General features: G+C 43.6%; 2 protein-coding genes across 2 annotated transcripts in view; one reads left to right on the forward strand and one right to left on the reverse strand.

The window, feature by feature from the left end:
* Positions 1 to 3150, forward strand: part of LOC311243481 (uncharacterized protein) — a gene marked incomplete at both ends in the record, with an annotated part of 55612 nt that extends 52462 nt beyond the window's left edge. The window contains one exon of the mRNA XM_084332716.1: positions 3103 to 3150. Within this exon, the coding sequence (XP_084188842.1) occupies positions 3103 to 3150 (48 nt within the window). The remainder of the gene's footprint in view (positions 1 to 3102) is intronic.
* A 2959-nt stretch (positions 3151 to 6109) lies between these two features.
* klhl21 (kelch-like family member 21) lies at positions 6110 to 61802 on the reverse strand. Its single transcript, XM_084334149.1, has 5 exons — positions 61647 to 61802; positions 23614 to 24709; positions 13939 to 14344; positions 10913 to 10985; positions 6110 to 8558 (listed from the first exon to the last, which is right to left on the reverse strand). Exons 2-5 carry the CDS (start codon positions 24638 to 24640, stop codon positions 8199 to 8201), a joined length of 1866 nt encoding a protein of 621 aa, XP_084190275.1. The 5' UTR covers positions 24641 to 24709; positions 61647 to 61802; the 3' UTR covers positions 6110 to 8198.
* Between the last annotated feature and the right edge of the window lie 82377 nt (positions 61803 to 144179).

A 144179-nucleotide genomic window follows, 5' to 3' on the forward strand; every position in this document is an offset into this window, starting at 1 on the left:
TAAGTATAGTATAGCATTGCAGGGTTTGTTCTTTTTGTAAACTGTTGAAAATAAGAAATAAATAAAATGACAGCAGCCTCATCCTGTTAGTAACTCCAACACTTAATTGAACAAAATAGGATGAAAGAATTCAGAAAAAAAAAGTTTGTTAATTAAATGTTTTCTTGTATGTGTGCAAGTCGCTTTGGATAAAAGCATCAGCTGAATGACTAAGTGTAAACTTGTGTGTGTGTGTGCGTGTGTGTGTGTGTTCAGCGATGGAGCAGCTGCGGGTCCATGTGCGTCATCATAAGGGAACCAGGAAGTTTGAGTTCACCAGACGCGTGATCACGAAACCAAGCCGCATTTCTCGGAGACGCTCACTGGTTAAGCTTAGGCACTCTTTCGAAGTTGGTTAAGGTTAGAGTTTGTCTTAGAGCGTGGCGATAGAACGCCAGGTAGTTTGCAGGCTGTTTGGCGTGGAAATGGGCAAAGACACAGCTCGTCACGGATTGGGCAAACGCGTCAGTGGCCAATCAGAGAGCGTCAGTCAGTGCCAATCAGAGAGCGTCTCCGAGAAATGCGGCTTGGTTTCGTAAGCACGCTCACCAGACAGGTAGGACATGTGACCCCTGACCTCAGCGTGTGTTAGGGTACCTATTGTTTACTGCACCTTGTGTATTAGGGTACCTATTGTTTACTGCACCTTGTGTATTAGGGTACCTATTGTTTACTGCACCTTGTGTATTAGGGTACCTATTGTTTACTGCACCTTGTGTATACTGAACCTTGTGTATACTGCACCTTGTGTATACTGTACCTTGTGTATACTGCACCTTGTGTTTACTGCACCTTGTGTTTACTGCACCTTGTGTATACTGCACCTTGTATATTACTGCACCTTGTGTATACTGCACCTTGTGTTTACTGCACCTTGTGTATACTGCACCTTGTGTATACTACACCTTGTGTTTACTGTACCTTGTGTTTACTGCACCTTGTTTACTGCACCTTGTGTATACTGCACCTTGTGTATACTGCACCTTGTGTATACTGCACCTTGTGTTTACTGTACCTTGTGTTTACTGCACTTTGTGTATACTGCACCTTGTGTATACTGCACCTTGTGTTTACTGCACCTTGTGTATACTGCACCTTGTGTTTACTGTACCTTGTGTATACTGCACCTTGTGTATACTGCACCTTGTGTATACTGCACCTTGTGTATACTGCACCTTGTGTTTACTGCACCTTGTGTATACTGCACCTTGTGTTTACTGCACCTTGTGTTTACTGCACCTTGTGTATACTGCACCTTGTGTATACTGCACCTTGTATATTACTGCACCTTGTGTATACTGCACCTTGTGTATACTGCACCTTGTGTATACTGCACCTTGTGTTTACTGCACCTTGTGTTTACTGCACCTTGTGTATACTGCACCTTGTGTATACTGCACCTTGTATATTACTGCACCTTGTGTATACTGCACCTTGTGTATACTGCACCTTGTGTTTACTGTACCTTGTGTATACTGTACCTTGTGTATACTGCACCTTGTGTTTACTGCACTTTGTGTATACTGCACCTTGTGTCGACTGCACCTTGTGTAGACTGTACATTGTGTATACTGCACCTTGTGTATACTGCACCTTGTGTATACTGCACCTTGTGTATACTGCACCTTGTGTAGACTGCACCTTGTGTAGACTGCACCTTGTGTATACTGCACCTTGTGTAGACTGCACCTTGTGTATACTGCACCTTGTGTGTACTGCACCTTGTGTAGACTGCACCTTGTGTATACTGTACCTTGTGTATACTGCACCTTGTGTATACTGTACCTTGTGTATACTGCACCTTGTGTATACTGCACCTTGTGTTTACTGCACCTTGTGTATACTGCACCTTGTGTATACTGCACCTTGTGTATACTGTACCTTGTGTATACTGCACCTTGTGTATTAGGGTGCCTTGTGTATACTGCACCTTGTGTATTAGGGTGCCTTGTGTATACTGCACCTTGTGTATTAGGGTACTTTGTGTATACTGCACCTTGTGTATTAGGGTACTTTGTGTTTACTGCACCTTGTGTATTAGGGTACCTTGTGTATACTGCACCTTGTGTACACTGCACCTTGTGTACACTGCACCTTGTGTACACTGCACCTTGTGTATACTGCACCTTGTGTATACTGCACCTTGTGTATACTGCACCTTGTGTTTACTGCACCTTGTGTAGACTGCACCTTGTGTATTAGGGTACCTTGTGTATACTGCACCTTGTGTATACTGCACCTTGTGTTTACTGCACCTTGTGTCTACTGCACCTTGTGTATACTGCACCTTGTGTTTACTGCACCTTGTGTCTACTGCACCTTGTGTCTACTGCACCTTGTGTCTACTGCACCTTGTGTATACTGCACCTTGTGTATTAGGGTACCTTGTGTATACTGCACCTTGTGTATACTGCACCTTGTGTATTAGGGTACCTTGTGTATACTGCACCTTGTGTATACTGCACCTTGTGTATACTGCACCTTGTGTATACTGCACCTTGTGTATACTGCACCTTGTGTTTACTGCACCTTGTGTATTAGGGTACCTTGTGTATACTGCACCTTGTGTATACTGCACCTTGTGTATACTGCACCTTGTGTATACTGCACCTTGTGTTTACTGCACCTTGTGTAGACTGCACCTTGTGTATACTGCACCTTGTGTAGACTGCACCTTGTGTATACTGCACCTTGTGTTTACTGCACCTTGTGTATACTGCACCATGTGTATACTGCACCTTGTGTTTACTGCACCTTGTGTTTACTGCACCTGTGTATTAGGGTACCTTCCTTGTGTATACCGTTTACTTGAATAGTATATTCTATAAATTATTCTTTGCCTATATTTATTGTAACGTATATACCCTCATCTGCACCTTTGTTTACACTGTTTATTGTTCTCATATTTTTTTTTAATTCAGATCTAATTTTATTGCCTATATTTACATCATTCTAGTATTCCCCTGCCCATACCTGTACCCCCCCCCCCCCCCTCCCCCATACTGCTATGACGTCCCTGAGGGGATCCATGAAGGAACATCTCGTCTTATTCCCAACACTCAGCCAACCATTAAACACCACGTCCGCTTCCACCGCAGGCTCACCTCCTGAGACGACATTTCCAGTTACGCGGTCGCCGTCTGCGCTCTGATTGGCCACTGACGTTTCTGGTCGCGCCAATCGTGTGACGGCAAGTTCTTTCGCCGGTTAAGCTTATAGGCGGCACTCTTTCGAAGTTGGTTAAGGTTAGAGTTTGTCTTAGAGCAGGGCGATAGAACGCCAGCCGTGATTCCAAACTCTAACCTTAACCAACTTCGAAAGAGTCGCCTATAAGCTTAACCAGTGATCAACTAGGCGTTGGGTAGTTTGCAGGCTGTTCGACCCGGAAATGGGCAAACACACAGCTCGTCACGCGATTGGGCGCACATGTCACATGACCAGAAACGTCAGTGGCCAATCAGATCGCACCAGAAACGTCCGTGGCCAATCAGATCGCAGAACGGGGAACTGGAAATGTATTGGGGAAAGAATAGACGCAGCCAGGACACCGCGGACACCGTGGAGGTGCTGACCCCGGTCTCCGGAGGCTCCATCGCCTGCCTGGACCCCAACGACATCGTCCACGAGGTGGCGTCGGGGCCCGAACTTCACCGTGTCCCACATGCAGCAGACGCAGCTGGTCGCAGAGACGTACGGGACTGCGATACTGGTGCAGGAGATGGTGGACGACGTGACGGAGGACGAGGTCTGAGGGACAAAGGGAACCGCTGAACGGTCCCATAGGAGGAGGACATGGTCTTGAGGGACAAAGACAACCGCTGAGGATAGGATCCCATATAGAGGAGGAGAACGGCCCGCTCTGAATTAAAGTGACCTACGTTTAACATTTAGAATCATAGTTGTTACACTTCACCAGATACTGAGAGATCACTAAGCGGAGTTGAAGGGACACTTCACCAAAATAAATAATATGCCGATTTATTTTGCACATGACATAATCTCACACACATCCAAAGACTCTAAACAGTTTTTGCACACATTCATTTAGTTTGAGTTATTGAGAGTAGATGAGTTTGAATATGGCCACATTGGCCACCAGTGATGTCATCAGGGACATTTAATCCTTGTGTTGTTAATTACAGTCCTATAAGACGAGGTGTTGTGTTAATTACAGCTCAATGAAATGATAAGGTATCAGTCCCTATAAGACAAGGTATTATCTACATCATTTCATGGAGCTGTAATTAACACAACACAAGGTTTCAACGTCCCCGATGACATCACTGGTGGCCGTATACAAACTAATTTATGGTGAGTGCCCGTCTAACTAAATTAATGTGCAAAACTGTTTTGGGGAAAAATAGTTTTTGGGATGTGTGTGAGATTATTGTGAGATGTGAGATTATGTGCAAAATAAATCAGCATTGTTCTTTGGTGAAGTGCCCATTTAAACATTAAATTGTACATGTTACATAATGGTAAGAAAAAAAAATCAAGTTTTCTTAAAAAGAAAAAGAGAAGAAGAAGAATATAAGCATTGTTAGCATGTGCCAAATATCTGGCGAAGAACAAAGATACAAATTCTAAATGTCAGCGTCCTGCTGAGGAAATGTCATTCCCTAAAGGGCTTCAGTAGTGAAGTCACGATGAAGCAAAATGAGCCTATTGGAATATAGTCCTTTTTTGACGTCATAGCTAATAGAATAACTAAAGGCAATGTTAATAAATCCTGCTGTTGCAAGTTGTTTTTCACTGGACAACGTGTCTGGCTGGATGATGCTGCTATGGCAAGGAATGGGGGCCAGATTTAAGAGGAAGTGAACTGGGAGGCTTCAGAAACGCTGGGTCACAAATGAAAGCCTTAGTGCTCAATTCTAATGTATTGCTCAGATCTGATTATTATTATTTCTTTGTTTGGCTGTTTAAAAAATGTGGCCATGATCAGATTCCAGTCCAGTGTGAACTGTCCTCACGCTCCTGAACTGACTGCATGCGCAAATGAACAATAAAGAAGATGAGCGTAAAATATTGTGACAAATGTCAATCTCTAGAGTGATGTAAAAGTCACATGACTTTTCGGACTGAGGCTGCATTGTAAAAGACCAGACCTGTATCCGATCACATATGAATTGAAAATGGAAAAAAACACAGAATTGAAAAGATGAGATTCCATGTGATTTGTGCTGCTCACAGTCACGAAGAAAACAGATCCGAGTCACTGATTTTGCTGCAGTGTGAACATAGCCTTAGTGGTCTGAGGATATAAAGACAGACCAACTCTTCACCCACATCGCAAGTTCTCAGTGCATCGCATGCCTTTCAGGGTTATTTATCATGTAATCATATTTCTAAACTTATTTGACGAAGATGCCCGTTATCTCTCGATAGGTACAGTGTATTCTGGACTGTGAACCCGTCCAGTTTTGCAGGGAGTTCTCTCTCAACAGCCTCTTCAGTTAGAGCGCTGAGCCGAGGTTCAGCATCAGTGTTGGTTACAGACCAAATCCCCTTTCGCCATCTCAGCAGCGTGTCCTAAAGCCAAAATACTAATCCCAGATTACGGTATGATTAATAACTCGGACGACTATGATCCAAGCGGGATCAAGGGCCACCTGATGGAATAAAACATCTCCATCCTCCAAAAAAAAAGGTCCACAAGGAAAAACCCCATTTGACCCGTTAAGAGAAGAATATCCTTAAATCCACCTCGGTTTCATATCTTCGACGTCAGCATCCTGTGTCTCGTCTTCATCTGAGCCGGGACGTCTTATCTGCGTTTAGGATCAGCGCTTCCATAATGGGAACAGAATCCTAACTGCAGATGTGATTTTTACAGTTCAGTTTCTATAATCTGGCCCTTGGGGCCCTCTCCAGTCTCTCACTCCATACTGTGTTACGATACTTCTGAGATACTTGTCCCAATACTGTGCCTGATTGCACTGGCTTACTGTTGTTACTTTTATATGTGTGTATACATTTTCATCTGTTCATGTACGATACAAGGAACGATCTGTGAATGTAAATCGATTGGTCTCCGATGCGTCGTTGTGTGAAACAGTGGAATAAACGATGACAGTCCTGCCTGCAGATTTATTTCTGGTTACATCACACAGTAGAGGACACTTTACAAGCCCATACACGAAGGGAGAAGGATATTTACAAAAGTTGTTTCAACAACACAAACCGGTATGAAAACTAAAAAGGAAAAACAAAATGTTACAGTACTCTATAACGATACTTCATATCACTATTTCAATTGAAAGCCAAGACACGTTATTTATTTTACATAAGAGCGAATTGAGATATAGTTATGGATTCCAGTTCCGCCTGCGAGGCCGCTGCCGCCACGCGCTTCATGTTGCAACTGATAACACATGTTAAGCTACATAAATATATCCATAAATAAAACATCTTCAAACACGTAAAGCGGTTAGAAAAACAATCTTAAAGTAAAAACGTAACTTCATGCAGACTACCTACCGGTGGTTGACCCCCTGCTGAGTGGAAACATAACAAGCAGGTGTGGACTGAAGTGCGGGAGAGACGTCACGCAGCCTGCGAGTAATAATCACCGTCGACCCGGTGGCCTGAATACTTTTACCAACGGATTTCCAGTTCCGCGTTCGCGCTCTGATTGGTCACTGGCGCTTCTGGTCGCGCCAATCGTGTGGCGGCAAGTTCTTTCGCCGGTTAAGCTTAGGCGCCTCTTTCGAAGTTGGTTATGGTTAGAGTTTGTCTTAGAGCAGGGCGATAGAACGCCAGCCCTGATTCCAAACTCTAACCTTAACCAACTTCGAAAGAGTCGCCTAAGCTTAACCGGTGATAAACTAGGCGTTAGGTAGTTTTGCAGGCTGTTCGAGGCGGAAATGGGTGCGTCACGCGATTGGGCGCACATGTCACATGACCAGAAACGTCAGTGGCCAATCAGATCGCACCAGAAACATCAGTGGCCAATCAGATCGCAGAACTGGAAATCCGTTGGGTTAAGAATAGACGCGACCCGGTGCGACATCACGTGCAGCCGCTCTCCCGCTCAGGGGCGTGCACAGGGGGGGGGGGGCTCAAACTACAAAAAGGGCACTTAACCCACCAACAGGCATGCAGGGCACTTTTCAACATTTCTATAAAGTATTTTTTCATGGATAGTACTATACATGTCAGTCTTTATATTAAAAAAATATATACAGTATATTTATATATATATATATTTTTTGGATGGGCACTTGGGGCAAAAGGGCAGGGGCTCAAGCCCCTCGTCGGCCCTATCTGTGCACGCCACTGCTCCAATTCACTCATATTCCATTACGGCATCGCCGTAGACATCTTGGTAGGCAAACAACAGATGCTTATAATCAAACAACAGGTAATTATAATCAAACAACAGGTAATTATAATCAAACAACAGGTAATTATAATCAAACAGCAGGTGATTATCATTACATGACAAGCATGGTCTTTATGCTATATAATAAAACGCTAATAGAGGCCCTAACATCGTCCTCGTGGCAGCTTTGAATACACAATATCCGTCTCTCTGTACATCGCAGCGCTTCCTGAACCCAGCGTGGCCAAAACTGTCTGGTTAAGGCCTGGGATGGACCCGTCTCAAACTCCAGCCCCTCTGTCCTCCATCCTCCAATCGCGACGGTCGCTTTCCAAAAAAATAAGCAAACGGCGGCGGTGATTGAAGGACGGCGAACAGAGGGCCGGAGTATGGAGACGCATTCTCGCAGAACAGTTCGGCGCCGAGAGACGGACGCCACTTCTGACGGCGTGACGCGTCTGCCGGCGGCAGGTGGAGAGGGGAAGCAGCCCGTCATCCAACAACATCTCATAACTCCGGAGATCGTTGCAGAGAGCGGTGAAGCGTGACCTCGTTCAGCTTTCGGAATGTAAGCGGGGTTTAAAAGCTATCGATGCTGAGGGGGCGTCGGCTCTCGCTCCGAAAACAATCAAAACTTTAGAAAAATCGGTTACATAGAAAGTCTGTTGGGTGAGCGGACCACAGGGCGGCTGGCGCGCTCTCGCCGACACATGACCGCGTGCTGCGCTCGGTCCCCAAAAGGCCCTTTTCTGTTCTGACGCGGTGAATTCACAGTAAAACTAGAAACGTCTCTAACGGGGGGGGGGGAGGGACTCGAGGAGGGTGTAATTGGGACTCAGTGCGGCGCCGGGTTGCCCCCCTGGTTCTGGTTCTGGTTGAGGTTGTTGTTGAGGTTGTGCAGGGCCTCACGGTGGGCCTGGTGGCGCTGGTGCCGGCGCAGGTGCAGGTGCACGTCGTTGGACCCGGGGGGCACGTGGACGGGCTCGAAGGCGCTGGCCACCAGGGGCATGAACTGGCGGAAGATGCTGACGCTGCCGTGCCAGAAGGTGGCCTGCGGCAGGCGGCCGGCGGGGGTCCAGGCGCGGCTCGCCGGGTCGTAGGCCTCCACCACGTCGGACAGCTCGAACGTGTTGTCGTAGCCGCCCGACACAAACAGCCTGCCGCCCAGGACGGCCACGCTGCCGCCCACGTGCACCTGGAGGAGAGGAGGGGAGTCAGGGACACGGGAGGACGGATGCTGTGGCTCGATGGTGCTGGAAGTGGTGTTTTCTGGTTAAAATAAGTGTTAAATGGCTCTACATTCTGACAGCCATCACTGATATAGAGTGTCTGGTCAGTAACATGGGTCTCCCAGTCCCTCCGCTCTGCAGTAAACAGAAAATAAATGTCCTGGTATCCCGTTACCACTTTATCCAATCAGGAGAGAGAACCCTAGATATATTTTTTTTGCCAGGCCAGATTTGCTTACTGCACTGGTAGATTATTTTACTTGTTTAAAAAAAAACACATATTTGCGTAAAAGTACTTTTAATTTCTTATTTTTGCAGTGTGGGGTTCTCTCTCCTGATTGGATGAAGTGGGAACTGGATACCAGGAAATGTATTGTGTTTACTGCAGAGTGGAGGGACTGGGAGACCCATGTTACTGACCACACACCCAGTGATGGTTGTCGGAATGTAGAGCTATTATTTTAATGTAAAAATACCACTTACAGCACCTTTAAGCATGAATCTATCTTCAGAGCCCCCATTCTTGAAGAGTTTGATTTGTAGAAGGTATTTTGGGGGGGGGGGGGGCTGTCTTACTCCAGTGTTTAGAAACATTACCAATGTTGCATATCCTTTATATTCGGATTAGTGGTGGGACTTGGTAATTTTTTTTATCGAATTAATCGAAATTAATCACATTTTAATCGCATATCAATATTTGATGCGAAAAGCAATTTTTTTTTCAATTCAAATGAATTTTGGTATACGAGTGAATCAATTAATAATATACATTATACACACGTTTAAGCAGCAAAATCCTGTATTAGCTACTACACAGACCAACAGATCAATGCAATTTTTAACAAAGTGCAGCAATTTTAGGAATAATGTATATATAGCGCAAAGGACCTTTTGTAAACTCAAGCACTTTCGAGGTAAAAGTAAAACGCAGTACTTTCAAGTACATTCCAGAACAGTTGACCATTGGAAAAAGTAATTTGCGATTTATTATACTTTATACTTATAGCACATGCATGAGTCTGGTCTCCTTTGAAAGGTAACATTCTTACACAATAAAGAAAAAATCATCATGCGATTAAATGCATAATTTTTTTTTAACTTTTCATTCTTTCTGTAGTTAATTAATCGAAATTAATGCGATAAAGTCCCAGCCCTAATTCAGATATAATTGTATTGCCTATATTTATGTCTTTCTACTATTACCCTACCCATACCTGTACCCCAACCCCCCCCTCCCCCATATGATGTCCAAATCTCTCCAAGGGATCAATAAAGGAATCTCTACTCTCCTCTAATCTCATTTCCTCAACTTCTCTCTCCTCTTCTCTTATAGATGCAAAGCGCATTACCTCTGAGCTGCCACTAGGGGGTGTGAGTTACTGTCATGGCCGTCAGAGGTGCTGCTTGGCATCTAAAAACTCTTAATTCACCCGTTGTCTCTGACAGTACAGATACAACACAGACTATCAAGTGTTCATATGTTTTCATATCTGCATCTGCATGCCATAAATAAGTCTAGCTGACTAGGACAGGGGGCCTCATTCATAAGATAAGATATTCCTTTATTGATCCCCCTGGGGAAATTACTTGACTTTATCCTAGATTCCTTCGTACAATTGTTTCAAAGAATATGATAACAACAGATGGAAATCATACCTATAGCAATGATTTGAGTAATGATAGAAATGAGATTTAGCTTCCGATATATGGACAGAATAGTGAAGCACAAGATTTGTGCGCAAGAACCTGGCCTCTGGTGTGACTGACACACACACACACACACACACACACATTTTAATACTTTATTTGGTTCCACAAATTATATTACATAAACAGGGAATCAAATGTATCGGGGCCAAGCAGCACTGAACACTTAAGGGTACACATAGCACCTCCTTCTCCACGTGGCTAAGCTGCCAATAATAGCTGAGACAGAGCAATATTTGGCAATTTGTTTGGCTTTTCTTTTAGACATTGCAGCAATTCTCAGACCGGTCATGGTGGATTTGTGTACATGGCCAAGACTTCCGAACACAAGTACACCATATCTACACCTATACCCAAGGTCAGTCATCACACTGAGCAGTGGTTGGTATTTGATATACTTGTCACACACACACACACACACACACACACACACACACACACACACACACACACACACACACACACACACACACACACACACACACACACACACACACACACACACACACACACACACACACACACACACACACACACACACACACACACACACACACACACACACACACACACACACACACACACACACACACACACACACACACACACATACCTGGGTCATGGGGCTAATCTTGTCCCACTCATTCTTCTGAGGATTGTAGACATCGACCTCGGCTGAATCATCCCTACAAAACATACACACAGAAATGAAGACGCTACTAAAACAGCCTGTATTAAAATAACATTCCCACGAGTAAGTAAGTAAGTAAGTTACAGCTTACGATCCCAGGACTATTTATATGCCTCAGTACCCAGAACCCGCACAGAGTTTGGGAAAAGGGCCTTCATGTTCTCTGCTCCCTCTGCCTGGAATGGACTTCAAAAAACTTTGAAACTGCAGGCCCTCACTACCATATCTGATTTTAAAGTTCAAATTAAGGGCATTTTAAAGAATGAGATGGGAGAATGTCGCTGCTTCACTGCATAATGTGCCGTTATATTTTATGTTTTTAACCTGACCTTCTCTCCCCAGCAACCTCCTGCAGGGCCTCACCTTCCATCCTCTTTCTACCTTTTTACCCTACCCTCCAATCTCCCCCCAATCCCATTCAATCTGATTTGCTGCAGCTCAAATGTATCCCCTTTGCCCCACTTTGCCTTTTATGTCTTTGTCTGTGTTTTGTGTATTTTTGTATGTTTGTTTTTTGTTTTTGCTGCCATTTTGGCCAGGTCTTGCTCGAAAAAGAGATCTTTGATCTCAAGTGACTACCTGGTAAAATAAAGGTAAAATTAAAAATTAAAAAAGTAAGTAAGTAAGTAAGTAAGTAAGTAAGTAAGTAAGTAAGTAAGTAAGTAAGTAAGTAAGTAGGGGGCAGTGGCTTATTGTTGGAATCAGCCGAGCAATGAGGGAGTCTCTCCCCTAACGAGGCGCTAGACCAGGGAGATAGAACGCTGAGGTGGAGCCCCACCTACCATCAGGCAGCTCTTAGTCCTTACCGCACGTCTCAGTTACCCAAGTTTTCCTAGTTACCAAGCATTCCTACTTACCCAAGCCTTCCTAGTTACTCAAGCCTTCCTAGTTACCCAAGCCATGCTACCGTAGTTGGCGGTGCCTGGTATCAAACCCGGAACCTTGCGATTCAAAGGCAAGCACTCTACCGACTGAGGTACCCATAAACTGCATAGAAGGTGGCAGCTGCTGAGGCTGGGTCATGTAGTTCCCCTTCCAATATGCCTGACTTTTAACACTTTCAATGCCAACGATATCTCGTTTGTTCATGCCGACCGTTCATTGCCAACGATTAGCGATTTGAATTCATATTTCATCAATCTAGTCTCACGTTAGTGCTGCTCTCTGAGCTCCATTGGGAAAATACCGCCCCCTATCGTCTCTCCCTGTGGTACTGCACCCCTTTGGAATGGATTGAATGAAACGCATGGGGGAAAAGAAATCCTGCTTCCTCATTTTACTTCTCGGGCAAGTCACCAGAGAGGATCGGATTCATTGCAGAGCCCCAGAACAGCGTGGAATACATATTTCCAGTACCCAGCGGTTGATCAATAAATGCGATCGATATTTGGAATGGCGATCAGGAATTGGAATAATCTTTTAGAGAACATCTGCTCTGAGGTAAGGAATCTATTTGACCAGTCTTAGGATAATCAGAGCTTTTTTCAAAAAGATATCAACGTGTGCGTTTGTGCTGGAAAATGAGAGAATCGATTTTTCAGCTCGCTTCTATAGCGTACCGTACACATACACATAAGTACACATACTATCGATAATCTAGCGTTTATTTGAAAACTATTCATAAATAGGCAGAAAAATGACGTTTTTTGTGTATTCCAGAATATTCCAGTAAGGGGCGATTATCACAGAATCTTTATATTTTCCTGAAACTTAAAAACGAGCGTTTTTCAAAATGGTATAAAACGGAAATGAACAGATTAAAAAACAATCCGTTTCGACAATGTTGACTGCAAACAAGTCATTGATAAGCGACGGCCAGATTAGACACATAGCCATAATCGAGTAATCTAGCATAACATAGTTTATGCGTTTGCAAATATGAGAGCTCTATCATTGAAGTGGGTGGTGGCATTCAAGGGAGGTAAGGCGCACCCCGCATGGCTGGCAATGAAAGTGTTAATCAACAACATTTAGTTCCAAACACCCAATTGTGATTGGACGAGACACATTCCATGGGCGCTTATAGCGATAAGGTCTTTACAAAAATAAGAAAAAGGTCTAGACGCTGAACAAAATACATAAATTCAGCCTCCGTGGGACAGCACTGGGACCAGGATCCTATTGACCAAACCGTGGCAATATAACAACCTCGCCACGGTATAGGAACTGGTACCTTACATTACTTGAGCAACAGGGAACTGACCGCTGCCGACGGAGGATCAGAGTAAAGCTTTGAACAGTGGGCAGATTTATGTCCCGATACATGGTATGAAAGCAATAACACAGCGAGAGGGAGTTGCTGTGCGCTGATTTATTGCCACTCAGCCTCATTCCTACGGCCGCATCAGAGCTCTGCCAATAAACACAACATCCCTGCCTCCTGTGTCGCTGCTAAGGGATGTCATTCCTCCGAGCTTAACGGGTTCTCTTCTCTCCTCTCGGAGGAATGTACAACAGCAACGCACATCCAAAACAATAAATACTAGGTACTGGAGAGAGAAACACTAGGAGGAAAATGAAGAGTCTGCACACTAGATTATGCTCCCATGAACATTTACTGGTATTACCACTAGGGATGGGCGTTTACTCGTATTACCCACTAGGGATGGGCATGAGGAATTGATTAATCGAGTACTCGCCGTTTCAACTGGAGTGGTTTTTGAGGGTGCTCGATATATTATATTTATTTCTCGTTTGTGCCACTGAAACAGAAATCTCGCTTTAAAAACCAGTGAGGCGTGAGTTGTTGCAGGAAGACAACGCTGGTCAGCTGTGAAGCATGAGAGCGTAACCGTGAAATCACTGTTGTGTTGAAAGCTAGCTTAGCGTTATCCAAAAGATTAAAATAGTTAGCTTAACGGTATCTTAACAGATTAAAAACAGCGGTTCGTGTTTGTGCATTTCCAAATTGTGACGTCTGTGTAGCTCTTCCCCGCTCCCCTCCTCACCTGACGAAGTAGACGAGACCGTTGAGGGTGACCGTCTTGGGCGCGAAGGACCAGGGCGGCAGCTGACCGCACTTGACCAGGGACCAGCGGTTGGCGTCCACGTCGTAGCACTGGATGGCCATGGTTTCCTCGCCCGTCATGGAGCCGATGGCGTACAGGCGCCCCCTGCAGGTGGTGGTGGAGCAGTTGTCCATGGCGTGCACCATGGGGGGCAGGGCCTCCCAGCAGTCCAGGGCGTGGTCGTAGCGCTCCGTGCTGTCCGAGGCCACCACGTAGAGCTGGCCCTTCAGCACGCAGGAGCTGTGGTACTCCCGGGGCTTCAGCATGGGCGACACCTCCGTCCACTCGTTGACGCTGGAGTTGTAGCGCCACACGCCGTCGTAGAGCCGCGAGCCGTCGGAGCCGCCTGTCACGCGGAGAGAAGACATGTACGTTTAGTCATTTTAGCCGACGCGGTTATCCAAAGCGACTTACAAAGTTGTGCACGACAAGTCAGCAGGAAGGGTACAACTCTGGCAGCTAAGGGTCAGTAACATTGTTACAATAGTATTGAACTTGAGTGCTAGTCTTGAGTGCATAGTAGTATAGAGACATATTAAGACACATTTGGATAATTATTTCCAAAAGCAAAGAGGCCTAGAAGCGAGGCTAACACTAATGGCGCACATACCATTACTGCCTAAGAAAACGGGCACAGAAAGAGGATTTCACTCGTCTAATGAACACACTAGACAAATATCAAGATGTATCCATCAGTGGGCCAATTGCATGCTTTTGCAGAGGACAAGCCTTCATTATTTTGGTGGGTTTTGGCTGTCCTGACTGTTGGGAAGTTCATTCCACCATTATGGAGCGAGCACCGAGAATAGCCGGCTTCTCTTGAGGGTGTGTAGTTAGAAGATGCAGAGCGTAGGGGTCTTGAGGGTGTGTAGTTAGAAGATGCAGAGTGTAGGGGTCTTGAGGGTGTGTAGTTAGAAGATGCAAAGCGTAGGGGTCTTGAGGATGTGTAGTTAGCAGATGCAGAGCGTAGGGGTCTTGAGGGTGTGTAGTTAGAAGATGCAGAGCGTAGGGGTCTTGAGGGTGTGTAGTTAGAAGATGCAGAGCGTAGGGGTCTTGAGGGTGTAGTTAGCAGATGCAGAGCGTAGGGGTCTTGAGGGTGTGTAGTTAGAAGATGTAGAACGTAGGGGTCTTGAGGGTGTGTAGTTAGAAGATGTAGAACGTAGGCGTCTTGAGGGTGTAGTTAGAAGATGCAGAGTGTAGGGGTCTTGAGGGTGTGTAGTTAGAAGATGCAGAGCGTAGGGGTCTTGAGGCTGTGTAGTTAGAAGATGCAGAGCGTAGGGGTCTTGAGGGTGTGTAGTTAGCAGATGCAGAGCGTAGGGGTCTTGAGGGTGTGTAGTTAGCAGATGCAGAGCGTAGGGGTCTTGAGGGTGTGTAGTTAGAAGATGTAGAACGTACTGTAGGGGTCTTGAGGGTGTGTAGTTAGCAGATGCAGAGCGTAGGGGTCTTGAGGGTGTGTAGTTAGAAGATGTAGAACGTACTGTAGGGGTCTTGAGGGTGTGTAGTTAGAAGATGCAGAGCGTAGGGGTCTTGAGGGGGTGTAGTTAGAAGATGCAGAGCGTAGGGGTCTTGAGGGTGTGTAGTTAGAAGATGTGAAAAGGTCTAAAACTAGCAAGTTTATATAGGGAGGGACACATCATTTGCCTTCAGAGCCGCTTTTTACGATTAGTAAGTGAATTAAAATGTATTAAGAGGCCTAGTATGTTATTGAACACACAAGCAAACGGGCCTGTGTTTCAACTCTGTGCAGTCGACCTCCTTGACTTGGGATTTTGAATCCCGAGTCCCAGAGCGACCGGATCTCCGCCTCCCTGCCGCTACGTCGCCTGCGATGAACACAACTGATGCCATCGCTCAAAGCTCCAAGGACGGGCTGCGGTCGCGTTCAGAATAGACCCGGACTGTCGAGTAAAAGGGTGAGAGGATAATCGCCACAAGGACACCGTAGGTAAGAGCCCTAAATCAGCCTGTCGTCGACACCGAGCGGCCTCTCGTCACACGGTGCGACCGCGTGCCGCCGCTGCTGTGGCTTCGGGCTGCTGGCAACGGCGGAGTGGGAGAGAGGGAGCGGCCGGCGGTGATTTACGGCGCCCCCCCCTCCGTCGCCGACCTGCCAGAATTCTAGGCAACGTGTGAAGGGCTGGGATGTTTTCTCCAAACACCGGCCTTCCGAGAACATCCCTGGTTATCTCACGACGTGCAGGCATGCGTTCCCCGAGCATGCGAGACCGTTGGTTATCATCGTTAACGACAATAGAGTTATGTCGTTGTAAACTGTCCCGTCGATGGCCCCGCAGGGATTGTGTAACGGGATACATGGCCCGGGGGCCGGGAGGCTTAATGAAGCCGGACAAGCCGCCCCTGGCAACACATCGTGTCCTGCCTCTTCCACACGTACAGCAGCCTCTTCCACACGTACAGCAGCCTCGTTCACACGTACAGCAGCCTCGTTCACACGTACAGCAGCCTCGTCCACACGTACAGCAGCCTCGTCCACACGTACAGCAGCCTCGTTCACACGTACAGCAGCCTCGTTCACACGTACAGCAGCCTCGTTCACACGACTTACAGCAGCCTCGTTCACACGACGTACAGCAGCCTCGTTCACACGACTTACAGCAGCCTCGTTCACACGACGTACAGCAGCCTCGTTCACACGTACAGCAGCCTCGTTCACACGACTTACAGCAGCCTCGTTCACACGTACAGCAGCCTCGTTCACACGTACAGCAGCCTCGTTCACACGTACAGCAGCCTCGTTCACACGACTTACAGCAGCCTCGTTCACACGACGTACAGCAGCCTCGTTCACACGACTTACAGCAGCCTCGTTCACACGACGTACAGCAGCCTCGTTCACACGTACAGCAGCCTCGTTCACACGACTTACAGCAGCCTCGTTCACACGTACAGCAGCCTCGTTCACACGTACAGCAGCCTCGTTCACACGTACAGCAGCCTCGTTCACACGACGTACAGCAGCCTCGTTCACACGACGTACAGCAGCCTCGTTCACACGACTTACAGCAGCCTCGTTCACACGACGTACAGCAGCCTCGTCCACACGTACAGCAGCCTCGTTCACACGACGTACAGCAGCCTCGTCCACACGTACAGCAGCCTCGTTCACACGTACAGCAGCCTCGTTCACACGTACAGCAGCCTCGTCCACACGTACAGCAGCCTCGTTCACACGTACAGCAGCCTCGTCCACACGTACAGCAGCCTCGTCCACACGACGTACAGCAGCCTCGCTCACACGTACAGCAGCCTCGTCCACACGTACAGCAGCCTCGTTCACACGTACAGCAGCCTCGCTCATAGGGATGGGAATCGAAAACCGGTTCCCGTTGGGTATCCGAGGCTTATAATTGCCTACCCTTTTTACATTACATTATTAACAACAAAAAAAAATTAGCAAAAACAAAAGGTTACAAAAGTTTCATAGTTTTATATACAAAATGTATACACATTTAAATGTATGTATGTATCGAAGTAATCGAACTACACGTTTTTTTAATTCGTTGTCAGTTATTCCATAGTTTTATCCGTCGACACGTACAGCCTTTATTACAAGCACTCTGGTGCCCCGACTCACTGCTGTTTTCATAAGAGGAAGCGGCGTGAGTGGAAATCGACTGAGGTGAAGCTCTCGAGTGAATCCAACGTACACAGTCATTAAAACCACTGCACACCGTCTGCCTGCCTGAGTGCAGAGAATAAGCAACCAGGATAAGCCTCCTAATTAGTAACTGACAGTAGGAATGGAATATGCTTACAGTACTATTTATAGCACCTGTCATACAAGAATTGCAGCCCAAAGTGCTTCACAGCAGTGATTTTGCATATAATTGGCATACCGTAATTCCTCTAATAGTAACCCCGGCTTGTATTTGTTTCAACTGTAGCGGATACCAGGCTTGTATTAGGAGGAGGCATGTATAAGAGAGAGGCCTATATTTCTAATTTTCAAACCGATCATAATGAATAAATCAACATTTTGTGTCAGTTTGAACCCAGTAAAATGTACTGGGTTCATTTATTGAAACCAAGTACTGTATGAAATACGGTAGTAAACAGTGCAATTACAGGTGGTCAAAAAAAGTAAAATAAAGTAAAATAGTGCAATCACAATACTGGTATAATAATAATAATAATAATAATAATAATAATAATAATAATAATAATAATAATAATAATAATAATAACTTAATTTTATACAATTCTGAGGTAGGCTTACTCTCTTGGTAAACATTAACACCATAGCATTATATGGTATTTACTGCACAGCCAGGCCAGCATATAACAACAATAACAAAATATACCCGGCTTGTATTAGGAGGCCGGCTTATAATTGCTTAGCTCAACAGCGCACCCGGTCATTAATAGAGACCCGGTTTTTAATTGAATACCGGTTACTATTAGAGGAATTACGGTAATTATAGTCATCAAATTATAATGTATATTAAAACCTTGCAGAATTTCTTTGATAGATTTCCGTCATTAAAATCTATGAAAAGATTATCGATTGTAATAGATTTCTTGATTGATTATGATAGATTGATCCGACATTAAAATCTAGAAAAGACAATGCATAACGTACATAGAATTACGGAAGCCCTAAGCGGCCGTACGTTCATACATTTTATTTACTCCGTTTTCCCGTGATAACGAGTTAATTTAATTTGTTTTCTCGTGATAATTTTCTCGAGATCTCGAGAAAACGAAACGATAGCCGACTGGTATATTTATATTAGATCACTGCAGGAAACATCATTCAGTGTCGCAATGTCAGAGGAGCAGGTATCCCCCGGTGCATCACAGTCACGAAAGGGGCTAAAGGAGCAGGATATATTGATCACCGCGTCACATATCTCTTCAAGCAAGGCCTGACACAGGCTGAAATAGCTTTATATGCCTTGCCGTTACAGATACTATATACACATTAGTGTGCGTCATCTAAGAAGACGGTTAGCAAAGGCTTCAGCTTTACCGGCGGCGCAATCAAAGTGAGCTCTCAAAGAGCACCAGGCTACGGGAGGCTGCAACTCGAAACTGGCCCCCGTATGTCCAAACCCCTCCCACTAGGGATGCCCCGATCACGTTTTTTGCCACCGATACCGATCACCGATCGTCTTGAGCCATATCGGCCGATACCGATCCGATATCGATCGTTTTTTATTACAAAAAAGCTTTATAATAATTTTATATAATTCTTTTTTTATAAAATATATATATTATATAATCATACTTGTAGTTGTATTATCTGCGAGACATCGCCACCACGCAACAAGTCAAAATGCTCGCTATCTGCAAACAGCTCCACTGTGTGTACTCGAGTAGCCTCCAGCTATGGCCAGGATTCTCCGGAGCTGCAGCTGGACCCTATTGATTACATTCAACATGCCCTCAGCTCGAATACGCATCGAATCAGTGTCATAAGACATTGATATCAGGAGCTATCTGTAGCTACTGCTAGCCGGCTATATAACATTAAGACAACGCCTCAGTGAGTAAATAGTTGACTGGGTCATTTTGTAACGGTAGCTAACGTTAGCTCACGGAGGTCCCAGTGTCGCACTAGACTAGACTATACTAGTGTTTACAGTACACAGGTGCGGGAGGGGCTGGAGGAGGAGGAGGAGCAGACGCCGCTGCTCTCTCCGTGTGTCTGAGACAGAACTCAGCGAGTGAGATCTCCGCTCAGAATTGGATCATGTTTTTCGATCGGTTTTGACGATCGGCGAAAATAAAGCATTATCACCGATCACCGATCGCATATTTATACTGATTATCGGCCGATACCGATCGGTGGCCGATCGATCGGGGCATCCCTACCTCCCACCCCCTCTAAATGTAGTTTAATAAAATAATAATAATACATTGTATTTGGAGGCGCCTTTCAAAACACCCAAGGTCACCTTACAGGGCATAAGAACAGAACAATCAAGATTAAAACAATGATCTTGGCAAAAGTGTCAGTGGAATTAAAAACAAGACAAACAATGTAAACGTATGAAATATAAAACAGTGGCACACGGGCTGCAGTTATAGTGAGTGTGCCCAGTATAGTAAGCAAGGCAGTTAAAAGACAAGGTTAAGAAAAGAATAAGATAAACAACAAGAAGTATAAAAAACAGTGAAGTTAAAATAACAGACAAACAAACAGCAGGGGGTATTGGGCAGTGACGGAGGTTATAGTGAATATGCGAGTTTGAACAGATGGGTTTTCAATTGTGATCCGAATGATGAGAGTGAGTCTGACTGTCGGATGTGTGGGGGCAGGGAGTTCCAGAGTCTGGGAGCCGAGCAGGTGAACGCTCTGGCACCCATAGTACTGAGGGGTGAGCTGGGGATGGATAGAGGAGAGTCCAGTAGAGGATGAGCGGAGGGTGCGGGAGGGGGTGTAATCCTGGAGGAGGTCAGTGATGTAGGTGGGGGCTAGATTGTGGAGGGCTTTGAAGGTGAGTAAGAGGTTTTTGAAATCAATCCGGTAGTGCACAGGGAGCCAGTGTAGTTGAATGAGGACGGGGTGATGTGGTGGGATGAGTTTGTGCGGGTGATAATCCTAGCAGCAGAGTTTTGGATGATTTGGAGTCTGTTGATGAGTTTGGTGGGAAGGCCGGTGAGGAGAGCGTTACAGTAATCGATCCGGGATGTGACAAATTAATGGACCAGGGTTTCTGTATTTGATTGGGACAGGGATGGGCGGAGTCTGGAGATATTACGGAGGTGAAAGAAGGCAGACCGGGTGGTGTATTTGATGTGTGGTGCAAAGGAGAGGGAACCGTCCAGAATGACACAGAGGCTTTTGACTTGGGGGGGAGAAGGGTACAGGGAAGCTGTCGATGGTGATGTTTGGAACTGGGGTGTTTTGTGATTTGGTGAGGGTGGATTTGGAGCCGATGAGCAGGGCCTCGGTTTTGCTGCCATTTAATTTCAGGAAGTTTCTGCTCATCCAGCTCCTAATGTCCTCAAGGCAGGTGGTGAGGGAGGTGGGGAAAAGGGCAGTGGTGGGTGTGGAGGAGATGTAGACCCGTGTGTCGTCTGCATAGCAGTGGAAGTGGACCCCATGGTGACGGAGGATTGTGCCCAGGGGAAGGAGATAGATGGTGAAAATGATCCCGTTATCACGAGAAAACAAATTAAATTAACTCGTTATCACGGGGGAAACGGAGTAAATAAAATGTATGAATGTACGGCCTCTTAGGGCTTCCGTATAGAATAGAGCAGCGCAATAGATTCAATTAAACACCAAGTGACACGTTCAACTATTCAGCGTTCGTTTCTCATGACATGGAGGAACTGTGTACATGAGGCGTCTCTCTGTCTCTCATCATCTTATGGGGCGACAGTGGCTCAGGAGGTAGAGAGGCCGATTCTCGCTCCTGCCGGGCAGCGTGTTGAAGTGTCCTTGAGCAAGACACCCTAACTGCTCCCGATGAGCAGGTTGGCACCTTGCATGGTCGCCTCCGCCGTCAGCGTGTGAATGTGAGCCACATGTTGTGAAGAGCTTTGGCTAAAAGCTGCTACATAAATGCACCATTTCCTTTTTTTTTTTTTTATCTGTAAAGTATATCATTCTCTCGTCTCTCATCACTGTAACATACATATCATTCTCTCTGGTCTCTCATCACTGTAACATACATATCGTTTTCTCTGTCTCTCATCACTGTAACATACACATCATTAGGGATGGGTATCATTATGATTTTATCGATACTACTACTCTTATCGATACTGCTTAACGGTTCGGTACTTTATCGATACTCTTATCGGTTCTTTTTGCAAGAAAAAAAGACAATTAATTAAGAACAGAATCGACATTGCTTTATTATTGTTTTATATAAATATAAATAAATATTATTTCTTCAGCAGCAACAGCAGCAGCAATGTTTTAAAGGTATCTGAATTATAGACTTTTTATAGTCAACAACAAATTTAAGATGAAATTAAAATGATTAAAAACTATTTGTTTTACAGCAAAAGGCTAACAGAAGTTCAAACAAAAAGTTGTATGGCAACAAATAAAATATTAAATAAATAGGCTACACGTCTCTCTTTTTGTGTTACAAATTGTACTCACTGATATGAACATAGGCCTCTTTACTTACTTAAAAAAAGGAAACATATGGTATTCCACCATGCCATGTGTGTTTTATTTTATAATGCTCATGATTATTGCTGAAGTCTGAGTCATACAATACTCACTGGCTTTCATAACCTAACTTGTCTTGCTCAAGACTTGTTTATGAGTTTGCAATGCATGTCAGGTAGGTAGACCACAACAGAACAATTTTGATTGACAGTCGATTCTGCCAATTACGCCACACGGCTTGCATCCACCTCTGCTGTTCTTACCACCAATCGGAAGCTCTTATTCGTTTTTTATTTACTTCCTGAATGTCCGCCATTACTTACTCGAGAGACTAACGGAGCTCACGCTAACAACAACGGTAGCTCCCCGCCGGCCACATTGACGAGTAGTACCAGCGCTTATACATTACTGACAAATGTTTTGTTGCACTTGTGGCAACGAGCGTCGTCGGCATCGACTTTAGTCAAATATACCCAGACTTTCGAACATACATACATATCATTCTCGCAGTCTCTCATCCCTGTAACATACACATAGTCTCATCAACCTACCTGTAACTAGGGATGCACGATAATTATCGGGCCGATAATTATCGGGCCGATATCAGCAATTATGACGTCATCCCGATAAACTCGATAACGTTATTGATAGCTCCGATAACATATAATACATTTTTTGGTTAAAAGAAATCCGGTGTGGGTGGATTTGGATGAAGGGCGCTTGTTTTTATTATAGCCTCCTCCCGTTTTGCCAGTACTGTGGTAAAACTGATAGCGTGTGGTTTAGGAACAGGGAGTTTTTCACAAATCCAGCGCTCCCTTTCTTGGCTGTGACGTAGTCACGTTACATTCGGAGACAGATAGTCGATCTGCCAATTACGTCCCACGGCTTGCACCCATCTCTTCTTCTTACCACCAATCAGATTGTCAGCCATTACTCTACTCGGAGCTAACGTTATCTCCCCGCCAGCCACATTGACCAAGTACCAGCGCTTATACATTACTGGCAAATGTCTTGTTGCATTGTGGCAACGAGCGTTGTCAGCATCGACTTTAGTAAAATAGACCCAGACTTTTGAACATTTCGTTCTGTCCGCCATTATGAGAGCAGAGCTGTCTGTACTCGACTCGGCAGCGCAGCACCCGTGTGAGTGTGTGTGTGTGTGTGTGTGAGTGAGTGTGTGTGTGTGTGTGGGAGGGGAAGAGAGGAGAGAGCAGGCAGCCCGCTCTAGTTTGCGACGTTTAAATTCCTAAAAAAAAAACTCCATAATTTCTCGAGTACCGATAGCAGTACCGATGACGTCGGAGCTTATAAATACCAAAAAAGAAAAAAAAATTGATAAAAATAAATATATATATACAGTTAAAAAAAATATTATAATACAATAAATATCGGTTATCGGTATCGGTATCGGCTTGAGGAGCATAAAGTTATCGGTATCGGTGTCAAAAAATCAATATCGTGCATCCCTACCTGTAACATACATATCATTCTCTCTGTCTCTCATCACTGTAACCTACCTGTAACATACATATCGTTCCCCAGGGCAGCGATGCTGTAGCCCCCTCCCAGGTGGTCGGGGAACTCCGCCAGGTAGCGCCACTGTCCGGTCTGCGGGTTGTAACAGTCCACGGTGACCAGCTCGTCGCAGTCCTGGTCGCAGCCGCCCACCACCACCAGGATCTCCGCCAGGCCGGTGGAGGGCCGCGGCCGCATGCGCTGGCAGGGCCGGTCGTGGCGGTCGTACTCGCACGACTGGAAGCTGCGCGCCTCGCTGACCATCCGCAGGCAGGTGGGCGACAGGTAGACCAGCGGGTCGCTCTCCACGTGGGCCAGCAGGAAGAACCTGCGGACGAACGGCAGCCGCACCCGCTGGAGCAGCTCGGGCCAGTAGTGCAGCCGCCGCTTGAGGTCCGCCTTCACCCAGCGCGCCGCGATCTGATAGGCCGTCTCCTCCTTGTCCACGCAGAGCTCGTCGTCCGACACGAACTCCAGCAGCCGCTTCCACGGCAGCTTCTCGAAGTCCGCGCCCTTGGACAGCTCCATGATGTTCCGGAGGACGAATCGGCGCGCGCCCACCGCCAGCTCGCGGCAGGCAAAGGCCTCGGCGAAGTCCTGGATCTCCAGGCAGTTGGCGACGTCCAGCCGCTGCTCCAGGAAGGCGCAGCACGCCTCCTTGACGGAGGGGAACTGGAACAGGTCGGCCGTCTTCAGCAGCAGGTCCACGTTGTCCTGGGTGACGGTGACGCGGCCCGTGTAGCAGAAGTCCACCAGCAGGCCCAGCAGCTCGGCGGGCACCTCGTGGAGCACCACGCGGTCCATGGCGCTCTCCCGCAGCGTGCCGGCGAACATGGCGCGGAAGTAGGTGCTGGCGGCGGCCAGCACGGTGCGGTGGCAGTGGAACTCGCGGCCCTCGGCGCACAGCGTGACGTCGAAGAACTTGCGCTCGGCGCGCAGCTCGTGGATGCCCCGCAGCAGGTTGAAGGCGTGCGCCGTGTCGAAGAAGGGCAGCGTGGACGGCTGCGTCTGCAGGGCGGGCTTCTCCATCGCTCCTCCCTCTCTCTCTCTCTCGCTGGGTCTCTCTCGCCCGCTACCGGCGCTCGTGTTCAGTATCGGCTGCAAACGGGTAAACGTAACGAACACACGTGTTACTAAACTATCTAGCATAAAGTCGTGGACAGTTGTTACATATTATATACGACCATTACTCATCAAGGGGCGCGTGTGGATAAAACCTGAGATCACTGAATCACCCCGTGGCCTTTTCTGCCACTATCCTGGGACTGTGTGTGTGAACGGGGTGGCTCACCCCGTTTGCTGTGTAACCTTATTGTGCGTGTTGGTGGTTCGTATTGTGCGTGTTGGTTTTGCTTACCACCTAAGATTGATTGTGTTATGTGACACCAGGGCTGTCCCCGACTAAGGATTTGGATGGTCGACTATGATTGGCCAAAATGTGCCGTTAGTCGACTATTGGTCGACTAAAACAAATTAAATAAAAAAAGTACAATATATATATATTTTTTTTATTTTATCATTCCATTTGGGCTGTGGGGGTGCTTAATGTCTGAAGGAGTCGACGGAAGGCTTCTTGTTCTCTGCAAAAGCATGCAATTGGTAGAGCCATATGGAATCCGCGATCACGGAATCGCGGACGGAATCGCGGAATTGAGCAATAAAAATGGAATCAACTATAAAAAAAATAAAAATAAATTAAAATTTTTTTTTTTACTTTTTTTTTTTTATGTTGTGTGACTTCTACAGCACTTTGTTCAACTTTGTCAGTGCTGTAAAGTTTAAACCTTTTTAAATCTTAGACAAACTAAACACTTTGCTTTCATGAAATATTGTAAGCCGTCATTTGAGGCTTTATAAAAGCAGCACAATGAACACAAATCTGTCAGTGCCGAGTCCGACCTCATCTTAAATAACAAACAGCATTGTTTGTTGTAGTTAACAAAGAGAGGCAGAGTTGATTTTGCAAAAATATATATAATTTTTTTATTTTTTTTTTATCGAATTTTATTTTTATATTCGAATCCCATGCCCATTGAACGAAGCTTCGAAGTATTTAAGACAGCCCTATTAAATGGACTGTTATATCTTATTAAATTGTGGACATTTATTCATTCCCACTTATTAGACATTATTTCTGATGGTAAAATGAGCGTACAAAGCAAAATACAGAATTCTGAAATATTAAAACGGAAAAAACTGAATTTGGAAAAAAATAAAATGGAATTTGGAAAAAAATAAAACGGATTTCATATGGCTCTACAATTGGTCCACTGATGTGATACATCTTGATATTTGTCTAGTCTAGTGTGTTCATTAGATGGCTGAAATCCTCTTTCAGTGCCTCTGTGCCTGCTTTCGTAGGCAGTTAGCCTCTGGTATGCGTGCCATTAGCGTTAGCCACGCTTCTAGGCCTCTTTTCTTTTGGAAAGAATGATAATAATTTTTTTTTTTGCTATTCGAGAGGTTGGTTAGTCGACTACGGCTCCTTTCGACCGATTAGTCGACTAATCGACTAACAGGGGTCAGCCCTATGTGTAGGGATGGGTATCGTTAGGATTTTATCGATACTACTACTCTTATCGATACTGCTTAACGGTTCGGTACTTTATCGATACTCTTATCGGTTCTTTTTGATTATTTTTTAATGATTTTTATATTTGCAGTTGAGAGCATTGGTCATCTGTCTCCCTACAGTAAAGATTAGAAATGATTGAATTATTGTAAATGTGTGGAGTGGTGGAAATAGCTGCTTCAATAATAACTTATAACAACAACAGACAAGTTAGACAACTATGTATACAAAAAAAAACAATACACTGAATGATTAGTTGTTACCTAAAGTCCTTGGACTCCACTGTAGAGAACGGGTGCAGGCCTTTGACAACAAACTTTGTCACAGCCCTGTGACTCGTTCACCCTATCCTCTGTCATCCTTCCTCTAGCTGCTAGGGAGAAAGGACTTTGGGTGGTGGAGGTAGAGGGAGGATGTGTGGTGGCCTGGGCTCACTGGCCTGGGACACATTGGTGGCTGACGCCTCAGCTTGACGAACTATAAAACGTTTTTAGATTGTAGTATTTGTACCTAAACAATTATTTTGTTTATTAGCCTATTTGTAATAATCGTTATTAGCCTAGGCAACTATCTTGGCTTACCGGCTGCAGTGGACGTGGATGCAGATGGAACACTGCGCGCAAGGCAGTCGAATACGGCGCATTTCTGCACACTAATATCGTGTTTTGCCAACAAATGTTTTGATAGATTGCTCGTATTGCCACCCTTACTGGCAAATGTTTTGTTGCACTTGTGGCAACGTGCGTTATCGGCATTGACCCTTGTAAAGTATATCCATACTTTAGAACGCTTCGCTCTATCCGCCATCACGACTCAACGCATGCAGAGGCAGAGCTGTCTGTGTGCAGCGCGCTTCAGCACGGAGACAGCGCTTTCATTAAGGAGTACCCGTATGTATAAGAACTAAGTACCCGTATGTGTAGCGCGACTCGCGAGGAGTGTGTGTAATAATGACTCGCTGCGGCTCGCTTCTCGTGCAGAGACAGAGAGAGGAGAGATCGTTCGCAACTTTTAAACAATAATAATAATAATAATAATAATTTCTCTAGAGTATCGATAGCAGTACCGAGGACGTCGGAGCTTATAAATACTCCGGTATTTTCTAATATAGTACCGGTTCCTGTTTAAAACCGGGGTCCGGGGGGCATCCCTACCTATGTGACACACTTATTTAGTTCCTGTGCCAGGTTAGAATCCCCTGCTCGTGTCTATGTGTGTTGGAGTTATTGTTTTAGTGTTTATCCCTTCCCTTATTGTTATCGTTTGTTTATGGGTTCCATTCCCCTGTTATTTAATAAATAGTATTTACTTGTGAAAACGTTTTATTCTTTCTTCCCGTCTGAGTGGCTGAGTGGGTTGGGTTGACAACAACCCTTTCAGAATTGTATATAAACATGTACTACTTATGTGACAACAGTATTCTATACACACTACAGTTAGGATCATCTGGTTAACAGCTACTTTGGCGATTTGGACTCTGTTACCCAACAAGTGCTTTGAACAATTACAGAACAACACGACTTTTCATAAACCCCAGCTCTAGCTATTTGGGTCTTGTGGCTAAAAGAAAAACAAGTCTACAATAATCAATTCCGAACAAACAATTCCATCAACAAACACAAGCTAAGCCAAAACCGCAGGCCATTACACAGGCTCATTGAATTGAGTAATCAGAGACACACACTCACACACAATACCAGTTTCAACAACAACACCCTAATTACAGAAGAATCTAGCCCCCCCCCCCCCTACCTGAGGAGCCGCGTTCCGGGAGGAAGTGACACGGTATATAAACTGCGGACTCCACTGGACAACGTTCCAGAACAGACACGGCACGGCTCTGGTGAATACGAGCGGCTCCTTGTCAGTGTTTAATAAAGAGAGCCTCGCCTGCGCGCCGCTGGGGCTATAAATACACCGGCAGTGTCCGTTTCCAGGGAAGGGGTAGAGGGGGAACGGTGTGGACTTAAGCACAGGGGCTAGGAACCGCCCGCCCCCCTCCCTCCCTCCCTCCCTCCCTCCTCACTATATCTCTGAGGTCAGCCGGTCCCTCTGAGTAACTAGTGTCTGCGAGACATGAGCCAGGCCAGCCCCGGGCCTCCAAAACACACAGCTTCCTGTCATAATACCCGCCAAGCAGCTCGTAGAAACACCGCGCAGACACACCGCGCGGTAACGGCCTCTTGTGATCACAGGCACAGAGGAGGCTACAGTGCCTCAGTGGTGTTATCGCCGTCGGTGGTGTGAATCAGAGCACGGCTCATTAGACTGGTATACAGTCAGTCAGCCACAAAGCCACCGTGTTGATAAGATTAGGCCCGTGTTTGTACTTACTTGACCACTTTCAAATGGGAAACCAAATTTAATTGTGGAATTTAAATCACTTCGATATATCCGGGATATAGATATTTAAAAAAGTTTTGAATTCCATGGCTATTGACGAAAGACCACATAATGAGGAATCAAACGATGTTCTTGAAGGTGAGAAAAGGCGACATGCAGCCCAGCAGTATCAGGGTTATCTTAGTGGCCCAACCACATGCGACTGCGGCACAGAACCCCAGACCACGGAGCACCTCCTTCCATGTCCTCTGTTAGCTGGACCCTGCGCCGCAAAGGACCTAGCACTCTACAACATCAGGGGACAGCAATGTACCAAGCACTGGCTGGACGTTATATAAGCTGAAGAGCTTTGTATCTGGACACGAAAATAAGCAGTATATCAGCAAGTAATGCAAATCTAAATAATATACTGCTGGCTAAGTAATGTTACAGGGCATTTTTGCGGGTTTTAACATATTTCAGGACCATACTAAAACATAATAAAAAAAAAAACACATAGCGACACTGAACTGGCGCCTGCACTTGTGCACCAATAAAAATTATCACGCATTCCATACAAGCTCTCGCCAGACGCACCAAGTTCCCGGTAGCCCTGCAAAAAACAACTACTTGAATCCAAAAACATGTCATTAATATTATTTCACAGTTCCCGGGCCGCCGGGAATTTGCTATGTAATTAATTAATCTAATTAACGCGATAAACTGACAGCCCTAATATATATATATATATATTAAGGCTGTCAAAGTTAACGCGTTATCGCCCGATTCTATTAACGCCACTATTTTTTTTAACTCAAGATTAACAAATTTTTTTTTTTTTTAACTAGACTTCACTCAGGTGTATTTTTGATGCTCTCATTGATACTATGTTTGTTTCTGAAGTGTGTGTGTGCGTGCGTGCGTGTGTGTGTGTGAGATATAGAGAGAGAGGGGGGTGAGAGAGATGACGAAGGGGCAAGAGAGAAAGAGAGCTGGGAGAGTGTGTGTGAGAGAGAGGGGGGGGGGGGGGTGTGATTAATCAGCCCTTGTGTGGGTGAATGTAACAAGTTCCTAACTGTAACTGAGGGGTACAATTCCCTGACTGTATTGAGAGTATGGTATTATTAAACCACTACTTAGTTATGTACTTTAATTACTGGCCATACAGTACACGGTATATCTGGTGAACACCCACAAAAGAATACGGCTTGACAAAGAAAGTTCTATTTAGAGGTATTTATTGTTAGAGCAGCAACGATAGGTTACAAATTGAGAATTATGAATTGCGCTTATATGGCGAAGAACACTTAAGTAGGTCAAGAGCGTAAGTCCATGAGCATAATAATGTGGGTATAACTGACGCCACCTGTAGCATAAGAATTACATAAGGCACACTCGTAGTCAGCTGGAGATACTAAGGGGTTCCCTCCGGTTGTAAGCCAGCAGGGGAGAGGAATGTTCGGGAGCAAAGTCTGGATCAACGCGGAATAAAGAGACTCCAGATACAGGAGCCAGTGCAATAATCCCTTGGTCCGTAGACAAAGCAACAGCTATACTCCAATATGCAAGACAGCATGGATGAAAGCTAGCCAGCCTCTGTGGTCCTAGAGGCGGGCTCGACGGTGCTCCTCACAGGGTAGATCCCACACAGCAGTGGGGTAGACGATTCTCTGCTCCAGCAGCCACAGTACCAAAGCAATATAATCCAGCCGGAAAAGGCTCTGCATTCGCCGGTGTAGGTTCTCCGGTGTACATATCCAACGGTTCTCGTCTAGGACTCCTCGGATGGCGGCACAAGTTTAGGCCGCCCAGCCTGGATAAGTGCACTAGCTAGAGTACGACGAACCGGTGGTAATGCTGGTCACTGTAGAACGGTAGCCGCACGATCACTATAAATAATAGACTATTACTTTACAATAGAATAAGTCGAACTCGACGATACAGCGTTAAACTCTGACACTTTAGCTATCTATTTCGCACGCGGTTCTCAAGGCTCTATTTAGGGGCAAAGGGGCCCACTTCACGGCACGTTGTATCGTGGTGAAGGCTTCAACGTTTTGGTCAACTAACTGCTGTATCCACCTGCGACGTATTTATACGTAAGGTGAATAATCTAGTGCCAACCTCAGTTCTGTCTCGTATTACTGCGCAAACCTGGACATGTTGAGACATGTCTTAGCGGTAGCTTTGAACTTGCCATTGGGGGTATGGCCGTTGGCGCCTAGGGGTCGCTGTCCAATAGGAGAACGAATATTATGGTCTGGCCTGTACCTAGGTAAAGGGATATTCCGTGTATATATACAAAGAATATACAAGGGATATCAGACGATATACAAATATTATACAATATATCTCAAGTAATAAATATATATATTCGGTTTAATCTGACCCTTTGTAACAGCTGCCTCCTAATTAGTCCGCACCTAATTAGATAAGCAGAGACAGATTAACCATCTTGTCCACTACTCAATGTCCGTTGTGAGGAGTAGGGCAATTCACAAAGTCAGTGGGTCATGGTCGTCATCAAGGGAGTCAGGTAGCCTTGGCAACTCTATCAGCCTCGCCACGGGTCGGGTGTATGTCCGTCCCTGGACGAGAACTTCTGCCGCTCTGACCTTTCCGTCCGCACCAGTGATCACTTTGCTTACGCGGCCGGCCGGCCGGCCACATAGCTCGGGGTAGTGACTAGTCTATGATCATGACGACTGTGCCCTCCGTCAAATTGTCTCTTTCTTTTACCCATTTCTGGCGGGTCTGTAGAGACGGTAGATAGTGGAGGAGGAAACTGTTCCAAAACTTGTCAGCCAATACTTGACTGTACCTCCACATTCTTCGGCCGTTCGCTTCCTCAGGTCTGTACACCGTCTGTGGGAGCGCGGGGTCCAGCCGCCCCATCAAGAGAGTGTTGGGGGTGACTGGGTCGACATCTGCTACATCACTTGAGACGTAACCGAGGGGCTTTGAGTTCAATACTCCCTCGATCTCTGTGAGGACTGTCGTGAGGACTTCTTCCGCCACGGTCTGGGCCCCAAGCACGGCGTACAGGGCTGTTTTTATTGAACGTACTTCTCGTTCCCAGGTTCCCCCGAAGTGAGGGGCGTTCGGGGGGTTAAACTGGAAATCAATCTGAGAGGGAGCGAGGTGGGTCTTAAGTTCTGGGCCCATAGCTTGGAAGCTCTCTCTCAGCTCTCTTTCTCCGCCTTTGAAGTTTGTCCCGTGATCAGACAATAATATAGACGGTTTTCCTTTCCGCGCTGTGAATCTCCGGAAGGCCATAAGGAATGAGTCCGTACTCATGGTTGGAAGGAGTTCTATGTGTATCGCTCGGGTGGTCATGCATTTGAATACAATACCCCACCTCTTCTCCGTCCCTCTTCCTTTCTTCACATACAGCGGGCCGAAGCAGTCCATACCGGTGGAGTGAAAGGGCTTGTCGCCGAGTCGGAGGCGACAGGGGGGTAGGTCAGCCATCCTGGGTATACTGGGCTGTGCTCGCCACTTGCGACAGTCTAGACAGGTCCGCTGGAAGCGTCGTAGTGCTTCTCTTCCTTGCAGTATCCAATAGCGACGTCTGATCTCAGCGAAGACTCTCTCTGCCCCAGCGTGGTGCACGTCATCGTCGTATTTCTTTATGATGAGCTCTGTGACCTTGTGTCGGCTGTTGAGAACTATAGGGAACTTGACGTCATCCGTTAAGTCCGGGGCCCTTCTCAGACGACCACCCACTCTGATGAGATCATGGGCGTCGCGCTCAGGGGCCAAGTGGAGCAGTCTGCTGTCTGACGGGACTGGCTTTGATCCCTGCAGACAGTCTAGCTCGTCGGGGAACAAGTCTCTTTGGGCTCGCTGTAGCAGAAGGAGTTCTGCTTCTTCGTAATTAGCTGCATTAATGTCGGTAGTGGAGGGAACCTCAGGGTGGTGCCACAGGAATGTCTTTAACTGCGCACTCCCAAGGGTGGGGCAGTCGTCTATGTTGGGGTCTGTGGGGACTGGTGTGTGCGTCAACCCACAGAACATAGATTTCTTCATCTCTGCCTCCTCTTGACTAGCCTCCCGTGGGGTGGGGTTAGGCCACTCTTCCTCGGGGAGCTTGAGGAACTCGGGACCGTCACTGTAGATATTGTGACGTGTGAGGTCATCCAGGGACATTCCCCGTGTGATGACGTCTGCTGGGTTCTGTTTTGTGTCCACGTACCTCCAGCATGCTGATTCGGTTAGCTCTTGGATCTCTGTGATTCTGACTCTTACGAAGACCTTGTATCTACACGAATCGGACTGGATCCATGTGAGTACGGTCATGGAGTCTGACCACAGGATTGTTCTTTGCACCGGGATGGTGAGTTCACGTTGGATTAACGTGGCGAGTTGCGCTCCTACTAGGGCTGCGCAGAGCTCTAGACGCGGGATCGATTGTTGCTTGCGGGGGGCTATCCTTGAACGAGCCAGGATGAAGGCGATATGTATTTCTCCTCCCTCCTCTCGGGCCCGCAAGTAGGCCACCGAACCGTAGGCTACTTCGGAGGCGTCGCTGAAGACGTGCAGGTCCATCTGGCACGTCTCCAGCCGCACTGTGGGTGGGAAGTAGCTGCGGCGTATGTTGACCCCTGGGAGCGAGTTGAGTTCTGTTTCCCACTCTCTCCATGTGGAAGCAAGGTGGTCGGGTATGGGGTCGTCCCAGCCCTGGTCCTTGTCCCACAGCTCTCGCACAATCATTTTTGCCCTGGTGGTGTAAGGTAGAATACATCCCAACGGGTCATATTGTCTGGCGAGTGTTCTGTATACACTCCGTCTGGTGGTCGGTAGTGAAATCGACCTACCCTGCTCCTTGGTCAGGGGTGTGTGTCTATAATGGAGCGAGTCTGTTTTGAAGCGCCAGACTAGTCCTAATGTCATTTCTTGGGCTTCACCTGGGATGGTCGCCATCCAGGTCTCGCTGCTTGCTGCCTTGTCCTCTGGGGAGAGGCTGCGCAGTACTTGAGGGTCGCTGCTGGCCCACTGCCGGAGATCAAAGCCGCCTTTGATCAGGGAGGCGCGGAGCTTGAGTAGGAGGGCCTCGGCCTCTTCTGGCGTCGAGACGCTTTGCAGACAGTTGTCCACGTAGAAACTCTTCTCTACACTTTGTCGGACCTCCTCGTCAGCTGCTGGGTCCTCTGCGACATGTTTTTGCAGTGCGAACGTAGCACAGCATGGGCTGCATGTGGTTCCGAAAGGGAGGACCTCCCATTGATAGATGGATGGTTGCTCATCCCCGATCCACTCTCTCCATAAGAACCGCAGCAGGGGCTTGTCCTCTTCCACTAGTCGCACCTGCAGGAACATCCCTTTGATGTCGCCGCTGATGGCCACCTTGTTTTGGCGGAAACGTAGCAACACGCCTAGTAGAGAGGGGCCGAGTGTTGGACCGGGCAAGAGTTCTTTATTCAGATTCTGTAATCCGATCTGGTAGCTGCAGTTAAACACAATACGATCCTTGCCGTTGTGGTGGACCTTGTGGTGGGGCACGTACCATGATTCGGTCGTCTGATCGGCCTCTTGAATGTCAATTTTCTTTATGTGTCCCGCTGTGATTAGCTTGTCAATCTCAGCGCGGTACACAGTGGCTTGAGTGGGGTCTCTGGCTAGACGCCGCTCGGTGTTCAGTAGATATCGCTCCGTCGCTTCTTTTGAGGCGTGGAAGGTGGGCATACCCTCTCGCCTCAAGAGTGGAGTTGCGTATCTCATCACTCCATTGACCTCGACTCTCTTTGTCCTCTGCTCGAGGAGGGCTATGGCATAAGTATCTTCCTTTGAACGAATGCGTTTCTTTTCGGTCTTAAAGGGCATTGTCTCTAAGGTCCATAGCCTCTCGACGTGCTGTAAGAGGGTGGTGTCTTCTTCTGTCATTCTGGAGTGGAGGCTGCGAGTGGCTGCTGCAGGGTTTCCGTTAGAAAAAATTGTTGCCGGTCTCCGTGACCTGCAAGATTTCAATCTACCGGACAAATGAGATTAATTCCGGTCATAGTTTATTGAGCTTTAAAACAATTGAATAAAGAATGTCATCCTCAAGGCATGTAGATTTATAATATTATTACTTAAAACTATAGGCTACTTTTGCGTATACAGTCATTAATATATTCCAAATAAAATAAGTCCCTCGATACTCCGTGTTGCTGCTGACTTGAAATAAAATAGACCGCGTATGTGGGCAGTCGGTCCGACACTAAACAGCAGTCTGTTATAATCACATTTTTATGAGCTAACGAATTCCGTTATATTGGACATTTGTATTAATTATATCAAGCGAAGAACTGAGAAATTTTGCAGAGAGAGACTGCAACATTATCGTGGGTTTGCGTGATGTATATCTCCACCTCCGAGTCCCAACGACTTGGTGCTGGTCATAATGTCCGGTGAAAACAACTCCCTCCAAGCACAACTTGACCACCCGAACCGTACCAAAACAGGCCAAAATTAAATAGCCCATGCGACGAACGATTCATTACATTCGTTTCATCGTTGCTCCACCAAGCAGCCGGTCCAACAATGAAAGCTGTTATCAGCGCGAGCCGGTCGCAGTTAGTTTGCAAGAAGCATCCAGCTGCAGACCCGCAGAGCAGCTTTCCAGGTCTGGGGACCGCACTGTGCCAGCAAAGCTGGTGGGTTCTGTGGGTCTGCAGCTGCATGCCTTCCGCAAATCCAGCAGCAAGCTCTCGCTGAGCGAAGCAACGACAACAAACGCAATGATTGTTTCGTTCATCGCATAGGCCACCCAACTCCAGCCCATCCAAATACAATTCAAATAATCAAACTGTGCCCAGAGGGAACTATTTTCACCGGACACTATGACCGGAGAGATTAAATATGTCGGACTTCAACAGATTTTGCCGGTCAAAAACCGGTAATTACCGGCTAACGGAAACGCTGGGCTGCTGGTCGGTTGGGAGATCTGGAGAGGGGGCCTTGTAGTGTCCATCCTAGGCGGGTCTCGACTGCTGCTGGACAGCCTCTGGGCCCGATGTGGACCCGGTCCGTTGGGACGATGAGGTGTGCGTGGTCGGATCCTATGAGCAGGGTCGGGGTGGCGCCGTCGATGAGCGGTATAGGTAGTTGACGCAGGTGCACGTATTTTTCCATCAGCTTGGGGATGGGGTAGGTGTAGGTGTAGGTGTATAGTCATGTCATGTCCCTCCTGGTCCCCCCCGTGAGCTTGGTCAATTACATTAGAACCCACTAGGGTCTCTACTGGCAAGGTCGCCTGGTCGGTAGGGTTTGACATGCTTTTACTATCCGCTTTTCCCGCATTTAACGTCTGTATAAAGCTAGGTATTAGACTGGCAGCGTAGTCCTCTAGGTAAGGAGGTAGCTGACGTCTGCGCTGCGGGCGTTCTAGCTTAGGAGAGCCGTTTGTGGAGTGTTCACCGCTGGCCATGGTTAATATCAATATTATATTTAGATATTACACTGATATTCATCCGGCTCGAAGGACCAATTGTAACTGAGGGGTACAATTCCCTGACTGTATTGAGAGTATGGTATCATTAAACCACTACTTAGTTATGTACTTTAATTACTGGCCATACAGTACACAGTATATCTGGTGAACACCCACACAAGAATACGGCTTGACAAAGAAAGTTCTATTTAGAGGTATTTATTGTTAGAGCAGCAACGATAGGTTACAAATTGAGAATTATGAATTGCGCTTATATGGCGAAGAACACTTAAGTAGGTCAAGAGCGTAAGTCCATGAGCATAATAATGTGGGTATAACTGACACCACCTGTAGCACAGGGTTTCCGTTAGAAAAAATTGTTGCCGGTCTCCGTGACCTGCAAGATTTCAATCTACCGGACAAATGAGATTAATTCCGGTCATAGTTTATTGAGCTTTAAAACAATTGATAGGCAGGCTATATAAAGAATGTCATCCTCAAGGCATGTAGATTTATAATATTATTACTTAAAACGAGGCTACTTTTGCGTATAGTCATTAATATATTCCAAATAAAATAAGTCCCTCGATACTCCGTGCTGCTGCTGACTTGAAATAAAATAGACCGCGTATGTGGGCAGTCGGTCCGACACTAAACAGCAGTCTGTTATAATCACATTTTTATGAGCTAACGAATTCCGTTATATTGGACATTTGTATTAATTATATCAAGCGAAGAACTGAGAAATTTTGCAGAGAGAGACGGCAACATTATCGTGGGTTTGCGTGATGTATATCTCCACCTCCCAACGACTTGGTGCTGGTCATAATGTCCGGTGAAAACAACTCCCTCCAAGCACAACTTGACCACCCGAACCGTACCAAAACAGGCCAAAATTAAATAGCCCATGCGACGAACGATTCATTACATTCGTTTCATCGTTGCTCCACCAAGCAGCCGGTCCAACAATGAAAGCCGTTATCAGCGCGAGCCGGCCGCAGTTAGTTTGCAAGAAGCATCCAGCTGCAGACCCGCAGAGCAGCTTTCCAGGTCTGGGGACCGCACTGTGCCAGCAAAGCTGGTGGGTTCTGTGGGTCTGCAGCTGCATGCCTTCCGCAAATCCAGCAGCAAGCTCTCGCTGAGCGAAGCAACGACAACAAACGCAATGATTGTTTCGTTCATCGCATAGGCCACCCAACTCCAGCCCATCCAAATACAATTCAAATAATCAAACTGTGCCCAGAGGGAACTATTTTCACCGGACACTATGACCGGAGAGATTAAATATGTCGGACTTCAACAGATTTTGCCGGTCAAATACCGGTAATTACCGGCTAACGGAAACGCTGCTGTAGCATAAGAATTACATAAGGCACACTCGTAGTCAGCTGGAGATACTAAGGGGTTCCCTCCGGTTGTAAGCCAGCAGGGGAGAGGAATGTTCGGGAGCAAAGTCTGGATCAACGCGGAATAAAGAGACTCCAGATACAGGAGCCAGTGCAATAATCCCTTGGTCCGTAGACAAAGCAACAGCTATACTCCAATATGCAAGACAGCATGGATGAAAGCTAGCCAGCCTCTGTGGTCCTAGAGGCGGGCTCGACGGTGCTCCTCACAGGGTAGATCCCACACAGCAGTGGGGTAGACGATTCTCTGCTCCAGCAGCCACAGTACCAAAGCAATATAATCCAGCCGGAAAAGGCTCTGCATTCGCCGGTGTAGGTTCTCCGGTGTACATATCCAACGGTTCTCGTCTAGGACTCCTCGGATGGCGGCACGAGTTTAGGCCGCCCAGCCTGGATAAGTGCACTAGCTAGAGTACGACGAACCGGTGGTAATGCTGGTCACTGTAGAACGGTAGCCGCACGATCACTATAAATAATAGACTATTACTTTACAATAGAATAAGTCGAACTCGATGATACAGCGTTAAACTCTGACACTTTAGCTATCTATTTCGCACGCGGTTCTCAAGGCTCTATTTAGGGGCAAAGGAGGCCCACTTCACGGCACGTTGTATCGTGGTGAAGGCTTCAACGTTTTGGTCAACTAACTGCTGTATCCACCAGCGACGTATTTATACGTAAGGTGAATAATCTAGTGCCAACCTCAGTTCTGTCTCGTATTACTGCGCAAACCTGGACATGTTGAGACATGTCTTAGCGGTAGCTTTGAACTTGCCATTGGGGGTATGGCCGTTGGCGCCTAGGGGTCGCTGTCCAATAGGAGAACGAATATTATGGTCTGGCCTGTACCTAGGTAAAGGGATATTCCGTGTATATATACAAAGAATATACAAGGGATATCAGACGATATACAAATATTATACAATATATCTCAAGTAATAAATATATATATTCGGTTTAATCTGACCCTTTGTAACACTAACGTTTTCTTTCCCCTATTATTTCATGCACACTTTATTCAGTTTTAAATTATTATTTTCTGCATTACTCTGTTTTGAATTTGATGCAAATTTGCAATGCATGAGGGTCATCCTTTTGTGTTAAATGGCTGCATAAAGCAAGCATTTGTTGACTCACATGTTGATAAGAGTATTAAAACAGGGTATCTGCAGGTTTAGCCCAGTCAGATTTAATGCTTTTTAAGACTTTTTAATGCCACTCAGAATTAAATTTAATACCAATTTCACAATAACAAAATGACAAAAATCATGCAACGACACCAATTAGTTTAAGTTTAGGTACACATTGGTCCAAAGATGTTTATTAAAACATAACTTGGAAACTTAAAAATCTTGAACTTAAAGGAGTAACTGGATTGGATGAATTTCAACAAAGGGGTGACCAAACATAAATAGCAAATATAGCTATACAAAATATACCAGGGGCCAAGCAGCAAGTGCAACAGCCACTGTCAGAACACATAACTATTACCACCCTCCCCAGGGTATCAAAAAAGTCAACCAACAAACAAGATTCTTGTGCCGGATCTCCTCTCTGGTAAACAAGAATACCCTGAAGACTCTAACAGGAGCACTCATTCAAGGGTACTACGACTATGCTTGCACCTCATTGTACCAAAGCACCTCAAAGGCCCTAAAAACAAGATTACAAACATCACAAAACAAACTGGTCAGACTACTGCTTAACCTCACTCCTAAAACCCACTTTACCCCTGCCCACATTCAAAACCGCTCTAAAAAAGCACCTACGGGAGGCTGCAATTAGAAACTGGGCACCGTAAATTTCCAACCCCCCCCCCCCCCCCCCTAATGTACAGTCTCCTCCCCATCATATGTATATATTTTCTGTTAGGATCTCTGGGTAACAGTACTGTATATTTGCATATCGTATGTCACAATTGTAACACTACAGTACTATATAGTATACCTGTATGTCATGTATGTCCCTATGCCATAAATGTCATGATGTCATGTATGTTGAGTATGTCATAAATGTCATGTCACTATAATTGAAAATGGGGGACCCTGATGTAAACAAGACACACGTATTGTACCCATTCTACAATCTGTTAACACTTTGACTGCCAGGGGGCGTCTTTAGACGTCTTTGCTGGCCATGCTAAAGTTGCCGGGGGACGCTGTACGTCGTCTTTATATCAATATTTCAAAAATCTGCGATCGGATTCATAATGTCCCTCCGCTGGCCTGAGATTCACCAGCAGGACCCACTGAGCTCTCTGGCGGTTCAGGAGCGCCATCTGGTGGCCGATCGGCGCAAGCGCTTAACAGGAAGCGCACTAGAGGTTTTGCTAGACGTCCGTATTGCTTCCGGCCACTCGGTACATGTCCCGTGACTCTAGCTCGTCACTCTACATAGCGATCGATTGCCAATAACTCGATAAACAACATGATTTGGACGTATATACCATTATACAAGCTGGAGATGGACCGGGTAATAATATATCCCATAATGATAAAATTTCTACTCGACGATGATCGCCCAACGGCGCGCGGAGACTGGGGTGAGTTTCAGCGTGTAACGTTACCGTCTTCGATAATAACTGATATTATCAACATTTGACCCACATTAGATGATTGGTATAACGCTGCCCACGGAATTATAAACGCCCCCTCGCCCATCCGGTCAACATCAGATGACGTGTAGTAACTTCTAGAAGTACGTCTAGTTGGAATTTTTTATATCGCGCTGATTGCCATCAAACTGTATTTCATCATCAATATAATGCATTTGGGGCTATATATCACGTTCTGGAGAAAGCTGCAGAAAGAGATGAAAACATACTTATACATTAGACCATACTTTACTATGAATATGTGAATGAAAAAGTTTAACGTTGCTACACAATGAACAATACATATAGGACTTTGAATGGGTCCTAATAATGGCAATGTAGCAATAGAATTTAAAAAGTTATAGCCCTGCAAAGAAGGGGACTTTCTCCATAGACAAATAGCGCTGGCAATCTATGGTATATCATTAATTTAACCTTAGGCAACCAAAGTGTTAAATAAAGTTTTCATTCATTCATCCAGTTGTTTTGTTTTTGTGGTTTTGGTTGAATGAATGAATACTTTGTTTAACAGATTGCAGAATGGGTACAATACAGTACGGCTCAATACACACAATTGTTAAGGGGATGCAGACCAGAGAAAGACGTTTGTCTTGTTTACATCAGGGTCCCCCATTTTCAATTCATAGTGACATTTATGACATACTCAACATGCATGACATTTATGGCATAGGGACATACAGGTATATAGTACTGTACCATTACATTTGTGACATATACGATATGCAAATATTAGGGATGCTCGATATTGGCTTTTTTACCGATACCGATATTCCGATATTGTCCAACTCTTAATTTCGATACCGATATCAACCGATACCGATATATGCAGGGTTTCCCCCCCAAAAAAACTGAATAATTTCAGGTAATTAATAATTTCACTGGATGCATTCAAAAGGCTTTCTAAATGTAAGCATTATCTGTGCAAAATATGATAATTAAAAAAGTAAAAATTAACATTACATATCTCTTGTTGTTGAATTAAACCAACATGCATACTTTTGACAATAAATAAAATAAGAATTGGTTCTTACTTGCTTGCCTGGGTAAATAAAGGTTAAATAAATGTAAAAAAAAAAAAAAAAAAAAACAATATTGTTTTTTTTTCTTTGATACCGATATTATCCGATATCACATTTTACTGCCGATATCGGCCGATAATATCGGTCGGCCGATAATATCGGACATCCCTAGCAAATATACAGTACTGTTACCCATAGATCCTAACATACATGGGAGGATACTGTACGTCATTAGGAGGGGGTGGGTGGGAGGAAAAAATACATAGTGGGTGAAGCTCTCATCGAACATAAACACAAACGTGTCCTTGTTTACATCCGTGAATAGATTATTTTCAAGTTAAGACCTCAGCTTCAAGCTTTGGCGTGGAGCCGAATGTTATCCGGACTTCTGTTGGTGCAGATGTTATAGTCCTACCTGAGATGGCGCAGCTGGTGTGGAGGCAGGGGCCGAAAATAAATACGAAATAGTAGTTTGCAGGCGGTTTTTGCAGAGCGCTCAGCATGTGCGACGCGACTGCTCTTTTTTTTGTTGCAGCGGGGCTTGTAATGGTCTTTGACTGGGACCAACCATCGCGCAAACAGTGGATTGTCGAGCCAGTTCTCGTTAAATTGGCACTTTCCCATATTAACGAGTGCAAAAGCTAAACTAAACTAAACGTAACGTTAGTGTTATCGCTTCGCCTTGCTAACGTTAGCTAGATTCCGTTGCTGAAATGGTTCCCCGGCCAACACATTAGTCATTACACAAGGAGTTGTGTTGGTTCCGCCCCATTCCGGTCTGCGTGATTCTACAACACGGTCAATGAAAAGTCAAACTTTATCTCCCGTTAACAGTTTTCCCCCAGATTTCATAATAAAACATAAGATGACATGGCATTTTATCTTTCCTTTCTATGGCATTTTTAAGACCTCTGAAAATGGATTTAAGACATTTTAAGACAAACTAAGGCCTTAATTATTGATAAACAAATTTAAGACCTTTTAAGACTTTTTAAGGATCCGCGGACACCCTGTAAAACTTGGAACTTGAAAAATATCTGTTTAAGGTAAAAAAACAAAAAAAAACAAAAAAAAAAATGCGATTAATTTGCGATTAATCGCGAGTTAAAGGAAAACTCCAACATTTTGGGAAATTAGCTTATTTAACATCTTCCCTGGAGTTAGACAAGAAGATGCATACCTTTTTTGTCTCTGTGCGTGCATTTAGCTTAGGGAACAGTCGCTCTGTTAGCGTAGCTTAGCTTCATCACTGGAAGTGGGGGAGGGTTTGAGCCTGACGTTCCCTACAGTGCCCTACAGTCACGAAATACACTCCAAATACAACTCCAAAACGTTCCTGTAAACATGTTGTGACCCATGTATTTACCACGTGGAGAAATTAAAAATAATTGAATTCGACAATTATGTTTTCTAAGCAGATATACTCTGAACTATTTTTTGCCGAACGACTCCTCTCTGAGCGCAGTCAGTGATTTCTACGTGAAGCCGTGTTTGTTTACATTCTCATTCATTCAAAGGATCCGAACCGATTGAAGTTTATGGATACCATGACTTAAAATCCTCTTACCTTGACGATTAAAAGCCTCCCCAATTTAGAAAACAGTAATCCAATGGCTGGTATTGATATACTACCAACTACTGCATGCTAACGGAGCTAACCGGACACTCAAGCAGATAACGAGAGCAATGACTTCCTTTCTGGGGGGTTTCAAAATAAAAGAGCGACGTCTATAGCAGCGGAATACGTTTATTTTGTACATTATCTAACGTTAACACGAACCTAAACTAACTTTAGGTTAGTTGTAACGTTAGTTTAGGTTCGTGTTAACGTTAGATAATGTACAAAATAAACGTATTCCGCTGCTATAGACGTCGCTCTTTTATTTTGAAACCCCCCAGAAAGGAAGTCATTGCTCTCGTTATCTGCTGAGTGTCCGGTTAGCTCCGTTAGCGTGCAGTAGTTAGTAGTATATCAATACCAGCCATTGGATTACTGTTTTCTAAATTGGGGAGGCTTTTAATCGTCAAGGTAAGAGGATTTTAAGTCATGGTATCCATAAACTTCAATCGGCAAAAAAGGTATGCATCTTCTTGTCTAACTCCAGGGAAGATGTTAAATAAGCTAATTTCCCAAAATGTTGGAGTTTTCCTTTAACTATGGACAATCATGCGATTAATCGAGTTAAATATTTTAATCGATTGACAGCACTAATATATATATTAGTGGTGCACCGATGTGAAAATTGTGGCAGATACCGATAACCAATATTAATATTGCTGTTCTGGCCGATACCGATATTTACCGATGTCGATATCTCTGTATAGAAAACACATGATAAATCGAATAAAGAACTATTTTCCAAAACGAATTTTTTTTTTAAACTTTTGTAACTTATTTTCAGAAATGACTGATATTTTTAAACTATTTAAGGCAAAAAAAGATGAAAAAAAAATTATTATTATTATTATATATATCGGACCGATACCGATGTGTAAAAAACGATATATCGTGCATCACTAATATATATATATATATTAGGGCTGACCCCTATTAGTCGAATAATCGATTGAAAGGAGCCGTAGTCGACTGCCAACATCTTAGTCGAATGCAAAAAAATAATTATAAATTTTTTAATCATTCTTTCCAAAAGAAAAGAGGCCTAGAAGCGTAGCTTAGCGCTAATGGCACGCATACCAGAGGCTAACTGCCTAAGAAAACAGGCACAGAGGCACTGAAAGAGGATTTCACCCATCTAATGAACACACTAGACTCATAATTAGTGGACCAATTGCATGCTTTTGCAGAGAACAAGAAGCCTTCCGTCGACTCCTTCAGACATTAAGCACCCCCACAGCCCAAATGGAATGATAAAAAAAAAGTTATAATAAAATAATGTAACTTTGTAACCATCGTCTAATTTTGGCGACTACAAGTTGACTATACAAATCCTTAGTCGGGGACAGCCCTAATATATATATATAAATCGCTCCAATAAATCATAAGAAATTGCCTAGCTTATAGTAGGGGTGCACCGATATATCGGTCGGCTATCGGTATCTGCCGATAAGTGCCTTGTTGACTGCCATCGGCCTAGAAGCTCAAATTTGCCGATGGCAGTGACCGATAAATATCCGTCAATTTGTGTCGCGTCAATCTGGTCCACACGTTCAAAGTTTCAAACTTTGAAAAAAGTTTCAGTCAAGCGACCTGCACAAACCTGCCCCCACACACACACGCTACTGCATCAAAGTGACTTATGATTAACAAAGGCATTAGTTTTGTGGCATTAATTAACGTTACATATAGTTACACGTTCAATAACAGCATATTTACCTGACCATATAGCATTGTTGGTCATTCATATTTCAGTTCCTTCCTTTGCTCAGAGAGCCCGTACTGAATTGTACCCATTCTGCAATCTGTTAATAAAGTTTTCAATCAGACAAATGTATAGAAAAGCTTTTATTATAACATTCGTTGCAGTAAAATCATCATGCCTCGTTTGGTCATCCTGCGGAGCGCTGGTAGTTTACTTGTGGACGGCTGGGAGCTAACGTTATTAGCTCCGGTCTGTTTGTTGTTGATCTTGTGTAAATCAAATGGCGGACTTCCCGGAAGTAAAAAACGAATAAGCGCTTGCCGATTGGTGGTAAGAACAGCAGAGGCGGGTGCAAGCGGTGTGACGTAATTGTCAATCAAAATTGTTCTGTTGCCATCTACCTACATTGCTTTGGTTGAGAGAGATAGTGCTCTCTTATTAAAACTCATAAACAAGTCTTGAGCAAGACATGTTAGTCTGTTAGGTTATGAAAGCCAGGGAGTATTGTATGACTCAGACTTCAGCAATAATCATGACTCATGAGCATTATAAAATAAAAACACACATGGCATGGTGGAATTAATACCATAAACATATTTATTGATGTTTCCTTTTTTTAAGTAACAAAGAGGCCCATGTTCATATCGGTGAGAACAATTTGTAACACAAAAAGAGAGACGTGTAGCCTATTTATTTATTTAATATTTTATTTATTCATTTTATTATTATTTTATTTGTTGCCATGCCTAAAATAATAGTCAAGCATAGGGCTAAACATTTTCATAAACAATATAATTTTTTGTTATATGGTTATAATAAAAGCTTTTCTATACATTTGTCTGATTGAAAACTTTATTAACAGATTGCAGAATGGGTACAATACAGTACAGCTCAGTGGACTGGAGGATGAAGACCAGAAAAAGACTTTCGGCTTTTTTACATAAGGGTCCTCCATTTTAAATTGATCAAAACATTTAGAGACATACAGTAGTTTCATAAAAAAAAAAAATATTATATAAAAAAAAAAATTATAATATATATATATTTTTTTGGCCACAAATATCGGTATCGGTATCGGCCGATTGTGTTAGTTGAACAATCGGTATCGGTATAAAAATGTCATATCGGTGCATCCCTAGCTTATAGAAATAATAATCCAATGTTCATTTTGAAAATCACTTCTTCTCAGACAATACAATTAGTAGTCACTTTCAGAAAACTATCAGAATCTTTCAGGATCTATGGCATAACATTGAAACTTTGCACGCGGGAAGAATGCCGCTTTGATTATTCGCTAATAATTTGTCACTGAAGCTTTGAAGCTCAAATAAAGAAATGTTTGATCGGACGGCTCTCTGATACGCACCCCTATTAGGATTGAGGAGGACAGACTCTGTTCTTCTGTAAAGGTCTTGGCTGAAAGGAAATAACGAGTCATCTCGAGGGTATGTCCATTCAAGGCCAAAAAACAAACGCCTGCCTAGGATTCCTGTCAGATTCGGGGGATGATCATTCCTTCTCAGAATAAACAGTCAGGCTATCCCTTTACAGAGACGTGCTCAAGGGCTGCGGTCCACCTTCTGCTGCTCCACGCAGAGGAGCCTAGAACATGCATTCCACACTAAGGTTCAACAATGCAGCAGTCCACATACTATGGCTCTGTGAGAGATCACTGTCAGGTCCTGAAGGGCAGAACAGGCCACAGAGGTGAATCTAACCCATCTCAGGGCCCCAGAGGTGAATCTAACCCATCCCAGGGCCCCAGAGGTGAATCTAACCCATCTCAGGGCCCCAGAGGTTCCTCTAACCCATCTCAGGGCCCCAGAGGTTCCTCTAACACATCCCAGGGCCCCAGAGGTGAATCTAACCCATCTCAGGGCCCCAGAGGTGAATCTAACCCATCCCAGGGCCCCAGAGGTGAATCTAACCCATCTCAGGGCCCCAGAGGTTCCTCTAACACAGCCCAGGGCCCCAGAGGTTCCTCTAACACATCCCAGGGCCCCAGAGGTGAATCTAACCCATCTCAGGGCCCCAGAGGTGAATCTAACCCATCCCAGGGCCCCAGAGGTTCCTCTAACACATCCCAGGGCCCCAGAGGTGAATCTAACCCATCCCAGGGCCCCAGAGGTGAATCTAACCCATCTCAGGGCCCCAATGGTTAATATAACACAGCCCAGGGCCCCAGAGAAATATAACACAGCCCAGGGCCCCAGAGAAATATAACACAGCCCAGGGCCCCAGAGGTTCCTCTAACACATCCCAGGGCCCCAGAGGTTCCTCTAACACAGCCCAGGGCCCCAGAGGTTCCTCTAACACATCTCAGGGCCCCAGAGGTTCCTCTAACACATCTCAGGGCCCCAGAAGTTAATATAACACAGCCCAGGGCCCCAGAAGTTAATATAACAGCCCAGGGCCCCAGAGGTTCCTTTAACACAGCCCAGGGGCCCAGGGGTTAATCTAAAACAGCCCAGGGCCCCAGGGGTTAATCTAAAACAGCCCAGGGCCCCAGAGGTTCCTCTAACACAGCCCAGGGCCCCAGGGGTTAATCTAAAACAGCCCAGGGCCCCAGAGGTTCCTCTAACACAACACAGGGCCCCAGAGGTTCCTCTAACACAGCCCAGGGCCCCAGAGGTTCCTCTAACACAGCCCAGGGCCCCAGAGGTTAATATAAGGGGGCTTTCACACTAGCCATTCGGGGTCGAATCAGAGCGCGATCGCACCAAAAAGGGTGTGATCGTCCCTGATGAGAACGGTCCCCCCGTCACCGGGGACGCTGATTCGCTCCAAACCTGGACCGCTGGAATAGGTGGTCTCGGGTGCGAACCAGCGTCCCCGACGACGGAGCGGGGGGCGTGGTGTGCAAGCTTGTACCAAAACACGGGAGAGGCTTGCTGTATCAACTTGCTGACACACACAACGTCATTACTGTAATGCTTTCATGCTTGCTTGAATTTTGGGCAGATAAAAACATACAGCAACAACTGGACAATACCCACAAAAACGATATTTATGGGCAATTTGGCGAGTTCAGACCTCAACCAAACAAGCATGTTGAGCCTCACGGCTCAGTGGATGAAAACATGAAGCCACGTTACAAGCCCAAGACTTCCCTGGCTCGCATTAGGCCTGACAATTTTTGTTGCCATTGCTATGTCTATACATTAGTTTCTTGTTCGAATGCATTTATTTCTATAGACCAGTGACATTCAATATAATTGACGCAAGCAATGGGCTAACGTTAGCTGCTAAGTTATCTTATAAATAGGCTAAGCTAACTAGCGTTAGCCGCTAACCCTGGAAACGCTCAAAGCGGACTCCACGACACAAGTTCCATTCGTGAGAAAAAGGGGGTGGGTTATATTGACGACGCTTGACAACAGAGGCTCAAAGATAACTTCATATTTATTGGTTATTCGTGTCTTTATATCGGGCATCCAGTTTCCATCACCGCGTGTTCAACTGCTCGTGTTGACGTTCGAGAGTGACATCATCGCCTACGGCAGCTTACACGCTCAAAACGCAAACCGTAAACAAAAACCGGAGCGAACCAGACTGCAGTGTGTACACAACCCAGAGGGGGAGAGGGAGTTCGCACTGGAGTTCGCACTCAGGACGGAGAGAGGACGGAGCGGAGCACCCGTTCCTAATGAGAAAGCCCCCTAACACAACACAGGGCCCCAGAGGTTCTTCTAACACAGCCCAGGGCCCCAGAGGTTCCTCCAAGGCAGGGCTCTACGCTAACCTTTTTCACTAGGGGCACAGGTGCTCCTAAATGAAAAAATTTAGGAGCACACAAAGAAATTTAGGAGCACCCAAAAATATTTAGGAGCACAGTGAAAATATGTCAAGTAACAGAGTTTCTTTTTTTTTTCAAAAATAAATGTATATTTGTACTGTGCGTGCATGTGCAAACGGGACACATCTGTGCAATAGCACATACCACCAAAGTCACTGGCCCACTGTGTGCGTGTATCATCTGCGTGTGCAAACGGGAATGGGACAGACATTTGAACTATTAATTAAGTGATTAATGCCTACTATGGCAAAGTTGTAGCCAACAACTAGGCCTAATAAGAAAGGCAGTGATATTGAACAAAAAGGAGACACTGGCTTTACAACCAGGGCCATCAGTAGAGGGGGGAGCTAGTGTTGCTCTTTTAGAAAAATAATCCTTTCAGGGTTGCCTATTGAAATACTGTACACCTCCAGTACAGTAGTTTGCGTGTCAGGTAGACCATTGATTGACAGTCGATTCTGCCAATTACGACGTCACACTGTTGCACTCTGGCCGTCCGGCGCTGCAGCTGGACCCTATTGCCACACCGCTTGCACTCTGGCCGTCCGGCGCTACAGCTGGACCCATTGCCCACCTCTTGATAACGCTAGCCAAGTTAGCTGTACACACATACACAGTGGGCCAGTTGTAGGGGTGTAACAATGCATCGATCCTACTTTGCAATATTTACAAAACATGACATTATTTTCGAACTCTAGCCATGGGGAAATGTTTAGCCAATTCACGTTAAATTTGTATGTCTTCCCTCCGGCTCCAGTGGGTGTAGCTTCACTAGCTACAGTGGCTACATTGGGTGCTACAGTGGGTGTAGCCTCGCTAGCTTGGCCAACTTCGCTAGCATGCTGGCTAGCGTCAGTATCTTGGTTAATGTTAACGTTAACCATCACCTCTGTAACATGAGCTGCCTCACCTGACTTCTCATTCTCCGGTATCTTTCGCGCAAAATAAAAATGAATGGGCTTCGACATGGCTGTATTTGTATTATTGTTTGACTCAGACAGTGACGCAGCCGCTGATCATTACTTTCGGTTTCCAGTCGCGTGACCACAGGAAACTACTGTGATTGGAACGTTTATGCGGCTGTGAACTGTGGGACTTGTAGTTTTTTAACGATTCTCGCAGGGGGAAAAAAAGGACGAATGAGAGGCTGTACTAGGCCTGCCGCGATAAGCAATAAATCGATTAATCGGCGCGATAATTAAAATGAATGCAATGATTTTGACGGGTCGGGCGCGATTAATTGCTATTTGCGCGTTTGTTTTAATGAGGCGGAACCAGTACCCCTCGTCAGTCACTCTCCGTGTGGGGGGCCGCTGGCCTTACTACAGAGCACAGCACGGGAGCTCGCCTATAGCAACGCCACATATAGCTTAACTAGATTTCTCAAGTGTTGCTCCTTTTAACCAAGTAGCGTTATTTGTAGTGTAACGTTAGCTATTTTTAGACCCAAGTAGTTACTCGCTACTGCCCGGAGAAACTGGACTGCTAAATAAAGATGAAAGATCTAGCGTTCGTTGATGCTCATTCAATGCTAACAACATTAGCTAAATAGCTAACAAACGAAATACAACCTATAGCATAGCTACAACACAGAATAACGTTAATACAATTACATGCATCATTGTTTACAATGAACGGGTGGGGCTAGTCAAAGAACTGGACACGGGGACAAGTTAACCATGAATTAATTTATTATAACAGCAACAGGTAATCGAGTTGCGCTCTCGTGCCTACGCACCACGGCTATTCTATTATATACGGCTTTGACGCTTCCTCCTCATCGTTGATTGCCTGTAGTAGCTGCATCTAACGTTAGTAGCTAACGTTAAAACTAACCTAAAGAAAGGTTTTCACCAACAATCTCAACATTTGTTTTATCATTAGCTCAAAAACACAGAACCGGACGAGACAAGTTGGCTGCTAGGATAATAACAAGAATTAACAACAATACTTCCGCTCCGGTCGGTGGGCTTCAAAATAAAAGTCTAAAACACCGGAAAAGACGGAGCGGTGGGCTTCAAAATAAAAGTCTAAAACACTGGAAAATACGTTTATTTTGTACAGCGTTTTCCTCCACGAGTACATCATGTGATCAATCGATCTGGATTATTTTTGCCCATCCCTAATTTATCCTGTGCTGAAGTCTCCATTCCAATAGAGATAGTATATATTTTGGTGTTTATTTGATTATTGTTTCACTGCCTTTTTATTTATTACGTTTCCAGTTTTTTCCTCACTTTATTAACATTTTGTACATGGTACCGCAAGGTACATTAATAATACATGTACATGTTAAAAGGATGACACAAAAAGCCAGACAGAGGGCTTGTTTCCAGTTTCAGTTTGTTTTATAATAAACAATCAAACTGAGCATTTTTTAATTTAGGATATTTAAAATGTCTTCCGATGTTAAATAAAAGTTTATTGCACTTTGAAACGGTGTCCTTGCATTATTATGCTATTATCATTATATTAGTGAATTTTTAAAAGAAAATTGAGAACTTTTGGGAAATACATTTATCAAAAAAAAAATTCTCGAACCGGTCGCAATAATATCGCTTATCGCGATATTTTCGGGGGCAATTAATCGCCCAGCAAAATGTGTTATCGTGGCAGGCCTAGGCTGTACTCTGCACTCGCTGGCCCCACTCGCACGCCGTGCGAGTACTTGATTTTGCATGTTCGCACGCACATATTTTTAGGAGCATATGCGAGCAATATGGTCGCACTGTAGAGCCCTGCTCTAAGGGGCCTTTCTCACTCACCATTCGGGGTCGAATCAGCACCCCCGGGGACGGGGGGGGGAGTGTTCTCACTCAGACGGACACACCCCTTTTGGGTGCGAAGCGACGCTGATTCGTACTACCCCCCGCTGAACCTGGGACGCTTGAAATGGGTGGTTCTGGGTGTGCGCCAGTGACACACAACGTCGTTACTTGCTTGAATTGTGGGCAGACAACACACAGCAACAACTGGACAATACCCACTAAAACGATATTTATATCTTCTACATATCTTCGAAATATATCGGATATAAAGCCCCTGGCTTGCACATAGCAGTCACGGAAGGGGGTAAAGACTTCCCTGGCTTGCATTAAGCCTGGTAACTTTTTTTGCCATAGCTATATGTCTACTATACTTTCTTGTTCGAATGCATTTATTTCTATAGACCAGTGGTGCCCAACCAGTCGTCCGTGGTCGACCAGTAGATCAATGACATTCAATATAATTGCCACAAGCAATGGGATAATGTTAGCTGCTGAACAGGCTAACGGCTAACGCTAAAACAGGCTAAGCTAACTAGCGTTAGCCGTTAGCTTAGCATTAGCCATTGCTATGTCTACTATACTTTCTTGTTCGAATGCATTTATTTCTATTAGACCAGTGGTGCCCAACCAGTCTGCCGTGATCGACCGGTAGATCAATGACATTCAATATAATCGATGAGAGCAATGTTACTAGTAATAGGCTAAGCTAACTAGCGTTAGCCGTTAGCTTAGCGTTATCGTTAACCCTGCAAAATGCTCAAAAGCGGAGACAGTTCGTGAGAAAAGGGGGTGGGTTATATTGACAAGGCTTGACAACAGCGGTTCAAATATAACTTCATATTTATTGGTTATTTGTTTATTTTATATCAGCATCCAGTCTCCACCACCATGTGTTAAACTCTTCCTTCCTTTGTTGACGTTCGAGCGTGACATGGCCTACGGCAAGCAACACGCTCAAAACGCAAACCGTAAACAGAACCCGGAGCGAACCAAGACTGCAGTGTGTACACAAACTAGAGGGGGGAGAGGGAGTTCGCACTCAGAGACGGAACGGACCAGAACGGATCGGAACGGACCCGAATGGGTGAGTGAGAAAGCCCCCTAACACAGCCCAGGGCCCCAGGGGTTAATCTAACACAACATAGGGCCACAGAGGTCAATATAACACAACACAGGGCCCCAGAGGTTCTTCTAACACAGCACAGGGCCCCAGAAGTTACTAACACCGCACAGGGCCCCAGAGTAGGGCTGTACGATTAATAAAAAAAAAACTCTACTCATAGACCTATGCGATCTCATTTTTAAATTATGACGATTTAAATATATATATATAATTTACTTAAATTTTTTTTTTAAATAATGACGAAAAATAAGAATTGAGAGAGAATCGTGATCTCAATTCTTAGAGAAAAATCTGAATCCGTCAGAAGAGATAATGTCTATTCTAAGTCAGAAGAGATAATGTCTATTCTAAGTCAGAAGAGATGTCTATTCTAAGTCAGAAGAGATGTATATTCTAAGTCAGAAGAGATAATGTCTATTCTAAGTCAGAAGAGATAATGTCTATTCTAAGTCAGAAGAGATAATGTGACTATTCTAAGTCAGAAGAGATAATGTGACTATTCTAAGTCAGAAGAGATAATGTCTACTATTCTAAGTCAGAAGAGATAATGTGACTATTCTAAGTCAGAAGAGATAATGTCTATTCTAAGTCAGAAGGGATAATTAATACGTTTCTTTATATAAACAATGAGCCAACTCCATGAGAGTAGGCTATAAACAGAGTAGGTAAACAGTCCACAAACATCCACGGGTTGTTGAGCAACTTACGTTGGTCAACGTGTTTACAGACTGAACCCTGGAATAGACCACACAACTCTCTACTACACTCTGGAGGGAGGGAGGGAGGGAGGGAAGGAGGGATAGAGAGAGGGAGGGGGGAGCAGAGGTGGGTGGATAAACAGACTGGTATGTGAGGAGCACAGAGAGACCAGTGTGAGGAGATTAGACCACCATGTGACCAGAAACCTGCCCACCTAGCCGGCGTAGGCGCTGGGGGCCATGGGGGCGAAGGGACCACACGCTCCACGCACACCACGTACCGTAACAGAGCAGCCTGGCTCATGCGCTATAGTTTAAATATATATATTATATATATATAGGGAGGGTGATCTGTCGGGAGAAACGCCCCTCAGGACGGCAACGCTGTTGGTCACAGGTCTGAATGCAGACTCTGAGCCACTAGGTTCTCAGGAAGTGGGGGGGGGGGGGAGTTGAGACGGCTTGCTCTGCATTCAGTAGGGATGGGTGTTGTTAAAATTGTAAAGAATCGAATCGTTTATGCAAATAATATATTTTCTCTAGTTTTTACCGGCAACTACACTGTGTGTAGTGTATTGGGAGGGGACCCTATTAACTGTTACACCACTGTCTGAACGGCATGCTGGGTAGTGGGTAGTACAGCTTGCCAGGTAGCATAACGGTCCGTTAACAGCTGGGAGAACAGAATAGAACATGAAGAAAGAGAGACTGGAGATGTTACGTTTTGCCGTGTTGTTTCACTAAAGTTCACACATTTCAAGCATCGGTGATGTTCAGAATCAATGCTTTACGTTCACCTGCTCCACTAGCATTAGCTGTTAGCGATGACAGCATCCAGCTAGTTGGCTTATTTCACGTTCGCTATTAAGTAAAAACAAAACCATACGTTAACGTGGAAGCTCAGACATTTGAAGTATCAACGATGTACCTTCCGGAATCAATGCTTTTGTTCCTGGAAATAACCTTAGCCTGCTGCGACTCTCAAATATCGAGCTGTTAGCAATGACAGCAGCCAGCTAGCTCACTTGTTTGATTATTATTAGTATTCGAATAGTTCCCAGTGACTATCGAGTAGTAATTGTGTGAGTTTTGCCCATCCCTAGCATCCAGCAGCGTTTCATTTACACCTTAACAACTAATTTACACCTTCACAACTCATTTATACCTTAATAACAACTGATTTACACCTTCACAACTCATTTATACCTTAATAACAACTGATTTACACCTTCACAACTCATTTATACCTTAACAACTGATTTACACCTTAACAACTCATCGTGGGCCACCATTTGAACCCCGGGTGTCTGCGGTGGTAGGCGAGTGCTTAGACCTCTACACTACCCAGACGCCCCATCTAACTATCTTCTAATCAGTCAATGGATATGACCCGGAATGGCCACTTGCCCCAGAAACTTTATGAAACTTTATGTCAGCTTCCCAAGCCCTATACTAACTAAGAGGATGGCCTATCTAGCCAAAGAAAGTAAACTTATTTCATCCATCAACCACAGTAGCTGTTTGGTGGCTTCATAAAATCACCACTTTCAGAATTCTACCAGCCAAATGGATTTTTTTTATACAAAATACTCTGATTGTTTACCTGCCAAAGTGTAGTAGAGCAGACACACATACCAGGCACTCAGATGAGATTTAGCAGCATCCAGCTAGTGGCTGGTGTTCACTTCCCGCCCCAACGTATGACTCTGCATGGTTACTGAGGCAATCCTGTCACTGGTGATAAACACTAGCTGTGTCACTGGTGATAAACGCTAGCGGTGTCACTTGGTCTAATTTAATGTCCAGACTCCAGTCCACAACATTGACTATGTCGACGTTACTAATAATAACAAGTGACGTAGGACTTTTATTTACAGGGAGGCTCAACCCAGTCAGCTCTACGATTGTAACACATTGATTTGGACCTAAAAGGAAAAAATCCATATCAATTAAAATCATAGTAAAGGCTACAGGCCGTCATAAAACAACTCTGAATGCTTATTGTGTTTGTTTTGGTCCAGATTCAAAAGGGTGCCTCAGGTTTTTCCAATCAATTCTAGGGGTATAATGATATATAATATCGCAATACTAAAATGGACAAGACCGACTTCGAATGTATTTAGACCTCATGGTCTGCCTTTCATTAGCAACGTTGAGCCTAATCTTCAATATATTCAAAGATCTTCTAAGAACTAGCCTATTGGCCTATTGACAAACATTCTAAGTCAAAAGAATGAATAAAACTCAACAAAAATCCATTCAAGTTGGTAAAAGGAATCTTCCATGCAGTGGATCTCGTGGACTTGTGCTTGTGTATAAATCACACACAGTTTATAATCCTGAGCCACAGGCTTTGTTACATTGTGTGGTTTTAAATACACTAGGAATCAGCAGAAGAATGCTTATTTGGGAGCTACACTGTGCGTATGAACCGGGTAATCAAAAACAGACTGAGCTTGTACTCAGAGTGCTCCCTTGGTTACAAAACACCAAACCAAGCGCGGCCCCTTGCTGGTATAAGCCGGTAATTACCACCACAATTCTGCCTGTGACATAGTAGCATTTCTGTCACTTCCTCATCAACAAGAAGGTCTTTAGCAACATGCCTACTGTACATGACGTATTACAATAGTGTCTTTATACCTGTATCACTGTACATATTAATACTACAACTGTTACATACATCTGATTAATTTAGCACTATTACTCAGTAGTATCAGTTTAATCACCTGTACATTGTATAATATTACTATTGCACTTTACATTTGCACTCTGGTTGGATGCCAAACTTATTTTCGTTGTACTGTACTTGTGCTGTATGATAATACATTTGAATCTAATTTTAGGCTAATCTAACATGTCAAGAAGTAGCCTAGGCCTAACCGTTCCTTCAGATCTACAAAAGTAAATAAACTATGTTGTCTCACAGTTAGGGTGTTCTGTGTATAAAAAGATTAAAATAAATAAAAAAGGCCTATTCCTGCCAGACAATATGCTGCGTTCTGAAACGTGGCAGTTTCTAAGATTCTATCAGGTCAAACCGCCACCTGGTAAAGGCGGCGCGTGAACCGGACACAATAACATTAAATCTAACAGCGTTTCGGCACTACAGAAGCTAGAGCTAAAACGCAAAATGCATATTGTCTGTATTCATGGTCCACCATGAATGCATGAAAGGGGGGGGGGGGGGGGCGGGGGACGTCGTTTCTGATTATTGATTACCAATAACCGCGTTAGCCTCAGTAGCCACATTCGCTGATCGGCTGGTTGGCTATCAAAGCAAGACCTGATCAGCGTGTAATTTACGTGAAAAAGATCTTACCGTGGGCCCGGTTGGATCCCCAAAAGGATTTCCCAGTTATCGATCGCCATCTGGTAGATCGATATGTCCATTGGCTAATGATATATTCCTTTACTACATAGTGAATTCGGCATCGCAAAAGGTATTCCAAGCTACAGGCTACACGTATAGAATCCAGCTAACTGGAAACTCCATTGAAAGTAAAAAAAAATAATGCACCGTTCTGCCACAGGGAACACTGCATTATCGAGACAGCGCCCCTACGAGGATCTGGCCGGTAATGCACTTTTCAGAATTCGAAGAGTGGGGTAAATCTGCAGTGCCGCTCGGTGACATTGAGTAGGTTATTAAAATGGAATAAAAGCCAAAACAACCTTGCCACGGACATGTCCGTGGTTGGCCCTTTAAGCATGGCGCCGAAACACGGACATGTCCGTGGTCGGGCGGGAATGTGTTAATGCAGCAAAATGTGACGTTTCGTCTTGGCATCAATGATCTTTTCTGCAACTTTGTCTGCGAGATCACTTTCAATGTGAAGCAGACTCTCCTGGCGCATTGTTGTTCTTAGCCAGTTTTGGATGTGATGTGCCTCATTGCTGAGAAAGACCGTTCACAACTTGAATCACAAGTTGCAGTGCTGACAGCAATGAAGGGAACGTTTTTCGTAATTTAGATCTCATCATGCTTTGAAAACAATGTACATACAGTAGCTCTAAAAAGTTTCCACGATTTGATGAACTCGGACTCTCATCATGTCCTCTTAGAGCAAGCCCTTGTTTGCCAAGATAAAGCAACATACAGCCTCACTTCTAATTTACATACTATACTATGTTATTTTATTTCATACTTATCTTATCTTGTCTTGCACAGTCTCTGGAGCGTAACAGTAAGAAGCATTTTGTATAAAAGTATTCTGTACTTCTGTATGACAACTATTAAAGAAACTTGAACTCAGGTGATCCGTAGTTATGCCCAGGGCCAGCCCAGTGCAGCTTCTAAATTACTTTGTTTATATGCCTTGGAAAAATACCGTGTATCCATTTCGCTTTTAGAAATTTTACTCAAAATAGTGCGCTGGTGTTCGCTACAAAGCGATCGGCGGGCTGAAATTCGGAACGCAGATGTTTGCTTTACTGCGGGATCAGGATGATCATGTGAATGATGTGATTGGCTACATTATTTAACCTGAGCCTACACGTGATTGGTTACTGCCTGTACCTGGAATGTTAAACGCTGCCACCGATTGACACCTTCGTCGTTGACACCTTGGCCAGCGGGCTGCAGCACAAGACACACAATAGCCAGCAGCCTATATTATACATTTCAAAATAGGCGGCCTTATATAACCGCCGCCTATGTGTGGATGACGCAGCCCCTTCCAGTCTGCACACCGAGGGCCAAGGAAGACAGCCAACGGAGAGAGCAGTGATGTAAAACACTGTGGTTCTCCACAGCTGAGCCCGGCTCGCCTGCCATAAAAAGGCAACTCGAGTCAAGCCACTAGTCTCGTCACATTCCATCGGACGAGGGGCTGGCGGCATGGGGCTCCCAGAATGTAGCACTACTCATGAGGGTTAGTTGTCCCTGAGAAACAGGAGGTCTACTACTCTCTACTAGATGCATGGTGTCCCAGCTGCACAGCTCATCACAGACGACGTGTGATGATAAGACGGTGACAGTGAGTGGATATCGGCTTTCAAACTATGGGCTGAGACTCACTGGTGGGGGGGAGGGGCAGGCAGGTCACAAGCTAGATTTAATAGGGGGGGGTTGCAGGGGACATGTCCCCCTCAATATTGAGAAGAGGTCAATTTGTCCCCCTCAAAAAATATAGCTAATATGAAAGGCAACCCCCTCCCCAAAAGAGGTAAAAAAAATAAGGGGGTCAAAACATTTATATATCCTTCTTACCTGTAACTATATATTAACCAACAATTTCAGACACCCCTACAGGACCGTACCATGTCAACCTGGCAGACGTGCCTCTCATAAAAGTACACCAGATGCAGGAAGTTAAGTGATTGTCCCCCTCAATAAGATCAGACATTCCTCTATTGATCCCCTGGGGGAAATTCAGGCTTCATAGCAGCATGGGAAGGAGGGGAGGTACAGGTATGGGCGGGGTAATAGTATGCAATATAATTATAGTGAAGATAAAAAAATAAGCAGTGTAAACAATATAATTAACTCTGAATATATAAGAATATGAGCAAGTAAGCAGTGTAATCAAAAGGTGCAGATGAGGGTCCGTATGCCCGATCAGTTATATTATAAATACAATCAAATTTTCATTCAATCAATCACCGTGCAGATTGATTGATTGAATGACAATTTTATTAACAGATTGCACAATGGGTACAATACAGTACGGCTCAATACACACAATTGTTAAGGGGATGCAGACCAGAGAAAGACTTTCGTCTTGTTTACATCAGGGTCCCCCATTTTCAATTCATAATCAATTTTATGTAAGGGTGCAACTTGCTCCGTGCAATCCATTCTTTGTGGATCTAGCCCTTAGTGATCAGACATTCCTAGTAGTTCTCGAGTTGGTCTCTGACACTCTGCTTGTGTGTGTGTGTGTGTGTGTGTGTGTGTGTTACAATGTAGGCTACTTCTATTACTGCATGAATTGAAAATGGAGGACCTGATGTAAACAAGACAAAAGTATTTTTCTGGTCTGCATCCTCGTAGCAGTTGTTTGTATTGAGCCGTACTGTATTGTACCCATTCTGCAATCTGTTAATAAAGTTTTCAATAAATTCAATCAATGACCAAGTAAAATAGCTGCTCTTCCGTGGTGGAACCTGCTGCCCAAAGGAAAAGTTTGGTAACCCCTGATACATTATAGGCTAACAAGGAGGACATGATTTGGGTCAGGTGGCCACAAGCAAACAGACTGTTATGGTTATGGCTTGGTCACCAAGAAAGTTGTCCAACGCCCCAGGGATTATCCATCTGGACCTGTATACCTATGATTCATATTCAAAGAGCATGGGGTTAGGGGTTAAGGTTAGCTATGGTGCCATTCAGGTAACTGTTTATCGTTTATGTGAATCCCCATTACTTGTTACCAAGGCAACAACTACTCTTCCTGGGGGGTCCACCACGGAAACTATAAACGATATCACAGTAGATTAGATTCAAATGTATTCTCATCATACAGCACAAGTACAGTACAACAAAAATAAGTTTGGCATCCAACCAGTGTCAAACTTCTTTTCGTTGTACTTTCAAGTTGTTTTATTTGTCACATATAAGGTAGCCTACATGTAGACAGTGAAATGCTTAGTTCAGTATGATGAGCCCCCTGAGATTGTGCTTCATACAGTAAAAAGAATAAAGGCCAAACACTATACAAAATATACAAACTAAAGTACAAAATGCAACTTTTTAAAATGCAAAAATGAGGTAGGGGGTGTGTACTTGTGCTGTATATGACAGTATATTTGAATCGAATCTACTGTGATTGCATATCGTGCAGTAAAGCTGTTAACACTTAGGTTATAATAATCTTGTTCGAATTAAGTTGTCAACTCCAGTGCCACATGTGTAACCAGCTAAATTAGCTAATAGACCAAGTTTGATTGATTGATAACTTTATTAACAGATTGCAGAATGGGTACAGTACAGTTCAATACATGAATGAATGAATGAATGAATGAATGAATGAATGAATGAATGAATGAATGAAAACTTTATTTAACAGATTGCAGAATGGGTACAATACAGTACGGCTCAATACATACAATTGTTAAGGGGATGCAGACCTGAGAAAGACGTTTGTCTTGTTTCCATCAGGGTCCCCCATTTTCAATTCATATAGACATTTATGACATACATAACATACATGACATTTATGGCATAGGGACATATAGGTATTTAGTACTGATACATTTGTGACATAGGCGGTATTCAAATATACAGTACTGTTACCCCTAGATCCTGACAGAGTATATACATATGATGGGGAGGGGACTGTACATTAGGAGGGGGTGGGTGGGTGGGAGGGGAATATACATACGGCGGGGAGGGAATATATACATGCGGTGGGGAGGAGACTGTCTATTAGGAGGTGGTGGGGGTTTTGGGCATTTACGGTGGCCAGTTTCGAATTGCAGCCTCCCGTAGGTGCTCTTTAAGGGCGGTTTTGAATGTGGGCAGGGATTCACATTCCTTTACAGCTTTGGGTAGGGCGTTCCACATTGTTGTGGCATAATTGCGAAACGTGTTTAGTCCCTTGTTTGAGCCGAATCTGGGTTTAACATGATTTGTTGAGCTTCCTCTGGTGTAGTGGTTGTGGTATTCACTGACCTTTGGGAAGTATTTTGACATGTACATGGACACCCCGGTCGTATAGTGTATCTTGTAGACCAGGCCCATTGCAAGTTGCTGTACTCTGTCGTCTACTCTAAGCCATCCTAGGTTGGCAAAGTGGGCAGGGGTGAGGTGGGTTCTGGGGTTCAGGTCAAGTAGTAGTCTGACCAGTTTGTTTTGTGATGTTTGTAATTTTGTTTTAAGCGCCTTTGAGGTGCTTTGGTACCATGAGGTGCACGCATAGTCATAGTACCCTTGAATGAGTGCTCCTGCCAGAGTCCTCAGGGTATTCTTGTTTACCAGAGAGGAGATCCGGTACAAGAATCTAGTTCGTTGGTTGACTTTTTTTATTACATTGGATGCCATTTTGTCACAGGAAAGATTTGCCTCTAGGATGGAACCCAGGTAGGTAATTTCGTCTTTCCTTGTGACAATATTGTCACCCACTGTAACTGAGAAGCCGTCGGTCTTGCTGAGTTTGTTATTTGAACCGAAGAGAATGGACTCTGTTTTGCCCATGTGTAATGATAGTTTGTTATCAGCGAGCCATATGCAGATTTTGCCTAGTTCCGTGCTGAGGGTTTTTTCAACCTGCAATTTGTTCTTGTCAGAGACCAGCAGGGCTGAGTCGTCCGCAAACAGGAACACGTTGTTGTACACACAATTGTTAAGGGGATGCAGACCAGAGAAAGACTTTCGTCTTGTTTACATCAGGGTCCCCCATTTTCAATTAACATATATGACACACACGACATACAGATAGACAGTACTGCTACATCTATACATGTATACAATATTTGCAAATACAGTACTGGTTGTGATACAAAAAGAGTCTATAAAAGAGAGTACATTTGACGTAGAAACTGTACATTGGAGGAAGTCACAACACGCTGGCTATTTTCTGGACAATATAGGCTTGTTATTTATCAAGAAAATAAAGTGCATGTAAAACGTTACCAAACAACAATATACTTTATTTGGTTGACAAATTAGCCTACATTGTGTGGTCGTTTATAGTTTCCTTGGTGGATACCAGGACTAATAATAGTTGTTGCCTTGGTATTATTCACTTGGGGATTCACATTTTTAAACAATAAACTAATTTAGGCTACAAAAAAAAGTCCATGTAACGTTACCAAACAACATTAGACGGCAACATGGCAACGTTATATTATACTTAATTTTGTTGATAAATGAGCTTACATTGTCCATGAATGCCAACGGTCGTTACACGGGTCTGACTAGTCTAGTCTCCTGGCTGTCTGTCCTCTCTCTCTCTCCCCCGAGGAGGACAACACGTCTTCGAAGACAAAAACAGCTACAACGGCTAAGAAATTTTCATTTTTTCCCCTCTCTCGATAGACTTACCAACAACAACAACCACGAACTCGACTTCTCGTGTGGACGACGACGACGGCTTTAAACAGATGAACAGAACACCGACAAACATCTAAAAGAAGAACTCGTCCGTTAATTAAACTTGTAATAAATGTGACTCATTTCTCTCCGACGTCAGCGCGCCATGACAGCCGTCCTCGAGACCCCGCCCCACGACGCTCCTCATTGGCCGCTCGCTCACACGGGCGGACTCGACGTTGGTGTGATGACGCGGCACGTCACGTCACGCGCGGCGTCACTGCAGCAGGAACTTGTTTGTCAGGAAGCAGAGAGCAGCGGCATAACAACATGGCTACTGAACATCTCCCCTCGGAGTTTGACGTTGTCATCCTCGGTACGGGTCTCCCCGAGTCGGTGGTGGCGGCGGCGTGCGCCCGGGTCGGCCAGAGGGTGCTGCACCTCGACAAGAGGAGCTACTACGCGGGGAACTGGGCCAGCTTCACGTTTAACGGCCTGCTCTCCTGGATTGAAGACCACAACAATGCAGGTGCCAAGCCCGAGGGGCAGGAGGAGGCGGCGGCGGCGGCTCCTGATTGGTCCAGTTTGTTGGAGGAAGGGGAGGGAGTGATACCTTTATCCTCCACGGATGCCAACATCACTAACCTACAGGTGTTTTGCTACACGTGTGAGGAAGACGAGGAGGAAGAAGAGGTGAAGAGTCCTCCAAACGCTGCTGAGGATGATGAAGGCGCCGCGGAAACCGCAGGAGGGGAGTCAAGTGGAACGGAGACAGATAAGACACAGGAAGAGACTCCTGACGACACGCAAGAGACAGAGCAGGGGTCTTCGGAGGAGGAGGTGGTGGGGGTCCCGGAGACCGGCCAGCCGGACCCCTCTCCCGCCGCCCAGAGCCAACCGGAGCCGACCAGGAAGAAGCGGATCAGCTACGCGCGTCTGCTGAAGGACGGCCGGCGGTTCAACATCGACCTGGTGTCCAAGATGATGTATTCCCGCGGCCCGCTGGTCGAGCTGCTCATCAAGTCCAACGTGAGCCGCTACGCCGAGTTCAAGAACGTCACGCGCATCCTGACGTACCGCGACGGCGGCGTGGAGCAGGTGCCGTGCAGCCGGGCGGACGTCTTCGCCAGCAAGCGGCTGAGCGTGGTGGAGAAGAGGATGCTGATGAAGTACCTGACCTTCTGCCTGGACTACGAGGAGCGGCCGGAGGAGCACGAGGCGTTCGCCGACCGCCCGTACTCGGAGTTCCTGCAGACGCAGAAGCTCACCGGCAACCTCCGGCACTTCCTGGTCCACTCCATCGCCATGGCGACGGAGGACACGCCCACGGGCGAGGGGCTGAGCTCGACGCGTCACTTCCTGCGCTGTCTGGGTCGCTACGGCAACACGCCCTTCCTGTTCCCGCTGTACGGCCTGGGGGAGATCCCGCAGTGTTTCTGCCGGATGTGCGCGGTGTTCGGCGGGATCTACTGCCTCCGCCATTCGGTCGACTGCCTGGTGGTTGACGGGCAGAGCAACCGGTGCACGGCCGTGATCGACAGCCGGGGTCAGCGAATCGGCTGCGGCCACTTTGTGGTGGAGGACGGCTACGTGGGGGTGGAACGGAAGAAGCGGAAGGCCACGCCCGCCGCCGCCGCGTCCATCTCCAGGGCGGTGCTGATCACGGACCGGTCGATTCTGCCCAGCGGGTCGGAGCAGCAGTTGTCGTTGGTGAACGTGCCTCCGGTCGAGCCCGGTTCCCCCGCGGTGAGGATGGTGGAGCTTTGCCCGTCCACCATGACCTGTATGCCCGACACCCACCTGGTCCACCTCACCTGTCGGTCGTCGTCCGGCGGCTCCGCCTATCAGGACCTGTCGCCCGTGGTCACCAGGATATTCCTGACGTCGGAGGAGCCGCACGACCAGGAGGACGACGACCGCCCGCGCGTCCTCTGGTGCCTGTACTTCAACATGGCGGACAACACGGCGTTCGACGGGAGCGGCTACGACTTGCCCTCCAACGTGCACGTCTGCTCCAGCCCCGACAGCGGCCTGGGGAGCCAGAGCTCCATAAAGCTGGCGGAGTCCGTCTTCCATAAGATCCTGCCGGACGAGGACTTCTGCCCCCCTGCCCCCAACCCAGAAGACATCATCTACGACGGGGAGCCCAACTTCAGCCCACAGGAGGAGGGAGGAGGAGAGGGAGAGGAAGGAGGAGGAGGAGGAGGAGGAGGAGAGGGAGAGGAAGGAGGAGAGGGAGGTGGAGAAGGAGAGGAGGGAGAACGAGGAGAGGAGGGAGAACGAGGAGAGGAGGGAGAACGAGGAGAGGAGAGAGGGGACGAGGGGGGGGCAAAGGAGGAGGAGGGAGAGACGCAAAAAGAACAGAGCCCCCAAAGCGAAGAATGACCACCACGCACACACACATGAAGAAGCAAACGCACACACACACACACATGCATGCTTATACACACACACACATGAATAAGCAAACACACACACATGCATGCTTATACACACACACACACAGCTCCTACACAGTTATGGAAAGTATGGGAAATGTTTATTATTTCCAGGCCTTAAAACGTGTGAAATAGATGAGGAGGATGTCTCGGTCCTTGTCTCAGTCGCTCACCGTGAAGTATCAGTAATACTGTGTTCTCCTGTCGTGCAAAACCAGTCATACATATGCAGTCTAACATCGGAGGTGTGGAAAAGTGTAGAAATTCTAAATGGAAAATATAGCCCTGTGCCCCTGTTCCTCGTACCTGGCTAACTGAGTTAGCCGGATCATTTATTTTTCAGGATAGCTTGACTTAAGCCAGACCTTTCCGTTCCCCGACGTCGGGATTGTCTAAATCGCCATGGTAACGGATCAGAAAGTTTGAACCTGGTCGAGGGCAGAGTTTAGTTCAGTTAGCTGGATAACCTGCATGGCCACACCCTCGCAAAGAAATGCCAGCTCCCTTCCTGAAATAATTCTCACAGTCTAGATCCCATTATACCATTCTGAATTATGTTTTTGTGCTTCGTTTTTCTAGAGGGGGCTTTTGAAATGTAAAATAATAGACCTAAAATGCTGATAATAAATCATATTCAGCCTATGAATTTACTTTGTCCTATATAATGCACGTCATATTTATACGGATACGGCGCTCGCGATCGCGACACACACAGTTATTTTAATAACGGACTAAACGGATCATTGCAAATGTGAATCCCGCGGGGATATTATTAATGAATGAAACCTATCAGGCGTTTGGCTCTGATTAGTTTAATATTCTTCGCTGTGTATTTGCTTAACGGAGTGCCCGGATTGTGTTTCATTCAAGCATACATTGAAGCGTCTATGCGCGGATTGTGGATATGAATTATGAGGAATCTGAATCAGTGGATTGTTTAATTGTATCACTGTCACTGTGACAGTGTCACACGTTATTGTGATATTGTAACTGGGTTTAAATTAAAATATATGAGGAGATGCGCTGTTTGATGGATTTGAGGACGTGACGTGACTTGATAAATTGAATGTGCCTTTGACGTTTTTGATGAATGAATTTGAGAAAATGCATTTATCTTTTCAAGCACTGTTATCTGATGATGAACATGAGGTGTCACTGGTATAAACCAAAGGTTAATCAATTCAATGCATGTATGGATGATGTCCGAAATAGATTAAAACCTGATTAATAGTGTAATTGCAAGCCTCCCTCCAAGCCTCTCTTTGGGAACCATGTATAATATTTATATAGTACATAATACCTAAGCACATACAGTACAGATATCCTCATAATATAATTCGTATCAATTAGATATACTATTTGGGCTTGTTTTTATCCTTATTCTGAAAGAGTTGAACTAATTATTTTCGCTAGCAAGATCTCATTTGATTATTCATTCCATTAAGCCTACTGCCAGCAGGCACATTTAAAGAAATATAATCTTATTGGGGTAATGAGGGACTTAAAATTTGCCTATAGATTATGCATTTAACTTGTCGGCGAGGCTATTGAGCCGTATTGTATTGTACCCATTCTGCAATCTTGTTAATAAAGTTTTAAATCAATCAATCAATGCCGTTAGAAAATCAGGATTTCTGCTATCGACATCTGCTGTCTTTTCAGGTGAGGCGGCCACGCGCAATTATCCTGAGTATCAAGTCTAGTTCGAATTAACGAGACTGAATCAGCGTTCGAGGAACAGGGAAAGCGCGGATTCAAACATCGGGTTAAATGAATCTGGATAATGGGACTTTTGATCGACTTAGTTGAACCAGGTATGGGGAATAGGGCCCTGAGAACCAAAATACTCACAGGGACTTTTTAAAAAGTCTGAATTATCAAATGACTTATCTGTTGTTATTTTGAACGGTTTTTAATCTGTATTTCTGGCTTTTTTATTTAAAGTGCTTTTTCTCTCCATAAATAAATGTTCAGCTCCATTTATCATATAATTTCCGATACTTGTGATACTGTGTCAAACTAAACAGTTGCCTTTAAAAAAAAAATTGCCAACCTCTTTTCTTTCTTTAACTTGTTTTTCATTATTGTTTTTTCTGCATTCCTTTGCCATTTTAGTGATACACAGCACACATACTCTCATATACATATGAGAAACACACATACTCTCATATACATATGAGAAACACACATACTCTCATTATACATATGGGAAACACATACTTTCATATATAGAAGCACACATACTCATACTGTACATATGAGAAACACATATGCCACCATAGCCTTTCTCTGTGTCTACTCTGTTCCGTTTGATTCTATTCTACTGTGTCTGTGTATCGCTCTACTCTATATAATATTCTAATCTCTCAATAAAGGTTTGATGCAACAAAACAAATATAATGAGCAGTCATCAAGTTATGTTGATGAAAAGGGTTTATGTATGAGGGAGCTCCAGTAGCTCACCGCGTACCTCGAACGCTATTTCGGCGTCGGGGACAACCGTGCGCGTCACGGATCTGAGGTACACGAGTTCGAGTCCCGGACTCGCCGTATTTTCTCAGAGTGTCTTCCCCCCCCCATCTATACCCCATTCAACCTGTATCTGTCGGTCATACTTGACCAGAAAAAAGCGATAAACGTGAAAAGAACCAGCTGACTGGTCAAAGTTAAAAAAAGAAAAAAAAGAAAAGGGTTTATGTATATAGGTTTATACACACAGCCTGTTTCCCACCACACTGTATTGGTTTTCCTGGGGGAAACAGAAACATGAATAATGATGCGGTTCAACGAAGAAAGTGTGGCATCCAACCAGAGTGCAAATGTAACGTTAAAGTGGAATTGTGATATACAATGTACAGGTGATTATTATGAAAATATATAAATGAGTAATAGTGCTAATCAGAGTTGTAGTATTAATATAAATAATGTAAATGTAAATATGTACAGTGATACAGGTATAAAGACACTATGGTAGTAAGTCATACTAGCCAGCAGTGTAACTAGTAAGAGTAGGTAAGGGATATGTACAGATATGTAAAAAGGACTATATGCAGGTATGTACAAATAGATGTGTAAGAACAAATATATATATACAGCATTATTGTACATGCTATCTATCATACAGAGTTATATGCAGGTGTATAAGTAGGTATATAGAAGAATTATATGCAGGTATATTCAGACAGATATGGATATATATATATGTGATAAAATATATAAATGTATATATATAGCACTATTGTACATGCTGTCATATAGAGTTATATGGGTATACTATAGTATGAGGTATAATGTAGGTAGTTAGTCGAATGGCTGACACTAGACAGCAGGGAAAGAAGACTTGCATTTTGACAAATTGCATTTGGTTTGCTTTGTTTTGTGGCTGTAAAGGTTTGTTTACCATTAATAATATCCTAATAATTAAGCACTCGAGTAAAACAGGCATATTCTGATTTGACTTTCCTGAGGAAAGTATCAGAAGAACATGTAAATCAAACTTCTTCAACAACAAATACGTGTGACCATAATAACCAGGCTTCACCAAAACCATCCCGGCAGAAACGCTGTGGGAAATGTTGCTATTCACTCGGCACCCGGCAGTGCCCCCCGTCCGGTTGAGGCCCTGAGACCCTGTCAAAATCTCAGACCAAGGTGGCAATTGATTCGCTATGACATGTTTAGCCTAATGCCGGTGGATTCATGTAAAAATAGATGTGAAAGATGACTGTCAAGAGCTCCACCTCACAGACTGAGGGTTACTGGACACAAAGCCATCCACACACTTAGGCTACTGTTATAGGTTTAAAACTTTCCTAAAGTGAAAATTTATATTCCAGGCCATATTTAGGCAAAACCCAGTCATTTCAAAGGAAGCTTTAGACGATCAACCACATTAAACAGTCTTCACCCACCAGCTGTTAACAACAGCTACATGAAACTCCTGACAACATAACAAGAGTGTGAAAATCCACTAGCTATTCATATATTTAGATTATATTATATTACATTTTATTTGATTAGGTTATATTAAAATGTATTGTCATCACACAGCACTTTAAACAGGAGTGCGGGGGCTCCATGGATTTAGGATTTAGCATTTAAATCCATATGAGCAAATATTTATTTTCCAAGTGAGGGCTTCGGGCGTTCTACGCAGAGAGTCGGGACGACGTTCCACTTGTCAAACGTCTCTGCCCAAAGAGGGAGTGAACTAGTTTCACTGGACTGTTGTTGCTAGGGAAACAGTTTTGGACCCAAATCTATTTCCTGTCAACTGTTGTATTAGATTAGATAAAAAATGTATTGTCATCATACAGCACAAGTACAGTAGCCGACATCGAAAAGAAGTTTGGCATCCAACCAGAGTGAAAATTTAACAGTAAAGTGCAATAGTAATATACAATGTACAAGTGATTAAATGTAGTATACATAACAATGCTACTGAGTGAATATGCTAGTCTGATCTGCACCTTTGTTTACACTGTCTATTTTTCTCATAGTTTTATATTCAGATCAAATTTTATTGCCTATATTTATGTCTTTCTACTATTACCCTGCCCATACCTGTACCTCCCCTCCCCCATGCTGCTATGATGCCAGAATTTCCCCAAGGGATCAATAAAGGAATATCTTCTCTTATCTTGACTAAATAAATCCTTAGGCGACTAATATTCATAGGACTTTGTAGACTAATTGAATCACTGATTTGATTTAGATTTGATCAGATTAGCACCTGTGAACAGCCTTGTTACGGTAACGGTATCCATGGAAACGACGATGAATGCAGCCATAAAGGTATGGTTTCCTTATGCAGAAAGGACATAGAACTGTGACATAGAACTGTGACAACAATCACACTGCCTACTTGCTCAGATTAGTGTATTCAGAGTTAATTACAGTATATTGTTTACACTATTTTAACTTTTCTACTGTACTATTGGGGGCGACAGTGGCTTGGGAGGTAGAGCAGTCGTCTGGTAATCCGGAGGTTCCTGGTTCGATTCCCGCTCCTCCCGGGCAGTGTGTCGAAGTGTCCTTGAACAAGACACTTAACCCCTAATTGCCCCTGTGAGCAGGTTGGCACCTTGCATGGTCGCCTCCGCTGTCGGTGTGTGAGTGAATGTGTAAAAATGTGAGGAACAAATTGTAAAGCACTTTGGATAAAAGCACTATATAAATGCAGCCATTTACTATAATTGTATTGCCTGTATTTATGTCTTCTACTATTACCCTGCCCATACTTATACCCCCCCATGCTGCTATGATGCCTGAATTTCCCCAAGGGGATCAATAAAGGAATATCTTATCTTATTTTATTCTAAAAGAACCCAAGTCTATTTCCTGTTGCAGTGTTTGCTAATGTAATTGTTTACTGAATTCCCCCAAGCGGATCAATATAGGAATATCTTATCTTATCTTATCTTATCTTATCGTATCGTATCGTATCTTATCTTATCTTATCTTATCTTATCTTATCTTATCGTATCGTATCGTATCGTATCTCATCTTATCTTATAGTACTTGGGTCCAAACTGTTCCATACTGTAGCAACAGAATTCCAGTGAAACCGTCTACAGTCCATTTAGAGGCGACAGATGCTCAGGGGGTAGAGCAGTCCTCTGGTAATCCGGAGATTCGCGGTTAGATTCCCGGGCATTGTGTCGAAGTGTCCTTGAGCAAGACACGACTTAACCCCTAACTGATCCAGATGAGCAGGTTGGCACCTTGCATGGTCGCCTCCGCTGCGAATGTGTGAGTGAATGGGTAAAAAAAAAAAATTTGAGGAACAAATTGTAAAGCACTTTTGATAAAAGCTCTTATGTAAATGCACCATTTACGTTTTTCTGATAACCACGTCACTGCCTGACTCACAAATGTTCAGATAAGCTTAATCTTCGCGTTATATATACCCGATTTAAACTCATAGCCGCATTTCCTTTCAAACTAATTTGGTCACGGATGGTTGGATTTGGTGGAGATGGGAGCTCTCCTGGGCAGAGGTATTTAGTAGGCTGTGACATACAGGCGTAGAGACAGCTCTGCACAGAGACAGCTCTGCGTAGGAGTGCAGGCCTCGGGAGAGCGCACCGGTTGATGATGCCTGGTTTGAGTCCAAACATTAATTAGATTATGAGCCTGAGGCGTGGTGGAGGGGTGGGGGGGGGTTCATGTCCAAATTCTGAAGCGTTATGATTCACACAAGCTTGGCTGAATGATGCTAATGGTGCTATGTTGCCTAGAGACTCAATGTATACCTACCTACCTACCTACCTACCTACCTACCTACCTACTGCTTTCACTGTCTCCAACTGTCTTATACTCAATGTATACCTGCCTAGCACTGCTTTCACTGTCTACAACTGTCTTATACTCAATGTATACCTGCCTACTGCTTTCACTGTCTACAACTGTCTTATACTCAATGTATACCTGCCTACTGCTTTCACTGTCTACAACTGTCTTATACTCAATGTATACCTGCCTACTGCTTTCACTGTCTACAACTGTCTTATAAGATAAGATAAGATAAGATATTCCTTTATTGATCCCCTTGGGGAAATTCAGGCATCATAGCAGCATGGGGGGGAGGGGGGGGGGGGGTACAGGTAGTAAAACAACACAGTGTACAGGTAGTAAAAACAACACAGGCAGTGTAAACAATTTGGTCAATATGGTCAATATAATTTACTATCTGACTAGCTGAAGAAATATTCACATTATTCACAGTGTCACATAAGGTGCAGTATGCATAAGGTAGTGTTATAATTTACTATCTAGTGAGTATACATTATTCACAGTATCACGGTATCCACTGAAATATACATTATTCACAGTATCACAGTATCCACATAAGGTGCAGTAAGCCTAAGGTAGTGTAGGTTGTCCTCCTTGGGTTCCTATAAGTCCCAGGTCAATGTCTGGTAGCAGTCGCTGTCGCTGCCCCCTGTTGTGGAGCCTGGAGGCTGCTAGTCGCTGCCCACTGTTGTGGAGCCTGATGGCCGCTGGTATGAAGGACTGTCCGAGGCGGTTAGTTGAGTGTCGGGGGGGAATGAGTCTGTGGCTGAACGAGCTTCTCATCTTGACTAGCTCGTCGTAGAGGGGGTGGTAGGGGTTCTCCATGATGGCAGCCAGCTTCCTTATCATCCCCCTCTCTGCCATCACCTCAAGTCTAGGTAGCTCGACTCCCACCACGGAGCTAGCCTTCCTCACCAGCTTGTTGAGCTTGTTGGTGTCCCTTGAGTTGATGTAGCCTCCCCAGCATGCCACAGCATAGAAGAGGATGCTGGCCACAACAGACTGGTAAAAAGACTGCAGCAGTCTGTTGCACACATTGAAGGACCTGAGTCTCCTCAGGAAGAACAGCCTGCTCTGTCCCTTCCTGTAGAGGGCCTCTGTGTTATCCGACCAGTCCAGTTTATTGTTCAGGTGTACCCCAAGGAACTTGTATGAGGCCCCGTTTAGACGGAAACGCTAGCAGGTGAATCCGCAAAAATATTTTTTCAGATGTGCCTTTCGTTTATACGGAAACAGCGTTTTTACGGGGTGAAACCGTAAAAAAGTGAGACCACCTTTCAGGGTGGAATTCCTAGAAACGGTAAACCTTTGCGCTCTCGTCTAAACTATCAAACCGCATAAAACGATGACGAAAGGGTCGTCAAGGCTCTCGTCGCGCCTACTGCTTACATCACAGGCATGCGCCAGTAGCCTAGAAGCGTAAACAAAGCATGTCTGATTCTATCCATGGCGATCACCTGAAGGCTACATTGGCAGTACTTTTAAATACACAAGAATCTGTCCCGCGGCTATCACAACTATTATGACTGGACCCACTGTCTGTGAGTGACTCTGCTTTGGTCCAATCACATTCCCCACCCACACTCTGCGAATCAGAGGCAGAGTAGGGCGGGTCTTCACAGCACGTCATGTGACATATGCGCCAATCGTGTGACAGCGGGGCTCCGTTGTCTCGAGTTGTTACAGCGTCGTCTGCACGCAGAATTCCACCCCAAAACGCTCGTCTAAACACAAAATTAAAAGTGAAACCGCAAGACGACTTTTGCGGTTTCTGTTCAGACTTCCATCCCAAAACGCTCGTCTAAACGTAGCCTGAGTCCACCATCTCCACATCCACCCCTCGGATGGAGATGGGAATCGGGGGGGGGCCTCTTCTTGCCCCTCCGGAAGTCCACCACCAGCTCCTTGGTCTTACTGGTGTTGAGTTGGAGGTGGTTGCTGTCGCTCCAGCCCACGAAGCTCTCCACCAGGGCTCTGTACTCCTCTTCATCATCGTCGGTGATGTAGCTTACGATGGAGGAGTCGTCTGAGAACTTCTGCAGGTGACACCCGCTTGAGTTGCGGCAGAAGTCTGAGGTGTAGAGGGTGAAGAGGAAGGGTGACAGCACAGTTCCTTGGGGGGCGCCGGTGTTGCTCACCAGTACGTCAGACTGACTGTCCTTTAGTCTGACGTACTGTGGCCTCTCAGTGAGGTAGTCCTTGATCCAGGCCACCAAGCCGTGCTCCAGCTGCATCGCGGAGAGCTTCTCCGCTAGCAGTGACGGCTGGATGGTGTTGAAGGCGCTGGAGAAATCAAAGTATACCTACCTACCTACTGCTTTCACTGTCTACAACTGTCTTATACTCAATGTATACCTGCCTACTGCTTTCACTGTCTACAACTGTCTTATACTCAATGTATACCTGCCTACTGCTTTCACTGTCTACAACTGTCTTATAGTCAACGTATACCTGCGTTGAGTATAAGACCTACCTACTGCTTTCACTGTCATCATAGTAATAATCATAACTACCTACCTCATACTATTCTACCCATATAACTCTGTATGATAGTGCTGTATATACCATACAGTATATATACAATTATATATTTATACAGTATCTACCGCATATATATATTATATATATACCCATATATGTAGATACTATATCTATATCTGTACATATCCCTTACCTACTCTTACTAGTTATGCTGCTGGCCAGTATGACTACTACCATAGTGTCACTGTACATATTAATACTACAACTCTATACATACATCTGATTAGCTCTATTAGTACTCAGTAGTACTAATTGATATAGTTTATACCCAGTTGAATCACCTGTAGGCCTACATTGTATATTACTAGCGGCACGGTGGTGTAGTGGTTAACACTGTCGCCTCACAGCAAGAAGGTCCAGGGTTCGATTCCCGCTTGGGGACCAGGTTTCCATGATGCCAGTTACCCAGGTGGGGTATCTCCCAGGCCTTTCTGTTTGGAGTTTGCATGTTCTCCCCGTGCTCGCAAGGGTTTCCCCCCCGATAAGATAAACCCAATGGAAAAACATGCACAACAATAGATCGCTAGCGCTGTGGCGTCCTTGACGAAGACGGACAGGAGCACTTGGATTGGTCCCCTGGCGCGGCTCACGTTGCGCCTGTCTGCTCCCGGCTGCCCTTGGGGGGGAAGGACGACGGGATGGGTTAATCGCAGATACGAATTGCATGCATGCATCGCATGTGTGCCGATTGATGACCTCGGAGCAGGTCCTAAATTATTATTATTATTACTATTGCACTTTACGGCTACATTTGCACTCTGGTTGGATGCCAAACCTCTTTTTGTTGTACTGCACTTGTGCTGCATGATGACAATACATTTTAATCTAATCTAATACAACAGTTGACAGGAAATTGATTTGGGTCCAAAAACTGTTTCCCTAGCAACAACAGTCCAGTGAACTGTTTCCCTAGCAACAACAGTCCAGTGAACTGTTTCCCTAGCAACAACAGCCCAGTGAACTGTTTCCCTAGCAACAACAGTCCAGTGAAACTACAGTAGTTCACTCCCTCTTTGGGCAGAGATGTTTGACAAGTGGAACGTCGTCCCAACTCTCTGTGTAGGAGAACGCCTCGAAGCCCCTCACTTGGAAAATAAATATTTGCCCCCCCCACCCCCCTGCTTAAAACGCCATCCTCAAAAGAGAAGAAAGAGTCCTGCCCCTATCCGCACTGCAGACGTGTCTAAACCGGTTACAACTCCGTGGCTTCGCCGTCTGCGTTCAGAGTTGTGTGAGGAACTGTCAAAGGAATTGAATGATGTCCCGGGCGGCTTCTGATGTGCAGTGGCAGCTGGTCTTCTTCAGCTTCTCAAGCAGGTGAAGAATAACAGGGGGGTGTATTTCTACTATTTAGTTTAGTTTAGTTTATTTGACACATTCAAATACAGTGGTTATAAAAAAAGATATATATATATATATATATATTTTGTCAGGGAAAAAACGTATTTCCCTCGTGGGGTGACAGTGACTCAGGAGGTAGAGAGGTCTAGAGACAGTGGCTCAGGAGGTAGAGCGGTCTAGAGACAGTGGCTCAGGAGGTAGAGCGGTCTAAAGACAGTGGCTCAGGAGGTAGAGTGGTCTAGAGACAGTGGCTCAGGAGGTAGAGCGGTCTAGAGACAGTGGCTCAGGAGGTAGAGCGGTCTAAAGACAGTGTCTCAGGAGGTAGAGCGGTCTAGAGACAGTGGCTCAAGAGGTAGAGTGGTCTAGAGACAGTGTCTCAGGACTCAGGAGGTAGAGCGGTCTAGAGACAGTGGCTCAGGAGGTAGAGCGGTCTAGAGACAGTGTCTCAGGAGGTAGAGCAGTCTAAAGACAGTGTCTTAAGAGGTAGAGCGGTCTAGAGACAGTGGCTCAGGAGGTAGAGCGGTCTAGAGACAGTGTCTCAGGAGGTAGAGCGGTCTAGAGAGTGACTCAGGAGGTACAGCGGTCTAGAGACAGTGTCTCAGGAGGTAGAGCGGTCTAGAGACAGTGGCTCAGGAGGTAGAGCTGGTCTAGAGACAGTGTCTCAGGAGGTAGAGCGGTCTAAAGACAGTGTCTTAAGAGGTAGAGAGGTCTAGAGACAGTGTCTTAAGAGGTAGAGCGGTCTAGAGACAGTGGCTCAAGAGGTAGAGCTGGTCTAGAGACAGTGACTCAGGAGGTAGAGCGGTCTAGAGACAGTGACTCAGGAGGTAGAGCGGTCTAGAGACAGTGTCTCAGGAGGTAGAGCGGTCTAAAGACAGTGTCTCAGGAGGTAAAGCGGTCTAGAGACAGTGTATCAGGAGGTAAAGCGGTCTAGAGACAGTGACTCAGGAGGTAGAGCGGTCTAGAGACAGTGTATCAGGAGGTAAAGCGGTCTAGAGACAGTGACTCAGGAGGTAGAGCGGTCTAGAGACAGTGACTCAGGAGGTAGAGCGGTCTAGAGACAGTGGCTCAGGAATTAATCAGAAGGTTCCCGGTTAAGTTTCGGCTCCTCCCAGGCAGTGTGACGAAGTGCCCTTGAGCAAGACACACCGCTGTGAACGTGTGAGTGACAGGGTTGATGCGAGGCCCAAGTTGTTAAGTGCTTTGGCTAAAAGCTGATACAGTCCATTCCATCATGGTCTCTGTTGTTCCGACGGTCAGTCCATCCATGTCCTACAAGATGGAGACAGTTGTGCAACATTAAAGCAGAAGACATACAACTACATGCCACATCTTAACATTACAATCTATTAATATTTTCAAAAGGCACAGTACTCCATCGGGGCGCCCGAGTGGCGCACCGCATACGGCACTACGGTGCAACACGGCCGACCCGGGTTCGACTCCCGGACCCGGTGATCCTTGCCGAATGTCTTCCCCGGTCTATCTCTCTCTCTCTCTCTCTCTCTCTATCTCTCTCTCTCTCTCTCTCTCTCTCTCTCTCTCTCTACCGGACTTCCCGGTAGCAAAAATCAATAAAAACATAACTTGTCAGAAAGGACAAGTAATATTTAAAAGGTACAGTCCATGTGTATTAAAATTACCATGTCCTTATTTGGAGATGACCCTTGGCTGCCAGAGTTGTACCCCTCCTGCTGACGTTATCTAGCCGTCTCGGTTTGATCTGCCTTTTTAAAGGCTTGTGGGTTCTGCACCTCCTTAATTGCAAGAGGCAGTTTGTTCCATTCTCTAGCACCGGCATACCGTAATTCCTCTAATAGTAACCGGTATTCAATTAAAAACCGGGTCTCTATTAATGACCGGGTGCGCTGTTGAGCTAAGCAATTATAAGCCGGCCTCCTAATACGGGTTTCATGTATATTAGAGTTATTGTTGTTATATGCTGGCCTGGCTGTGCAGTAAATACCATATAATGGTATGGTGTTAATGTTTAACAAGAGAGTAAGCCTACCTCAGAATTGTATAAAACGAAGTTATTATTATTATTATTATACCAGTATTGTGATTGCACTATTTTACTTTATTTTACTTTTTTTGACCACCTGTAATTGCACTGTTTACTACCGTATTTCATACAGTACTTGCTTGGTTTCAATAAATGAACCCAGTACATTTTACTGGGTTCAAACTGACACAAAATGTTTATTTATTCATTATGATCCGTTTGAAAATTAGAAATATAGGCCTCTCTCTTATACATGCCTCCTCCTAATACAAGCCTGGTATCTGCTACAGTTGAAACAAATACAAGCCGGGGTTACTATTAGAGGAATTATGGTAAATAAAAGAGACCTTTTTTACCCATCATGGTTTTGAATCTGTACAAAAGAAACGATGATTATGTACTTTCAAAGCCGGCCACCTGCAAGAGGACGTAATCAGAGCAGCGTAACTGGACCACATACCACTTTAACACAACCTTTAATCAGAGCAGCATAACTGGACCACATACCACTTTAACACAACCTTTAATCAGAGCAGCGTAACTGGACCACATACCACTTTAACACAACCTTTAATCAGAGCAGCGTAACTGGACCACATACTACTTTAACACAACCTTTAATCAGAGCAGCGTAACTGGACCACATACCACTTTAACACAACCTTTAATCAGAGCAGCGTAACTGGACCACATACCACTTTAACACAACCTTTAATCAGAGCAGCGTAACTGGACCACATACCACTTTAACACAACCTTTAATCAGAGCAGCGTAATTGGACCACATACCATTTTAACACAACCTTTAATCATCAGAGCAGCGTAACTGGACCACATACCACTTTAACACAACCTTTAATCATCAGAGCAGCGTAACTGGACCACATACCACTTTAACATAACCTTTAAAGGTCAATGGTTTGAGGATTAAATGCTCCCAAGCACTGGAATACACAAACGTCATGATGAAACTTAAGTACATCCGATATCAAATACTTCTCCACTTTCATGTAGCCAGCCAGGCAGGACTGACAGAAGAAGACTGCAGGTTAATTGGCAGCAAATGTGCATTTATTTAGTCCCTCCCCGGGACTATTTAGACTCCTGCAGTACCTACAGCATAAGCTGTTGTGTTAATTTGTTTTCGTTATTTTGGCATCTCACCCACTTACTGTACTTTGACACCCTGCACCACCACCACTGATGAAATGAAGTCCACACCTCATTTTAAATTGTTTATGTAGGCCTATAACTATTTATTTAATATTTATTATTTAATAACTATTGGTTAAACGTTAGTCCTCCCTCCTTAGTGATATACCTTTGGTTTTATTGGAGGTTTATAACAGTAGATTGTACTAAGCAGTTGTTGGCTCATTCGTTTGTGATTCACATGCACTAAGATTCACCAGAATGCAGGAAATTAAGTCTTTGTAACTAACATTACTAGCCTGACTGGGGCTATATTTGGTGCTATGTTTAACGGTCTGAATGATTTCTCCCGTCCGGCCCTGGGTGAACCCTATGGCTCTACAATGGACAAATCCCGTATAAAACAAATACTTATATTATTATTATAATGATTTTGCACAAACCAGAAAAGACATGCAACAATAGTCTCCAGTAATATGAATGAACTGTGGTTTATTCGGTAGCATTTTGAATTGACTGATTTCATTTCACGAATTGCATTATAGAGGTGTGCTATAGACCTGTTCGCTGTATACAAACCAGAGCCATATAATAAGAGTGGCAACACTCTTTGATCTCGCCGCCAGGCGATCACGTGGTTCACGTAGCTCGCTTAGTTCCAAAACAAATCTGCACTAAGTGCCGTCTACCTGATTTTAGCGAGACAGAGGAGCAGCAGCGACTACTACTAGTCTGTTACAGCAATTTTCGGTAAATATGAATACATAATGTGCATTGATCACTGTTGTGTTCTACCATTTATGTCTGCTACTTTATTATTTACATTTAATACTTTCTTTATATCACTAGGCGCTGGCGGCAATATCGAACATTAGCCATTTAACGGCAGTTGTTAAACACTCAAGCATAATTTTATTAATCAGCCTTATGTTGACAACACTTTATATTCAATATATATAATAGCATTTCTGGGGGGTGGCAGAGAGACAGCATTAATCAGTTTTTCTGTTGTCTGTGGGGACTGTCCCATAACCTAGGATAAGTTACGAAAAATATGAATGCATAGGCTAACGTTACATACTGTAACATTTACAGTATGTATGCATTCATATTTTTCTTGTGCTTCTAGTCATAAATACACACACATCCTAATGTTATCTTATGTTAAGACATTCACATAATGCACAAAGTGAATATGGAAATGCAGTGAATCATACCTCAAGCTGTTATTACATTGCATTTCATACTGTAACCATTGATGTATTATAAGAGCTCTAATACATCCATGACTAACTTAAATGCTACATGTCATACTGTTACTACTAGTGTTCACACTGTATATATCTTAGCGTATTCATACCACTCTTTTCATACAGTTCATTCTGTTAATGTTCAGACTGTATCTTAGCACATTCATACCTACCTTTACTGTTTATTCTATTTATAAATATTATACATAATATCGCTGCTGTCGGGACAAAACCTCATAACTCCATTTTTTTATTTTTTTTTATTATATAAATCAACTCCGTAGATCATCCTCCATATGTGTGTGTGGGTTTTACAAAGTTTAAACAATGGGAAAGCATTAAATCGATCATCTGTCTAAACCTCCTAACTCTATTCGCCCTCAAATCTGTGTTAGTTTTTTTCATCTGCTGAAAAGTTGGGTTTTTGGAGTTATGATGTTTTGTCCCGACAGCAGCAATATGTAAGTTTTTGCACTTCTGGTTCAATGCTAAACTGCATTTAGTTGTCTCAGTACTTGTAGTCTGTGCAAATTACAATAAAGTTGAATCTAATCTAATCTAAATATCAATCATGCCAGAAACTACTCAATTAAGCCAAGAAAGAAGTTTGGTCAACAGTAGAAAAAAATACAAGGCAAGCAATTGCATTCCACATTTTTTTTTATTATTATAGGCCTATAATATGTCCAGGTAGAGGTCCAGTCTTCCACTCCCGTTGTTTGTAGTGCTAGGGCCTTTCTGTCACGACTGCTGCTCACCTCAGACTGGACACACGCACGTCATTATAGTGGTAATTTATCCTAGAAAACAAAACAGGGAGTTAGAGTTATGGAGTTGCTCATGCACTCTACAACAACACACATCTTGTATCTCTTCTCATCTCTAACATTTCCATTCCACAGCATGCAAGCATCCTGCTTCAAGAGGTGTATGATTGTGTATGTGACAATAAAACTCTATTTGATTTCAATATTTTAGAGGGTTTAGAGTTCACCCACCAGTTTCTGCTGTGGGAAACTTGGTATTTTAGTATACATATTTTGCTTGCTTAATCATAACGTCTAACTTTTATAGATCGACATCTTACCATGGTTGGCTTGCAGCATTTGGACACAGACAGGAGAAGAAAAAGGTTGACTAGTTCATATAGTTTAACTAGTATACAGCTCAGACAACAACTTAAAGGTCAGGCCAGCTTGACTTAGATATGACATGTCCAAGTAAATCACATCATGTTCTTTTTCTCGTTGTCTTCATATCAATCTTGTGACAGATACGACAAAACCCATAATCTCACCTTTGTTTACCTTTCTTGTCATTATCTGTTATTAATTTGTCATCTTAATTTGTCAAATTTTAAACTGTGCATAATCTTTCTATGGCCATAGAAACAGATAATAAACTATTCTATTTTTGATACAATTTGACTCATCTGAATTTCTACAGTTTCACTGTTTGGCTCATTTAAAATATTCCACAACAGGTTCAATGTGTTTTACTGTAATATGTACATGACTACAATGAATTTGTGATTGACAATTATGGGGTAAAGTCTGGTATGAGACAGGTTGGTATGAATAACGTAAAGTTGTAATTTATATAATATTTCAATGACTAGCATACACACCCTCGCTGTAACACTGACAATACCATATCATCATTTCAGATTGTAACATATAAAGTTTCAAGTTCAAGTTTAAAGTTTCTTTAATAGTTGTCATACAGAAGTACAGAATACTTTTATACAAAATGCTTCTTTCTGTTACGCTCCAGAGACGGTGCTAGACAAAAGATAAGTATGAAATAAAATAAAATAGTATAGCATGTAAGAATAGAAGTAAAAATAGAAGTCACGTACGTAGACACAGTGTTCAGTATATACATATGTACAATGTTCGATGCAGAATAGAAGTAACTGAGTTACCATACAATATACAATATACTATGCAATATACTAATATACAATACTATATAGTGCAAAGCAGAAATGGGATGAGGTACAATTTAGGTACAAATTACAGTAAGGTGTACTGAGGTATGGGTTGTAGTGCAAATCCTTTACCAATAAATATAAAGTGTGTTTAGGTGTTCTAAAGTGTGGAGAGTGGGTGCTGCAGTGTGTTGTTTGTTTAAAGTGAGTGTGTGCGTGTGGATGTGTGTGTTGTGAGTGCATTTGATGGTTGTTGCATAGTGTTATTGTTCGTTGAGCAACCTGATGGCCTGGGGATAGAAGCTTCTTCTGAGTCTTTCTGTGCTTGCCATGAGACTCCGGTATTGCTTGCCTGACCGCAGCAGTTCAAAGAGGCAGTTGTTTGGGTGGCTGGAGTCCTTAATAATTCTCTTAGCCTTACCCCTGCACCGCTTGTTGTAAATGTTCTGGAGAGTGGGAAGCAGGAACCAGGAGTATTAGGGGAGGTGTTTGACAAGCTGAAGGTAGATGGCCTGACAGAGATGATAGTATCTGATAGTAATGATAGTGTCCCCCACAGTTACAGCATGTTTGAAAAGCTTACGGTGGGAGGGAGAGGGATACGGGAGGAGGCTGTGGGAGGAGGCTGTGGGAGTCCGGGTTCTTTGCAACAAGTGCTGGCCTGAAATTCATGGTGGAGCAGGAACAACGACCCCCATCTTACCAGACAACAGCATGGCTCCTGGAATGAATGAATGAATGAAAACTTAATTTAACAGATTGCAGAATGGGTACAATACAGTATGGCTCAATACACACAATTGTTAAGGGGATGCAAACCAGAGAAAGACGTTTGTCTTGTTTACATCAGGGTCCCCCATTTTCAATTAATATTGACATTTATGACATACACAACATACATGACATTTATGGCATAGGGACATACAGGTATTTAGTACTGATACATTTGTGACATAAACGGTATTCAAATATACCGTACTGTTACCCATAGATCCTGACAGAGTATATGATGGGGAGGGGACTGTACATTAGGAGGGGGTGGGTGGGTGGGTGGGAGAGAAATATACATACGGTGGGGAGGAGACTGTACATTTGGAGGGGGTGGGTGGGTGGGAGAGAAATATACATACGGCGGGGAGAGAATATATACATGCAGTGGGGAGGAGACTGTCTATTAGGAGGGGGTGGGGGTGGGGGGTTTGGACATTTACGGTGGCCAGTTTCGAATAGCAGCCGGTTTTGAATGTGGGTATAGGGATTCACATTCCTTTACAGCTTTGGGTAGGGCACTCCACATTGAAATGGCATAATTGCGAAACGTGTTTAGTCCCTTGTTTGAGCTGAATCTGTGTTTAACATGATTTGTTGAGCTTTCCTCTGGTGTTGTGGTCGTGGTATTCACTGACCTTTGGGAAGTATTTTGACATGTACATAGGTACCTTAGTCGTATAGTGTATCTTGTAGACCAGGCCCATTGCAAGTTGCTGTACTCTGTCATCTACTCTAAGCCATCCTAGGTTGTCAAAGTGGGCAGGGGTGAGGTGGGTTCTAGGGGTAAGGTCAAGTAGTAGTCTGACCAGTTTGTTTTGTCATGTTTGTAATCTTGTAATCTTGTGCATGTGAACCATTGGTTTGACCTCATGTCCTCTCACCACCCAGTAATGGCACTGGCCCTCTGAGTAGGCACAAGATGGAGGAATACCAAAAGGCCATCAAGTTCCTCCAGCCTTTTGGCAGACTTCCTGGATGCAAAGGAGACATTTCCCAGTCCTGTCCCATGGTCTCAGAATGGAGGAGCTGATGCTGGAGCGCAGCCCTGCACCTGACTCCACAAAAACATAAACATAACAGCAGCATAAATGTGGATGATCACAGATTAATTGTTCAGACTTTTATGGTTCTTCATCTGAAAGGTTAATGTTAGTTGAGCAACTAACTAACTAAGTGTTAAGTCACTTTAAAAGAAGGAGGTATAGTATAGTTTAGATACATTAAGAGTTAACATTGTAAATTGTATATTGTATAGAAGTGTATATAGGAACCAGTTTCTCAGGAACCTAGAATGTATTTTTTAATTTTTTTTTTACCATGCATGGTATTTTTTTCTATGTCTATTTTATTATTGTATTTTGCACAATCAATGCGGGCATGGCCACCCGCATTTCACTGTATGCCCTGGTATGTAGTATGTGACAAATAAACCTCTTGATTCTTGATTGTAATCAGATGTACTAATACGAATACGATCGAAACTACGTGTTGCTCACTTTAACAATAAATCTAATAAACAAAGATAAACTAACGAACACCAATAACTGCAAATAATTTGGTAAATATAATGTTAGGCCAACGTCAGTATGGTAACGTTATCTAACTGCATTTAGAATCTAACAAGCTATTAACTTACGATAAACATTAACTAAAGCTTGCTACATAAAATACCAATATTGACTAAATCCATGAGTGGTCTGCTAATGCGTTAAAATGTAAAAAGTAAATAAAGTAAAGTAAACTTACCAGCAAGAGTGCCTCGTAAACAATGAAAAGTAATCGCGTTCAAAGCTGGAAACTTGTCCTGCTTGCAGAGCTTGGAACTACGACCGCCACATGAGGCGCTCCACTTCCGCATTCCAGGATAACAATGAAAGCCTATGAGACTGTCGCAACTCTCTTTTAGATGACTCTGCTTCCCAGGCAGTTGCCTGCCTAGCTCACAGTCACAAACAGGACCTTCCCAGGCAGTCGCCTGCCTAGCTCACAGTCACAAACAGGACCTTCCCAGGCAGTCGCCTGCCTAGCTCACAGTCACAAACAGGACCTTCCCAGGCAGTCGCCTGCCTAGCTCACAGTCACAAACAGGACCTTCCCTGGCAGTTACCTGCCTATAGCTCACAGTCACAAACAGGACCTTCCCAGGCAGTCGCCTGCCTAGCTCACAGTCACAAACAGGACCTTCCCAGGCAGTCGCCTGCCTAGCTCACAGTCACAAACAGGACCTTCCCAGGCAGTCGCCTGCCTAGCTCACAGTCACAAACAGGACCTTCCCTGGCAGTTACCTGCCTATAGCTCACAGTCACAAACAGGACCTTCCCTGGCAGTTACCTGCCTATAGCTCACAGTCACAAACAGGACCTTCCCAGGCAGTTACCTGCCTAGCTCACAGTCACAAACAGGACCTTCCCAGGCAGTCGCCTGCCTAGCTCACAGTCACAAACAGGACCTTCCCAGGCAGTTACCTGCCTAGCTCACAGTCACAAACAGGACCTTCCCAGGCAGTCGCCTGCCTAGCTCACAGTCACAAACAGGACCTTCCCAGGCAGTCTCCTGCCTAGCTCACAGTCACAGGGTGCCCACTCCGACTACAAGGTTAACCTCTTAAGCCCTAGCCATATTTTCAGAAAGTTCGCCTAAAAGTACAAAAAGTAAATGGAAGATTGCTCCACTTCTACAAGGTCCATTTGCATGATCTTGGTATCTAGGGACATCTATGGATCTCAGGGAATGTATGTACTATGCTTGAGTAAATTGTAATGAACCAAAGGAGAATATAAATTATTATTATTATTATTATTCACCCCCCCCCCCCCCCCCCCCATCTTTGATGGTGAATAACACTGTGCTAACATTGACCAAAAGTGTAATTTTTTAGCTCATTCAGCACCATGCCTGAGATCAAGTGGACAAAAAATCTAAGCAAATGAAAAAAGGCAGATGATTTACAGGGAGTTTTGTAGATACAGTACTGAATTTTGCCATCCGGACACATGCAATTTGAAATATGAATATAGAATATCACGCCTAAAAAATTACCTTATTATAGCCAAGTCATATGGATCGGGCCAAATCTCCTCTTTCCAATGACAAAGTTAAATCTGGATTTAGTACCACCAGGCACCCGTTACAGGGCAGCAATGGCAGTGAATGAAATCTAGTGTAAGTACAGTTATTTTTGTATAATGTGCCATTTTTACCGGATTGTGGCAAATCTTTCCCTAGATGTAGCAGGGTGGATTATCCCTGCTTCGTGGGAACGGGTGTGCACAGTCACTGGGTAGCGAGACACAGTAGAGCTCCGTCTGCCTGCACCTTCGTCTTTGGGCCTGGAGCGTCAAACTGGAGGCCACAGGGCCCTCATTCATCAACGTGTCTTACGCACAGATTTGTGCTTAACCTGTGCGTACGACCATTTCTAAGCAAAGAGTGGGATTCATCAATTTCAACTTGAACTTGACTCCGTGCTTATGTGTACGCACAGCTCGAAGCACACTTAGCTGACGCCCAGTGGTAGAATATATTATTACAACAAGGAAATGAGCTTCTGTGCATTAGTTTCAACACTGGCATGTTCTGTATGAACCGTAATTCATTATAGTTCATTGTAAAATAGCAACAGTAGTGTAATTATGGTCAAAACCCTATAAATAGCATTTGGAATAATAGATCTTTCTCTCAGAATGAATGCAGCATGGTTTATCTAGCGTTATCGGAATATACGGGGTGTACTGACTGACTGCGCTCCGCGTAGCTCAACTCGTTATTATTTTTCGCACAGACCGCAGAAACACGGGAACGTTTTGATTATATTTAAAAGGCTTTACGTTAAACGAAACAAGTGGAATTTCGAAGCTGTAAGCAGAATACAAGTCATATGAACACCCACGATATAGTGTTCTTCCCCCTTTTTACTGTATAAAAAATAATAAAAAACGCATTGCAATGACACCAGGGTGTATGTGTATTACAAAACCCTTGCAATAATGTGTCTTAAATGAATGAAAAGCATACATGCTCTGGACACAGAGCATATCGTGTGGGTGATATGACTTGTATTATGCTTACAGAATTCCACGTATTTAGTTTTACAATGTCAAAGCCTTTGGTTGCCTAAGGTTAAATTAATGATATACCATAGATTGCCAGCGCTATTTGTCTATGGAGAAAGTCCCCTTCTTTGCAGGGCTATAACTTTTTAAATTCTATTGCTACATTGCCATTATTAGGGCTCATTCAAAGTCCTATATGTATTGTTCATTGTGTAGCAACGTTAAACTTTTTCATTCACATATTCATAGTAAAGTATGGTCTAATGTATAAGTATGTTTTCATCTCTTTCTGCAGCTTTCTCCAGAACGTGATATATAGCCCCAAATGCATTATATTGATGATGAAATACAGTTTGATGGCAATCGGGGCGATATAAAAAATTCCAACTAGACGTACTTCTAGAAGTTACTACACGTCATCTGATGTTGACCGGATGGGCGAGGGGGCGTTTATAATTCCGTGGGCAGCGTTATACCAATCATCTAATGTGGGTCAAATGTTCATCATAGCAGTTAGTGTCGAACACGGTAATATTACACGCTAAAACTCACCCCAGTCTCCGCGGGCCGTTGGGCGATCAGCGTGGGGTAGACAGTTTTCCATTATGGGATGTTGAAATAGTCGGTCCATTTCCAGGTTGTATAATAATATATACGTCCAAATCATGTTGTTTTTTCGAGTTATTTGCAGCGATCGATGTTCACTGTGTGAAGACGGAGTCTCTCTAACATTAGCGAGTGCCCGGACCCCATATGGAGTGAGTCCTACCGGGTTAAAGGTTGACATCCGGTTTCGATCTGCCGATCGGCCACCAGATGGCGGTCTTGAACCGCTAGAGGATTGAGAGGAGATCACACTTGTGTCTCAGGCCAGCGGAGGGACATTATGGATCAGATCGCAGATTTTTGAAATATTGATATAAAGACGACGTAAAGCGTCCCCCGGCAACTTTAGCATCGCCAGCAAAGACGTCTAAAGACGCCCCCTGGCAGTCAAAGTGTGTAAATGTAAATGTAAATCAAAACGTTCCCGTATTTCTGCAATCTATGTGCAAAATAATAACGAGTTGAGTTCTAACAAAGAACATATTACATGCTGGTATGCTGATAGAGTAAACTATTATATGAATATGATATGATATAAGGTATACACTGGTCCGTCGCATACACTGGTATGCGCAAGTTACTGTTGCATAATGTAGGCTATGGCTGCTATTATATGTAATTCATATAGGCTACCTAATAGTATATGATTTTTAGAGGCATCTATTTTGTTGTCGGTAATACCGACAACAAAATAGATGCCTCTAAAAATCATATAGCCAATCGAACACAACTAATAAAGGCATTCATATTACAGCACGGTTATAATGACACACAACCAACGCCAAACAGTGGTCAACGAACAGTCTTTATTAGTATTTTGAGCTGTCCAGGCAGAATTGCAGCAATGGTCTTAGGGAGCCGTTGATATCTGACATCACCGTTTACAAGTCCGCCTTTTATTTATCCCATAACACGCGTTGTGTCTTCTTGGTTCGACAGCAGTGAACAATCTCCGTGAAGTTTCTCAGAGTTCCGCTCGGGTCAGTCCATTATTTCACATCCCATGGGGGGTGTTTCATCACTTTCATGACCATATATGGATAATCATGCACGAGCATTGACGGTAGAACAAAGTGGTATTTATCAACACGGAGGAGCATAGGACCTGTGTACGCACGGTTGATGAATCCCAATATTTCTGTGCGTGCACTGATTCTAAATTCTGTGCTTACGTGTGGAAATAGAACATATTCTACGCCATGTTGATGAATGAGGGCCCAGGAGTGGGAGTGGATGGGGCCCGGGATTTACCAACCTGGTCTGGTACTCTGGTCTTCCTCGCCTTTCCGGGGCGGTCAGCAGTACTCCCCAACTCGCTCTCACTTCCCCCAATACCTCTGTTAACCCTCCCACACCTAGTGACTGAATTGTAAATAAGTAACTTAGTTCTTCCCGCAAGCAGTACCCTCCCTCGGTGACATTAGAAACCTTAATAGCTGAAAGGGGGAAGTTGGGTAGGAAGGGGTTAAATGTGTTAACGTTACCCGCACCAAAAGGGTTAATATTAGGCTCAGGAATTGACACGCACACAAGACTCCCATCTACATTCTTTACTGTTATTTGTACTGTTCAGCTACAAATATTTAATAGCAATGGGTGGTTCTATGTTTACTTCAGTCGTAATTCAATATCTTGCAACACTTAGATAATACACCCACACCGTATAGAACCAGGTATTGCCGACCCAAATATAATAGACTTCAATGTGCTTGACTCGTCACCCACGTCTGGGTTAGTACCAGTGATAATACCTCTCTCAGGCTTTACTTATATAGTAGTGATAATTAGGGATGTCCCGATCGCCTTTTTTTGCTTCCGATCCGATCCCGAGCATGTGATTTTAAATATCTATCGATCCGATCGTTTCCGATCCGATCTTTCACATTAGTAATCAATTTTGACGCATTTTTGTCAGAAACTAGAGCGAGACAAGCCCATCTGTTGCCTATAATAGTCCGGGGCGCGAGAGCGGAGGCTTTTATTATTACATTCACCCTGAGAAATGTGCTTCTGCTTCATATGAGAAATATTAAAAGTTTCAATATATGTTTGCACATTAGTATACATTCAGTGTTCGACTTACGTAATGGTCCATTCTGGTCTGAAACGGCGACGATAAACCTCAGTCACGTAACGTTATCCTCCAGGTGAAAATTTAGTCTGAAAACTTCGCCTCCAGACTGCTGCTTCATGAGTTTTTCCTCCACGCGGAATCTCCTCCTTGCAAACATTGCAACTGGCTTGACTTTATATTTTAAAATGCTTAGTTCCAAACCTCTGACATTAAGTCTAGCTGCTCAAGTCAGTGGATATTAACTGTGTTTCGGGAGCGACGTGTTGTTGTTGTGGTCGCGTGTAGCGTGTAGCGTCTAAATTAAAGGGAATGTTTGTTGCAACGGTGAAAATTAAAGGGGAATGTGTTTGTTGTGGATAATTATTCTGCTCTGTGTGACAATAAATACATTAATGATGATATATTATATGTAATTTAAAACCAAAACTAAGGCCTCCGTATGAGTTTAAGACGTGGACATGGTCATGTTTGTTGAATAAAAATTTTCTTTTTTTGACTGCCGATTTTTATTATTATTTTTCCCGATCGCCGATACTCTGAAAAGCACGTGATCGACGCCGATTCCGATCACGTGATCGGATCGGGACATCCCTAGTGATAATACCTCTCTAAGGCTTTACTGATATAGTAACGTTACGGTTACCTCCAAGAGGGAAATGGTTAAGTAGATCGGAAAATAATATTAAAGAACATACACGTTATCACACTCAAAGAAAATGAAAAAGGTGGGCCCACTTTACCAAACAAAAGTCCTATACTAATGCCGGCATGTAATGTTTATGGGGTACCCCTATGAACTGTAGTTAGCAACCATTAGCTTCGCCCGTAGGCCGCGACACACTGTGTACTGTGCAATAGGATATTGGTCACCGAAGCGCCAGTGTACTCAACCAAGATGGCGGCCTCGCCGCACCACCACTAGTCCGGGTGGTAAGATGGCGTCGAACGCTCTCGTCTCAGGAGCTAGCAAGCTGTGTTAGGCAGGGGGGCAGTAGCGGGCTGGAGGCGCGTGCTGGGTGATGGCGACCTCTACTGGACGGGACGAACTCCCGTGCTAGGCTGCCGACTGCCGGTGCTGAGAAGATGTTGACTGCCGGCGCACAGGAAGAACTGGGTGAATTGAATATGATTCAGTTTAGTGTTTATAATCCATATTCCAGCCGGTGAGAGAAGGAGAAACTCGCGTCATTGTTCAGGAGAATATCAATGGAAACTGGTTAACATGTCTTTGTGCACAAAGGGGAGATAAAAGGCAAGTCAGCACTTCTGAATGAGTCAAATATTCAGGGTGCTACATAGACATTCACAGAAAGGTAAAGAAACAATATATGTTGTATTTTATGGCAATAATGTTGAGGTTTGTTCGACCCGTGAGATATAAACATGAAAATCACGTTAATATTTGGAAGAGAAAAATGGTTGGACTTCCGTTGTCGGCAACTGGTGTGAGCTGGATATTGTAGTTTTATGAAATTTAGACGTCCATCGAAATCCCTGGGTGTCCTCTTTCATAGGACTACAACGATTTCATGAGTGCTTCTTCTTTTCGGGTCAAAATCGTCCGTTTTCCGGTGCAATGTGTGGAGATTTCTATAAGCTCATATTTAGCTAATAACACTTAAAATCATTGGTAAACAAACATAGTGCTGAAAATATACAATTTGACTGCTGTTTTGATAGGGTTAGGGTCTTTACTCTTGGCTACATTTGAAAAAGAAATGCAACATCACTTAATACGGACGGTATTGATCTATTTGTTTTTTTGTATCGACTTTTTCTCCCCATTTTCAATTTTTCTCCCATCCCAATTTCGTATTTCCAATTCTTCCCTCCCCTGTCTTGAACGTTGCTAGACTATGCCTCCCACTGGTCGGCTGTAGTGAGGATAGAAGCCTTGCATCACGTGTCCCCTCCGGTACATGAGGAGGCAGCCTGTCGCATCTTTTCACCGCAGCAGCTCGAACTCTCAGTGGCGAGGAGTAACGCGTGGGAGGCTCACGCTGGCCCCAATACTTCCTGTTTCCGCCGCACCGGCGTCACCCAACCGACCTGTAGGAGTCGCTGTCCACAACGTCCAATCCCCACCCACCGGCTTTCCCACCCTCTAACACTGCCAATTGTGTTAGTATGACGGCCGGCCAAGCCGGTAGCAACGCAGAGAGCTGGGCTCGATACCAGCATCTCCTGCGTTAGTGGCGAGCGCCTTGCCCACTGTGCCACTCAGCCGCCCTTGTATTGATCTATTTGTGACGTGAAATAAATCTCGGCCCAGTACCGATCGGGCTTAAGAGGTTAATTGACCTGATTAACGATGAGCGATAGAAAACCGATAACGCAAATGTTACCATTCAGGGGGGAAAAGATTATAATAAAAAGATAATAATAATTTGCCTCCTCATGCCACCTTGACCTTCAGCAAGATGATGCCCTGCGCGGCTGACCATATTGTCCATATCTAAGTCCGCCATTGGTATCTAAGTCCGCCTTTTGATATATTCATAGTAGGTTACTCTCATGTCCTCTTTTTGCATACAATATGACGCAGTGCCATAATCAATCACTTGCTGCTTGATTACAATCACCTCGATGAAACACCGGAACTGGTTGTTCCTTTTGTACAAAAAGATTAATAGCTTTGACTTTCACCTGCTAAACTCTACAGTATCAACACAGCCTCGCTCTTCTGAGTGATTCCACATCATGATTCTGGTTATAAATTAACAAGTCCGTCTCATCATCATACGTCCTCGTTCGCCCTTGCGAGCGGGTTTTTTAACAAGGAGAACAAAGACGGGCAACTATTCACAGAGGAGATCTCCCTCCATGTTTAATTCAGACGACAGTTTTAGAATTCAATCCATGCGAGAGACACATGTATATTAATCTGCCTCCGCCTCCCATCCGTGAGAGAGGATAATGAAGAAGCGGGTAGCTGGGATCTAAAATAAGGGCTGCATTACCCTTTGCGGCACAATTAAGACTGGCCTGCAGCTGAACTGTCTCCGGCCTCATCTCGTGCCCCAGGCGGTGGGAGTCGGGGAAGAAGCGCTGACGGGACGTTATCTCGGAGGCAGGTCACGTTGGATGTGGTATAGATACCCAATAATACGGTTGTCTTTACACACCATCCTGAGGAATAAATAGAAATGCAATTGGATTCCGATTATTAATGTATGAAAATGGTCTGCTTTAGATTTTATTACCCGGGCGAACTATATAGGCTCCCCTTACACAGCAAGGTCCAGGAAGGATGATGGAAGGATAATTGAAAGAGGCAGTTTGTTCCATTCTGTAGCACCGGCATAGATAAAAGAGACCCTTTATCATGGTTTTGAATCTGTAAAAAAAAAACCTGATGATTATGTACTTTCAAATTTGAAGTACATGATTCATCAAAATTGCCAACTTCAAGAGGACATAATCAGAGCAGCGTAACTGAACCACATACCACTTTAACATAACCTTTAATCAGAGCAGCGTAACTGGACCACACACCACTTTAACATAACCTTTAATCAGAGCAGCGTAACTGAACCACATACCACTTCAACATAACCTTTAATCAGAGCAGCGCAACTGGACCACATACCACTTTAACATAACCTTTAATCAGAGCAGCGTAACTGGACCACATACCACTTTAACACAACCTTTAATCAGAGCAGCGTAACTGGACCACATACCACTTTAACATAACCTTTAATCAGAGCAGCGTAACTGGACCACATACCACTTTTACATAACCTTTAATCAGAGCAGCGTAACTGGACCACACACCACTTTAACACAACCTTTAATCAGAGCAGCGTAACTGAACCACATACCACTTCAACATAACCTTTAATCAGAGCAGCGTAACTGAACCACATACCACTTTAACACAACCTTTAATCAGAGCAGCGTAACTGGACCACACACCACTTTAACACAACCTTTAATCAGAGCAGCGTAACTGGACCACACACCACTTTAACATAACCTTTAATCAGAGCAGCGTAACTGAACCACATACCACTTCAACATAACCTTTAATCAGAGCAGCGTAACTGAACCACATACCACTTTAACACAACCTTTAATCAGAGCAGCGTAACTGTACCACATACCACTTTAACACAACCTTTAATCAGAGCAGAGTAACTGGACCACATACCACTTTAACATAGCCTTTAATCAGACCAGCATAACTGGACCACATACCACTTCAACATAACCTTTAATCAGAGCAGCGTAACTGGACCACATACCACTTTAACATAACCTTTAATCAGAGCAGCGTAACTGGGCCACATACCACTTTAACATAACCTTTAATCAGAGCAGCGTAACTGGACCACATACCACTTTAACATAACCTTTAATCAGAGCAGCGTAACTGGACCACATACCACTTCAACATAACCTTTAATCAGAGCAGCGTAACTGAACCACATACCACTTCAACATAACCTTTAATCAGAGCAGCGTAACTGGACCACATACCACTTTAACATAACCTTTAATCAGAGCAGCGTAACTGGACCACATACCACTTTAACATAACCTTTAATCAGAGCAGCGTAACTGGACCACATACCACTTTAACATAACCTTTAATCAGAGCAGCGTAACTGGACCACATACCACTTTAACATAACCTTTAATCAGAGCAGCGTAACTGGACCACATACCACTTCAACATAACCTTTAATCAGAGCAGCGTAACTGAACCACATACCACTTCAACATAACCTTTAATCAGAGCAGCGTAACTGAACCACATACCACTTTAACACAACCTTTAATCAGAGCAGCGTAACTGGACCACACACCACTTTAACACAACCTTTAATCAGAGCAGCGTAACTGGACCACACACCACTTTAACATAACCTTTAATCAGAGCAGCGTAACTGAACCACATACCACTTCAACATAACCTTTAATCAGAGCAGCGTAACTGAACCACATACCACTTTAACACAACCTTTAATCAGAGCAGCGTAACTGTACCACATACCACTTTAACACAACCTTTAATCAGAGCAGCGTAACTGGACCACATACCACTTTAACATAACCTTTAATCAGACCAGCATAACTGGACCACATACCACTTCAACATAACCTTTAATCAGAGCAGCGTAACTGGACCACATACCACTTTAACATAACCTTTAATCAGAGCAGCGTAACTGGGCCACATACCACTTTAACATAACCTTTAATCAGAGCAGCGTAACTGGACCACATACCACTTTAACATAACCTTTAATCAGAGCAGCGTAACTGGACCACATACCACTTCAACATAACCTTTAATCAGAGCAGCGTAACTGAACCACATACCACTTCAACATAACCTTTAATCAGAGCAGCGTAACTGGACCACATACCACTTTAACATAACCTTTAATCAGAGCAGCGTAACTGGACCACATACCACTTTAACATAACCTTTAATCAGAGCAGCGTAACTGGACCACATACCACTTTAACATAACCTTTAATCAGAGCAGCGTAACTGGACCACATACCACTTTAACATAACCTTTAATCAGAGCAGCGTAACTGGACCACATACCACTTCAACATAACCTTTAATCAGAGCAGCGTAACTGAACCACATACCACTTCAACATAACCTTTAATCAGAGCAGCATAACTGGACCACATACCACTTTAACAGAACCTTTAATCAGAGCAGCGTAACTGGACCCCATACCACTTCAACATAACCTTTAATCAGAGCAGCGTAACTGGACCCCATACCACTTTAACATAACCTTTAATCAGAGCAGCGTAACTGGACCACACACCACTTTAACATAACCTTTAATCAGAGCAGCATAACTGGACCACACACCACTTTAACATAACCTTTAATCAGAGCAGCGTAACTGGACCACATACCACTTTAACATAACCTTTAATCAGAGCAGCGTAACTGGACCACATACTACTTTAACATAACCTTTAATCAGAGCAGCGTAACTGGACCACATACTACTTTAACATAACCTTTAATCAGAGCAGCGTAACTGGACCATATACCACTTTAACATAACCTTTAATCAGAGCAGCGTAACTGGACCATATACCACTTTAACACAACCTTTAATCAGAGCAGCGTAACTGGACCACATACCACTTTAACATAACCTTTAATCAGAGCAGCGTAACTGGACCACATACTACTTTAACATAACCTTTAATCAGAGCAGCGTAACTGGACCATATACCACTTTAACATAACCTTTAATCAGAGCAGCGTAACTGGACCACATACCACTTTAACATAACCTTTAATCAGAGCAGCATAACTGGACCACATACCACTTCAACATAACCTTTAATCAGAGCAGCGTAACTGGACCACATACCACTTTAACATAACCTTTAATCAGAGCAGCGTAACTGGGCCACATACCACTTTAACATAACCTTTAATCAGAGCAGCGTAACTGGACCACATACCACTTTAACATAACCTTTAATCAGAGCAGCGTAACTGGACCACATACCACTTCAACATAACCTTTAATCAGAGCAGCGTAACTGAACCACATACCACTTCAACATAACCTTTAATCAGAGCAGCGTAACTGAACCACATACCACTTCAACATAACCTTTAATCAGAGCAGCATAACTGGACCACATACCACTTTAACATAACCTTTAATCAGAGCAGCGTAACTGGACCCCATACCACTTCAACATAACCTTTAATCAGAGCAGCGTAACTGGACCCCATACCACTTTAACATAACCTTTAATTAGAGCAGCGTAACTGGACCACACACCACTTTAACATAACCTTTAATCAGAGCAGCGTAACTGGACCACACACCACTTTAACATAACCTTTAATCAGAGCAGCGTAACTGGACCACATACCACTTTAACATAACCTTTAATCAGAGCAGCGTAACTGGACCACATACCACTTTAACATAAACTTTAGAGGTCAATGGTTCGAGGATTAAATGCTGCCAAGCGCTGGAGCACACAAACATAATGAAAATTGTCTGCTTTAGATTGAATTACCCCGACGAAGTCTTAGGCTCCCCTTACAGCAAGGTTCAGGAAGGATGGATTGCATCTGCCCTCATCTGCATTCCACTCAGAGCTTCGAGTCGTATATATGTAAATTCTTGATGGAGAAATACATTTAATTAATGAAGTCTGATGTGGAGTCGGTGTCCGGTCCTTCCATCACACGGGTCGCCAAACGAGAAACATGACCTGAGCTCGATGAAGGACGTGGTGGCGCACCGGTGAGGATGCTAGATATTTTTTTGCACACAATAAGACATGTAATTCCTTCATTAGATTATATACTTTTTGGATTTGAGCACCCAAAAAATTATATTATGATGAATATGGAATATGCCCCACGTTGATATGGTCACAGAAATCACAGATGTAGGCTTTACATGCGGCATGTGGTACCTCTTCTCATCACAGCTCAATGAATGGTAATAACATCAAAGGACTCTGTGATCAAACGGCCTGGTTGAATCCCCATCTCGCTTAGCATATATAAATAAAGTACTTATCGACCACAGGAAAAAGGTACATGTTGTGCGTTACATTAGAGCCATAAGTAATATATTGACATATTTATAAAAATGTACAATGTGTACGTATTAAAATAGGTACTATATTGACATATTTACAACATTTTTGGTGGGTGTTTTAGTCTAGAGGTGAGAGCACTCACCCACGATCACAATCATTGTCATTTCGACTCCCGGTTTGTTTTGGACGTTCACAGATACAAGATGTAATATATTACGTATACAATAAGTAAATATATTACTTATGGCTTTGATGAGACTGTAGCATAGGACCAGGCCTAGAGGTATGTAATACTACTGTGTTTGTGGTTCAGAAGGCAACAGTATTATGCTAACAAGTATACCAGGGAGGAAGTCCAACTTATTGTATGAAAACGATTTGAGGGGAAGGGTGACATGAGAGTATAGTCTAGTGCAGTGATTCCCCCCCTGGGGGTCCGTCAGGGGGCGCAGGGGCTCCGCCAGACCACAGATGATTTTTATTTTTTTTCAGAGAAATATTTAATTAGCATATTTTTATCATCAGAAGCATGAATAGTCTCTCCACTACAATAAAAAAATAAAGATAAATAAATAAACATCTAGACATGATTTTTGAACGTTAACAGTAGGCTACCGGGTAGCCGCTAAAACACGAATCAGTTGACTGTATCACTTTCCGTAGCTAGCCTAGCACGCTAGTTAACTTTCTCGGCTCGTCTGCAGTCAGCCGCCAGAGGCGAAAATGTGTGACAAACGAAAAGGAGATGACGGCAGCCCTTCTGCAAAAAAAGTTAGGACCTACAGCAATTGCGAAAATTACATCACCATGGGCTTCACTGAGGGACCAGACAAACGACCTGAGTGTGTGATTTGTGGAGAAAAGTTGGCAAACTCGAGCCTGAAGCCCAGCAAGCTGAAGAGACATCAGGCGTCTAAGCACCCAGAAACCGTTGGGAAGGATCCGGACTTTTTTCTGAGGAAAGAACAGTCTCTCAAGGCGAACAAGCCCGTTGATGTTAGAGTAGCGTGGAGCAGGGGTGGCAGTGATTTACAGAAGACTACCGAAGCCTCCTTTGAGTGTTCGCTTTTAATTGCAAAAGCAAAGAAACCGCACAATATTGGCAAGCAGCTCATCAAACCAGCCTACATCAAAATGGTTTAGAAACTGTGCGGCCCACAGGTGGCGGATAAACTAAAATCAGTACCACTCTCGAACAATGTAGTGAAAGACCGAATTGATAAGATGTCAAGTGATTGCGAGCAGCAGCTGTCAGAAAAGCTTAGAAAGGGTCCATTTGCCATATAACTTGATGAAACTACAACTGTCGCAGACGAGGCTGTGCTCATCGTTTATGTGCAGTATATCGAAAATGAGGATCTGAAGCAGGACATTCTCATGTCAGTCAACCTTACTACCACCACTCGAGGTGAGGATATTTTTACTGCAGTGGATTCTTACTTCATTCAACATAAATGCAAACCGTTCACCATTAGGGCCTGATTTGAGAGGATGAATACAGGATTTGAATATTGGCCAACATTTTGAAATACATATGGTGCAAGATGAGATTTGTTGATTGAAGGCACAAGTCAAAGAAGCATAGTGGGTCTAATTATGATGCATATGCCTGTGTAAAAGCAGTTTGTTATTAAAATGACAAAAAAAAGTATTAAAATGACAAAAAAAAAGTATTTTATGGTATTTTATTAGGAGGGGGGTCCAGGAATTTCATCAGAGATGTTTGGGGGTCCCTGGGGGAAAAAAGGTTGGGAACTCTAGTGCAGCCTGCAGGGGTTCCCAAAGTGTTCAGGCCGCGACCCCCGAAATAACGGTGTAGAGAGCTGTGACCCCCACTATTATAGGAGGTACATATTTTACACACGGACTGGGGAAATCATTCAGGCAGGAAATATAGTGTGAAATATAGCCCCAGTCAGGACACTTTTTAAGCGGGGGGTCTGGGGTCCCCCACCAGGAATTCTTTTGTTACAAAGACTTCATTTCCTGCATTCTGATGTAGGCATTTTTTTATTTGTACCCTTTAAATGCCAGTGTTTGTGATGGCATCACCAATTATTGTTAAAAAACAGGCTAGCATATGTATGATTAGCAACAACACTGATTTTGATGGATTTTCTGTTTTTTTGTAATGTCAGATTGAAAAAAATACTCACTCTTACCATAAGGGACTCAATTGTTTTTTTTTTTTTTTTTTTAACACACATATAAACAAACATGACAACACACGATAAGATACACAAGCATTAATATACAGTGTATATCCAACGAAATTACCATTTATATCAATGTCTTATACAGGATATACCCCTAATACCTGTTATCTAAAAACCTACACACATATGCTCCAGCTCGAACCCCCCCCTCCCGGACCCCTCTTTGGATAGTACCTCCATTATCCCTCGCTCCTAACCAGACACTACCATTATAAGCTAGCTTTTATTCTCTCCACCACTTCTAACCACATTGACATTTTGGATTCATTGAGACCCAGAATTCTTGCTGTAGATATTTCTTGATAAATCACATCGAGATATGTAAGAAACCAAACTTTCCGGCAAATTTTTTCCGGTTGAAACCAGCGTGATGCGATCAGCTTTTTAGCTACTGTGATACCCGATAAAACCAATCTCTTTGGCTGTGGATTTACTGCAAACTCAAAAACATCATTCAATAGTAATACAGAGGGGTGTACAGGTATATTCCAAGATACGAGTTTTGATAATTGTTGGGTCACATCTTTCCAGAATGTCTTAACTGGTGGGCAGTCCCAATACATGTGCATAAATGTCCCTTCGTCCCCGTTTGTACATTGGGAGCATTTGGAGTCTTGTTTAAGACCCATTCTGTTCAGTCTTATAGGAGTCAAGTATGTCCTGTGAATATAGTTAAGATTGATTTGTTGATGGTCCGGGTTCCTTGATGTAAGTCGGACATTTGCCCAGGCTTCTTGCCAATCAAAGTCACTTTCCAGGTCTGGTATATCCCTCCTCCAGACAGATAGTTGGAGGGTTTCATACGAGGACGTTAGTAATTAATGATAAAAATCTGAAACAAAACCTCTCGATGTCTCTCTTTCATAGAAGAATTTGTGGTATCTGTGGTGTTCAATTGGTATGTCTAATGGAACACCGTGAGACTTCAAACATAGCCGTAACTGTATGTAAAAAAGCCATGTGGACATGGTGAGATTACATTTTTTGCATATTTCTCCATAACTACAAAAACCCTGTTTGTTAAAAACATCCCCTAATGAGTGTATGCCTTGCTCTTCCCATATAGGGAATCTTATAGGTCGTTTTTCAATTAAGAGTGCATTGTTATTGAATAAGGGAGTATGATTGTGCCATTTTTGTGGGTTAGGATATTTTTTGTGTGTTTCACGCCATATCCGGATCGCATGGGTAATTATGGGGCCAAATTTCCGTTCACAATGCTTGATTGGTAGTTTAGTGTATGCTATGTCCTTCAGTCTATGTGGTGCTACTATGTTTTCTTCTAATTTTCTCCAGGATACTAATGCTTGGGGGTCAAACCATGTTGTCAATGGTCTTAATGTGTACGCCTTAAAATAGTGGAAAAAATCTGGAAATGCCATGCCACCGTCTGCTTTATTTCTCTGTGCGGTGGATCTTTTTATACGTGGTGGTTTGTTATTCCAAATAAATTTGTATGTGGAGGAGTGTAATCTTTTCCAGTAACCGTCTGGAGGGGGTAACGGTAGCATTGAACTGAAGAAGTTGATTCTAGGTAGTACATCCATCTTAACTATTGATATCCGTGCCTGTACTGAGTTTTTAAGTTTTGCCCACCTATCAAGGTCGTCTTTGATTATGTTTTGGATTTTTGTGTAATTGTGCTTCACCGTTTGTCTTATGGTGGGGAATATTTCCACTCCCAAGCATCTAAAATGTTTTACTATAGGTATCTCTCCTGGGAGGACAATTGTCTTTTCTTTCATAAATCTTTTATTCAACTTCAGCCCTGATCATAACACCACATATTCATTTTATAATTCTAACCCTTTAAATGCCAGTGTGTGTGATGGCATATATTTGCAATATATCAAATGCAAAGTAAATTTTTCTGGGGGGGATTATTACAGGCTATAGCATGTGTCAATGATTAGCAACAACACTGCTTTTGATGGATTTTTTGTTTTTTGTAAGGGTCCCGCCTCCACCAATCACATGCGGCTCCCTTTGTGTGTGTGTGTGAGAGCAAGAGAGATAGAGAGAGATAGTTCTCCAACTTGTGTGAGTTGCAGTGATCTCCTGGTTGTTCCCCACCTAGGTTATCTAACTATTGTGCCGCTGCAACTAGAAACACTGGCCTGGTCTGCTTCTAAATTCAGTGGCCTAACTGCATAAAAAATAAAATATATATATTGTTTTTGGATTATTATTATTATTATTTTTTTTTAATCATCTGGTGACCCCCCCCCCCCCCCCACGGCACCACTGGTCTAGTGTGTGTGTGTGTGTGTGCAGTGGTGCAGTCGTAATATGGGAACTGGTAACACGCCATGCACGCACGCGCTCGCGTGCACGCGCGCCGGACCGCCGGTACGTGCATGCGCACAGAACAGATTTTTTTTTTTTTTTTTGAAATAGCGACGCTGAAAAAGGTAGCAGGAACATTAGAACAGAGAACATTAGAACATATACAATTAGTCAACTGAATGCTTTGTATCTTGTTTGCTAATTCAGGTTAAAGACAGCCGATTTAACCAGCATATTAAGAGAGCAAGACTGTCTATCTGGTGTATGTTATGATGAATTGAAAATGGGGGACCCTGATGTAAACAAGACAAAAGTCTTGGTCTGCATCCCCTTAACAATTGTATGCATGTATTGAGCTGTACTGTACTGTACCTGGGCGTTGGAGGTCGTGCAGGTATAGCGAAACTAAGTTTGCTTTGGATAAGCTGATTCTGAAGCTGCAACTTTCTTCTCTTGGGGAGCGGCGGTGGCCGTTGGTTCAGGTTGCGTTGCAGGTAGGAACATGATACTGTTGTCAAATGATCTGTTTATATCGGTTTGTATTTGCGGGCGGGGGCATGGTTGAAGACGCGCTTTTGTTATGTGTACTGGCCGGGTACTTAGCGCACAACGAATGGATAGAGCGCATCTTTGTGCGTGCGTACTTCTGCCTCAGTGATCATCTAGTAACACGCTGTGTAACCGCGTGTGACCACGACTGCACCACTGTGTGTGTGTGAGTGAGTGTGTGTGTGTGTGTGTGTGTGTGTGTGTGTGATTGTGTTGTGTGTGGTTGAAGTATTTACTAATTGTATTGTATCATACCAAGAGTCAAGAGTCGAGAGTCACTTTATTGTCCCATCAGCTGAGCTTACACCCACTACAGCCACAGACACATACATACATTGATTGATTGATTGAAAAGTTTATTAACAGATTGCAGAATGGGTACAGTACAGTACAGCTCAACACAACTGACTCCAAACAGAGGAGATACACAACATAAAAGATACAGTAAAGTACCTGCACAGCAGGATGTCTGGCAACACCACATTAGAATAGTTACATACCAAAATATACTAGTATAATATAATATAATAGTGTAGAAGGGTGGATTATCCCTGCTTGTGGGAGTAGTAGTTAGGGGTGGGAATCACCAGTTTCATCATGATACGATACAATATCGATTCTTTGGACAACGATACGATATTTGCCGATATCACAAAGTCTCTCACGATACAATACGATACGATTAGATTCAGGTGCCTGCGATCGATATGAGATGATATCATATGCCCATTTAACACAATCAGTTATGAGACTCGCCACAGGATTTTCAAAATAAGAGTATCGATATGAATCGATCTTATTACATCGCATCGATCCGATTCGATCGTTGATAATTACATCGATGTATCGATCTGGATCGATGTATCGTCCCACCCCTAGTAGTAGTACATAGACACTGGGTAGTAGGATACTATAGTATTGGACCTATAAGTACCCCCGTCTTTGGCCCGGAATGTTGTTCTGGAGGGCTTGCAGCTGGAGTGGATGGGGCCCAGGATTTACTAACCTGGGGACTGGTACTCTGGTCTCCCTCGCCTTCCAAGGCGGTCAGCAGTAGCTCCCCACACACCCTCACTTCCCCCAGTACCTCCGACAGCCCTCCCACACCCAGTGACTGTCAGTTCAATAGTATTATTGGGCTTCCCTTTAAGCAGTACCCTTCCTTGACCACCTGTATAGACCCTTCAAATGCTATTCTGTAAATGGGGTGTAAGGGTTAAATAATTATGCAGTCTGCAGAGGAGCGTGCTGTATGGCGTCCTCTGCTGGTGGGAAGAGGCGTCCTCTGTACCGTCTGGGAAACGTCCACCGCTGCTGTTGCTGGCTTGCTTCTGTGGCGCGAGCTAATACTGTGGCTACCCTAAACACAGCTAAGCTTTGGGTCTCGACGCACCCTCCTGCTATATCGGTTACACTGCTAACGCAACGTGGCTGGCTATACCACCGGTCTCTTCAGCGCCGCGCGCCCGGTAGTCTACTCAAGTCAGACGGAGCCGCTAGCAGCATACTACTACACCGCACACAGTAACTACTATAACCCGATAACGTTAGTCCTTCGGTTCGGTTTCTCTTACTCACACACTATCGCTGATACTTCTAGGATAACCCGTCACTAGCAAGTACTTCTCCTCTCCCGCGGCTCATTCCAACGGGGCACTCTTCTTGTCACCCGCCGCTCGTTCCGACGGGGCTCCCCAACAACGGGGCTTGTTTGAGCACCCGCCCACTGTAACTGCGACTGATCACCGTCAAGTCCAATGTCGAAGAGAGCTTCCTGCTCCCTTTGCCTCCAGGTAACTCCCTCTTCCTCGTTGCTTGCTTCTCTCCACTGCTCCACCTGCCACCACTGCCACTCCGCCCCCTGCTGGCAACCTCCACTGGTCCCACTCAAGGACCGCTCCAGAAAGGGAAAAAGGGCTCAATGTTATTGTTAGTAATCCATACTGCAGCCGGAGAAGAGTAGCACCTGCCCTCGTCGTTAGACTGGGCGAGCTATCCAAAGGAACACTGTTAATCACACGTTATACACACACAGGGAAAGTAACAGTTAGTTAGCACTACTGAATACTTTGTAGAATATTCAGGCTGCTACAATAGTATACCCAAAAAACCCAAATATCGGTTATCGAATATCAATAATATAACAACCAAATATCAGTTATTCGATAGTTGCCCTTTATCTGGCACTATTTAAAAGTTTAACTGAGATCGGAATAAAGGAGTTTTTAAAACTATTTAGTCTAGAGCGTGGCACTCTAAACCTCCTCTCAGAGGGCAGTATACTCGGCATGTGAGAGACATGGGAGGGGTCTGAGACTATTCTATTGGCTTGCCTTAGAGTAGCCTGTTCAAAAATAGACTGCAGGTAGGCCTGCCGCGATAAGCAATAAATCGATTAATTGCCGCGATAATTTAAATGAATGCAATGATTTTGACGGGCGCGATTAATTGCTATTTGCGCGTTTGTTTTAATGAGGCGGAACCAGTGCCCCTTGTCAGTCACTGTCCGTGTTGGGAGGCGGGCCGCTGGCCTTACTACAGCACAGCACAGGAGCTCCGTGGGGCAACACCACATAGCTTAACTACATTTCTCAATAGTGTTGCTCCTTTTAACCAAGTAGCGTTATTTGTAGTGTAACGTTAGAATAACACAGAATAACGTTAATACAATTACATGCATCATTGTTTACAATGAACGGGTGGGGCTAGTCAAAGGACTGGAGACGGGGACAAGTTAAACATGAATTAATTTATTATAACAGGTCGTTTTCGAGTCGTGCTGCAGTGCCTACGCACCACAGCTATTCTATTATATACGGCTTTGACGCTTCCTCCTCATCGTTGATTGCCTGTAGTAGCTGCATCTAACGTTAGTAGCTAACGTTAAAACTAAAAAACACAACCGGACGAGACAAGTTGTCGGCTAGGATAATCAACAATACTTCCGGTCCGGTCGGTGGGCTTCAAAATAAAAGTCTTAAACACCGGAAAAGACGGAGCGGTGGGCTTCAAAATAAAGGTTTTGGGAAATAAATTTCTCAAAAAAATTCTCTAACCGGTCGCAATAATATCGCTTATCGCGATATTTTCGGGGGCAATTAATCGCCCAGCAAAATGTGTTATCGTGGCAGGCCTAACTGCAGGGATATGTTGTGTATTGTAAATCGTGTCGTATTGTACTTGCTGAAGTATATAATCTTGCAATTAGTTATTTGATGGGGGATGGAAACGGATAAGCCTAGCTTCTTCCATCTCCTTTTCAAACAGTGTACAGTTTCTGGCTGTTCTTGTTGTTTCATTTATTTTTTCAAATGTTGTTTTATCGGACAATGGAAAATGTCGACAAACTAACACTGTGGTTTGAAAATAAAACGATTGAATCTTGAATCTTGTATTGAATCATTACACCTAGTAAGAGATTAATGCAACACAAACATATATTCATACAGAAACATAGTCTGTCTTTCTCTCTCTCTCTGTCTCCCTCTCCCTCTCTTTATCCCTCTCTCCCCCCACACTCTCTCTCTCTCTCTCTCTCTCTCTCTCTCTCTCTCTCTCTCTCTCTCTCTCTCTCTCTCTCACACACACACACACACACACACACACACACACACACACACACACACACACACACACACACACACACACACACACACACGCAAGTATTACAAATGTATGACTTCACATCCGGCTTCAACATGGACGGTCGCATTTTACGTAGCTCCCGTAACCAACGCAACAGAGCAACAACAACAAAGTACTTTGCGCATTTTCTACTTTCCCTCCTGTGGATTATGGATTTGTACCTGAATTCACAACTCAAGCAGCAACTCCAGACAGAAGTGGAGGATAGCGAAAACGTAAAACAGCAGTCCCATTGCGACTTCTATTTGTTAACGGGCTCGGAGAGGAAACATCCTGCCTTCGGAGCCACGACCATCCACACAGTACTTACTGCAAATCCGGAACGAAAGAAATTACCCCCGGCAGGCAAGTGTAATAAGAGATCAATGTTTTTATTATACCTGCTCATGTCGGGTGACATTCATCAGAACCCTGGTCCCGTAATGACACGGAACCAGAGACTACAGTCAAATCTGCTGATCCAAGAAGCAGCAGCCAGCACAACAGATCAACGGCTACCCACACATACTGCGGCTAACGACATGATCAACGGCAACATTCCTCCTCTGCCACCCCTGCAAAAGAACCCACGAGAGGCCACAGCGAGAGGGAAGGAACCGGGGTTCACAACCGAGGCGCCCAGCACGTCGCGGGGACAAAACAGCGAGGCATCGCTCCTCACACCGGCGCCGGAGATCAACAGCATCCACGCAATTGACGCTTCAGCCAGCAGTTGCACCAGCCGACCAGCAAGCGGCGACATACCCTCACAGAAGCCCCAGCGGACTCGGCGAGTGGCTAAAGGAAGAGCGGCGCGGGACATCGAGACCACCAAGGACCCGACGGTTAGCTTGGCTGGCCCCGCCAAGGCCGCCATGCCAGCAAGTCTACCCGGGCCGAGGCCAGGACAAAAGGCACCCCCCCTCCCCCACAATGGAGTACAATCAGACATATCTGTAATCAACCAGCCCCCCCCCCCACATCGCGGGCTTTCACACAAAGGAATACAGACACCAGCAAAGGACAAAGCATCACCCCTCCCCCCCTCCCCACCCACGGCACAAACAGCAACAACGCCCCCCCTCCCCCCACCACAGGACAGGACACAATGGAACAGAGTTACCTCAACTGTGACGACATCAAACTTATTACAAGCAAAAATGGACTTCACATATTTCATCTGAATACAAATAGCCTGAGACCGAAACTGGCTGAAATCAAACAGTTGTTTTTAAACGGTAAGGCTAACATATTGTGTTTCACAGAAACAAAATTAGACTCATCTGTACAGGATCCAGAGATTGAAATTGAAAACTACTCAATAGTCAGGAGGGATAGGAACCAGTATGGAGGTGGCGTCTGTGTGTATATACACAAGGATACCAAATACATCAACCGTACTGACCTTAACCATGATGAAATTGAAACTGTTTGGATTGAAATCTTATTAGACAGGGCGAAACCGGTACTAGTAGGCACAATCTATAGACCACCAGAACAGAGTGGGTTTTATGACACACTTGATGGGTGTTTAGCTGGGGTGGAGGGGGTAGAAAAAATTCTTATTGGGGACTGGAACACGGATATGCTGCGTAAATCAGCACCCGTCTTCAAGGCCTTCAGTAGATTTTCTGACCTGCACGGTTTCAGCCAGCTAATCACACAACCCACAAGGGTATGCGATTCGACACAAACCACCATTGACCTCATTTTGACCTCTGACAAGTCCATGATCTCCAGTAAAGGGGTGATAGCATGCGGGTTAAGTGATCATTATATGATTTTCTGTACCCGCAAAAAGCTAAAACAGAAGGCCGGCTGTCACAAAACAGTCACATCTAGAGACCTCAAAACTTACTCTAGAGAGGCCTTTAACCTAGAACTGGGGAGCTTGGACTGGTCAGATGAGCTCAGTGGTACACAGGTTGAAGAAACATGGCTTGGATTCAAAACCAAATTCACAGCAATACTCAACAACATGGCACCGATAAGAACCACCAGGGTTAAAAATCGCGCTGAGGCATGGATGCACACTGAAATACTGGCCGCTATGAAAACCAGAGACAAAAAATGCTCTGAACTTCATAAAAGTCAGACAAAGCTTTCCAAAAGCTCAAACAGTGAACTCCAAGCCCACGTGGTTGAACTAAAAATCCAAAGAAACAGACTAAGAAATGACGTAAACACCATGATCAGAACCGCAAAAAGAAATTTCATCAACGACAAAACTGAGGAAAACAAAAACAAACCCCGCGAACTTTGGAAATTACTCAATAATCAACTAGGCTGCAGTAAAAAACTTAAAACCAGATTCTCAAACATAAACATAAAGACGGACAACACGCTCATCACAGACAAGCTGGATGTAGCCAATTACTTAAACATCTTCTTCACAAACATAGCCACAACACTGGTAAACAAACTACCCTCCCACTCAGGGCATTATGGGGTAGAACACATAGTAGCATACTACAAAAACCTAGGGGTCCACAAAGACGACTTCAAACTTGAAATGGTAACAACCGATGAGGTACTCAAAAAATTGAGCGCCCTCCAACCTAACAAGGCCACTGGCCATGACAACATCCCCTCCAAATTCCTCAGAGACGCAGCAGCCGCCATCACCCCAGTCATCACACACATAATAAACCTCTCTATAAAACAGGGGCACGTCCCCAAGGACTTCAAAATTGCGAGAGTGACCCCTCTACACAAAAAGGGCAGCAAATTAGACCCAGGCAACTACCGCCCTGTTTCTATTCTTACCTCCATCTCGAAAGTCATGGAGAAAATAGTCTACGAACAGGTCGAAAAGTACCTGGCGGAAAAAAACCTAATCTACGAATTCCAATCTGGCTTCAGAACGTCCCACTCCACTGACACATGCCTCCTCTATTTGAACGACCACATCAAACAAGAGGTGGACGCTGGCAAATACTGCGGCATGGTCATGCTGGACCTACAAAAGGCCTTCGACACTGTCAATCACTCCATTCTAATGGACAAGCTAAAAGCAATTGGTTTTGATAGCCTATCAGTGAGCTGGATGCAATCCTACCTGGAGGGGAGAGAACAGATGGTAGAGGTAAACGGTACTCTATCCCCCCCCCTCACAGTGAGCTGTGGTGTTCCACAAGGAAGCATACTAGGACCGCTACTCTTCCTAATTTATGCAAATGACATGTCGTCAGCCTGTGACTGCAACTTGTTCCTGTTTGCGGACGACTCAGCCCTGCTGGTCTCTGACAAGAACAAATTGCAGGTTGAAAAAACCCTCAGCACGGAACTAGGCAAAATCTGCATATGGCTCGCTGATAACAAACTATCATTACACATGGGCAAAACAGAGTCCATTCTCTTCGGTTCAAATAACAAACTCAGCAAGACCGACGGCTTCTCAGTTACAGTGGGTGACAATATTGTCACAAGGAAAGACGAAATTACCTACCTGGGTTCCATCCTAGAGGCAAATCTTTCCTGTGACAAAATGGCATCCAATGTAATAAAAAAAGTCAACCAACGAACTAGATTCTTGTACCGGATCTCCTCTCTGGTAAACAAGAATACCCTGAGGACTCTGGCAGGAGCACTCATTCAAGGGTACTATGACTATGCGTGCACCTCATGGTACCAAAGCACCTCAAAGGCGCTTAAAACAAAATTACAAACATCACAAAACAAACTGGTCAGACTACTACTTGACCTGAACCCCAGAACCCACCTCACCCCTGCCCACTTTGCCAACCTAGGATGGCTTAGAGTAGACGACAGAGTACAGCAACTTGCAATGGGCCTGGTCTACAAGATACACTATACGACCGGGGTGCCCATGTACATGTCAAAATACTTCCCAAAGGTCAGTGAATACCACAACCACTACACCAGAGGAAGCTCAACAAATCATGTTAAACCCAGATTCGGCTCAAACAAGGGACTAAACACGTTTCGCAATTATGCCACAACAATGTGGAACGCCCTACCCAAAGCTGTAAAGGAATGTGAATCCCTGCCCACATTCAAAACCGCCCTTAAAGAGCACCTACGGGAGGCTGCAATTCGAAACTGGCCACCGTAAATGCCCAAAACCCCCACCACCTCCTAATAGACAGTCTCCTCCCCACCGCATGTATATATTCCCTCCCCGCCGTATGTATATTCCCCTCCCACCCACCCACCCCCTCCTAATGTACAGTCCCCTCCCCATCATATGTATATACTCTGTCAGGATCTAGGGGTAACAGTACTGTATATTTGAATACCGCCTATGTCACAAATGTATCAGTACTAAATACCTATATGTCCCTATGCCATAAATGTCATGTATGTTATGTATGTCATAAATGTCTATATGAATTGAAAATGGGGGACCCTGATGGAAACAAGACAAACGTCTTTCTCAGGTCTGCATCCCCTTAACAATTGTATGTATTGAGCCGTACTGTATTGTACCCATTCTGCAATCTGTTAAATAAAGTTTTCATTCATTCATTCATTAATGAGTATCACCTGTTATATCGCCTGCAATGGATTAATAGAGGCACATGTATTGCCTTGTTTAGCCACTAGATGGGGGTGTTCTTTACCTTTTGGATTAGGACTCTTTCTTCTCCAATGCTTTCACAAAAGCATCTTAGACAAAAAGTAACCTTCTCCTTATCAACATATAATGACAACAAAATTATATTAGCAGTAAAAAAAAAAAGAAAAAAAAAAGCTTTTGGGAATCCCAGGATAGTCTGGTTGTATCAAATAGCTTAACTCTATAATGATCTTATTTATTAATTAACTATTATATGAGACATGTATGTTGAGCAAATTAAAATCTTAGTCAATAGTATATATATATAATCTTCTTTAAAATAACAGTTCTAGAAAGATTACTTCTTATATTGCAATTTACAATATAAGTATGGTCATCATCATGCAGCACAAGTACAGTACAACAAGTTTGGCATCCAGCCAGAGTGCAAATGTAACAGTGAAGTGCAATAAACTGGGTATAAAATATATAAATGAGTACTACTGAGTAATAAATTATGCTCATCAGATGTATGTACAGAGTTGTAGTATTATTATGTACAGACTTACTACACTATGGTAGTAAGTCATACTGGTCAGCAGCGTAAGAGTAGGTAAGGGATATGTGCAGATATAGATATAGTATCTACAGATATGTATCAAGGATTATATGTAGGTATAGCTGTATAGTATTTATATTATAGTCTTTAAACCAAGGTGCTGTTTATATGACCAATATGTAGTTGTTTTGGCTGTTTTCTCTTGAGATTTTAAAGATGCTGTAAGTGGTGTTTTTATTTGATTTTTTAATATGGGTTAAATATGAATTTAATAAATATGTGTTCATGTAGACACTTATTTTAACATGTAGAGCTATTATTCTAACATGTAGAGCTATTATTTCAACACGTAGACTACTTATTCTAACATGTAGACCACTTATTCTAACATGTAGACCACTTATTCTAACATGTAGAGCTATTATTCTAACACGTAGAGCTATTATTCTAACATGTAGACCACTTATTGTAACATGTAGAGCTATTATTCTAACATGTAGACCACTTATTCTAACATGTAGACTACTTATTGTAACATGTAGAGCTATTATTCTAACATGTAGACCACTTATTCTAACATGTAGACCACTTATTCTAACATGTAGACCACTTATTGTAACATGTAGACACTTATTCTAACATGTAGAGCTATTATTCTAACATGTAGACTACTTATTCTAACATGTAAACCACTTATTCTAACATGTAGACCACTTATTGTAACATGTAGACCACTTATATTAACATGTAGACCACTTATAATAACATGTAGACCACTTATATTAACATGTAGAGCTATTATTCTAACATGTAGAGCTATTATTCTAACATGTAGAGCTATTATTCTAACATGTAGACCACTTATTCTAACATGTAGACCACTTATATTAACATGTAGACCACGTATTCTAACATGTAGACCACTTATTCTAACAAAGAAACACCACTCACAGCACCTTTACTATGAACAGAGTGAATCACAGGCTGGTCGTAACAGAACCTCGAGGCCCACTTTCATTATTGTCTGCATTTTCAGACAAGATTACGGTTCCTTCTGCCGGCCAAATCCTCCCCCCTAACCGACCTTTCAATCACAGTCGAGAATGCAGCTGTGACTGCGTCCCCGACCGCCAAGAACCTTGGTGTTGTCCTCGACGACCAGTTGAACTTCTCTGCTCACATCGCAGCGACGACCAGAACCTGCCGATTCCTCCTGAGCAACGTCAGAAGGATCCGCCCCTTCCTGACAAAAGAAGCCACCCAACTCCTCGTCCAATCAACAGTCATCTCCCGCCTCGACTACTGCAACGCACTGCTCGCTGGCCTCCCGGCCACTGCCACTAAGCCTCTTCAACTCATTCAGAACGCAGCAGCCCGCCTGATCTCAAACCTACCGAAGTCGGCCCATGTCACCCCACTTCTTAGGGACCTGCACTGGCTCCCCATTGCTGCACGAATCCGCTTCAAGGCCCTCGACCTAGCATACCGTGCGGCAAAGGGAACCGCTCCCGCCTACCTCCGGTCAATGGTCTCTAACTACACACCCTCAAGACCCCTACGCTCTGCATCTTCTGGCCGCCTCAGACCTACTCCTATCCAAGCTCCGGGAGGGTCATCAAAGAGAAGTCGCCTATTCTCAGTGCTTGCCCCACAATGGTGGAATGAACTACCCACCCCAGTTAGGACAGCCGAATCACGTCCAATCTTTCGCAGTCGACTAAAGACGCACTTCTTCAACCATTATCTGAATAAAAAAAAAAAAAAAAAAAAAAAAACATCTAACCCTAACTAACCTTACTGTCATGCACTTGTCCTAATAAACTAACCTACACTGTAGCACTCAACACTTTGATGAACATTGTTGCTCAGCTGATAGAGTTGTGCCCTTCCTGATGGCTTGTCGTACAGAACTTGTAAGTCGCTTTGGATAAAAGCGTTCAGCTAAATGACTAAATGTAAATGTATTAGTGTGTCCTAAAACTCTCCTTGTCGTCTCGTAGCTCCATGTAGGGCTAATAAATCAGAAATACAAATCGATGAAGCGAATCACCAACGTTTTGTCTGTGTGTCGGAGCCACTGGATGATATAGAACAGTATAATATATAATATATTAGATAGTAATATAGAACAACCACCAGACTCATTACAGGGCCACAGCTACAGCTGTATCGTTGGGAGTCATGTATAAACCAAAGGTTCACTAATGGGCTGAGAAACACGCGTTTCTGTAAAACGTTCTTCTTTTCAAACCTTTATTTCAACTCATAAGACATTGAGGTTACCTTCATTCACAGCGACGATGAGCTCACAAAACAACACACAGTTTAACCCTTTTACTACCACACTACGGAAGGTTAACCTTTCACTACCACACTACGGAAGGTTAACCTTTCACTACCACACTACGGAAGGTTAACCTTTCACTACCACACTACTTTAACCGCCTGTAGTGTGGTTGATGTTGATGTTTATTTATTTCCGTGTCTTACATACATTATTCTAACATGTAGACCACTTATTCTAACATGTAGACCACTTATATTAACACACATAGACCACTTATATTAACATGTAGACCACTTATTGTAACATGTAGACTACTTATTCTAACATGTAGACCACTTATATTAACATGTAGACCACTTATTGTAACATGTAGACTACTTATTCTAACATGTAGACTACTTATTCTAACATGTAGACCACTTATTCTAACATGCAGAGCTATTATTCTAACATGTAGAGCTATTATTCTAACATGTAGAGCTATTATTCTAACATGTAGAGCTATTATTCTAACATGTAGAGCTATTATTCTAACATGTAGACCACTTATTTCAACACGTAGACTACTTATTCTAACATGTAGACCACTTAGTATAACATGTAGACCACTTATTGTAACATGTAGACCACTTATTCTAACATGTAGACCACTTATTGTAACATGTAGACCACTTATTGTAACATGTACACCACTTATTCTAACATGTAGACCACTTATTCTAACATGTAGAGCTATTATTGTAACATGTAGACCACTTATTCTAACATGTAGATCACTTATTCTAACATGTAGACCACTTATTCTAACATGTAGACCACTTATTGTAACAAAGAAACACCATTCACAGCACCTTTACTATGAACAGAGTGAATCACAGGCTGGTCGTAACAGAACCTCGAGGCCCACTTTCATTATTCTGTCTGCATTTTCAGACAAGATTACGGTTCCTTCTATCAGTGTGTCCTAAAACTCTCCTTGTCGTCTCTTAGCTCCATGTAGGGCTAATAAATCAGAAATACAAATCGATGAAGCGAATCACCAACGTTTTGTCTGTGTGTCGGAGCCACTGGATGATATAGAACAGTATAATATATAATATATTAGATAGTAATATAGAACAACCACCAGACTCATTACAGGGCCACAGCTACAGCTGTATCGTTGGGAGTCATGAATAAACCAAAGGAACACTGATGGGCTGAGAAACACGCGTTTCTGTAAAACGTTCTTCTTTTCAAACCTTTATTTCAACTCATAAGACATTGAGGTTACCTTCATTCACAGCGACGATGAGCTCACAAAACAACACACAGTTTAACCCTTTCACTACCACACTACGGAAGGTTAACCTTTCACTACCACACTACGGAAGGTTAACCTTTCACTACCACACTACGGAAGGTTAACCTTTCACTACCACACTAGTTTAACCGCCTGTAGTGTGGTTGATGTTGATGTTTATTTATTTCCGTGTCTTACATACATTATTCTAACATGTAGACCACTTATTCTAACATGTAGACCACTTATATTAACATGTAGACCACTTATTCTAACATGTAGACCACTTATATTAACACATAGACCACTTATATTAACATGTAGACCACTTATTGTAACATGTAGACTACTTATTCTAACATGTAGACCACTTATTGTAACATGTAGACCACTTATTCCAACATGTAGAGCTATTATTCTAACATGTAGACCACTTATTCTAACATGTATAGATATTATTCTAACATGTAGACCACTTATTCTAACATGTAGACACTTATTCTAACATGTAGACCACTTATATTAACATGTAGACACTTATTCTAACATGTAGACCACTTATTCTAACATGTAGACCACTTATATTAACATGTAGAGCTATTATTCTAACATGTAGACCACTTATATTAACAATATTAACATGTAGACCACTTATATTAACATGTAGACCACTTATTCTAACATGTAGACATTTATATTAACATGTAGAGCTATTATTCTAACATGTAGACCACTTATTCTAACATGTAGACCACTTATTGTAACATGTAGACCACTTATTCTAACATGTAGACCACTTATTCTAACATGTAGACTACTTATTCTAACATGTAGAGCTATTATTCTAACATGGAGAACACTTATTCTAACATGTAGAGCTATTATTCTAACATGTAGAGCTATTATTCTAACATGTAGAGCTATTATTCTAACATGTAGACCACTTATTCTAACATGTAGAGCTATTATTCTAACATGTAGAGCTATTATTCTAACATGTAGACCACTTATATTAACATATAGACCACTTATTGTAACATGTAGAGCTATTATTCTAACATGTAGACCACTTATATTAACATATAGACCACTTATTCTAACATGTAGACCACTTATTCTAACATGTAGACCACTTATTCTAACATGTAGACCTATTATTCTAACATGTAGAGCTATTATTCTAACATGTAGAGCTATTATTCTAACATGCAGACCACTTATTGTAACATGTAGACCTAATATTCTAACATGTAGACCACTTATATTAACATGTAAACCACTTATATTAACAATATTAACATGTAGACCACTTATATTAACAATATTAACATGTAGACCACTTATATTAACATGTAGACCACTTATTCTAACATGTAGACACTTATATTAACATGTAGAGCTATTATTCTAACATGTAGACATTTATATTAACATGTAGAGCTATTATTCTAACATGTAGACCACTTTTTCTAACATGTAGACCACTTATATTAACAATATTAACATGTAGACCACTTATATTAACATGTAGACCACTTATTCTAACATGTAGAGCTATTATTCTAACATGTAGACACTTATATTAACATGTAGAGCTATTATTCTAACATGTAGACCACTTATTATAACATGCAGACCAGTTATTCTAACATGTAGACCACTTATATTAACATGTAGACCACTTATTGTAACATGTAGACCACTTATATTAACAATATTAACATGTAGACCACTTATATGAACATGTAGACACTTATTGTAACATGTAGACCACTTATATTAACATGTGTAGACCACTTATATTAACATGTAGACCACTTATTCTAACATGTAGACCACTTATTGTAACATGTAGACCACTTATTCTAACATGTAGAGCTATTATTCTAACATGTAGACCACTTATTCTAACATGTAGACACTTATTCTAACATGTAGACCACTTATTCTAACATGTAGAGCTATTATTCTAACATGTAGACCACTTATTCTAACATGTAGACCACTTTTTATAACATGTAGACCACTTATATTAACATGTATATCTATTATTCTAACATGTAGACCACTTATATTAACACTATTAACATGTAGACCACTTATATTAACATGTAGACCACTTATTCTAACATGTAGAGCTATTATTCTAACATGTAGACATTTATATTAACATGTAGAGCTATTATTCTAACATGTAGACCACTTTTTCTAACATGTAGACCACTTATATTAACAATATTAACATGTAGACCACTTACAGTATATTAACATGTAGACCACTTATTCTAACATGTAGAGCTATTATTCTAACATGTAGACCACTTATTCTAACATGTAGACCACTTATATTAACATGTAGACCACTTATATTAACATGTAGACCACTTATATTAACATGTAGACTACTTATTGTAACATGTAGACCACTTATATTAACAATATTAACATGTAGACCACTTATTCTAACATGTAGACCACTTATATTAACAATATTAACATGTAGACCACTTATTCTAACATGTAGACCACTTATTCTAACATGTAGACCACTTATATTAACATATAGACACTTATTCTAACATGTAGACCACTTATATTAACATGTAGACTACTTATATTAACATGTCGACCACTTATATTAACATATAGACACTTATTCTAACATGTAGACCACTTATATTAACATGTAGACTACTTATTCTAACATGTAGACCACTTATTGTAACATGTAGACCACTTATTCTAACATGTAGAGAGCTATTTTTCTAACATGTAGAGCTATTATTCTAACATGTAGACCACTTATTTCAACACGTAGACTACTTATTCTAACATGTAGACCACTTAGTATAACATGTAGACCACTTATTGTAACATGTAGAGCTATTATTCTAACATGTAGACCACTTATTGTAACATGTAGACCACTTATTGTAACATGTACACCACTTATTCTAACATGTAGACCACTTATTCTAACATGTAGAGCTATTATTGTAACATGTAGACCACTTATTCTAACATGTAGACTACTTATTGTAACAAAGAAACACCATTCACAGCACCTTTACTATGAACAGAGTGAATCACAGGCTGGTCGTAACAGAACCTCGAGGCCCACTTTCATTATTATGTCTGCATTTTCAGACAAGATTACGGTTCCTTCTATCAGTGTGTCCTAAAACGTTAGGTTATGACTATAACCAAGTTCTGTTAGTTAGGGGCGATGCTTGGCATCGCCTTCTGCACTATCTCGCGTACGTGCACGCGTACTGAATAAACCACAAATGTACCTCTAATACCAGTATTAGTCTGACCACACCCCTCATCAGCTTACCTTCATAAGCAGGTGTGTGGTCACCTGCTCTCCTCCTTCCCAAGCTTTCACCACAAGGTGAGGACAAGGGCTGCAGCGGCGTCCGATGCCAAGCATCGCCCCTAACTAACAGAACTTGGTTATAGTCATAACCTAACGTTCTGTATCGTTAGTGGCTTAGCTTGGCATCGCCTTCTGCACAAGGGAGGCCAAGCGGAGCCACTTGGCTGACAAATACACCCCGCTGACAGCCCCCCAAAACCATCAGAACAGGGAGGGCCGAGCCCCCCCGACCCCCCCTAATGGAGGGTAGCCCCCCTATTAGGGACGTCACGGGAGGGCGACGGACCCGACCGTGCGAAGAGGCACTCAAGCAACTCAACGCACAGGGTGAGCAGACCGTGGCTTGACCCACGACTACACACACGCACAACCCGCATGCCACCCGGGAACGAACGGAGGAACAACCTCGTTACTGCCCCCAGAATCACGGGGTCAAGGGCAAAACCCAACCCCGTGGCAAGGCCGTAGCAGCGGAGCACGAAGGAAGACCCAGACCCACCAAAAGGACTGGACTCCCTGGAATGGGGGCCCGGAGAAGTCCATGATGCCAGCATCAAGACCCCACCAGGTGGGCACGTAGTGCCCCGCCCCCCACATCGCCAGCGTATTCGGACAAAGGCCCCTCAGTTACTGCACCTGGTATTCCCAGGCGGAACCAACCAGGCCAGTAAGCCGAGCGGGCCCCGTCCCCCCAATAGTACACCGCCTGGCACACTGACCCTGCAGAATAGGCAGTCAGCATGGCCGTAAGCACACAAAAAAGGTTAACCAACGGAAGCAGGCAGCGCACCGGGGAAAAACCAGGCAACAGGCTGTTAACCCTAGCCTGGAGACTGCGGACGAGACAGGCGCCAGAGGGGACAGCTGAACACAGCCGCCCCGGCGGAAGGAGCGTAAGCTGGCGGTGTTGCATGACCAAGCCTCCATTTAACAACCCCCACCCAGAGGGGTCGAGGCAGAGAAGGCTGACACGATTGGCAGACGTCATGAACGTGCAGGGGCACCCTCAACCGGTGAACCCGGGAGTTGACACTGCTCCAACACACCAGGGAATCAACCACCTCGGTGTTACCCAATGCGGTGGTTGTTCCTATAACCCCTCAAGAAAAAACTCCAAAACACACCTGCGGGTATACACCGGCTATACCGCAGTACAAGTGTTTCAGTTTCCAAAAAGGGTTAACCCAGGCCTACGGGTCGCAAACATCACTTCGGACCGGGCCTGGCGGTACGGGAAGCACAGGGTCACCAGAGGAGGTCAAAAAACCACCCCCACAGGCCCCTCTTCGCCATGCGTGAGAGAGGAGCGAAAAACAATGGAGAACCAGCCCCTAAGCACACCGTACCTGGTATTCCCCGGCGGTCTCCCAACCAAGTACTAACCAGGACCAACCTGTGTAGCGGCCGAGATCCGACGAGATCGAGCGCGTACAGAATGGCATGGCTGTAAGCCATGACGACAGTGCTGAGTAAAAACATACCCAACCAGGGTCTCCATAGCGCTTAACCCTGTGACACCCAGACCGACCTGGCATTTTTCCCCCTGAAAAAAGCCCAAGTCCCTCAGGGTACCAGAACAGCAGATCTGCATCCCCGGCGGACAACGGGTTCAACTGATCTGGACCAGCGTGACCAGAACCAGTCCCGTGCCCTAACCACGCCGACATGCCTACTCCAGGAGAAGGGCAGATATGCGTGTTGATCTTAACATGAAAAGAAGGCGCCACCCAGACGTCGGGACGAACCGCGCCTGGTGGCCCACCCCAAGGGCGTGAGACCCCACTACATATGTTCAGATCCATCCCGTCATCATCCCCCAGACATGAACGAGGATCCGTCGACAACCCACCCAGGTCATGGGATGTGGTCGCCGGAAGAGGAAAAACCCCCATCTCAGTTGCTTTATAAAAACGCTGTTTCAACCACAAGCAACTAAGGCGTGCCAGTCAATCGCCTGTTTACAGCGAGCTAGCACTATACGTGCGTCGGGACACACCCCCATCAATGAACAGGCTATTTAGACCTGTCATTGAATCCCCAAGGCGCCCAGGGGAACGACAAGAGGGGTGTGACACTCCCTAACTCCAACACTTCTGGAATAGAAAGAAGGAAGCATCAACAGTATGTATCCCAGTCTACACAGCCGGGGTAAAAAATGTTCACATTTTTACATCCCACCACCCTCCCATAGGAAAGAGACGGGGATCCCCAGAGAGACTTCCCACGCGAGCTGTACAGATTGAAAAGAATATATTGCACCTTGAGCCATGTAAAAAACTGGTTTTAGGGCCTCCGGGGAAGAGGCACCGAACCCATACACACTCAATAAACGAATTGAATCGAATATACATACAATAGAAAAGGACCCTTCTAGAGGGTCCACTCACTTTGACAATCTGAGGAGGAAGGCTCTGTACTCTGATGGAGGCTTCCTCACATGGATCACATGGAAGAAGGAGTCCGAACTCACAGAAGGCCTGAGTAGGCGCTTGGTGAGGAGGAGCCCTGACCACCCCCCCTGAAAACAGATCCATCACATGGACCTGAACAGCACACGGAAGTCCTACCAACAGAGACGCGCACGGTGACGTACTCTATGGCGGGGGAATTCCTGCGGTGCACACGCCCAATATACCAGGCCGTGGGACCAGGAACTCCCTCCCCCCCCCCCCCCCCCCCCCCCCGTAACGTGCCGAACCGCCACGTGACGGGAACCTTGAAGGACAGGGGGTGTACCCCTGACCGACAGAACAATGGGGAGAGGAAAGGTTACCAGTTCACCCCTTTACGACCCCACACCCATGATACGACGTAACGACAAAAAGAGAATATGACACAGTCATAGTCAGCTCTATGAAGCGTTTCACAGCTCCACACAGCGCACGAGCTAACCTGCTATCTGATTTTTACTAAGGAAAAACACAGAATAGAGAGGGCTCTAAGAACCCCGGTCCAACATACACATGTGCTTCTGTGGCCAGTACAACCCAGTTGTAGGTCACATGACACACACAACCCATCATCATCACAATGAGAGAATACATCATTCTTGATTAGTATCGACCACAGGCCTTGCTAAACACACATGACAGCAACCAAACCAATTTCCCTTTAGGAAATAAGTTTCTCCAGCAGATTTAGCACAACCTCAGCAATCAAGCTGAGAGTTACATCGTATCCCTACCACACAAAAGACACAATTAATGCACAACATGTCTGATAGGAGGTGATAAAGTCCCCAGGGAACCGGGGGGGGAAAAACACAATCCTCCTATTTTACCCTCAATACGGCCAGTTAAAACAGGAAAACCTGTTAATGTGTGAACTCACTGTCCATTGTCATTACAGTCTGAGAAAGAACATTCTTTTACTCACTCGTCACCAAGCATAGCTTCATAGGTTAGTTGCCTTAGTAGTGAGTACACGGTACACATAAACACCATGATGTTTCTCACACAACAACCAGATCAATACATCACGACCTGCACGGAGAAGCTACTGCCAGTGACAAAAACAGCTCACACACAACCCGCAACGTATCTCAAATGCATTGCAACAACACACGTTTTGGGAAAAAACACCGTCATTCACAATACATTTAGCAAGGTAAAACCAGAAGACGTGTTATGAGGGTCTGGCCAACCCCGTACCTGCCCGGAACGCAGATCAGCGAAGTGCAGTCACAAGCCACCGTAGAAAACACAGCCCTCTTTGTTGACGCAATCCCCGTCTAGGCTCAGGCAGGGTTGACGAACATCCCCTGTCAAGGATGACGTCGTGGTCAAGAGTGTAAAACATGTTAAAAATCAAAGCACGTTCAACAGAATAGCATCAAGCTAACGGCTGCTCCAACCGTCCGGGTGCTATCGCTTCCGCTCGCGAGACGCCGATCTACGACGCACGCGATCAGGAGCGAGCTCCCGGCGGCGCGCGAGAAGCCAAGCTACCCCGCGCCAGGCCACCGACCGGCTAACCGTAAGCTATGAACATGTAAACAATGACATAACACTCACCCAGACAGGCCGCCGTTCTGAACCCTCCTCACTTTTTAAGAGAAAAGAGAAAACAAGACGTCAACACCGCTCACAACGGTGACATTAACACGTCCGGCGGAATCAGCACAGTACCAACTGGCCTGTATAGCTGACTTTGAACATGAATCTGCCGCTATCGCACATTACATGCACATATCCCCTCGTGAAGGAATACTCTCATTTGGATATGAAAGATGGGGTCTTAACACGGTGACAGAGAGAATCCACTCGTCCAGAACACACAGGGATCACCAGTGTCAATGGTCGCGGCCCACTAGTTAAAACTATAATGGTCGCCAGACCAAGGCCTTCTGTCGCCTAGACGGCTAAACAAAGGACCCTAGCCTGGGGCCGGTTTCCATAAACTTTGTCTAGTAGCCCCCATAGCACTAACAGACAAGTGGAGCCCGCCAGCAAACACTACTCACCCAACCTGGAACGCACCGCTCCTCACAACAGCGGCATGTCCGACAGTTCAGCTGTGGCCTGACAGGTTTCACCCCAACAAACACAGCAAGGAACTGCAGTTGAGAAGCATGCAGCGGCGTGCTCCCAATACGAAAACCGGTGGAGGGTTTGTAGAATGATCATCATCTTCTAGACACTCCAGTACGAAGACAATATCGCCGTATTTTCTCGAAAATAGTGAGAGAGAAAATAAAGATATGATGTCAACGTATCCTTGTTTCCCAAGCTGTTCCTAATCCAATTTCTTCCATCATGGTGTCAAGTGTGGGGATCTACCGAGGCACCTCTTCCTTGTGGTGAAAGCGAGAAGGAGGAGAGCAGGTGACCACACACCTGCTTATGAAGGTAAGCTGATGAGGGGTGTGGTCAGACTAATACTGGTATTAGAGGTACATTTGTGGTTTATTCAGTACGCGTGCACGTACGCGAGATAGTGCAGAAGGCGATGCCAAGCTAAGCCACTAACGATACAGAACTCTCCTTGTCGTCTCGTAGCTCCATGTATGGCTAATAAATCAGAAATACAAATCGATAAAGCGAATCACCAACGTTTTGTCTGTGTGTCGGAGCCACTGGATGATATAGAACAGTATAATATATAGATAGTAATATAGAACAACCACCAGACTCATTACAGGGCCACAGCTACAGCTGTATAGTTGGGAGTCATGTATAAACCAAAGGTTCACTAATGGGCTGAGAAACACACGTTTCTGTAAAACGTTCTTCTTTTCAAACCTTTATTTCAACTCATAAGACACTGAGGTTACCTTCCTTCACAGCGACGATGAGCTCACAAAACAACACACAGTTTAACCCTTTCACTACCACACTACGGAAGGTTAACCTTTCACTACCACACTACGGAAGGTTAACCTTTCACTACCACATTACGGAAGCTTAACCTTTCACTACCACACTACGGAAGGTTAACCTTTCACTACCACACTACGTTAAAAGTCTGTAGCAGGGACGTGCACAGGACTTTAGAGGGGCAGGTGCTCAATGGCTGAAAAGGGCACTATACCTGTGTGTGATTTAATCAAGTGCGCATAGCGCGCAAGCCCGATTTTTAAGGGCCCTTTTCGGGCGGGGAGGGGGGGGGGGGGGGGGGGGGGGGGGGGACTTTTTATGCTTTTTGGGGGGTTTTGGTGATCAAATATTGAATATTGAACTATAATAATCAGTGCAGGAGCTCACTTATCCTTGAAAGACACTTTTATCACTGACTTAAAAGGCCCATACATCTCCATAAATGTTCAGGGGGGAGGGAATAAGTGCTTACCCTACAGACCCCAAGAAGTGCTGTATATTCTGTATTGTTTAATATAAATGCATTTTTTATTCCAATCCCGATTTGTATTTGAGATTCCCAAATCCCATCGGACTTGACTTCTTCGTGTCCCTCAGTGAGTGTAATACCAGCATTCAACTGTATGCGCCACAGCGGTTTCTATCATCATCATCATCACCACCCACGCTATGCATAAAATATATAGGTCCGCGGAGAGGCACGCTGAGGAGGCTGTGCAAACTGCAATGGAATATGAGGCATCTCTCTCTCTTTACCTAATATTTTTTTTGTGTTTTATTTTTTTATAATTTTTTAAACAAACATATAAACAAACATGACAACACACGATAAGATATACAAGCATTATTAACAGTGCACATCCAATGAAATCACCATATAGTTAAATGTCTTATACAGGATATACCCCGAATACCTGCTATCTAATACCCTACACACATATGCTCTAGCTCGTACCCCCCCCCCCCTCCCGGACCCCCCATTGGATAATCCATCCATTATCCCATGCTCCTAACCAGACACTACCATTATATGCTAGCTTTTATTATCTCCACCACTTCTAACCACATTTTCATTTTTGATTCATTGAGACCCAAAATTCTTGCTGTAGATATTTCTTGATAAATCACATCGAGATATGTAATAATCCAGACCTTTCGGCAAATTCTTTCCGGTTGGAACCATCGTGATGCTATCAGCTTTTTAGCCACTGTGATACCCGATAAAACCAATCTCTTTAGCTGTGGATGTACTGCATTCTCAAAAACATCATTCAGCAGTAATACAGAGGGGTGTACAGGTATATTCAGAGTTAAGAGATTTGATAATTGCTGGGTCACCTCTTTCCAGAATATTTTAACTGGTGGGCAGTCCCAGTACATGTGCATAAATGTCCCCTCGTCCCCATTTGTACATAAGGAGCATTTGGAGTCTTGTTTAAGACCCATTCTGTTCAGTCTTATAGGAGTCAAGTAGGGGAGAGTGGGGTGAGTAGTGCCAAGGGGCATGTAGTTCCACCCCTGTTATCTAGAAAACCATAGAAGAAGTTGGTCATGTGACAACATATTTTTGAAGAGGCATCCATTTCACTCAACCTGCAGAGAAGGGAGACACCTGGCTTGAGAGGTAAGCACATTTAAGTTCAAAAAACCAAAGTAGAATTTGTATGATCAAGGTTTTTTGATTGCTGTGTTTGAACAATTATAGACAACTTTGAAAACAGTTCACACATGTTTTAGTGCTTTAGTAAGCTACACCATGATTCTATACAGTTAGCATGATGCTACAGTAGCTCAAAACAGCTGGGGGATGCATTTCTTTCAAAATGGTAGGCTTGGGGTGATTTGTGCCAAAGGGCCTGGGTTAAGTTGTGCCAGATATTCTCTTTGTTAAGTTGCCCCAACTTATTTTATTAACTATATATATTACTTTATTGTATTTTATTGTTATTGTACATTGCATTCTTGCATTTGATCACTAAAACTATGTGATATTCTTAGTTTTAGACCAAAATCCATCATGCCACGCAGATATACAAATGGAAGACAGACAGGGTTTCAACTCCTCTTGAGAAGTTGGAAAGAGTAGTGAAAGAGGTGCAACAGGGGAAGACTATACGTCAGGTTGGAAAGGAGATGAAGATCTGCAGGATGCTTTTACCGCTTTTGAGATTAAAATGATCTGTTTTACGTAAAATTATCAATGGCACAATTTACCCCAGTGTATTCTCTCTAATGTCACAACTTACCCTGCACCGGGGGCAAGTTGTGCCACAAAACCACTTTTTTTTCTAAAGCTATATTTCTGAAACAGTTTATTTAAGATCCAAAGTGATTGTCCCCAGGGATGCACAACATCCTAAACTATATGTACATATTTTAGTTGGGGGCATTACTGTAATCCCCTTGCTTTAAAGGCACTTTAAGTAAAAAGTGGCACTATTCACCCCACTCTCCCCTATGTCCTATGGATATAGTTAAGATTGATTTGTTGATGGTCTGGGTTCCTTGATGCAAGTCGAACATTTGCCCAGGCTTCTTGCCACTCAAAATCTATTTCCAGGTCTGGTATATCCCTCCTCCAAATAGAGTCTAGGTGGAGGGTTTCATACGAGGCCGTTAGTAATTGATGATAAAAATCTGATACAAAACCTCTCGATGTCTCTCTTTCATAGAAAAAATTGTGGTATCTGTGGTGTGCAATTGGTATCGTTAATGGAACACCGTGAGCCTTCAAACATGCCAATAACTGTGCGTAAAAATTATATGTGGACTTGGTGAGATAATTTTTTTTGCGTATTTCATCGAAACTACAAAAACCCTGTTTGTTGAAAACGTCTCCTAATGAGTGTATGCCTTGCTTTTCCCATCTAGGGAATCTTATAGGTTGTTTTCCAATCAAGAGTGCATTGTTATTGAATAAGGGAGTATGATTCTGCCATTTATGTGGGATAGAATCTTTTTTTTGTGTTTCACGCCATATCCGGATCGCATGAGTGATTATGCGGCCAAATTTCCTTTCGCATTGCTTAATTGATCATTTGGTGTATACTATGTCCTTCAGCCTATATGGAGCTACTATATTTTCTTCTAAATTTCTCCAGGATACTGATGCTTGGGGATCAAACCATGTTGTCAGTGGTCTTAAAGTGTACGCCTTAAAATAGTGGTAGAAATCTGGAAATGCCATACCACCATCTGCTTTGTTTCTCTGTGCGGTGGATCTTTTTATACGTGGTGGTTTGTTATTCCAAATAAATTTGTATGTGGAGGAGTGTAATTCTTTCCAGGGGGTAACGGTAGCATTGAGCTGAAGAAGTTGATTCTAGGTAGGACGTCCATCTTAACTATTGATATCCGTGCCTGTACTGAGTTTTTAAGTTTTGACCACCTGACAAGGTCGTATTTGATTTTGTTTTGGATTTTTATGTAATTGTGCTTCACCGTTTGGCTTATGGTAGGAAATATTTCAACTCCCAAGCATCTAAAGTGTTTTATCTCTACTGGGAGGGTTATATTTCTTTTTGTAGGGGCGTTAAGTGGGAGGAAGGCTGACTTCGGCCAATTTATCCTAAATCCCAATAAATCTCCAAAGTCCTCAATCAACTTGAGAAGATGAGGCAATGCGGTGTTGGGGTTTTGCATGAACAGTATTACGTCGTCCGCATATAAACTAATTTTGTGTTGTGTGCCCTTGATTACGATTGGTTCTATGGATTGGGATTGTCTTATATATTGTGCTAAAGGCTCTAATGATAGATCGAATAGTCCGGGACTAAGAGGGCAACCCTGTCTGGAAGAACGTGATACCGGAAAGATTTCGGAGGTGATTGTGCCTGTTGTAATCATGGCCGATGGGTCTTTGTATAATACTTTAATCATATCAATGAATCCTTTTCCTAACCCCATCCTTTCTAATACTGCCCATAGATACGACCATTCCAACCTGTCAAAAGCTTTCATTGCATCCAGGGACAGCATCGCCTTAGGTGTGTTGTCTTCCTTGTTAGCATCTAGTACGTGTAGTAATCGTCTTATGTTATCAGTGATCAAGCGGCCTCTTATGAAGCCAGTTTGGTCCGGATGAATTAAAGACGTCATATGCTTTTGTAGTCTGATGGCTAATACCTTAGAGCAGGGGTTCTCAACCGTTCTGCTGCCAAGGCACCCCTGTGTCCAAAAAAAGATTCCAGGGCACCCCTACATACGATAAAGACTTTTCCGGTCCTGTCTTTTTTGCTACAATGATGACAAAAGTGCTTGCTTTCAAAATAACGTTTATTTAACCCATTGAAACCGGGAAACACATTTGTGTGTATATGCAGGCTATATAATGCATTATTAGCAGGCGTTTCAGGTCTAAATGTATAAATAAATATAGCAATAGTGTGACCATTTCTCAAACAGAAAATCATGTATTTTTTTTTTAAATACAGAAAAGGATCACTAATGTGCTATCTGTTGCAGCTGCACTGTTTTCCATAAAAATAACATAGTGTGACCATTTCTCAAACAGAAAATCATGTATTTATTTTTTTAAATACAGAAAAATGTCAATAAAGTGCTATCTGTTGCAGCTGCACTGTTTTCCATAAAAATAACACAGTGTGACCATTTCTCAAACAGAAAATCATGTATTTATTTTTTTAAATACAGAAAAATATCAATAAAGTGCTATCTGTTGCAGCTGCACTGTTTTCTATACAAATAACCAGTGTGACCATTTCTCAAACAGAAAATCATGTATTTCTTTTTAAAATACAGAAAATATCAATAAAGTGCTATCTATTGCAGCTGCACTGTTTTCCAAAAAAAATAACTAGTGTGACCATTTCTCAAAATGTCTCAAATTATAAATAAATACAGAAAATAAGCACTTGTGGACATTTCTAGCTCAGTGTGAGGTCTGCTGCTGCTTCTGGCTAATGATACGGTCAATACGTGGGGAGATCGATGACAAAGCAACACGCATGTCATCCTCAAGGCTCAACTTGGCCCTATATTTGGTTTTCAGAGCTGTCATGGATGAAAATACAGCTTCACACAATATGTGGCGCTGAATGGTATCAACACCTTAAGTGTTGATGGTCAGCAATACAATGTTGACATATAAAACAGCTATATATAAATGTAATCTGCAGAGTGCCTTTTACTGTTTATCTGTTAAATACAGTTTTCATTCATTCATTCACATTTTGTATCATAATAATCATAACACAGCTGATATACTCACTTGTTTTGCGAGTTTTGCCGTCGGAAGCGTGTAATTAGCACTTTTCAGAAGCTGTGTGGTCCGGTCTTGAACTTTCCATAACGTATCTTGATAAATCCATTTGATTAGATCCAGCACTGAATGCATTTAGTGATTATTATCACAACGACGATTTGCATTTCCTTGATAACGGACCAGAGCCGGCTCTGTAACGGAGATAGGACCCGTGATGTGACGTCACACAAATGCGACTGCTCTGGAAATGCATTGGAAAATCTGTTGGTAAAAGTAATGACGCGTGCCGCGGACGTTAAGTTGGTGAAGTTTCTATAATAACTTTACGAAACGTGTGAAGACATTTTGATCGATTTCTTTTTTAGGTCATGTTATTAGATTAGGCAATTATTGTATACACATGAAGCACTAGATAGACTATTTGTTTAGTTAAATAGTTGTCATTCTATATTTTTTAAGAAACATTCCCATCAGGCATCTCGCGGCACCCCTGGCAGCTCTCCGCGGCACCCCTGTGTGCCGCGGAACCCCTGTTGAGAACCGCTGCCTTAGAGTACAGTTTGATATCGGTTCCGAGGAGGCTTAAAGGTCTATAACTACCGCACTCGGTGGGGTCTTTGTCTTTTTTAAGGAGGACTGTTATGAGTGCAATATTGTCATTCTTATGGAAGTTCCCCTCCTTGACTGAGTATAAAATCATATTTAGTAATAAGGGACCAATTATGTCCCAACAAGAGAGGTACATTTCTGGTGGGATACCGTCTCTTCCAGGAGCCCTACCACTTTGCATTTCAGATATGGCCTCCCTAAGTTCATCTAGTGTGATCGGTGTTTCTAACTGTTTAGCGTCATCCTCTGAAAGTTTAGGGAGGTTAATTTGATTAAGATATGTGTCCATTTTGTTTTGATCGAAGGTCGTTTCTGATTTGTATAAGTTGGAGTAGAATTCTTTGAATGTCGTGTTTATTTCTTTGGGTTCTGTAACAAGTCCTTGTTTTTTCTGTGTCTTACATACAGGTGTAATGCCCAGCCCATATGGACTTACAAGACACATAAACAATAAGTATATAATAGTATATTTGACAAATTACTTGACAAATTATGACATATAGACCAAGATGGCCACAAAAAAAAAGAAAATACAATAAAACGTAATATAACACAAGCTTGTAAGCAATGCATGTAAACAAAGAAACAAGAGGAATTCATATACAATTATATAGGATATAGTGTGTTTTGTCTTAAGTGCCATGCTTTCTCCAAAAATCCTGCAAAACTGAAGATGTCCTCCACAAAAAAACAACTCAACATACAACTCTCAGACTGCCAAAACAAATCCGGATTTACAATTAGAATTTTCTCAAATAAAGCCCTCCTCAAATCGGTGTACAAAGGGCAATAAAAAACAAAATGATATTCATCCTCCACCGCTCCCAGATCACAGAGAACACACAACCGCTCCTCCTCAGGTTTACCTTGGAATCTACCCATTTCCACAGCCAATGGCAGGGTGCCAGACCTCAACTGGGCACACAGAGACCTCCGTCTTCTCTTTAAGTTTAACATTACATAAGGTTCAGTAAAATACTCATTTTTAATTACAACATATTTTCTAAGTTTAGGTTTTTTCCATATCTCCACCTTCCACTTATCCTGATGGATTGTTGATAATTTTGTTTTAATTATGTGAACCTTACACTGCAGATTGTTCATAAAAATCATACTTAAGTCAGCAGAAGAAAAAAATCATCTCTCTTGACCAGGGATGACCATGTGCTCTGTCCCAGTTAAATATCTTTTTTGTCACCCTGTCATTTGGCAGCTGGACCAGGCGGTTCCATAACCTAACCATTTCACCATTTTGCCTGACCAAGCATGAGTCCCAACCCATAGTGGTAGTGAAAGGGTTAACCTTCTGTAGTGTGGTTGTGAATGGGTTAACCCTTTGTCATGTGGCAGTGAAATGGTTAACCTTCTGTATTGTCACAGTGAAAGGGTTAACGCTTTGGTAGTGTGGTAGTGAAAGGGTTAATGTGTCCCGGTCCAGCAGATCCCTAACTTCCACCCAGTGGTGGAAAGTAACTAAGTATTTTTACTCAAGTACTGCACTTAAATACAATTTTCGAACCGCCGGAACTATGGCCCCTCCCCCCGACATTCCCCCCCACTGAACTCAGCCTGCCCACCTCTGTACCTCCCATGTCACCGATATCACTATATACATTTATGCAAAAATAAAACTGACAACACAATAAGAAAAAATTAAATGAAAAGCACTTTTTGCCCCTGTTGGCGTTTTGGAGGGGAATCAGCTCTCCTATTGGAGAAGCCCCCCCCTAGTGACGGAGATACCCCCAATGGAGATTCTCCAAGCTTCTCTTCATGTCCAAATTTTTTGTATTCTTGTCCTTCACAAATGTCCATGTGCACATTTAAAGCAACTGCTATTCTAACATAACTTAAAGAAAAAAGACAACATTTGGTGCTCCCATGGTGTTAGAGGATCTTAGTCGTATCCCTCTGTTCCCCGTTGGAAGGGTGAGGAGTAATGGCTCTCCTAGTGAGAGGGCTCCCCCTAGTGGTGAAATGTGCACTATATAAGTCCAACATTCGTTCTGTGGACGGCCTCAGAGCTCCCGGTCAATGTTCTGAATTTGTCTTTCTTATGCACATGTTCATTTGTATTGTGTGTCACGTGTAATCCTGTAGTTCCTATCTGTAGTCTATCGTGTATTATTCCCCAATATGTTTCCTAATCAGCTTGTCCCTTTTAAATACATTTCAAATTGTTTGTCTATAACGCATGTATTGTAAATCATAGTGTTAATTATTCAAAATTCTGGTGTTATAGTTTTATACTACTTGGGGTAACTGTTCAATTATCTTTTCTCTGTTGTATCTATTCTCATCCCCAGGTCCCCCGTGTGTATGTTTGTATTGGGTACTCTTCCATGTTGATTTTGTCTTGTATCTTTTCTTGGATCACCGTGTCCCTTCATGCCCCTTTCTCGTGTCCCTTTGTCATTCTTCATAGTTCATCTGCTTTGAATCGGTTCAGGTCCCCTCTTTTCCTCCTCCCGTCCTCCTCTCCTCGTCCTCATCTCTCGGTTCTGGTCCACCTGCGCGCCCTCTCCATCCTCTGCGTCAGTGTAGGCCTCTCTCCTTCCCCTCCGGGCACCTTCCATCCTCTCCGTGCCGTGTCCCTTCGCCGCCTCCTGCGCGTTGTCGGGACCTGGTTCCTTTCTTTTCCTGAGTTTTCTTTATTTCTACATAGCTCCGACGCTTCATTGCTACCTCCGTTGGATTTTTCAGTGTTACATTGTATGCTCCGCATTGCTCCTAATCCAATCTGCGTGGTGGCCTGGTTAGCCTCTATGTTAGCTTGTAAGCTAGTTCGTATGTTAGCCTGTAGCTTCTCTGCATTGACATTCAGCGTCCCGCTAGCTTGTTCTACCTGTTGCATCATTGCCTCGTGTTGAGTCTTTTCCATCTGTGTATTTACTTCATCTGGGGTTGCTTTTCTTTCATTTGTCCTTGTGTTCCTTCTTCCTTCTTGCTTTTGTCCTCAAATCTTCACTTTTTATTTCGTTTTGAATTGTTTTACTTCCTTTTTTTGATATTCCTTGACCGGGAGCTCTTTCATGTGGCTGCTCACCAGAACGTCGCAAACCGGAAGTCCATATTGTACTTTTTACTCCACTACATTTATCTGAACCCATCAGTTACTAGTTACTTTGAAGAAAAGGATTTTGCATAGAAAACATAATATATACAAAATCAAAAATGTATAAAGATTATATACTTTCATGTTACGTTCCCAGGTCCGGCCCTTGCTGGGCCGGGCATGAAAATGACAGTGGACATTTCCTTCCCCCTGACATTGGTTCCCTACCTCCCTCCAGTGACCAAAGCCGGATGGTGCAGGTGACCAATTTATGTTGGTTTCAAGTAATTTTATTAGTTTCTAATTATTTGTTATCCTGGGCTATCCCTGTCTGTGTTTGATGTCGTCCCCCTGTCTGGTTGTTGTGTGTGTCATTGCCTTTGTGTCTAGTTGTGTTTATGGTGTCATTGCTTTTTGTGTCTAGGTCAGGGGTCAGCAACCTTTTTGACATGGAGTGCCTGTTTGAAATATAGTTGTAACTAGTGTGCCTCAACAATATTCCATGCATCGTAATATTTTTTCTCATAATCAGGTATTTTTAATGATAATTTTTACATTATTACATCATTATTGTTATTGTTATTATTAACAATATTATTATGATGGTTGTATCAACCCTAAATCTGAGTTGGGGGGGGGGGGGGGAGAATGCAATGCAGACAAACAGCTGCATACAGTGCAACCATTTCACTCACATTTGCCCATTCATTTTTGGACACATCACACACCATCGGTGTGTGTACTGTACGTGTTCTGTCATAGCTCCACCTACAGGCCTAATGGAGAACACCAGGAGAACACCAGGATGTGAATGGAGGGTGAATGTGAGGCATATTGTGTAAATATGTTTTGATTGATCGCAAGACTACACTGTAAAAAAAATTATAATAAGTTACCAGAACTTAAAAATATTGAGTTCAGTTACTGTGCATTAAGGTTTTCAGTTTTCAATCCATAATAAGTAACAGAAAAATAAGTACACAACCACATTATTTCAACCTAATAAAACTATGTTTATTGTCATTGTTTTAAGAACACAAGTTGACTTGGTAATACTCACATTTTGAGTAAAGAAAATGGCTTTTAACATGTGCAATGTTCAATGAAATAGAAAATAAATAATAAAATTGGTTGATTAATCCCACTGGTCACAATGGTGACCGTAATAATGTTTTTGTTATAAGGCTCTGCAAATGTTACTGAATGATGTAGCAATGTATTTCCAGCTAAATTGAAATAATAAACAAATAAAGGGTCTCAATTAAATATGTGGTAGTAAAAAGAACCTGTGGGAGGATTTCAACAAGATAAATGTGACAACAATGCAAAATATTTCACTATAATATTTAAAAAAATAAAAATAAAAAAAAGATATAATTTTTTTTATGCTGCCCCCTGTGCCTATGAAAATGCCCCCGCGTGCCTATGCAGGCACGCGTGCCTAGGGTTGCCTACCCCTGGTCTAGGTTGTGTTTGTGATTCGGTGTTTTGGCCTGGCCCTGCCAGGTGTTGATCGTTGTTAATTAGTGTTGGTATTTAGGCGTCTGTTTGTCTTCACTTCCTCGTGGCGTCATTGTCTCCCGTACCCGCATTGTACCCTCACCTACTTTGTGCCTCCCCTTGCCTTGTTTCATGTTTGTCTGTGCTGTAAGTTGTTATATATCCCGTTTTCACTCATCTTTGTTTTTTCCGTCCCCTCAGTGTTGTTTTGTATGATTTTGTTAGTAAACTTATTTTGATTTCCACGTATCCTGCCGTCTCTGCCTCCTCTCTTCCCTCTGCAATTGCGTTCTCACCCTCTCAGCACCCCTAATCCTATAACACTTTCACATTTGAAGCCTGTCAACTGTCAAGAGGACGTAATCATCAGAGCAGCATGACTGGACCACATACCACTTTAACATAACCTTTAATTTAATCAGAGAAGCATAACTGGACCACATACCACTTTAACATAACCTAAAGAAGAATAAAGACCAAACAAATACAAAATATTCGATATACAAACTAAAGTACAAAATGCAAAAATGAGGTAGAGAACCTGTAACTATATATTAACCGACAATTTCAGACACCCCTACAGGACCGTACCATCTCAACCTTGCAGACATGCCTCTAGTAAAAGTTCACCAGACGCAGGAAATTAAGTGTTCGGACAAAATGCAAACAATGAAGTACAAAATGCAAATTTTTTAAAATGCTAAAATGAGGTACCTTGTTGAAAATGTGAAAATGTACCCCAAAAAAAAAGTACCTTGTTACTATGTGTTTCACTATTAATCCTACCGTGAAGATACGTCTACGATCATCATCGGCGAGTCCGGTTTCCACCACACTGTGTTAGTACGACTAGTCTTTTTCCAAAATGTTATACCTTAAATTAAAGGGACACGCCGCGCAGCGTGGAGTGAGACGTGTGTCAAACGTAACGCAGAGCCTGCGGTTAGTTTACGACGCATATCATTTACTGTAGTAAACATGTGATTCTTAGGAGTAGTTCTAGTTCAAGTAGTCTGAAATCATTTTAAGGCCCTGTGAACAGAATACATGCCTGGAAGGTGCTTCTTTGAATAATGAACAACAACAACAACAACAACAACAACAACAACAACAACAACAACAACAACAACAACACAGAGCAGAGAATAACCTTTCAGGTTTCTAGCTTTGAATCATAATATTATTCTGGGACTCAGTTTCCCTCTTGAGGACAGTTTGTTTATTCAGTTTGTTTACTCAGTTATGTAAATATATCATCAAATCTTTGTCCTACTTCTAGTTTCAAATTTCTCTCTCAAAACTACACGTAGTGGAGGGGCTTCTTGTGTCATCGAGGGAAGACGCACATTCACACCTGCTCCCCTAGCTTTTGCACATTTTCATTTTGAATGCCCTCACTGGTCTTTTTTCCCCCTTTTAACTAATGATTTCCACATTATAATACTTTTTATGAGAAGAAATGGCAGGCAAACAAACAACTAAGAGCGGTGTGTCGTCCACAATAGCCGACAAGATACACCTTCATTCAGATAGACCTCCGGTTTAACAATAGAATGGAGTAAGTCGCATGTGACACAGCTGCTCACCCGTTATTTTTTTTTTCGTTTTAAAAACATATTTATAAACCATCAATGTGTTTAAAACTTGACGCATTTATCAACTGAGATTATCAACTAACTATATTGACCAAAAGAATCGAGATGTCACCAAAGAGAGACAAAGCGAGTGCAAAACCAATCGCAGAGGACCCACCTAAGGAAGCAGGATACGTGCGGCAAACAGCAGAGAATATAGACGTGATAGTGGCCGCTTCAAGTTCAACCCCTACAAATACCTCCGCAGACACCGAATATATCATCCGGGAAATGAAAAATGAAATGAAAAAAATGGAGAAGACAATAACCCAAAAAGTAGATCAAAGAATCTATCGAATGCAAAATAGAAGCGCTAAGAGTGGACGCCGAAGCACATATTAAACGCACCGCGACACTGGAAACAGGTATGGAAGTCCACCAACAAAATTTCGTTCGGATCTACAAAGACGTAGATGATATCAACGTTAACCTAACTGCTGAGATGAAGGGAAACTACAACGAACTCAAGACGGAGCTCAAAGATATAACGATGGAGCTTAAGCGAATCATTGAAGAACAGAAAGCCAAAATATTCTAGATGGAATATCAAAGACGCAAGCTGAATATTCGTATAGTCGGTCTGGATGAGTCGGTGAGCTGCGAGCACCCTGAAGAGTTTGCGACAGAATTACAGAAAATCTTGGGACCAGCGATCCTTCCTAAAGTACCCGAGGTGGAGCAGTGCTACAGATTGGGGACCCGATCCGGTGACAATAACGTCAGACCCAGAGTGATATTGGTTACCCTGCGCCAAGTCAGAATAAAAGAAATGATTATTCGTGAAACTCGCAGGATGAAAGGCAATCTGAAATACAAGGATATATCAATACACTGTTTTGAAGATTATTGTCGTGAGGTAGTGGACCTGCGAGCCAAGTTCAAGACGGTGATGTCTCAACTCTATCTGGAGAAATACAGACCCCTATTAATATACCCTGCAATACTTCGCATCGTCGATAAACAAGGAGCAAGGGTTTTCCTCAACTCGCCTGAAGATGCAGTCAAATACATGGCAGCACAACACGCAGGATAGTGTATAAATGGCCTTTTAATCTCTGTTATGCATGGACACCATATAGTATAAACTTTAATGAACCGATGATTTGGGACAGTGAGACCTACGAGCTCAGAGTTATTGAATGTTTTCCCCGTTGGGCTTCTATTATAGCGGACATATTGATACAGAGAAGATGAACATGGCGTTGAAGCGATCCTTATTTTAAGAGTATGGAATTCTAACAACACTCCAGAACATACTGGAACATTCGAACACTGTAAAAACGACATATTGGAATAATCTAGAACATCTAAAACTTTTTTTGATATAGAGAACATTCTGGAATAACAGCAATACGTGGCCAGACATACTACCAGAAGCCCTTCGGGGGAATAACCAACAGCATCTAGCTGCAGAACCACAGAACCATCACAGCAGCGGCCGGCTGGAATAACATTCTTCACAACGGATCATCGCCCACCCCTGGCCAGGGGAGATGCTGCTATACGTATTTAAAAACTGCTTTTTATTAATTGGAAATATTTCCACTACTTCTCCAATTTATACTTTAGATGTTTACGCATAGCAAAGCTCTTTTAAGATCTAAGTTAATGTTCTCTTCCTTTTACTTGTATATTTTTCTTCTGTTTTCTCTGATTTATTGAGGTTCTTTTTTCAGTTCAATACCTCCGTATTATTCATGGGTTATTATAAATTACACAAGTTCATATAAAATGTAAGTGATTAGGGCATGATAATTGAAGCTTATTTTTGGTCTTTATTTTTAGTTTTATCTTATTTTAATTTTTATTTAACGGGAAAGTGGCCAAGCCACAGTTGACATTCTACTTATGGTAGAATTTAGAGTGTTAGATCCTATGGTATACATAGGAATGTTAAGGATAATTGGATCATTCTGGGATATCCGGTGGTTTAAGGGAGGGAGTCATACGCAAAGGTTGTGTTCATGGGACACAATCCTGTACGACTCTCGATGGGAGGGGGGGGAAGGGGATTTTTATTTGTATATATGTATGTTTTTAAGCTCGGCTCTCAACGGGACCTCACTAGTTGGATGTATATCTATTATTGCCTCGCACTCCAGAAGCATTACCAAAAACTACACTACAACATGTATAGATTATGGCTAGTTTGAATATAATGATTTGGAACACCGGGGGAATAAATAACCAACTCAAACGCAAAAGCGTGCTCACACTGATGAAAAAGGAACAGGTGGACATTGCTCTGCTAAGCGAAACGCACATTCTAGAGAAAGACATAGATAAGTTAGCGGACAACACATATCATAATATTAGTCACTCTTCTATTGGTACGAGAACTCGGGGTGTAGCCATAGTCGTTAAACGTAAGTTGAATATTGAATTAAAGGGAGTATGGTCTGATGTAGAAGGTCGGATAACTATAGCTAAGATTGTACACAAGAACAGGAAAATAGCGTTGGTAGCGGTATACGCCCCAAATTTGTACGAAGAGGATTTCTTCACCACACTAACCAATGCAATGTTAGACATTCCCGATTACTCATTTATAATAGGTGCGGATTTTAATGCCATTTGGAATCCAAGGATGGACAAATCTTACCTCGCCTTTTCCAGCGAACAAAAGAATTCATCTAATGCATTAAAGGGTGGTCGAAGATTACAGGTGTAAATGACTTATGGCGATCACTTAATCCCACGACCCGAAAGTACTCTTGTCGATCTGCGAGACATAACACATTATCCAGAATAGATTATGTCTTTGCATCCCCGAGACTATTTGATAATTATGAAGTGGAAATGATACCCAACGCACTATCAGATCACTGTTATTTACTCCTAAAAGGAACATTTGGTATACTATCTTCCCGAGCCCCAAGATGGCGATTTAACTCGATGCTGCTTAATAACAAGGAATTCATTACACAACTCAAAGAAGCTCTTATAGTATTCCTACGGGAGAATGCAAACTCGGTGCAAGACCCCAGAATAATATGGATGTCGGTAAAGGGAATGATCAAAGATTTCACTGATAGCTTTTCCTTCAAAATGCGCAAGAATCAATGCACAAAACTGGCTGAGCTGGAAACGCTTTACTCAACGTTATTTAATTCTTTAAAATACAACAACTCAACTCGACTAGAAAATCAAGTTAACGTACTAAAAATAGAGATCAATGCCATATACAGACAACAATCGGAAATACAAATACGCAGCACAAGACAACAGCAGTACTCCCAAGGTTCTAAACCTAGTCACCTATTAGCCATGCGATTAAGAATTAATGCAAAATTTGCAGATATAACTACCATTAGAGCACAACAAGTACTTGAAACAGACCCTGTAAAAATAAACGATACATTCAAAGAATTCTACTCCGACTTATATAAATCAGAAACGACCTTCGATCAAAACAAAATGGACACATATCTTAATCAAATTATTCTCCCTAAACTTTCAGAGGATGACGCTAAACAGTTAGAAACACCGATCACACTAGAGGAACTCAAGAAGGCCATATCCGAAATGCAAAGTGGTAAGGCTCCTGGAAGAGATGGTATCCCACCAGAAATGTACCTTTCTTGTTGGGACATAATTGGACCCTTATTACTAAATATGATCTTATACTCAGTCAAGGAGGGGAACTTCCATAAGAATGACAATATTGCACTCATAACAGTCCTCCTTAAAAAAGACAAAGACCCCAACGAGTGCGGTAGTTATAGACCTTTAAGCCTCCTCGGAACTGATATCAAACTGTACTCTAAGGTATTAGCCATCAGATTACAAAAGCATATGACGTCTTTAGTTCATCCGGACCAAACTGGCTTCATAAGAGGCCGCCTGATCACTGATAACATAAGACGAATACTGCACATACTAGATGCCGACAAGGACGACACCATACCTAAGGCGATGCTGTCCCTGGATGCTATGAAAGCCTTTGACAGGCTGGAATGGTCGTATCTATGGGCAGTATTAGAAAGGATGGGGTTAGGAAAAGGATTCATTGATATGATTAAAGTATTATACAAAGACCCATCGGCCATGATTACAACAGGTACAATCATCTCCAAAATCTTTCCGGTATCACGCTCAGCCAGACAGGGTTGCCCTCTTAGTCCCGGACTATTCGATCTATCATTAGAGCCTTTAGCACAATATATAAGACAATCCCAATCCATAGAACCAATCGTAATCAAGGGCACACAACATAAAATTAGTTTATATGCGGACGACGTAATATTATTCATGCAAAACCCCAACACCACATTGCCTCATCTGCTCAAGTTGATTGAGAACTTTGGTGATTTATCGGGATTTAAGATAAATTGGCCGAAGTCGGCTTTCCTTCCACTTAACACCCCTGCAAAAAAAGATATAACCCTCCCAGGAGAGATACCTATGGTAAAACATTTTAGATGCTTGGGTGTGGAAATATTCCCCACCATAAGACAAACGGTGAAGCACAATTACACAAAAATCCAAAACAAAATCAAAGACGACCTTGATAGGTGGGCAAAACTTAAAAACTCAGTACAGGCATGGATATCAATAGTTAAGATGGATGTACTACCTAGAATCAACTTCTTCAGTTCAATGCTACCGTTACCCCCTCCAGAGGGTTACTGGAAAAGATTACACTCCTCCACATACAAATTTACTTGGAATAACAAACCACCACGTATAAAAAGATCCACCGCACAGAGAAATAAAGCAGACGGTGGCATGGCATTTCCAGATTTTTTCCACTATTTTAAGGCGTACACATTAAGACCATTGACAACATGGTTTGATCTCCAAGCATTAGTATCCTGGAGAAAATTAGAAGAAAACATAGTAGCCCCACATAGACTGAAGGACATAGCATACACTAAATTATCAATCAAGCACTGTGAACGGAAATTTGGCCCCATAATTACTCATGCGATCTGGATATGGCGTGAAACACAAAAAAAATATCCTAACCCACATAAATGGCACAATCAGGGGAGGAAACAAACTTTTTGGCTTACCAGCCAACTGGCGAGTATCTGATTTTTTTTACCAGCCAAACAGATTTTTTACCAGACAAAAAAAAACGCTAATTGTGATAATTACTTCTTTGTATGTCAAGCCGCGTCAATGTTGTGTATGCATCTGGGTAGGCACACTGTGCCTTTAAGACAGCACGGTGGTCTTACGACAGTGCTGTGAAGTACCGTCAAGTGTTGTGGTAACGTCAGTTCGGTTGGTGTGCTGTTGTGCACAGTGCACTGGTTGAGCTAGCCCCTTTCGTGACTGCGATGTGCAAGCCAGGGGCTTTTGAGCATGAAATAAAATGTCTAACCTTACGTCGTAGTCCGGTGCTTTTTTGGAAACATTATAGTCATAACAGATACACCTAGCTGGCTGCTTTGAGCACACGGGGCTAACGTTAGCTAGCAAGCAGCTATAGCTAAAACGCTAACTAGAAGCTAACCACTGTATACAGTTCCAGTAGACTAACATTACACCTCTGTGATTTAAATGTGTCCTTAGTAACTTATACTCGAGGGTTGTACTAGGGTTGGATGCAGTTCCCCGTTGGTCAGTCTGTCTGTTTTCCATCTTCTGCTGTGTTTAACTTTATCTGTTTGCGAGTGCTCCTGATGGCTAGCCTAGTACCGCGGGACTTTTATTATTATATGTCCGCGGGTTGGCCAGTACTGCGCAAACATTTATTAAACATTATATGTCTGCGGGTGGTCTTGTGCAGTGCTCTCGTGGCACTGTCAACTAAAGCGAACACTCAGAAGACGCGCACCATTTGCCAGTGCAGTGATTGCAGAATGTTTTATTTTTTTGTATACTCGCCAGCAGGGGAGGAAACTAACTTTTTGGCTTACCAGCCAACTGGCGGGTATCTGATTTTTTTTACCAGCCAAACGTAAAAAATACTAGCATTTGGCCAGTAAAGTGGCCTAATTTCCTCCCCTGGGCACAATCATACTCCCTTATTCAATAACAAGGCACTCTTAATTGAAAAACGACCTATAAGATTCCCTATATGGGAAGAGCAAGGCATACACTCATTAGGGGATGTTTTTAACAAACAGGGTTTTTGTAGTTATGGAGAAATATGCAACAAATTTAATCTCACCAAGTCCACATGGCTTTTTTACATACAGTTACGGCTATGTTTGAAGTCTCACGGTGTTCCATTAGACATACCAATTGAACACCACAGATACCACAAATTATTCTATGAAAGAGAGACATCGAGAGGTTTTGTTTCAGATTTTTATCATCAATTACTAACGTCCTCGTATGAAACCCTCCAACTAGACTCTGCCTGGAGGAGGGATATACCAGACCTGGAAAGTGACTTTGATTGGCAAGGAGCCTGGGCAAATGTCCGACTTACATCAAGGAACCCGGACCATCAACAAATCAATCTTAACTATATTCACAGGACATACTTGACTCCTATAAGACTGAACAGAATGGGTCTTAAACAAGACTCCAAATGCTCCCAATGTACAAATGGGGACGAAGGGACATTTATGCACATGTATTGGGACTGCCCACCAGTTAAGACATTCTGGAAAGATGTGACCCAACAATTATCAAATCTCTTAACTCTGAATATACCTGTACACCCCTCTGTATTACTGCTGAATGATGTTTTTGAGTTTGCAGTAAATCCACAGATAAAGAGATTGGTTTGATCGGGTATCACAGTAGCTAAAAAGCTGATAGCATCACGATGGTTTCAACCGGAAAAAATGTGCCGGAAAGTTTGGTCTCTTACATATCTCGATGTGATTTATCAAGAAATATCTACAGCAAGAATTCTGGGTCTCAATGAATCCAAAATGTCAATGTGGTTAGAAGTGGTGGAGAGAATAAAAGCTAGCTTATAATGGTAGTGTCTGGTTAGGAGCGAGGGATAATGGAGGTACTATCCAAGGAGGGGTCCGGGAGGGGGGGGTTCGAGCTGGAGCATATGTGTGTAGGTTTTTAGATAACAGGTATTAGGGGTATATCCTATATAAGACAATTAACTAAAATGTGATTTCATTGGATGTGCACTGACAACTAATGCTTGTATATCTTATCGTGTGTTGTCATGTTTGTATATGAGTTTGTTTAAAAAATAATAAAAAAATAAAATACAAAAAAAAAAAGATACACCTTCAAACGCAGACTATGCCGGATGCTACTCTGATGGCTCTAGCCTATAGTGGCTATCAAAATGGTCCTCGCTGAGCTTCTCGAGAAGCACTTTGAAACATACCGCAAAGCAGTATCAGCCGAGATAAGAGCAGCCATAGCGACCTTGGACAAAAAGGTAGAAATGCTCCGCACAAACCTTACGGGGAGGCTAGCCGCCAAGAACAACGCTTGCAGCGTCTCGAGTCGGACCAAGCTAACAGACTAGCCGAGCTAGCTAAGACCCAAGCTAGGCTCACCGAGGTACAATCTCGCGAAAGACGGAATAACATAAGAATTATCGGTCTACCGGAGGACACTGAAGGACCCCAACCATCACGCTTTTTTCCTGAGATGCTGCAAGAAGTCCTGGGTAAAGAGTTGCTAGCTAACCCCCCTGAATGTGATAGGGCGCACCGCGCTATCATGGCTAAACCAGCGAAAGGACAGAGGCCGGGAACTATAATTATCCGGATCCATACATTTCAGCTAAAGGAGCTGATCATCCGTGAGGCCCGGGCTAGAAAGGGCAAGCTGTCATACAAAGGCCATCACATCGCTTTTTACGAAGACTACCCACCGGAGATCGTGGCTCAACGCAAAGAATACAAGGAAGCCATGTCTGAGTTATGGCAAATGGGCTACAGGCCGACTCTACTCTTCCAAGCCAAGCTAATGTCGTTCCCAGTGGGAGCAAGCCCTGATCGTATAGTGGATGGTCCTTTGACCGGTTCTGGGCTACTCTGCTTGTGGTGAGTCTAAGCCTCTGGTCTCCTGATGCAGGTGTGGTGCGCGGAGAAATGAATGAAAGGCAGCCGACAACTTGCTCTTAGTGTATAAAATACCTGGAGGTTTATTTTATATATACACATTTGTCCTTCCCTTGACTTGATAACTGGTTAACTTCAACAAATAACGTGCAACCTTGTTACAGCTTTTACCAAGGCTGGCTCTGTATTTACATAGCAGGGTTTAGAGTGCCCGCGTCTCTCCCCCTACTCCCAGCTTTTCACCTGTCGGCTTTCCTCTGACCTCCTATGAGGCCAGGAACCATTTTCAACCTTCTGTGAGATTAATTTAGTATGGTTTACGACACTAACCATCGTAACCAAACAAGGGACGAGAAGGAAGCTCGGGTCGGTTGCCGAAGCAGAGGGCTTCCTGAGGGACGCGCAGGGGAACCCAGAATCTATCTGGGGTCCTGGGGGGGGGGGGGGGGGGGGGGGGGGGGGTGAGAATGGGGGAAGAAAGGTATTTTAGAAATGTCTTTAGCAATATCATTTTATTTTTATAATTTTACTTTTTAATATTTCTATTTCTATTTAATTTCTATATGGTGTGGGGTGTTTTGGGCCCTTGATGTTGGGGGTTCGGTGGTCACGGTCTCGGGCTGGTGGGGACCCCTGGTTCGGGGTCTCAGGGAGTCAAAGTATTAAAGAGGCATGATGCTCTGACTCGCTGGGACACCGGATTCAGGGTCCTCATGGGGTGGGGACCGTGGCTGTCGGGACTGGTGCGGATGGGGGCTCGGGATGTTTCACTTTATAGTATGTCTTTTCCTTTATATATTTAATTTATATTATAACTATTTTATTGATTTAATTTAATTTGATTTAATTTAATTTGATTTAATTTAATTTAATTAATTTGATTGTCTTGTCATTATTGTTATTATTATTATTGCTGTTACTGTCCTGTGGTGTCTTGTTTATTATTATTGTTTCTGTATTGTGTCTTGTTTCATGTGGAAAAAGTGGAAGATAAAGAACATTTGATCACAAAAAAAACTACAGGTACTGCACCTACAAATGATTGCATAGGCATAGTTTTAGGGGGGGTTGCTGGGGACAGGTCCCCCTCAATATTGAGAAGAAGTAAATTTGTCCCCCTCAAAAAATATAGCTAATATGAAATACAACCCCCTCCCCAAAAGAGGTAAGCAGATAACAGACATCCTAACTAAACTAGACAGATTAATCTAAGGGTCAGTCCCCGACCAGGTGAGATCAGCGTAGGTTGAAGGAGAGAGAGACAAGATGGGTCTTAAGCAAGGATTTAAAGGCTTCGACAGAGCAGGCGCCCCTGACGACGGCAAGTAATTTATTACACAAGTAGGAAGCGCGGTAGACAAAGGCTCTGTGGCCGGCGGATTTCTTTTTAACACTAGGAATCGATAGAAGCCCCACATTTTGTGAGCGCAGAGCACGAGCGGGCGAGTATCGTGAGATGAGGTCGGATAGATAGAGGGGTGCGAGCCCATTTAACATTTTGTAAATGAGAAGTAGCACTTTAAAGTCAGATCGGGCTTGAATAGGAAGCCAGTGTAGGCTGGACAAGACTGGTGTGATATGATCACATTTTCTAGTTTAAACAAGTCAAAACATTTATATATCCTTCTTACCTGTAACTATATATTAATCAACGATTTCAGAGCCTTGCTGCATTATGTTTGTAACAGCGGGTACCTGAATGTTGTATTTTCCTTTACATAAATAGAGACATTTCCACCATAAATTGATGCAGAAAAGGCACAAATTGATGCATAAAAGTACATCAGAATGCAGGAAATGAAGTGTTTGATGCTCAAGATTTCCTGGGGGGCGACCCGCAGACCCCCCCCCCCACGCTTAAAGTGTCCTGGGGGATGACCCGCAGACCCCCCCCCACGCTTAAAGTGTCCAGGGGGAGGACCACCAGACCCCCAGATTAAAGTGTCCAGGGGGAGGACCACCAGACCCCCACTTAAAGTGTCCAGGGGGAGGACCACCAGACCCCCCCCACTTAAAGTGTCCAGGGGGAGGACCACCAGACCCCCAGATTAAAGTGTCCAGAGGGAGGACCACCAGACCCCCAGATTAAAGTGTCCAGGGGGAGGACCACCAGACCCCCAGATTAAAGTGTCCAGGGGGAGGACCACCAGACCCCCCCACTTAAAGTGTCCTGGGGGAGGACCACCAGACCCCACACTTAAAGTGTCCAGGGGGAGGACCACCAGACCCCCCACTTAAAGTGTCCAGCGGGAGGACCACCAGACTCCGACTTAAAGTGTCCAGGGGGAGGACCACCAGACCCCCCACTTAAAGTGTCCAGGGGGAGGACCACCAGACCCCCCACTTAAAGTGTCCAGGGGGAGGACCACCAGACCCCCCACTTAAAGTGTCCAGGGGGAGGACCACCAGACCCCCCACTTAAAGTGTCCAGGGGGAGGACCACCAGACCCCCAGATTAAAGTGTCCAGGGGGAGGACCACCAGACCCCCCACTTAAAGTGTCCAGGGGGAGGACCATCAGACCCCCCACTTAAAGTGTCCAGGGGGAAGA

The sequence above is a fragment of the Notolepis coatsorum genome, assembly GCF_963971535.1.
Source record: "Notolepis coatsorum genome assembly, chromosome: 17".
Taxonomy (NCBI): domain Eukaryota; kingdom Metazoa; phylum Chordata; class Actinopteri; order Aulopiformes; family Paralepididae; genus Notolepis; species Notolepis coatsorum.

What these genes read in the sequence shown, in the direction of transcription:
- klhl21 (XM_084334149.1), bottom strand. Translation starts at nt 24,640, where the DNA reads ATGGAGAAGCCCGCCCTGCAGACGCAGCCGTCCACGCTGCCCTTCTTC. An exon ending in GAACGATATGTATGTTACAG is followed by an intron (nt 14,345 to 23,613) that starts GTAGGTTACAGT and finishes TCCGCGTGACAG; the next exon opens with GCGGCTCCGACGGCTCGCGG. An exon ending in GGTCTCGTCTACTTCGTCAG is followed by an intron (nt 10,986 to 13,938) that starts GTGAGGAGGGGA and finishes TATGTTTTGTAG; the next exon opens with GGATGATTCAGCCGAGGTCG.